Genomic DNA, 142,472 nt, shown 5'->3' on the forward strand with positions numbered 1-142,472 from the left:
TACTACTTTATACAAATGTTCATTGTCATATGTTAGAAAGATACGGAATGGGCTATTTGTCCTACTAATATTCTCATTTTTCATGAAAACATAGAACCCATTATGAATTTATGTCTTAGAAGCAGAATTTATGCAAACTAGCAAGTCAGACATTTTATTTGGTATTATATAATGATGAAACCCTGAAAAAACACAAAAACACAGGAAGTCCATTAAAAATAAACAAGGATTTAAGGCATATATGCAGTAGATGAAATTGCCAAAATAGTTATTTTAGCCTTTTAAAAATTCCATATCATTTTCAAACAAAATTGCTGGTCGTTTTTCTTTTTCACTTGTTTTAATATTTGTGTCTTGCTGCATCCTTTTTTTTAAAAAAAAATGAATAAAGTATTTTCAAAAAGCTGCATTTTAGTTTACATACAGTACAGCTAATGAACATGTAAATGTATCCACAAGGAGCAAACTTGAAACGTTTTCTACAGAAAATACCTTTAGAGAAACACAACTTCAAACTGCCATCAGCTAACTGTCATTTTAAATATCTTGTTTTTAGACAGCACAGGACATGTTCTTAATGTAGCAGTGATAAGAAATTCCTCAACCTCATTCTCTATGCAGCCCACTGCCCTGAGTAATTTGTCATTTTGAAATGAAGATTTTTTTAGTGGTAGAAACACAGAAAACCAGAGCAACAGTCAAAGATTGAACATAAAATCCACACAGTTGTACCAACACACTCAGTATGAACTGTGTACCATCAACGTCTTGTTTAAAAGACTCTGTTATTAGTAAGACTTTTGTATTAATATAGAAATATCATCCCACAGCTCTGAATACAGGACCTCTTGAAAAGCTTCTGCAAGTGATCTCATTCTGTGTATGCTTGCTAACCCAAACCCAAGCACTCAAAATGTGCTCTTTTATCATCAACAGAGGACACCCCACCCATGTTATTGACAGGGCCCTCTCCCAAGCCAGAAACAGCCCTCGGACCATCAACTCCATCAGGAACTCCCAGCCTAACAACCACATTTCATTGGTACTTCTCTACCACCCTAACACCCTTTCTATCCCCAGGACCATTAACAACAACTTTCCCATCCTACTGGATGATCCCTCCACTGGTACTCTTTTTTCTGACCACCCCATCATCGCATATCACCAGCCACCTAATCTGCATAACCTTGTTCACAGCTCCCTTGACCGCCCTCAGCAACCATCCACACCAGGCACTTTCCCCTGCAACACAACTCGCTGCATCACCTGCAAATATATATCTAATACCACGCTCATCAAGGCCCCTCTGGACAATTCCAGATCACTCAGTTGACATCTTGTACCTCCAGCAACCTTATTTACTGCATCTCTTGCATCCCAGCCATCTACACTGGGGGAACAGGAAGGATACTCAGAGACCGCTTCAGAGAACATGTTAGGGCTGTGAGGATCAAAGATCTCTCCAAGCCCATAGTTTTTCATTTCACATCTAACAGCCATGATTACACTGATCTCTCCATTTGCATTCTCAAAGAAGGATTTCTCAACTCCTATTGAAGAAAGACATGCAAAACCAAAAGTACCCTGACACTAGGATCACACCTTCCCCCTTCTCTCAAAGACAGCCTTGTTTTCTTCTGATCCTCTCTATTCATTTGTAGGTTTCAACTTCACACCTCTCCTCACCTCTCTCGACTTCGCATCATCTGAGTGGCCTCTCTGCCTCTCCCCTGCTCCCTCCTCCTCCACTCTCCCAGCTTTTGTTCTCCTACACTATATAATCTTTGCTGTCTGCCCTGTCTTTCTCACACTGAAGAAGGCTCCTCAGCCAAAACGTTGTGTCTCCTTTCTTCTCTTTTCAGCAGGAATAAAGCTTACTTTTCCTTTGCAGCCTACGCATGCTGACGCAGCTCCCCACCTGAACTACAATGACAATAGATGTGTCTTACTCAATAATAATAATAATAATTGCTTACACTTATATAGCGCTTTTTCTGGACACTCCACTCAAAGCGCTTTACAGGTAATGGGGACTCCCCTCCACCACCACCAATGTGCAGCATCCACCTGGATGATGCGACGGCAGCCATAGTGCGCCAGAACGCTCACCACACTCAAGAGACAATCATACAAACTAGTATGATTGAGGGGTCCAATTCTTTACACAAAGCAACTTACATAGGCCTTGCAGCAGCTTTTGTTAACATGCATCAGTGTTCTATAGATCCCATGACGATTAATTCAACCTACAGTAAAACGTTTACGATAAACATTTAGGAAACAATGTGACAGGCTTCATTAGAAGGACAGAGATAGCTATTAATGGGAGAAACCCTTACATTGACAAACCTCTGAAAAGAGTTTGATGTGCAGAGGGTCTGAGGTAATCTTACAGCGATCATATATATGTGGCATGCAGAGATCCCATTTTCAAATGTTTCTAACATTTCTAAGATGGAAAAGAAAAGTACACTATACTAAAGAAGAGCACAAGACTCAAAATGCCTTGTAAAACAATGGAAGCTTTTATCAAAAACCAACAAACAAAAAATAATGAAAATCATAATGCAAAACTGTTTCATCCTGTATCTAGTATAAGGATTGTAAAACAAAACATATTCTAATATACACCACTAAAGTAGTGTTTTATAACCATGTATTACTTTTTGGTTTGTAAATATGCCATATTGATGATTAGCACTTGCATTTCAGTGCCTTGTAATCAGTTCCAAGAGTATTCAAGGTTCAGTATAGTAAACTTTGTCACCGGATTAGCTTCTGTAAATATATTTGTATTAAAGCCTTATAAGATAACAACATAATGCTTTTTGAGAGATGAATATAGTATGTAATCTTCTTTATCTTACTAAGTCTTTATCAGTTCTCTGCTGGACAATTCTTCGGTTTCCTGCTTTCTAATATCCGAGCACAAATTGCCTCTGCAAATGTACTGATGTGATTGTGTCATCTTAGAGGAGGAAAGGAGGTCTTTCTCTTGGTTTGTATCAGACAGAGGTTTTTATCTGCCAGAATTATTCACCCCTTAGCCATTTCCTCTTTACAAAGCCCTTAAACTCCCTCGTTTTCGCTGCTCCTCCCCCCCATGCACACAAAAAATTCCAAGGCAGCAGATAAAGTAATCACACTTCCCAGGAAAAAGGCTTTTTATAATTTAGTCATTCGGCTTTTGCTTCCCATTAAATACCATTTACAAACCAAACAACAACCGAGGAGTGCTGTATAAGGAAAAGGAATAGGTCTCTTGTGGTCTGTCTTCTCATTATTTTTGTGTGTGTGGTGGGGGGACTGGGTGATTTTGTAATGGTTACTTGCCAATTAGGTCAATTAGTTCCTGAAATTTTACAAAGAAATGCTGTCCTGTTTCTAATTAAACATAAGGTATATAGTAGGTATGTATAGTAGGTATTAGATGTGTCTCTGATACAGAAAAATACGTTTTTTAATCACAGATGGTCAAGCTCAAAAACACAAGCCTGTTTCATTCTCACTGAAAAATGGTGACAGTTGCATTTAATAATAATTTGATTAAAACCTTTCCAATTAATAATAAGTCTGCCAAAACCATAGGAATGTACAGTCCCTCTAGACTAAGGAAATGTGAAAAGCGGGTGTCAGGTTTTGCATTAGTTTTGTGGAACCTCTGGAGGAAACTGTTATGCCAAGCCATGAAGCTGGGAGGAAGGCATCATAATAATACTGATACTGAACTACTCTAGGTTTCTGATGATTGACTGTTCTGTATTGATAAAGCCCCTGCCTGTCTGTTAGTCTGGTTTGCCCATCTCCCTTGTGTGGCTTTTATTATGTGGATAATGCAGAGTCAGATGATGGAGTGCATGGCACACATTTACATTTTAAAGATCTTTTTGAATAACACTTTTCCTGGTACAAAGAAAGTCAATGTGCTTTCTCTGTGATAATTACATTCGAACTGCAGTTTAATTAATGGGCATATTAAATGCTGTTTTTAAAATGTGATGTTATTGCACAGAATTTCGTAAGTTAAATCATTTAAAATTTGATTTCTAAAGGCCAGTAGGGAGACGACTACAGGGAAGATCATAAAATAATAAACTAACAAGATGAGAGTCTGAAAGCTCAGGCTCTGAAACCTGAATTTTGAATCCGCAGTGTTGTCGGTTTCTGATTATAACTCATCTCTCGTTTACTTAATGGGATCCTTACATGAAGCTTTTTAATTGGTTTCCGCTCCCTAAAAGGTGCAGATTTCAAGTTACCAGAAGCACTTTTCAGGAATCTTTCAAGTCAATGGTATATGAGCTAAAACCAATTTAAAATACCCAACTGAGCATATTGTTAGTTTAATTAAAAGTTAAATAAAACGAGATCTTATTTATTATGAAAGCCTCCGCAAACTGGTCCCAAAAAAAAAAGCCCCTCTACATTTCATGCAGAAGGCAGTTTCATAGTTTTGGCAATAGCTGTATTTCAGTAACATCATGCAAATCACATCACAAATCCCGTCTACCGGATGGGATTTCAGTCAAAAGACGTAGGTACTTGTGTTAGCAATAGTAATTGAGTGACATTAACACATTTTGCTGGCAGAAACATGATGTGGGGCCCAGCAGCTGAATATTGAAGCCTGTTGGTTAGTTAGCTATTTCCACATATGCTGTATTATCTACACCACTATGTCTCATGTTCACTGCATCACATCCCCTTTTGAACAGGGGTTGAGAGATATGTCTTTATCTCTGCAGGAGTTCTCCTAATGAGGCACCATAATTGGCATGTTTGTTAGAAATGGCCTTTTTTTAAACAAATGGGTGTTTGAAGAAGTTAGCTGAAATTAAGTTAGGCATGCTCACATATTTAGATAGATTACGTTAGTGTTTTAACCACATGATTACTGAAATTAACTTTTGGGGGTCTAACATTTGCCATATTCCTCTGTTTCTCAGGCACATATTGTGTTACATATAGGTGACACCTGAAGAAAACGTGTTTTCTTTCGTCTCTTTTCAGCATGGAATAAACCTAATACTTGTTCCTTTGTATCATAGATGTATATACATACACAGTATTGCCATCTTGGAGAACACCGGTGAACAATTTGTAGCCTAATGTTTGTAACAACTTATTGAGTCCTGAGGCATTCTGCCCATGTAAGACAGTCACTTATTTATTATACATACTGTATACTGTATATATTATTTCACTTATTTCTTGTACATCCATCCCCTTTCTAACCACTTTATCCAGTACAGGGTCACAGGTGACGTGACACACCCTGGACAGGACACCACCAACCCTGGACAGACACACACACATGCTCACACCAGGGACAGTTTCCCCAGCAGCCCATTAACCCATCAGTGTCTTTGGTCTGTGGGAGGAAACCCTCACAGACACACAGGGAGATATTGGCCCAGGAACTGAGCCCAGGGCCCCAGAAATGCTACCCATTGCAACACTGTGCCATTCATTTCTTGTAGATATTAATGGTAAAACAATTCAACCTACTGTTTTTCAAGAGGTGCACATATGTGCATATACATGTAACAACAATGCATTCTGTGATGTGTCTCTAATAGAGGTATATCTTTCTGATATCAGTCTGCTTATTGCACTGTGTAACATTTGCATGTGATAGTTCATTGTACAAAATGTGATTGTCTTACATAATGAATGAGATAGACACTCCTCCCCAAAGAAATTCAGGCTTGCAGGTTTCTTCCATGTTTTTTAAACTCCCTTTGAATGTTTAAGCCTCATATATTGTAATATATATGAAGGACTTAGTGAAGGACTAAGAGTTTAGTTCATTTACAATGTAGAGAAATTGCATTTTATGTTGCATTAATTATTTGTGACATAATCACCTCTATTCTCCAGAACTCGGCAACAGCCAAGAGTAATTAATTACCTTGGATATCTTAAGAATGCAGTAGTGAATACTATAACTAAATTAGTATTTATGTCTTTCTTGTAAAGTTCTGATGAAGACAGATGATGACATGATCATGGGTAAATGGTCCTGTCTCAAGTATTGAATCAGTGATGATAATAATACTGGTTTAGACTCTGGAATCTTCTGTAATAATCTACTGTATTGTATTGTTGTATTACTGAATGTCACTGAGGTGTTACAAAGCACAATTTTATAACACAATATGCTCTCTAAGGTTTGAATCTACATTAGTACATACGTTATTTGATGAGGTTCTTTATTTCCACAGTTGTAAACATAACATTACTATATGCAAATATTAGTACTTCAGAACTGAGTAGCCATCAGAGGTACAGCAGCCCACTGACACAAAGAAAAGCAACTTGTGAAAAGCTGTATAGAATCCTTTGGTGCATTTTAAGCAGTCTAATTAGTGATCAGCACTGCAGGCTGTTAGCCATAACGGCAGACAAAAATAAATGTAAATAAGTTTCTAATAAAGGAGTTTTAGAAATACTCATTTTGATCTCTGCAGAACATGAAAGGATGTCAAAGTTTCATAACACAGATTTCATTTCCAGTTGCATAAAACTTGGAAACTATACTGCTGCAAAATGAAATTAATATTCTTCACAGAATACTACAAGAGCTAAAACATTCACATTCACTCCATCATACTATAGTCTGATTTCATAAATTAATGTTTAAAAGATGTGTTTTCCAACAATCAACAGGGAAAACAATTTTAAAACTGAATGAATGGAGCCCTGAATTGCGAGGAGTCTTATCTCCCAGTTAACAGATGTTTAAAAGGGATGAGTTAGTGATCTCTTGCACAGGTGGCACAGAGCCGTAGTGGTTTGCATTGCTGCCTCACAGCGCGGGGTTCATTTCCGGACCTAAGGAGCTTTTTGTGTGAAGTGTTTGTTCTCCCTATGTTTGTGTGGGTTTCTTCCAGGTGCTTTGGTTTCCTCAACAGTCCAAAGACTATAACTTTATTGGCTTCTAGGGGAACTGGCCCTGGTGTGTGTGTGTCCTGTGACGGACTGGCGTCCTGTCCAGGGTGCGCATGCCCTGTGAAGGACTGGTGTCCTGTCCAGGGTGTGTATGTGCGTGCGTGCGTGCTTGCGTGTGTGTGTGTGTGCGCGCGCCCTGTGAAGGGCTGGCGTCCTGTCCAGGGTCTATCCTACCTTGCGCCCATTGATTGCCTGAATAGGCTCTGGCTCCGAGGCAACCCTGAATTGGATAAAGCAGTTAGAAAAGGAGTGGACGGATATCTTTCGGAGCAAATATTTCTTAAAAGGGAAAATGTCCATAAAGCAGCCTCACCCTCTCATCTTGAGCCACCACTGGAAGTCATACAATGCATTTTTGTTTGAAAATAAAGTAAGACGATCTGACATTCTCTCTATCTTCAGCGCGGAATTTACCTTAACCCTTATCCTGCCTAGATGGCAGTTAGTTTTCTTCCCGTTTATAAATTACGTGTCTTTATGTAGCTTCCCATGCTTTGTCTTAATCTTGTACAAGCTATTGAGAACTCATTGCGTTCTCCTACAAAACAAGTATTTTCACATCATACATTTCTGTGTTCAACATTCAGTTTTTTATTTCAGTTATATTAATTTTGGTTACATAAACATCTAAACTGTCTAAAAATATTTTAAAATTAACCCCATCATGTTGTTCTTCTCCTCCTAACAGAATTTTGCGACTCTTGTGTTTTGCCTCTGTATAATTTGCTCCAATGACACCATCTGTTCAGCAGAGGAAAATTCTTTAAAAAAAAACATATTGTACTTCACCTGGAGGAACGGATGTGACTACAAGTTCATAAATGTTGTTGTTACTCTCCTTAACTCATTCTGTTTCTTAAACAGGGGATTGAATCACCTAATTTAAATATCATTTTACAGTATTTGTAAAATGGTATTCATCACAGGGTGATGAAAGAAGGAGCAGGGCCTTGACTTGGAGGCTGTGTTTACCTGGGTTTTTTGCATATAATGACCAATGCTTTTGTCAGATATAGTATGTATTTTTTTTTCTCTCTTGTATCTGATTCTCTCTCCCCTTAAGGGATGCCAGCCCTGTAGTGCATACAGTACCGCAGGCAGCAATCATCCCAGACTGGCCTGGACACCCATCATGTGCCACACAGTCAGAGGAGACACACTAGACGGTGTGGGGGTGCTGAGCAGGATGAGACTGGACCTGGAACAGAGGGACAGAGGAGAGAGACAAAGGAGGGAGGGACCAGTGCACCGTGACACCTCGTCATCTTCATGCCAGCGGTACCTCAAGCAGAGCCCACTGGTTTCCGTCTGCCTGTGCCCCATGACCGCCACTGGACATCCTTGGCCAGGATGCAGGATGCAGGTGTAAAATACACAAGCCTTGGCCAGTGGAGGTCAGTGAAGGACAGTGGAGGACAGTGGAGGTAGGTGGAGGTCAGTGGACATCAGTGGAGGCCAGTATAGGTCAGTGGAAGACAGTGGACATCAGTGGAGGCCATTGGAGGACAGTGGAGGTCATTGGAGGTCAGTAGACATCAGTAGAGGACAGTGGATATCAATGGAGGACAGTGGAGGGCAGTGGAGGTGAGTGGAGGCAAGTGGAGGTCAGGGGCCAGGCTAAGAGACGCCCAGTGGAACATATTTCTCTGGTGCTCTCACCACAAAGGAAGAAGCTAGCGAGATAGCCAGAGGATTACAAGGAGTTTTCTTCCTATTTTTTGAGCGTGCCAGGATGATGTTTTATTTTTATTGGAGCATGCTGGAGAGATTCAGGGCTCTCCCCTCCTCAGGGAATGCTCTACAAAACTTTATTTTGGCTCTGTCTAAAGCCGGTTGTCAAATTGCTTTTTTTTCTTACGTCGTGTGTGTACCGTGATGCCTCAGGGTTGTTACAAGAAGCACGTTAGAATAATACAGTTACTGTGGTATCTACCTGCCTTGAGCAGGTCTGTGGGTGCGCGGGTGGCTCTGAGGGATCCATCCATCTGTGGAGGAGAAGGATCCTGGTGCCTGTGAAATCACAGTACCTGCAGGAGGTCGGCATGGTGGCGACACACATACTGCACCGCACCTCGCACTGCTCGGCCAACCTCTTCATTCACACCACAGCTGCAGGCTGACACTGCAGCTTCTCGCAGACACCAGTGGTTTGCAGACTGTCACTCTACATTGAGTGCCCTCTTTCTGCAGCTCCTGGGGCCTGGTTGTCATGGACACAAGGCACCTGTATCTTCCCCTCCATTGTTTGAGAGCATGTTGAGCTCTATCAGATTTGACTGCCTGTTTTTTTTTTCACAAAAAGTGAAATCTGCCATCTGTCTCTTTGGTAATGTACCTTCTTGAAGCCTGAATTATGCTTCCTGTTTTTTTGAGGTGCTAGCAATCCTTCGAGACTGTCAGAATTTACACTCTACCCAAGTCTGATATTGCTTTCAGAGATGCGCTGTCTGGCAGTACTTTCCTGTCCTCTGAAACCATGGGATATTCCACGTGCTGGGTTACTGCTATGTCATTTCACCTTCTCTAATACAGTAAGATTTACGGTGCACTTTTGGTTCCAAAGACGACCCATTGTGAAGTTAAAATACAGGCACGGTATTTCTAAATTGTCAGTGATCTGTTACTCGCACTGTCTAATAGCAGACAATTATTTTACACATTTAAAAGGCATAACTGAGTTTGCAACACGTCTAGCATTACTAATGGCTGGAAACCCTCAGACATACAGTATACCATAGTACAGCCAGCTACCTCGGCGGCCACGTGTCTTCGACGGAGGGAGTTATTTTTACTCCAGTTTAAGTGGTACTTTAAAAACCGGGACAACATAGGAGAGCAATAAAGAATTGAGAAAATTAAAATAAATTATCCAGATATCAAATGGTTATCAATACAACAGATAACGGATGTCACCACTACGAAGAGATAGAAGTTCATACTTAAATAAAAAGTAATGTTGCTTTTTCCAAAAAAAAGTTCGTTTTAAACGGTTCCTTTGTGAAGTATGATATATACATATCGTGTATAATACATGCTGATCGCAGGCCGGTAATTGGAGAGAGTGGTTTGGCTCCGGATTGTAACTGGGATCATCAATTGATTTGCAGTGCTAGAAATATACGAACGGTTCTGCGTTTGGTCGTGTCATTGTGTTATCATATCCTCCCATTAAACCTCGCCAAATGTCGATGATCGGCAGATTCAGCTACACCTGAGAAAATGCAGCTAACACGTCGGCAGACATTTTAGACAGGCTGCAACAGACTACACTGTTCGGAAGCAGGGGAGAAACAATTGAAAACAGACATTCGTGTCTTACGACTTTTATAAAGTATAAGAAACGTATCGTTTAAAAACTGTAACTGCGTGACTTCCCTTTTATCCTTACTGCAACACTGTTCTAATTTGTTTTTTTTTTCTTTTCTATGAGTTGAAACGCAAAAAAAAAGCAATCAATTCAAACCAGGAGAGACTTGGTCCGGAGCTGTAATTTAAAAAGGAGACCTGCCTCCCGTCCAATTGGGGAGGAATTGAAGTAAACTCCGCCTCCGTGTCGGCACCAGCCCCCGCCGGCTCCGGGAGGTGGGTCTTCGGGAGGAAGAAAGGAAGAGGACTTTTCGAAATGGGAATGAATGCAGATCTCGCAAACACGGGGGAAACAAAGAGCGTCGCAGGAGGAGGAAGGCTTGACTCGCTTCCCGGCGGAGCACCTTGAACAAAGCCAGGCGCACACATGCGCTCTCAGTGCCCGCACAGGTACCGCTGCTGTACTGGCCGGGGGGGTAGAGGAAGGCAAGAGGCTGCCCTGTTACTCCAGTGACCTTACCAGCAGATGTGGGAAAGAGAAAGTGAGGCGAAGTGAAGTGCAAAAGGAGGAAAGGAGCTGGGACCTGCAAGGCGCTAATCCGGGGGATGTTGCGCTCTTCTTGCTGACGCCGGAACCTCCGAGGGGGTAGTGGACTCGGACCAGTGGAAACGAAACCCGGAAAGGACGCGACCAGGGGATATCTCCGTGGGGGGTTCACTGTGTGGACGCAGTATCAAACGTGTCAAAGTCCTGTCAGGGAAAGCGCTCGCCACCTGACGTGCCCCTGTCCGTGGGATTTATTCCAGCGCACTTCCTTCAAAGACTGGAAAGGAAGCTCCTCGGGAAAATCTGAGTTTTGTTTTAAACGGACAGTTGTTTGTTTGTTTTTTAAACTAACCGTTTAGAAATCGCTACCAGTCTTTTTGTTGTGAGGAGCATGTAGAGTTCCCCCCCATTTCAACAACAGATGCGTCTCGGCGAATTTACAGCCCGATTCCCTAGGGCAGTGACAGAAGTTTACTTCGCCCCGATTTTGTCCTTTCATATCCTCGTTCCGCGCACCCCGTCCGGAGAGAGGTACTTGAAATAGCCGGGGACGAGATCGTTTTGAGCAGGACTGCCTGCCCACGACTATTCTTTGTGGTTAACGCGTTTCGCTTGTGACAAGAGCTCTTTCAGCTGCGAAGTGTCATTACAACGACGCATCGTCACTAACCATTCTCCGCTGTTCTGCCCACGGGGTTGAGAGCTCCGAAGTTATCTCGGGAAACATCTCCCTTTGTACCATATTAAGCAAAGCTCCTTCTTAAATAAAAGGATTACGAGCCGAGGCACCGATGAGCACCTCCAGCCGCTGCCTGAAGTCAGTGGTGTGAGGCGCTGCCCTGTGCTGATCTGTTTTCCACAGCTCTCTCACCTTACTCATCCCAGCAGACGCGCACACACCCCACACGGCGTTCCGGAGTCAGCCGGACACTTCACAGCGGGGTCCGTGGACGGCGGACGGGACAGACACGTTTTGGAGGCACCATCACAAATTCAATCTCGATGTTGTGGAAACTGACAACTGGCGTGCAATTGTGATTTATTCCGGCGTTGTGAAGCTTCGGAAAGCGCTCTCTTGAAGCCACCGATACATTGCAATTCACTGATCTCTTGATTTGGAGATTGGGGTTTCCCCCCGTTGCCCGTAATACATGTCCGTGATAGATGTAAAGTTATTAAATTAGACCAGGGGCTGTGGTCTAAACAGACTCATTCCTGGGCAATCTTTTTATACTGGAAATCAGTTTTTTTTAAAAAAAAGGAAGTTAACTGAACAGTATATTTGACCCTGATACACTGTCGAGAAGGATTAATTGCGGCGTCCGCGGACTCAATGGCAGCGATCAAGAGTGTGGGTTTAATTGCCGCTGTCATCGCATGTATTTTACTTGGTAAGTATATTTTCCATGTTTGGAGTATTGTCTATTTCATGTTACAAGCATGCAGCCCCCGTAATCTTATGTCTGTTTGACTTTAAGGGGTCATGGTCGATATTTTCGTATGTTGCCCCTATACTTCCAGGATTGAGCTTTCAGGATTTTCTTTTGGGGGGGTGTGTTGAGCAAATGTTGCCCGAGGTGGCGGGGACCTGCGGTATCTTGACGTTTGAAGAGTTGCGATGCTCACCGGTGTTTGGCCAAGAAAACCAGGCGTTAGAGAGAGACGCTCGCTGCCTGGGGTTATTCGCCCCTGGAGAGGGATAGGTCGCCACTCCTCCCGTGCCGTGGGCACTCCCCGAGACCAAGCGTGGGAGAAGCCTTGTCTTGATCACTGAGTCACCCCGTCATGTAGGACTGCAACTCGGAGCCATGGAGAGGGGGGAAATACATTTTAGCGATACACTCTAATCCTCATTTTAACGCTAGTCGTATATCATTTTGAATAGGTAGATGCATCCATTGTGATTTTCTATTGTTGTTACTGCCGGAGTAAGGTTATTTTAAGAATGTGAAAGTTGCATTTTAGATATTATATTATGCGCCAGTTAAAAAGCTGTACTGATCGACAGTTCTGCGATTTGCGACAAAGGGGCGCACTGATAAACGGAATTGTTACAGTCTGTGTCAATTGAGATCGGCTCACTCCTGATTAAATACACATTTATTTTTGGCTTTCGCCGTGTGAAAAGACGCACGAGCGGTGCCCTACTTTCTCAATACTGGGCACACCTGTCTGTTCACTACTTGCAGTTGTGCAACACGGAATTTGTATTTTATTGGAAATGCGCTTTTATAACCATTCTCTGTAACGTTTTAGTGTCTTATCGGGACAAATTCGCAAAAGAAAGAAAAGTGGATTGGTTATGTCGCTTAGTTGAAAAGCTGAAGGTAAAAACTGAAAAAATTAGAATATGGATGTTGTAACTCCTTAATTTATTTTAGTTTATATAATACTGTTTGGGGGGAAAAGAAGGCAGAGAAAATCAGCTTTCTTTTAATCTGACACAATAAAGTGAAAAATATTTAATAGGATTGGATTTGACCAAGGAGTGGACGAGTCTCTTATTTAGAAGAGGGTTAAGAGCAATATAGATTTTTCCTTTCCAAAACGTGACTCTTACTAATAATAGTATTACTGTAATGTAAAAAAGCATTGATGGATATACTGTACACCACTCATTAGTAATCCTATCTTGTTAGCAGTTACTATTTTCTTTACACTTTGCTCATATATTAATCACAGTCCTCACGCTGGGAACCAAGAGGTTTGTTAAAAAATAAACGTTTGCAGGGCACCTGTGCAATAAATTTTTAAAGATTGCTTGGAAACGTTCTTTATGCTGACACCATTGAAGTTCTGTGACAAAGCAAGTCATGGGCCTGTATGATTAACCATTATCACTTATGAGTATCCGTGTAGCAAATTTAAAATCTTTTTTCTGTAGATGTCACTGTTGAGATCCAAACAGTTCAATTACCCTTTCTCCCATAACCCAGCAAATATACATAAGGGGTTTTACAGCATTTTAGAGCAAACTCCTTTGGAATCTCCATACCTGGCACACTCACATTTAATACTATTTCTTTTATCCTGGCGTGTCTCAGACATACTTAGAAAGGAATTACTGCCTTTCAATCACTTTTAAGGCATTGCTCTTCCTATCCCGAGAAATAGAATTGATTTTGTCACAAGTGGTTCAACATTTGTATCGGATGAGAGTCTTGGTTGGCAGGCTTTGGCAATGTTCCCATCTTAACCCCCTGTGGATTTTTCCAGCAGATGGAAATTTAACTCCGTTTGGCGCCATTGTTTGCAAACTCAGGAGCTGGGCAGCAGTGGAAATAGTAGCCAGATTTGTGTTTCAATAGGTGTTGCATAATTACAGCAGGAGGATACGGGTGAGGGAGAAGATTCTTTGTTTCTAGGACAGTATCCCAGCTGTAGGAGCCAATGATTTCTGAAGGCTTTTTTCTCAGGGAAATACTAATGCTGAATTTCTGATCATAAAAATTGCACACGGTCTTTAAGCGCATCACACAAGGTTTCAGTGGCAGTACTGTGCAGCAGCAGACGTTGGGACTGTCTTGTCCATTTCATCTTATCATTCTTCTCCTTGTAATGCCTTTTCATTTTTAAAAATCATGACATTTTAATTATCTGTTTGTTGGTGTCTTAGTGCTTCAGCACTGTACAGTGTATGCAATCCTTTAAACAGTGGAATATATTTTTGGTTTAAATTCCTGATTTGAGTAGAATTAACTTCTTTATTCAGAACAACAAAGATGCTTTGCTATATTTGTAAAAAAGGTGCATCTGCATATATTGATTCACTTTATCTGAACGTTAACATTTCATTTTCAAATATTTTGAATTTGTTTTATCTCTGCAGGAAAATTGGGTGATAGTCTATTATTAAGAAAACTCAGGAAAATGACTGGTATATTTTGGAAACATTTGTTAGGCCTCCTATTGTTGTGCAACTTTCTCTGTAGCATTTAAACACCACAATAAAGCCCACCAGTCTGTAATGACTGCGCAGTATACCGCTGATGACCAAGGCTTGATTCCCATTTCTGGAGACACTACTACATTACCAGACATCTCCTCTTCTCACCATTGTGACATAGTGAAGTTTGGAATGCCAGCTGGCTTAGGAAGTATTTTTAGCGCCACGTTCCTTAAAAAAATATTTCTTCCATGCATGGAAGACTGTATGCCTAGGTTACTGCTTGTTGACCCCTTTTGCCTTGGTTGCAGGGATGTACATTGGGCAGCTGGTAAATTCTGTTTATCGGGTCCTGTGCTCTGTGCAGTGAAGACAGTGTGCGGATCTCAGGAGTTCTCTTGGGGAAACTTTCCACTGTACTTTATATCTTGACATTGTGCAGACTTAAAGCAGGATTTTGGCAGGGCAATACTTGTGCATGTTCTGGATGCACTGGTACTTTCATTCACCTAATAAACATTCTGTCAATTGAATCATTTTTCCCATGACTGTTCAAGGTTTGACAAGTGCATTACATTTTGGTAAACTGCCCAAAGGTGTTCTCGCTAAAGATTTTAGAAACCCAGGCAGGTCAGAGTAAACCCACCAGAATTTTTTCAGGATCCCACGGGGAAAATGCTGAGGGAGCTAAGATTATTGCATTACCTTCACGTTGTTCTTCTGTGTTTTCCAAATACAGAGCGAATTTATTTTCAGTGTTCATCATTTGATTCTACTGGCATTGCCTCAGTGGTCTCTTCTTCAGAATCCCTTGGCTCACAAAGCAACTAATGAAAATCAATGAGACAAGAAACACTCCTTGTCTTGGATACTTTCGTTAGTACAGTACATTTTGAATTGCAATTAATTCCTAAGAAACAGAGTGTAAGCAATGCTTATACCTTAGGGGAGACTCTTATCATCTGCAGTTGCTAGTTGAGCATGGAAAATCACAACCAGCTATTTAAACTAAAGATTTTCCAGTCTGCTGCTTTACTAGCTGTATAGGTTGAGTATTGTCTTCTTTTACTTTGTTTTACCATATGTTTTTTTATGATTGGGGGTGGACACGTCTTAAAGGCAGTTGTACATTGGGGTATAGGAACTTGTTTTTAATGTAGGAATATCATTGTTTTTTAGCCATATTTAAGTCAGCCACTCCCTATCACTGCTTTGAAATGTTTTGAATTTTAATAATTCAATATTTACTTAAAATTGGGTGTGTTGTTTGTTCAAAACGATCAAGTTCTCTGAGCTGAAATGTTCTTCTGTAAAGCAGGTCTGGGAACAACAGATCAGATTACAATTTGTTTCCCAAATTTTCAAATAAAATTCCAATCACTTAAAATTTTAGGTGCAGTTGATATATCTGATTTCTCTGTGTGTTCTGTTCCTTATTGCAGTTTTCATTTAATATGGAGCCATTTTTTTTAGATTTTATAGGGAAATAACAAATAGTATTTTTTGTTTATAGTATTTGTTGTTTACAAACTATTGTGTGGTTATATTGGATGATAATATTTCTCCCTATAACTTTGTTTCTCTCCTAATGGCATAACTATGATGTTCTCATTTAAAGTAGAGACATGCTCAGAAATCACTGATGTGATAACAGCTTTTCGTTTTCACAGTGTGCAGTCATACACTTAATTCCCATTTACTTTAAAAAAAACATAGACATGTGACGTTTGAAGCAACTGTAAACCAGACCATCAGGAGTCTGTAAATTAAAATATTTGTGTAGCACACATTGCTCTAGATAACAGTCCAGCCTATAGTATTTGGTGAATACAGTTGCTGCTTTTTACATGAACATTTAAAATAAATATTTAAAGATTCATAGTAACAACATCCTTGAACTTTAACATATTAACTCCTTGATTATCCAGTTGTACTTTATTTTACATTTACAATATGCTTACGAAGAATGCTACAGCCAGTGTTGGTAAGAAGATTAAATGTCAGTAAATTTGAGTATTTTTCTGTTACTCACTCGGGGATGAACAGTAATTGATCTGAGTTGTATTTTTATTCTTCGGATGCTCAGTTTCTTTGTCCCATTGCCGAAATTTAATTTAACGTGAGTTCAAACTCATTCCAGAGGCAGTGTTAACCGCATGAGGCGTTAGCAATTTTAGAGTTGGGGACTAGAAAGGTTTTGATTTTCCGTTAATCTTTTCAAGATTTTTTTTCCCCCTCTTTCCATCAATCAGCCTAAGAAGTGGCACCTCTGTTAGCTGTTCCTGAGACAGAGAGTCAGTTATTTATTTCATGTGAGGAACTTGATCTATTACTTTGTCCTCATTAAATAGACAGGTGAATGCTTGAATAACAAGACTGTAGCTTGGATCCCTGGGAATTAAGTATGTACTCTGTTTTAATATAGCTGGAGGTGCTAGTATCATTGAACAAAACCTGGATTGTTTGTGCAAGCTCCCTCTCATTTAATTTCTTTATTGCAGTTCAGCAAAGCAGTATTGTTTATTTCTTCCTTCTGTTAAAAAAACAACCGTGTTTAGTCTGTGCTGCCATTGCGTTCTTTCCTTCTTTTGGTAGGTTACAGTAGAACACACTGTAACCTATATTTTGGAAGTAAATTAGTGTCTAATAAAGTTTGAGATTGTTGAGTTTTGCTGGTACTTTTATGATGGGGAAGGAGAAGAGGGGGTAATGTTTGATGTGCGTCTGAGCTGGACTCATTGAGAAAGGTGACTTTGTTCTTATTTCCATACTGTTGATTGGTCCATGGTGAATCACAGCTCCCAGTATGTACAGCCCGTCGATTCAGCATTACAGAATGCTTTACAGTACTGTACAAAATAACACAGTTGCAATCTTGCTGAGCAGGATTTAATCAAATTCCTCAGATACGCAATTCTGAAAAAGGGGAAACCTATAGAGTTATTACAAGTGTGATTTCTTTCTAAATAAAATACATTTTTAATTTGGTGCCACATATTAACATAATTTGAAAAGCCCTGCCGCAGTATTTGTTATAATCCCCTTGGTCGGGTATGACGAGCGGAGAGAGACACGCAAGTCAGGTGCTTCCATGCGGGGAGATCCTAAGATCTAAGTTTTGTGCACCCCACTGGGAAAGCCCGTTATCCAGACCGGATAATGATGCCACAAGGACGTGTATCCTTCAGGCCAGAGCCTAGACCTGCCACTTTGTGTGCTGCTGCCTGCTGGGAGGGGAGGGGGGGGTCACACGTCTCCGCTGGCGTCTCCATCCCACGCTGGAGCGCGTGAAGGACATGGATGGACAAAGTGAGTGAAATTGGTTCTAGAGCTGAATTTTTAAACGCCTGTCTGTTAATAATGGAAAATGAAGATTCTGGAAAGCCTGTGAATAATTCACGAGTCCGCGCAATGAGTCGGAGGATGCTGACCTAATGCATGCGCAAGGTAGCGAGGCAAATCGGAAGGCAGACAGCCAGCCCTGGGCTCGTCTGCCACGTCGGAACAGCGAGCAGTGAAATTCAGCCTCTCTCCCACAGGCCCCGTTTGGCATGTAAACCACCAACTCTAGTTCACACAGAAAGTTTCACAACAGAGGCATAAAATCACAGATGGTTAATTTAACCTCAGGCAGATGTGCGCTGACGGTGTTATGAGGAAGGAGTTTAATCATTTAAATGACAAAAACAAAGCACAGCAGACTGAGGTGATGGTGTTGCCCTCGAAGTGTTCAGTAATGTTCATCATTTGCTCTGGAGGCACAAAGGTGTCATATTAATCCATGCACAAACTTTCAGCTTTCATCTACGTAGAAGGATGGCATTTTGAATCTAGGATAAGATCACTTTATTGGCTATATACAATTTCTTGTATTAGGAATGTATATTTTCACACACCCCAACTTGCTCTCCTTGAGACACACAGACAGGGAGAGAAGCTTGGGGTCAGAGCGCAGGGTCAGCCATTGATACAGCACCCCTGGAGCAGCTGGGGTTAAGGGCCTTGCTCAGGGGGCCAACGGAGTAGGATTCCTCTGCCGGCCACGGGATACGAACCGGCAGCCTTCCAGCCACAGGCGCAGATCCACCCCACTGCTACTGAACTTCCCTGAAAATTAGTGCGCTGCAATATCTTGTTTTAGCTAAACTAGTCTGATTTCTACACTTTCACCATTTATATTTAGATGAAGATGAGCCAACGTTAACTTTTTTTTAAGAAGAACATTAATGTGGGTTTGGGTTGCAACCTTTGATACATTAGTTCTTAAAATGCTTTTCAAACTCGGTTTCACAGTTAAAATATGCTGGGCTTTGATGACAACAGTCATAGGTCCATGCCATACGCTCTTGTTAAAAATTGATAAAATGGAAAGCTATAGGCAGTGGAAAAAAAGGCAAATAATAGAGTACATATCTGAAATTCTATCGAGTCAGGAGGGTAAAATTATTTAATAACCTTGAGTAAAATGCATAACATGTTTGGGACACACTGTACCAGTGAAATTATTTTAATTTTTAAAAGCATGGCTTAAAGGAGAAGGAAATTACCATTTCTTAAAAAAAACACTCAAATATAATTTTAAAATACATTTAGCCTGACATTTTTAGGTAATGTGCTCTGTGTGGAAGAATGAGAATTTTACAGTTCTTTTTGAGGAAAATGCCATCCACATTCTAAAATGGAAATACATTGTACACTAGATATAATAGCCTCTTGATTGCCCTTTTGTAAGCAATGCATTTAGACATGTAATGAATATACTCATTAGTGTACAGCAAGCAGAAGTGTATACACATGGTTCCAGTCAAATATGAAGCATGTTCTGTAGCTGAAAGAGGATGTGCTGAGTGCTTGTGTTACACATTCCTGCTGTATTGCAAACATAATGAAATACTGTAAGTAGGATGTGCTGGACAAAACTAGTTTTTCATTCTCTTTTATGGCTTCTTTACAAAATACAGCTTGTTCTCAAATGATTCCAACTTTGGAAACACAGGATGAGTTCTGTAGTGCAGACATCACCGTCTTGAATCCGGGCAAAGACAATAGCTAATAGCCTCTGGGTTTCTGCATTTGTGTGACATGTTGTGTGGCCTTGTGTCTGCAGGTTATTGTTATTCCATTTAACGAGTGACCCCTGTGTATTGTGATGCACCAGTAACCTTGCAGTGCTACCAATGAGAATCTTATCTTCTTATGTGATCTCTGGCTGTCTTGGCAATGTGGGTCAGCTATAATAATAAGAAGCAGATGGCCTAACAGGAGTATGTTGCTGGCAGCATGTGTGTCAATGTTCACTTCATCTCTCCTGTGCAAGTACGCTTGCTGTCGTAAACATTACAAATTGGCAGTTCCGACTGGGAACAGTTAATTGTTAATTAAAAGAAGTGTGTGTTTGTTTTTTTACAGAATATTAAATAAAACATTATGTTGACTTGGCGTGCAAACTATTGGTGATTATGACCATTTATTTTTGGAGTTATTTTAAGCTGTATGCTTTATCTGAAGCAATATCTCTTCTCTTTGTGATTATTATAATTGGTGGTTGTTAAAGAGCATGAAAATGGAGAAACTATTGTCCTCACGCTTTGTTGTGTACTGTTTTCAGATGAATGATTATGTACCTAATTCCTTGTGAGTTTGGTTGCAACCCTTAATTTGCTTTTCATACTTAAGCCTGTACCACTAGACCACTGCTGTATCCTCGCCCATGCTCTATAAAAACAAGTTTTAAAATCAGCCCAGCCCTCCATTGGAATATAAATATCATAAACGTCCACCCACTCAAAGACCCAAATTCTCTGTTTCATCTTACAGAAGCAGCTTGTTCATCTATTCCAGAAAATGTGGTGATGTTAAACACGATGGTTTCTAGAAAACCTCGTCCCTAGCTGTAAGATTTCTTCTGCCGTAGCCTGAGCAGATACTTGATGACCTAGTGACCTGTCTACTCTCTGTACTCAGCACAGAGGCCCGGGGAAAATTGCCCATTTGCGAAACTGAGTGGAAATGAATTTGTGGACAGTGATAAGTGTGAAGAGTATGATACTAAGTCTAGTTGTAGCAGCTGAGTCAGTGAAGTTCCAATCAAGATGGAAGCCTGGGACTCTTTGACTTCATATTCACATTTACAAAAATCAAGAATATAACCGGTGGTGGTTCTGTAATAAGGCTTGTCAGGGGTTTAAGCTTCCTTAGTTAAAGAAGAAAAACTCCACACTTTAGGAAAACCCTGCATGTATCCAGAATGCAGCTCATTGTGTAAACCTTGCTCCTCACTACCCATGCAAAACTAATACTCAATATAGTTACTAATAGCTAAAACATGTTACTATAGTGTCTCTAATGACATAAAGTTAAGGCTACACGAATGAAAGCCATTTGTATCAATTTCAAAGTAATGTGAAATGAGTTTAGCAAAACACTACTGACTAGGTTTTATTAATAATGTGTATGTTTTTAGATAATCTGTAATTGCTTGAGGTAAAAAACGTTAATAGCTTAAAATGATGTGATCTTGGCTGAGCAATCCAAATTCATAATGTTTTCCTGAAGCCTTTACCAATTTTCCCAAATAAAAACAAGTTTGTTAAACAAGTATTGGATTTGGGTCCCAAAAATGCAACAAATTTTCATCTACAGTTTTAAGTTAACTAGGCGAATTGGGACATTTTAGTTTGTTGAGAAGTGCTCGCACATAGAATTGCATTGACGTTTTACAAGTTTTTTCATCGTTCTTGCTCCTAGAATTAATTGACGTGGTTAATCTTGTTTATCGTACGTGGACAGTGTTGGCTGTTTCCTTACCACCTGAAATTCCAAACGTAGGGTCTGATTCATACTGTGAACATTCACTTTGGATATAAAACAGGCATCAAGAAGCTGTATGTTTTTATGTTTTACGCCTTTTCAAACCCTTTGACATTAGATTTTGAAGCCACCTCCACCTCCACAGGTGCAGTAAAAGTAGCTTTTGAGATTATGCCAGAGGACTATGGTAATCGATTCAGGTGTTAATGAATTCGTGGCAGTGTTTGCTTTAGATAAGATGTGTTCTGCACCTGATTGGATTAGCTCTTTTTCACTGAATAATCCTCTTTAGGACTTCCAGACAGCTGGAGTTAACTTTTTTTTGGTCAAGTGTGTAAACATGCCGGTTGATTCTGTAATCTGATAGATTAAAGCAACGGTTTCTTTGGTGACGCGAGACACCAGTGCATCTATATACCCGTGACCGCCGAGCTGTGCCGACCTTTAGAGTAGTTTGTAAATGTTGTTTCTGCTGTGGGATACAGGTGATAAAATTGAAGCAGTACAGGTTATCCGCAGTTGTATACAGTGTACACTAGAATCCACACCGGATTACTGTTTCATTGTGATACATTTCAAGATCATCTGCCAGCCAGCAGCCACGATGGTACATAATCGCAGACATCTCAAGATTTGCGCTTTCCGAGGGAATCTCGCGGTCTCATGCCTTGGTCTGAAAATCTCATGTATTTGCATCAAGTCTAGTTGAGTTTAAAAAAAAATGAAGCGAAGCAACGTAAATTCTTGGAACTTAAGATTCCATTAATTAACCAGATTTCCGTACATGAATATAAGAAACCATGAATATTTGCAACAGATAGTATGCAATCGCACTTTTTCGAAGGAAAATTTCTCGCACTAGGGTTTTGGACCGTCGAGTGTTACGGTAGTAAAATGTAGAAGAAAAAAGAGAAAAGGGCCCAAGATCCTTTTTCGCTTTGTTTCATAATGCATTACAGTTCACAGTCAAAATTTTTTTTTGTATAAGACCTTAAAATTGATATTAATGCAAAATCAAAGGGCTGGCCTAAAACATTAATCAACAGTTGAAATGAATTAACCTTTATGGCCCCTAAGAGAATTTGTCTCAAAACCTAACATATATGATAAATGTAATAAAATACCACAACAGTACAATACCATAATACAAAACAATGTTTAACAACATTGCTTAGTCAACAATGTGTGGTACTGCTTTGAAATTGGTTAGCAATGTGGGATCAAGTAGCTTTGTTTGTAAATCTGCAGAGGTAGTCATTAATCATGTATAATAGTGCAGCCACGGCCTTTCATATTGCACATACCGTATTCAAAACAGGCCACTCACCTTGAATGGATTCTGTAATATCAGCTGTGGACATAGAAACTCAGGGAATAATGTAACATTTCTTCCAGGTTTTTTTAAGCTTCTTTTTCGGGAGAATCTTTGGTTGGAACTGGGGGAAATGTAGGGACTAGTATCATCGGTATGAGTACTCACTTGAATATACGTACAATACAGGCAGAAGAATACTCTTATTAGACGTTTTAGACTCGGATCATCTGATTGCAGTGGTCATTGATGGAATTAGTTCTTTATTATGGGCCGATAGTGCATAAGGCAGGCAGAATGAGTAGCAGTGCGACAGCACAGGCAGAGGATTCTAATTTCACTGACAGGCTTTACAGCCGCTCAGGATGTTCGCTCCTTTGAAGTCTTTCCAGACTGTAAATCCTCACTGAAAAGGTTTAGATCTCTGCAAATGAAAGCCGACGTGTGCATGAATTCTTTCATATTCAGCGTGAACAATGGGGGCAGAGAGACGTGTAAGCCTTTGACAGAAGTTCAGTTTTAAAGCATGTGAGAAATGGCACAGTTTACCCTTCTGGAGGAGGGAAGTATACCCAGCGTTAATGCCATGCTTGAGAGCACCCAGCAGTAGCTAGAGATAATTAATGAATAGGCTGTGGTGAGGTTTGTGCTGCCTGGGTGTCCAGAAGAAATGTTTGTCACATTAAAAGGGCATGCATGGGCCAAATGGCCTGCTTTCGTTTTGTAATCTTTCCTTCATTTATTTTCATGAGGGTTAATTCCTTCTGTTTTCAGCTGCCTCGCTGCTAGAGCCTGATCCACTTGTAATTGCGCTGCTCTGACTCTCCCAAGTAAATTCAGCTGTTTGTGCAAGTGCCCTCTCCTGTAGCATGAAGGAGAGGTATTGCTTATAAATACATGAACACTGCCAGGTGAGCTTTTCAGTGACGCATTCTTTAATGTGTAGCAAAATGAAGAGGCAATTATAAATTACACTAGAATGTTGTTGGACCATCAATAATAATACTTAAGAATTTTAAATTTAAATTTATATTGTATATAATATCACTGATTTACAGCATTTAAATTTACAGCAAAGAGTCTGTTTGCTATGATTTCTAATTAATATCTGAGGTCCAGTGTGCTAATTAATTTTTAATTAATCTTTTTAAGAGTGGAGTTTTCAGAATTTTATTACCTGATTTGACATCAAATAACATTCGAAATGGGATAGTGTATCAGGAAGCACACTCTGAACAAACTGTAGTGCTATATTACTGTCCTGCCCTGGAAAGTGCTGTGCTTTAGGTGAAAAGCTATTGAAAAGCAGTTCCCATTTATTTTTGTAAGTACCTGTTGGTGTTTGAAGAGTGCAGCACTCCTGTACACAGCCAGAACAGCTTGTGCTACACCTGCCTTTTCACCAAGAAAGAAGTCTGGTTCCTGGAAAGGAAGGAGCCACCTCTTTTCTGTCGGAGGACACATCTCTGGTATGATCTCCACATTTCTGGAGACCGGGTCTCCTGAAACGGTCCGTCACATCTTTCCCTGTGGAACCTTGCAGACCTGTCAGAGGTCAGGGATGGCCAGTGTCACTTCACACAGATGTGTATCAGGAGGCTGTGCTGGGGAAAAGGCGTTCCCCTCAGCTTTTGTTTTTTCTCCAAGTAGTTCTGCTCCCTCCCTTTGTCTTTCTATTTATTAGAAATGGCTGTTCCAGCCTCTTAGAAGGACAGGTAATTGGCTGTTGAATATGGTACTTTGTGTGTAACTCTGAGAAGAGAAAGATATGCAGTTATTTACCTCTGTTTTCAAAGAGCTAAGCCATTCTTCTAGCTGTTGCATTCTCACTAAACACACACCCTCTCTCCGGGTTATGGAAAGGTTCTGTTCCACAAGTCTTTACGCAACCCTGGCTTTTACTGAAGTCAGAAGCTACCCTTTCTTAGCCACTGGGTGAACATAACTGTATGCCTTATAGAGAATTACTGCTCTTTGTATTTATAAAAACACTTCATGGAAAAATGATTTAAAGCTTTAGATTTATAATAATGAAGTACCTAATCTAGTATGAACTTAAAAATATATAGTAAAGTAAGGTGTTTGTATTCTCATTAAACGTTTAAGTTGAACACATAGGTTTGTTTAAAATGTTGTACTCCTGTGTGGCTGCTGTCTAAACAGGTCTGTAACGTGTTTCTACCAGAAACATGTCTTCTGGTAGTGGGAACTAGCAGTGGGTTACCTTCAGTTTCCTTACCAGACTTCTCTCCAGCTGAGTCACCACGCTATCATGAACTAGTGATTCATAATTGCTTCTGGTTGGCATTAGCGCTAGTGGGTTCTCCTCTTATGAACTGTTCAGAGCCTTATCTGTTTCCTGTTTTACTGGAGTGCTGTCTTGCTTTGATTATCTTTCAGCTCAGTTTGTCAGCAGAGGTATTAGATGCAAATACTTAAATGTTACATCTGTGGATTTCCCCAGTAATAAAGTTGGTAAAATGTAATAATTGTGGCCCACATTACTTCTCCCTGTTTCTCTCTCACAGAGAAACACAGCTTAACATTTTTAAAATGTGGGGAATTTAACATTGATCAGCATTCTGTAACATCACAGCACCATGGCATTTTATAGTCGGCAAAACTCCTTGAAATTGTGGTTTAAAAAGGGTTTCATTTTAAACCTTCAGAGTATACTGGAATATGTTTTTATTAGTGACTAAAAGCCATCCTTGTTCTCCAGTTTTTAGAGTTGTAATTACCGGAATCGCCCAGAAACAAAGCCGGACAAAAAGCAAATATTTCCTCGATGGCAAAGTACAATTAAACGCGCTTACCTTTGCACTAAGACCCTCAGCCCCACCTTTCCAATGTACTTGCATAAAAATCACAGAGCAAACAGTAGCCAGATGGGTTAGAGCAATTCATCCACAGCCAGTGACGGCAGCGGATTGCCCACAGTCCTTAAAAAAAACGCTTGTGTCTGCACAGGGCACATGAGCTTTGATCAGTCTGGTGCTTCAACCAGTCAGGAATTATCCTGACAGCTATATCTGCATGGCGGGGTATAGGGATTTACATCTGGAGTCTCTAGTAGGTAAATCCCCTGCTCGGGTGGTCAACACGATCCCGTACCCCTAAGTGTTGAGAAAGTGATGATTTGCAGGTACAAAGCCTTTAAACCCGCTGGGCTTTGTCACTTTTCCACAGTGCTGATTAAAGGTCAAGGGGAGTGCTCATCTAGTGTTTTTTTAATTTACAGAACAGAATGCAGTTCTCAGGGAAAACAAGGAACTTTTTTATTCCAGAAGATGAAGGTTAGCATTTAATATATATATAAAAAAAGAATCTGCAAGGAACAAAAGGACAAGATGTCACTGAAAAATGCAATCTCATGAACAAGTATGAGAGTCTGTTAGGAGCCAACAGACACACAAGTGGGCCTGTCCTTCGTGGCTGTTGTGTAATTTTAAATAAAGCCAACAGCTCCTTTTCAGAGCTTCAACATGCAAGAAAGTGTTTGTGAAGATTGTCTCCAAATTGTTTAAGGGACTGGGTTCCCGGTAAAGCCTTAAATTTCTACAACGTCTGGTGTTATAATCCAGCCATACATCCCTAACACCTAAGAAGTGTCTGTCTGGTGAAAGGACAGTGTTTCTGTCACAACTGCATCTCGGCGACGCCTGGTCAGATGTTTCTTCTTTTGGCCAGTTCTCGTAGTTCTAATAACATTCCGGACCGCAGGTACAAGGCAGGTGTCACTCGTCCACACTCGGCAGAGGAGAGACGGGGAATTCGTGGTACTGCATGTCCAGTGCGATAGATGTATCTCTAGATTTGAAAAAGAAGTGTAGGAAATTGATTTGGTTATTTTTTAAATTGTGGTAAATTATTTTAATAAAATATTTTAAAGCAGTATTAAATCAGAAAAAAACAAATTGATTGTTGTGACTGGCTAAAAGCAGTAATATAATTCCTGTCAGTATTCGTAGTTGTGTATTAGTAGACCTTGGAAGGTAAGAATGTAGAGCTATGATGTTGCACGTTTAGTCTCTCCTACAGTCCTTGAAGGTTTTTTTGGTAGTATTAGAATTTTGTGTAACCTGTATAATTGGTTTTATATTGTATTTAACATTTCAGTTATTGAAATGTGAGTTATTGAAGTTATTGTATTGAATTATTTAAGTCATTAAAATGTCAGTTGTTGAAGAGTGAAGCTATGAACATTTTAATGAAACGCCTAGATATGATGAGCTAGAAGCTAGAAGCTAGAAGGGTTTATTTCAAACAAAGTGTAAGGTTGGCACAGCAGTTGTAGAATAAGTACTTTTTACATTGCTCACACCTGAAGAAGGCTCCGCGGACGACACCTTGTGTTTTCTTTCTTCTCTTTTCAGCGTGGAATTAACCTATTACTGGTTCCTTTTTACATTGTATTAAAACTTAATTTAATAATTATGGAAACCAAAAACGGTCAATGCAACAATGCAACAGCTTTGTAAAATACATTGGATAGACCAGGTTTTATTAACATGGTTCCAAGATTTCCTGCTGACGCATACTAAGTGTCTCCCATTTTCCTGGCCATATTGCTGAGCACAGCATCTTTGATTCACCCTAGCACTATGCCCACTGTTGAGCTCTAATGGCTAATGGATGCTTTGGTTTGACTTCACATTAGGCCACAGCTATCGTTATGTCCCTGGTGCAACATAGAGTCTCATAGCATTCCTCGGCTTGTTTCCAGTTGTTTAGCTGATGCACAGGAGGGGTGAAGTCCTGCGTCACACGTGCATTGGTGTTCGGAACAAAGAAATAGGCTTTGAGACCTTAGGAAAGCAGTATTAGATACTCTACGCTTCATATACTGTTGTGCGATCCCTGCAATATTATTTAATGAAAAAATATGCTCTAATATGCAGTAGTTATCACAGAGTGTTTATTTAAAAATGAAGAAGCTACTTTTCGTGATGGCACACTTTCCAGTTTTAAAATGTTTCTAAGTAATGGAAATAGGTATGTCTTTGTTTTTGTGCCTGATGTATACAGTGTATGGACCTTTTTTGCACCCATGACACAAAAATGGTTCTCATGTTGTGTAGTGGAAAAACTAAACTTGAGTAATTGAGGACTATAGAACCATTGCCTTGCCCTAAAATGTTATTTTCCCCCTCCTGATAAGTCTGGCAGAGATGCAAATACAATAGATACTCCTATCTGTGAATATGCAACTCTGATGTCAGGTTTTTTATAGCTGGAGTATCTGTATCTCTAATACAGATACTGTATGTGACTGACTGTATTATGGCTGCTTCTGTCAAAAGGATGTTTTTGGGTCTTTGGATGGTATGGATTTTCATGTGCTGTGCCCTAGATATTGTGTAAATATTTCCATCCAAATAAATAAATTGGATTTTGTCTGTCAGGATACAGAGCAGATTACAGAGACAACCTGACATCTGTTTTGAGCTGATTTTCAGACAGATGGAAAGACGTAACCGAACAGAGTCAAGAGAAGGATGATGCACTCTAGGGATTTCGGACATAGAAAAAAAAGTTATTACCCCCGAAAGAGAATATTAGAAGAAGCTGCCTTTTCTGGAATCATGTCAGGTGTCTGCTGCTTTACATAGCATTTCATCTCGTATTGAACAGAAACTCACGTTCAATTGAAATTCTTATCTAAATGCACTAGCAGAGGACTAATTGTACAAGACAGAAATTGCTGCTTCGAGGGGCAATTCATTTCGGTATTTTGGTAACTTTGACAGTCGCCAGATGAGACAGCTAAATTGCTCAGGAAATTACATTCAATATCCTGCCATGTCTGTTACTGTTTTAGCATCCAACAAGGAACCCCTGACCAGATGAACAGCTGATACCACACACTTGCTTTTAAAGACGCAACAATGTCTTTTTTAATAATCATTAGGATTTCTTTTGAAAGTTTGGGAATTGACGTCACATGGTGCTTTTGAGCCCTAAAAAGGGATCAGCACCTTAACAGTTCTGTGTTCTCATTGTAGTTAAACTGGTATTTCGGTTTCTGAACAGTGCCTTTTGCCCACAAACTGTTTGTCTGCATTCAGGCGGCCTTTTCCAGCTCTGTTTTCTTGCCGTCTGTGCAAGCTGCTGAAATACACACTCATGAGGAAGGTGTAGTTTGACTGTGGGTGAGTAAATTGCCCCTTTCTTCCCTCCCCGCAGGTGCGAGCTCAGCGAGGCGGGTGGTGTCTGTGCAGAGCGGGCCCCTGTACCGCACGGAGGGCTCCCACATCACCATCTGGTGCAATGTCACGGGCTACACGGAGGGCGTGGAGCAGCACTTCGAGTGGTCCATGTATCGGCACTCGGCCCCCCTGCAGGAGATCAAGATCGTCAGCACCAACGAGGAGAAATACGCGTACGCGGTCTACGCCCAGCGGGTACAGAACAAGGAGATCTACATCGAGAGGCTGAGTGGCGACTCCGTGCTGCTTCACATCGCCAAGCTGGAGCTGAAGGACGAGGGCGTGTTCGAGTGCTACACCCCCAACACCGACGCAGAGTACCTCGGCATATACAGCGCTCAGACCAACGTCACTGGTAAGAGACGCTCTAAAGGTTTTCGGAGACTCTCTCGCCCAGTTTGCAGTCCCCACTGCTGCAAACCTTTTTACTTTTGTTTCACTTTTACTCCAGAACTTTTTTCAGTTTTAAACCTGAATCCCCGTTGTTGAAAACCTGTTGTTCTAAGAGTTACCCAGAATGTTTTTCAATTGGTTGCTTAGCTAAAATAGTTAGAATTGTAGATCTAGCCAAAATATTTTGTTTCGCAAGGTCAGGTTTAAGAAATTCATGTAGAACACAGCACATCCTTCCTCCATGAGGCTCCTTTGGCATCCTCAGAATTGCACAGATGTAAATGGAACAGAATACGTCAGCTTAGCTTGACATATTAGATATGTGGTTGCCTCCGGGTGCCTGGTTTTGAACAGAAGCTTCCTGTCTATTTAGAGATCAGCAGAGTGTATTTACTGAGCATTTAAACAAAACTCCAGGCTGAACTATGAAGAGAGGGGTTGATTGTACCCCCGTTTTTTTACGCAGTTGACCGCTTTAAGCTACAGATTTGGATTATTGTATTGTAAGGTTGCAAACCTTTACCAGTTTGGTTCATTTCCAACTCAAATTTGGAGAGATGGGAACTGCTGGATAGGTTTACAGTTCCTGGTTCGATGTGATGTTGAGAGATCAGGACAGTAAGAATGGGGTGTGGAGGCCTTTGCTGTGATTCTGAAGTATTGAGTGGGAGAGAGAAGTGTTGATGTGAACAGATGAGGAAGAGCATACAGTGACCTGCTGTGTTTCCAACCTCTTGACCTAATTTTCTTATCACTTGTATCGCATTACTGGACAAGTCCTCCCTCACAGCAGCTGCACACATCTTGCAGACAATGCGCTTGCGTGGTTTGAAACAGGAAAGAAATGTTAAGCATATGGTGAACATACTGTACCACATTACACCACTTCCCTAAACTTTTGAGACGCATGTAATATATTTACTCATTGCAAAATTTTAATAATGCTTGAAAAATGCTTTCCTCACTTCATGACTAACACCTGTGTAGTGTCGAATGTACTGAGAGAAACGGGAATCATGTAATCATGTGTTTACAGGTTATATGTGTGAATACAGGTTATTTTGCACACTGTTTGGATTTTGAAAGTTTATTATAATGGTGATAAGGCTCTTTGACGTTTGATCCCATTTGAAGTGGCATTTGGTGTTTTTCCAAATTGACCTTTAACAGCGCTTGTGACCGTGGATGTAATTGCCACCTTGAAGATGCTCTTCAGTTCCCGTCTCCTATCGCCTCAGGCTCTTCTGGGAGATTAACTTGCTTTTCCGCTTGAAGCTGGTAGCACTTTGACCCCTCTGCCATTCTCATTCATGGACGTGCTTCTGACTGTGTGCCCAGTTTGGTTTTAGTCTTGGTTTTGGACTTCAGCAGCCCAAGAATTATGTAAAATATTATCCCCTGCATTATCTTATGGGGTATTAACATAGTTTTTCTGCTGTTGTGTAGCTAATGAGGACTGTCACTTAGTATGCTGTTTTCATCGTTTGTTCTCCGCAGATAAAATGATTCATTCGTTTTAGGGATGTAGTTTAGAATTCAAACATGCGCTGTCTAAATCCAGACTTAAATTGATTTAGAAATCCGTTCATTTTATTCTCTGTTTTCATGGCCGAGCACTGTGTCAATGTCTTTCATACAGGCATGTCCTGAAAATGTGGTTTAAGAGGTATAAAATCAATTTAGTCGAAGAACCTAAAATCGGAGCAGAGAATTTCTACAAAGTACTCAGATATGACTGTTTACTCCTGGGTGGGGGTGTTTAATATTTTAAAAATATTAATAATAAATTGTTTTTATATGTTATTTTTTAAATAATTTTGTCACATCACATCTACATAGATGTTTAGTTTTTGTGATGAGACGTTTGTTTAAAGAGGGCCATAGCGTGGTGCACACTGAAGGCCATTTTTCAATATGAGTAACATTTTCCTTTTGGCTGTGAGGTGGAGATATTAACGGGATGTCACTCTCCAGCCTTCATCCAGCATGTTGCCAAATGCTTGATTACAAAATAATCTGACTTTTTCACCCAATTGTATAATCCATACATATTGGTTTTCATCGTATAATTATTTTGTATTCATTCAGAATCCTCTTTTCACTTCATTATAAATGGCTGAAGCAATGTCTAAAGCATTTTTCTTTCTAGATAACATTTTCATTTTCAGTTTATTAAAGTGAAAATCCGCAAAACGTCTTAAAATCTGCACCTCTGAGACCCGTTATTTAGCAAAAGGTCCCAGTATTGATACTAAAAATATGAGACAATGGTAATGAAACTGAATTTGCTTTCCTCTGGTTTAGCATTAAAGAGAGAGGTACTGAAGGGAAATATTGCTCTCTACAGCGTAAGCCTGTTCTGGTGTTTCATTTTGCTGTAACAATATCTGAGTTTCCTATTGTTTCCATGTTTACCTGCTTTAGACATACAAGAAAATGTTGTGTTTCATATACTTTGCTTCTGAAATTACAGCTGCCGTTTCACAGCCATTTTGATCAACTGATTTGAGTTCTCGGATACTCCTGCTACAGTTCCTCCCTTTTTCGTATGTCTGCAAAAACTGCAGAGGCACGTCTAGATAGACCTTTAGTTTCTGTGCCTGGAAATAAATTGCAAGGAACTGGTAAGAACAAGTAGAATGCTGTCTGCTCAAGGTTCCAAGATTTTCAGAAAGATAAACAAGGAGTGATGAAGTATATACTCTATACTCTGTAGTTTGTAATTCTACAGAAGCACTGCTGTACTGGCTTGCTCTGGCTTCATGGGCGTGCACTTGCTTCAGCTTTAATGTGGCTTGAAGATTTCTTTTGCAGGTGCAGACTTCCTAAATACATTTTTCTTTTCTCTGTTTCTCGGGACAAAAAGACAGCCCTAAAAAGTGTCCATTTGGAAAACCTGTGTATGCCTTTTAAGTTTATAGTATATAGATTACCAACAGGCTGAAAACACCTGTGCAATGTGAAATGTGCACCAGCAAAACAGTGTTTTCTTTTTGTTTTGTCATATGGAACATGAATGGAAACCTGCCTGGGTGAGTCCTGTTGCCAGATTTCAACCAAGGTTTTGAATCTTGGTCTTGCACTGTAAAAAAAGTGAACTTGTTTTATTATAAGATGACTTATTGGCCATATACTTCCAGCAGAGCAATGCATCCTAGTTGCAAAATAGCACATAGCTTTGGTCCAGCTTGATATTCAGAAATCAAGGGAGATTTCTGTGCTGAAGGCTTTTCCATAAGCAAAGCTTTAAAAACAAACCATGATGTTCTCGCATCACAACAAATTTGCAACCTAATAATATTTGAATGTAGTTCAGAGGTAAATGTGCAATTTAGAACATATTTTTTATTATTATGGTAATTAAACACTACCCACAAGACAGGAGACTGTAAAGGATTGTTCCCCTACATATATTTTTCAAGTTCCTGATTGAATCTGTAGTAAATAGTAATTCATTTGCTGTGCTCCAACTGATAAAGTATACAATAAGAAAGGTGAAACAATTTTACCATTTGTAAAATACAAATCATACTTTCAGAACCAATTTGGAATCTGTAATGGTTTTCTGCTCTATAGCAGTGAAAAGATAAACCATATTAAAGAGATTACTGTTGCATATATTATTGAAATTGCTAATGGGTTTAGATATTTTCAAATCATTGCATAAACAGGCTGAATAAGAAATTAATTTATTGTGAATCCTTTGCTAATACAGCAGAAACTGAAAATGACAAGGTATAAATACACAAGAAAAACATATTTTAAGTGGGTTAGCAAATTAGCTATTGCAGTGCAATTAATATTTTTTTCCCATTGTTGAAAATAGTCTGTATAATTTATTCCCTGCTTCAGCCTTCCATTAAACATCAGTTTGTATATAGTATGTTGTAAATATATTTTTATGTTAATATGGTGTAAGTTTAGCTATTACCAAGTTGAAAAACCTGTCTTTTTCCTCCCTTAATATAACACAACACTTGTTTTTTATTGTTTTGCAATGGGTGATGTCAGGCTGTTTGTTTCCTTTGGCGGTCATACCTTATATTTCAGCTTTTTAGCCATTTCCAAAGAGGACTGACATGATCAGCACAATTTTACCATATTAGTTGTTGCATTATCTACGGCATGGAATTCAGTTTTCCTGGCACGACTCCTACTTACTGTGTGAAGTGGTATTGTGTCTTCTTTCCCTCTTGGGCTGTTATGATTTGCTTTCCATTTGTTACAGACAAGAATTAAAGTTGTCAGCCATTTTCTCCTGTTTGGCAGCTCTCCAACTGATCTGTACGGCAGTAACAAAAAACCAGATCTTAATCACTCCTTGGCTGTTGGAATGTCTCGAAAAGCCTTGCAACATTAAAGAATGCTTCAGTTCAAATCATATAATGTGAGGTTTGAATTCTTAACCTTTCATTCCAGGGGCTTATGCAAAATATTCTAACAATTTGCAATTTTAATGAAATTAATGACAAACCATGTGTTCATCTATTGCACTACTTATGAAGTAGCATGTAAAGGCACATGGTTCATTGTTAGGCATTGAATGGTAGATGTAAGCTGCACTTGTAAACTCTTTCTCGATTAGTTGTACTTGACATTTGATACTTTATGAAATGGAGGTCACTGAGTGTAATCTCTTTGGATACATTTGATGAGACAAGCTTGAGTTTGATGCACAACGTTTATCTAAATGTCCATTATTATTTTTTGTTCCCTTCAGTATCTAAGTAAGCATTTTATAGATCTGGCCAAAAAAATCCCCATATGGTTTGTGATGAAAAAATATGGAGATCTCTCGTTGTCACTGGATAAAAGTTTTAAAGTGTGGAAGCAGTCTGCCTTCTCTTTTTCAGTGTTCTGCTTTGCTTCAGTTAAGTTGCTTTGGCATGTCACTGATTTTACAAACCATATCTAAGACTACAGCTCGGCTAGCAGGATTATGTGTAATAAAATGCTTAAAGTGAGGGCTATGCCTTTATTTATCGTTATAAAAATGTTATGTATTTGATGAGATATGTTGCTGCTCCTAACAGAGAGTTAAACTTGATGCACATTCTTCTTTTTCTGAACCCCATCCAAATTATTTTAATTAACACCCCTATCTTTGCTGTTTTTTCCCCTCACTTGTGTGGCATGCTGATATCTGTGCCATGGGCACCAGGAGCTGGGAAAACTGAGAGATTCCACTGAGTCTTTTTTGATGTGGTACAGCCGTGTGTTAACCGTCAGCACATGTCAGCTTTTGCCTTCATTTAGTTGGATAAAATAAATCTCCTATTTTTCTTTTGGATTCTTTCTCATCTTCAGAACACAAATTAACACAGACAGAGTCCAGGTGAACTATCTGTGCTAACTGGTGAAGGGGACATTAATTTATTTTCAAAGAATGTGTTTATCAAGTAGAAACATTTATTAAGTAAATTAACAGTTTCTTTTGTACGGAGTTAGAAACTGAACATTGTGCTGTACTTTTAATTTCTGCTATATAGTTTAATTTGCTTAATTCTGCATTCCATTAAATGTTCATTCAAATTTCATTTTAAGTTTTCTCTAAACTTAAATAATTTACAAGTTTTATATCCAGTGTGTCTCTCTCCTGCTGCTTTTTGTGTCTTCATGTATAGATCAAGATTTTATTTTTGTTTTGAGTGACTTTTTTTCAGCAAGGCTCTTTTGTACAAAAATACCACAGTGCTCCTTAATTTTAGATTACTGTGAATATGTGGTTCTTTAAGAAACAATCAAGGAAACCATCAATTGTATCCAAAATAAATAAATAAAGCATACCTTACTGAAACTCCAAATTAAAAAAAGTACTGCAGATAAATGATAGATTGTAAATACAAAAAGCTAAAACTATACAGCTTTCATTAGTGATTTACCAGGGATAGTGGGTTAAAGGTCTTAATTGACCAACAACTGCATTTAAGAATTATACAGTATAAGATCATCTTTGGATATTTGTTTTCAGTTAAGAAAACAGGTCTGCCTCGCAGATGGTATGTGTCTCCAGATGACAGTCGGTGTTCGTAATGCACTGTCCTAAACATCCCAGATGGCCTCTGGCTGTTTTAAGCTGCCAGAACGTGTGAGTGCTCAAGAGGAGAATGGGCAGTTTCCCTGCTGTTGGACCTTGGCCATACCCTATGGGCAACACTGAATCTGTGCCTTGCTTAAAAACGGCAGCATAGGTTGCCAATGGTAAATATCCTTGAGCAGCAGATCTATTAGCATGTGAAATGCACAGTTGGTCGGGGTGGGGTGGGGATGGCTGAACAGATGTGACTTGTTCGGATCCCCCTGTTAATCTGAGCAGGCCCAGGGCCTGTTGACATCTCGGAATGTCTTGTGTGTCGGAGACGGCTCTCTAAATCAGACAAGCTGTGTAATAACTCCGGCTGCCTTCCCACTGAAAGATGGATGATCGGCCAAGCAAGTGGTCCCTGCCGGTCCCTGCCGGTCTGAATGATGTATTTCCGCCGAGGGTGCAGAAACACTTGTCCAGGGAGATGGCAGGTGCCTTGAGCAGCTGGCTGGAGGAGTGGAGGAGTGAACAAGAGGGGGCGTGGCCGTCCCACTCACTGCCTCGCACGGCTTAAGAGAAAACCGGATTATTAGGCACAGGTGGTAACATATGACACATATCAGTTTCCTGAAGCAAAAGACACTGTAAAACTGAGGGAACCCCTGAGGGAATCGGTCAAATGTCACTGACGGGAGAAAGATTTGTGAAGAATAAACAAAAATACTAGTTGCAAAGATTTTAGTCGGGATATAATTGAGTTAGCACAAGTTAATATTTTAACATTTTCTGCATACTCAGCTACAGCAGTTTACAGTTGTCGTTTTTTTTTAGAAGAACTGAGGTTAATTACACACTCTTTTTATGTTCCTTAAGGGGAGAAAAGCAAAATGATGATGTTCAGATGTGTTTCAGTAACATAAGGAGTACGAAGTCGGTTATTTGAGTTGGTTAAGGTGATTCAGTGGAACAGTGCGCGGCACTGCTCACAAATCTGAAGCCGAAAGTCTTGGGTGACGCTTGCTGTGTGGGGGCAAGCAGTGTCACGTTGAGGGATTAAGAGATAATGCTGCTGAAACAGCGGGTGGAGCTCAGGTTTCACATGTGTTTCACAACCTTGTAAGAATAGTGTCTTCTGGTGAGCTTGCAGGTAACGATGACAGCCTAGCTACAGCCCCGCATAGCATGATGTTGCCACCATTGCAACAATACCACTCCCTCTCACACACCACTTGGAAAACCTTTCAGGGTTTCGTTTATACACATGGGGCTTGATCAGAGTGCACTCACTGTTGCCAGTGTCCAGGGGCGTCTTCATTCGGGCATGTGGCAGCCGTGCAGCCCAGTGCTGTTGTGCTGCGAGTGATCACCTGAGACATCTGAGGACTGTAGCCCCGGCGGCGGGCCGTGCGCGGTGCCCCGCTTTGTTGGCGGTCTGGTCATCCTCTTGGGATCAATATGCACTGTTGACCATTTCAGGGAGGATCACATGTACATTTATTGGAGCCTAGGCCTCTGAATTCTCTTGCAACTTCTCCTTTCGATATCCCTACAGGAACGTTCCTCGCGCATGTCCTGTCTCTGGTTCATCAAGCCCCGGCGCGGCGGCAGTGTGACTTGAATCCGGTCGCACAGGGAGGCTGTGTGCTCCCGTTGTAGGCACTTTGTATTCATGAGCCGCCCTCTCTTGCCACGCGTGTAAGAAGTGTCATTTCATACCCCGGTGGGGACAAGAAACGAATGTGACAGAGGGATGGGAGCCCCACGAATTTCTGCAGACATGTTGCCTTGTAACATGCTGAACCAGGTGAATAGATTAACATTGGGCTGAAAGATGTTACAGTTCTGCCGTGTTTTAGTGCACGCTTATATACCGGCTGAAACACTTCAGAGTTGTATTTTTGCCACTAGTTTGTATTCTGTAGATCGTCCGGTACAACCACGTCCCTCATGAGTATCTCTTGGTTTCTCTAGGCAGTAATTTCTCTAAGGAAATGATTTGTGCTTTTCCAGTCGAAGTGCCAGATTGAGAACATTGGTATCTCTCCCTTTCAAATCTTTTCGAAGCACTATCACTATCTGCTTGGATATTTTTCACAAGGTAGATTTTTTTTCCTTCTATGCAATCCCGTTTTGAATTTGTCTTGACAGTTCCCCAATTAATGAATAAGAGGATTTATTTCCATCTTTGGTGAGGTATTGATATTAATAACTTGAGGTATGCTTGAAGTTTCCTGAAGGGAGGCTTAATTTGTCACAGTGATATTCAGCTGGGGTGAGAGATCATTTTGAAGAAATGAGTGGAAACTGTGCATAAGCTGCAGAGCTGTCAGACGCCAGATGGAGACAGGCTGGAAACTGGCAAAAGGTGTCCAAACGCCCAGCGGTGCACAGTCAAGGATTTAGCACGGATGCCAATATTTACAAGGAAACTTTTATATTATTTCCCTTTTCATTTGTTTCAAAATAGCTCTGCTGAATGCACTCCTGTAGCTGGCGTTCATTCTGAAATTCGGTACCATCTGAATCTTGTGGGATAGGTAATGTAGTTATTTAACCTTCTGCTGAACAAGTTTCTTGTGTCACTCTGCCCCAAGATACCAAAGACCAAAATAATTTACGTGTATCCTTGCTTTAATACGGTTGTTGGTGTCATCCTGGTATGATAACGTGCTTGCTGATAAACACATAATATAGCGGCACTAACATAACAAGCACTTTAATAATAATAATAATAATAATAATAATAATAATAATAATAATAGTTAGCTCTTCTAGACCTGTATATAGTTCAGCTACCATATCGAAAGAAGTTTTCTAAAGGTTTTGAATGTACTAATTTTATCATGGATATGGAAGTGGGAATCAAAAGGACGGCATTTTGATGTATTTCTGGCCCCCAACAGTAAGCCCACTAAACGCGCTGTCTGAAGTAGCCCAAGGCAAAGACGGCTTTGACAGTCTGTTTGCACTCGGGTTAGTATAGTGGTTGGAGCGCTTCTAAGACCTCATTAGCTAAAAAAAAACAGCCGGCAAACAAGCTGCTCGGTCGTTAGCCATCCAGGATGGAGAATATCAGATTTTTGAATGTGGAAATTCGCCACCTGGAACCCTGCGAGACACTCTGTTCCCCTGTTGCTTTCACAACACCAGAGTTGTCTGTTTCCCCACTTACAGTACAGTGTGCCCGCCCACGCTGCCCTGGGCACGCGTCTCAACCTGTCGATACAAGCGCCACTCCTCGTGGACACCTGGGCGAGACTGGCGATGAGGCATTCTAGAGGTGTTTGGGGACATATTATCTGTGTGTGCCCCGTGAAGGACTGGCGTCCCGTCCGGGGTGCAACCTGCCTTGCTCTGGCTCCCCGGCGGCCCTAAATTGGAAGAAGCAGCTGGAAAACGGATGGATGCTTATAGTTTTGCTGGCAGCAATGATTTCTCCTTGTCTCTGTGTTTTGCTGAGGGCTGCAATATGATGACAGGCACCGCAAATTGCACACCAGCCCAAAAGGTCCATCCTTCAGCAAAGCTTAATATTTGTTTGCTAAGCGAATGCAGCACAGAGTCACCAGGGTGTGGTCTACAGTGTCAATTAAAGCTCTGCTTTGTTCCCAGGAGAAAACTTAGTTCTGTGGTCAACTTTGCAGGAATCTGTGGCTTTGTCGCGGCATAATTTGTCTGGGTGCTGCCGCCCCTTCAGGAATGGCACTCTATTTACACGCAAGCTAAACCCCCCATGAGCTCAGAAAACAGCCAGCCATCAAGACCAGACACACACTGGTCTGCCTCACAGAGGAGCAGGGCTTTCAAAGAGGCAGCTACACCGGCATGTTGACCTGTTCCTCCAAGCAGAGTTCAGCCGAGATCATCATTACTGTTGCTGACCACCGGAGTTAAAGATCTGGTTTGGTGAGAGGTACAACATAAAGTTTAATGTCATCTTCGATTATGATGTCAAATCAGACTTCCTTTTAAAAAATAAACGGCAAATGCTCTTCTGCTGTTTCGAACAACCTTTGCTGAACGAAGACCTGTAGCCTATTGGCACTTTAGAAGTAATAGTTTTGATGCTGTTTTTTTATAAAAGTACATTTTGTTACTAGATGGTCTTCAAGATGCTGGGGTATGTAAAAATGGAACATATTAAATTTTCATGGTGAAAAGCCAGCTTTTGGTCAGTTATGTTTGTGCTTATTACTAATACAATAACTTTGTATTCTGTCATCATACTAAACTAGTATCTCTTCCAATATTTCTTGACAAACTCTTTCATAAACCAACTGCTCTCTATAAATACACATCTCCTACTGCATCTGTCCATGTTTGCCTTATATTAATTCGCACTCATTTTTTATTCATTGCCTTTTTTTGCGATCACTGGGCCTTAACTTTTCCTGTGTCAGCAAATCCTTAACGTGCAAATTCTCCAACTGTTGTAAAAAATGCAAAGTCATCATATTATAATAACGTGTTGTTACAGTTTATATCCAGCATTTCTTCAACAAGCCAATTTTGAAACACCAGCTTGTCCAGATGACAAAAACTATTTTCCCGTTAACCGGTATTCTTTGCAACACTGCACTTTCATGTAGATCCTGAGTTGTTCTTCATTAATTTTTGTTCACTAACAGGCTGAAAACAGGTCTACCTGGGGCACTGTTAATCTTATTTGACATCAGATTACTTTTTCCAATCTCCTTGACGAAGAATAAGACATTCGTAACTGCTGTCTTTTGTTAGCTTTCCGGCACAGGACACGCTGAGCCATTATGCGCCTTTATAACGCTTCCTGCAGTCCAAATTCAATTCTCCTGTCACTCTGGTAGTCTGGACAGCATCCATTTGGGGTTGCTGGGCTGGTGCAGGAGGTGGGGCTGGGGGTTTGTGTTGTGTTGGTGCAGACAATGAAATTGTGTGCCTCTCGCTCTGTGTTAGTGCTGTCTCTGACATGATGCGCAGCCAAAGGCTTGTCTGGAGCAGAGTCTCAGGGGAGAGGCACTGAAAAGGAAGTCTGCGTTTCTGACATACCCCCAAAGTGGGCAGCTAAACCAACCACTAATGCATTTAAGTGCACCCACAGATACAGCTCAGGAAAGCAATTTAAACCACTGGAAGCCTCTTGGTGCATTATCACCATGTGTACGCGCTCCACAGAGAAAACAGAGGGACATCTGACCTTTAAAGGAGCAGTGTGTCTCTGTAATGAATTTGTCTGGCATGTGGCATTTTGTGTGAGAAGGTTTTAAATATTGACACATACTCAAGATAACTGTGGATCCAAACTTTAACCCCAGTGAAGGCTGTAAGGCTGAAGCACGATTGTGACCTTTTCCAATGTACGGGAAAAAAATAAAATATATAAATAAAAATAATAAATAAATTTAAAAATCAACTTTAAAGAAGAATCCTCAGCGCCTGAATGAGGTGTTTTGTCATTCGTTCCATAAAATGTCCGGTTTCAGTGTTGAACGGTGTTGCATTCTAGTCATGGGAAGGTATGATAGATTTATATAATTATTAATAATTATTATTATTATATTATGTTGGATCTCGTGAAGAATTCTGTGTGCAATTTAGTTCACTAGGTTATGAAACACTTCATGAGTGTGTGTGAATGAAGTATGCTTGTGAAAACTACAGCTGAACTTTATGAAAGAATATGAATATTAAAAGAATTGTGTATTGTTTTATAATATATCTGCACTGCAAAAAAGTATTAATAGCATGCAAACTGGTATATTTTGAAGATGCATGATGGGATTTTTGTAGCAGAATATATGGGGGAATAAATCTTTTTATTCCCTTGATAAATCTACAGCCTGACTTTCGTCCCCCCTTCAGTCATCTGTGTTTATGAAAACAGCACTACCTTCTTGTATTGTACCTATTGTACTGTATGTAAGTGAGTTTCCAGTGTCTGTTTCTATATTCACTGAGCCTCCCATCCTGTAGATGACAGTGATGATGTTTCTATTGCATATTGTCCATAAAGGTTTTAAATCAAATTAATTAAATCAACTCATCAAGAGTTATTTACACATTAAAAAGATATATGAATTAAAGAATACATGTATTTTTGCCTACATGTTTTACTTGCAGTTTCAATTAATGACTTAAAGAAGCGGCATTGAGGAGGTGTTCTAATTAAATGGTATAAAAATAACAAACATCCATGCAGGGCTGTTACTACAAAAATAGCTTAAATGCAAGAACCTAGTGATTCAACACTCACATGGACAGTATAAATAAATCTATGATATATTTATATAAGCTGTTTAACTTGTCATTTTCAAAGGATTAAATAAATGTTTATTAAGTTTAATAGAAAAGAAGCTGGTGATATTGGAAATGAACATTATCTGGTAAATTACTATTGCGCTTCTCTGTGCGCTTCAGTGTTTCAGATCTGAAGAATAACCTGTTAGAAAATTAATAATTAGAAGCATGTTAGTAAAAAAAATAAGAGAAAACTAAGTTTTCCCTTTAATTCTAATTTGTGCGTGACAGTATCCCTCTTTTTTTCCCTGGCTATTAAACTCCTAGTTGGTAAGCTCTGCTTCAGAGAAGGCATTAAGAGAGTGTTATTGCCAAATGGGAATGGGAATTCTGGGTGCCTAGGTTTGGATAACACCAGTGTTTTGAAGTTTTTGTAGTCTTTACTCGGCTTTACGTCTGCGGCAAAAGATAAGAATGTATTAACCTTCAAACCTCTGCACTCATGGATTTTTAGAGTTTAGAAACCTTGAGTTAAAGTAGTGAACTAGCAAATAATGAAGATAAAACAAAGTGTATTTTAAAATAATTCAAGTCGTAGATTCCCAGGGACCAGGGATCTAGCTGTTCACCTGGTTTGTGTCGAGCTCTGCGGTGTTTATTGTCTTTATGTTGTTTCTTCACCAAGGAAGCAGAGGATATAGAAGGATGATTTTCCGTTCTTCTGTACTTTTCTCCTTGTATTTCTCGGGATCTCGATGGGAGATTCTGTTGTGGGCAATAGAAGGAACTCTGTCATTGAAGTTGGTGGGACAGCTGCTGCTTCGCTTGAAGACATATCAGAAGGGGCAGCTCTGGGCGGCAAGTACTTGCAATTCACAGCCCCGTCATTTTTCTCCAGACAAGTAACATAAAATCTGTTCAGGTGGGGAGCTGCGTCAGCACGCGTAGGCTGCAAAGGAACAAGTAACAGGTTTATTCCATGCTGAAAAGGGAAGAGAGAAAACGCAACGTTTCGGCCGTGAAGCCTTCTTCAGCATGGAATAAACATAAAAGCTGTATACCTCTTTCAAAATAATAAGAAAATAAGCTTGTACTTGATTTATTATGGGAGCTTTTATCTGGAAATCAAAGGGTGAAGCAACATAACAGATACAGAAAAAACCCATTGCAAGATTTCCACAGAGACCATAGTAAGACCGTGTGCTGGCAGATTCAGTGGTGTCATAGAGATGTTTTGACTGTCTCATAAACTTATCGTCTTAATTCTCAGAGAATTAGAGTTTCTTGAAGTATTCATTTTTTGTTTTTTCTTCATTAAAGCAACACCTCCCCTGGAGCTCTGCTCTGTTGAGCTTCAATTATTAAATTGTTGTTCATAAACTATGCAGCGTCTAGGAAGTAACCAACAGCTGAGCTCAGATTGTTTTGTTTTTTGGGGGGTGGTTTGCTTTAGTTAAAAAGCAAACATGGTAGCTGTTGCTTGAGTTGACATTAAAAGGTTTGCATCAGTTTTTTTGTCTCATGTTAATGTCCAGCTGGGAAATTGAACGGGATGCAAGGCAATCAAAAGATAATGATTTATACTCGGGGTTAAAATTCATGACATGAAGGAAGAGAGAAGTGTTATATACTGTCTGTCAGAATCATGTGGATTGTGTGGAAAATAGCTGTTTTTTCATCTAATTGTACATGTGCGGAAACACGATAAATAGTACAATACCTTCTTATGTCCTGACAGCTGTTGAGCAGGACCTTCAGCGGTAAGGTGTTCCCACAGAGCCCTGAGCTCCGGTCTGGCAGCTTTCACAGTGTTCATGGAGAAGCTCTCGATCTGCTCCTCGGCTGGGTGGCTGGATTTTAAACATCCGTCGGGCTTGTGCGAGAGGTGGAGGGTTTTTAAAATAGTTAAAAACATTAGCAACGAGAAACGGAGGAGATTCACAAATCTGAACTTAAGCAGCGAGGAGTTTATACAGTAGCTAGCACTTCTTGGATCTGTGGGGGAAATAAATGAAGTCTGTCAAAAGAAAACCATTAAATCTTCCTCGCCAGCCTTTAGTGTCACAGCTGAAACATTATCGATAATCTCAGTGCTGTTGGTAATGGGGATACTATTATTCCCGTTGAGCATCGCCGGGATCATTGAACTTTTAATCAAGTGAAACTGTGGTGCCAATACCAAGCTTCAAAGGGCTACTTTATGCCAGGAAAACGAATTAGAAATAAAGGTTTCATGTTTCCAATAAGGCAACAAAGACGGTTTTGTCATTTCTCAAGATCTGGATTGTAGATAATCAGCCCGTCTAACGCATTCAGAAGCATCTCGTTTTACAAGCTTTAGGTATAGTAGTGTGGTGCCACAGGGGTCAGTTTTAGGAGCAATAAATTGGGGAGCAGAGAGGCAGCTACCACAAGCTAATGCATGTGGAGGAATGCAGCGTGCGTACATGCAGGTAGTAAGAACCCGTACTTTCTAGAGCCGGTGGGTGAATGGCAGCTTGAGGGAGAGGAACAGGAAGAGAAAGTGAAAGTTCAAGTCCTCCTCTTGACAGCGTAGAGAAGGAAAAGGCCCACAGAAGGGTTAGTGAAATCCTGGAAAGAGCTGCATTCAGGTACCTGTACAGCTAAAAAAAGACACTGCTGCTAAATATTTTTTTCAGCTGATTTATTTATTTATTTAAATAGAGAGTGTTTTGTGGGCTTATGTCTTTTTTGCCTTTAGAAGACTATAGAAAACTTCAGAATGGCATGAAACCTTAGGCTAATCGGTATCAGCAGACTTTAATAACGCACCCTCAAAATAATATTATACAAGGGAATCTGATTTAATATTAGTAATAGTAATAGTAAACTTGTTATTATTTTGTTGAGGAAGACAATTGTTCATCACTTCTGACACACGTAATGTTGATTTTAAGAAACAAATGTGCTTAAGTCAAATACAAATTCTGTTTTTGGAGTCTAATAGTCTTTAAAGAAACATTTTTAATTTAAAAAATAGAATAGTATGGGTACAATGAATAAACTGCAAAGTTGTGTAACACATTCATGTTTAAAAGATTTCTGATATGCCGTTAGCCAGTTGCAGAAAAACATGATCCCCAGACTATAATGATATGAACGATACATATTTTAACATTGTTCTTTTTAGCACTTTTAAACACCTTATATCTTTCATAAGAAAACAACGGCACAGTGGTGTTCAGTGCTGAGCAGGCAGCTGTCCAGAGGCCCCTGACCGTACTGTTGTACAGTTGGGAAGGTGGCAGAGCTGCCTTCTGGTTTCTTTTCTCTACTGAAGATCAGAGACATTATCTTCCTGCTGCCACTTTCTTTTTCTCAACATTTTCGCCCGAGCTGTGAAGTGCCGTTCATGTAATACAAGGTATTCGGGACACCTTTGACAGCACCAAACAATGGAACAATTGTCGCCCAGCAAAAGACAAATTCCTTTTGTTCTTTCTCCTCCGGCTGCTTCTGCTGTTGGCAACCGTGTGCATTTTTAAGTGCAGCATTAATATTAGCAGGACTGGGAAATCGCTTCTGGATTCACATAATCGCACTCCCCCGCAGGTGACTAGGTGCCCTGCCTCAAGCTGCTCTTGAAAATCCCCTGTTGAGTTCTTCTCTGTGAAGACAAAACAGCAGCTTCACAAACTCTTCTTGGGTATTGCTTGTCCTTTCTGTTTTATTAGCCGCAAGAACAAGACTTTTTATATCCTGAGTAAAAGAAGAACAAGAGCTTTTTATATCCTGAGTAAAAGAAATGTATTACCCATGACTGACAGAAGGGACTGTTCTGTTGCAAATGCAGATATAACGTTTTCAGCTGTTGACTAGATCATCTTGGTAGCAGTGCTGTGGGCTAAGGTGACTTTGATTACTGCTGCTGGATGCTTACCCAATGGAACTGACGTCTCCTGAGGGCGAGACATTTAATTTGTAGGCTTCGTTTTTTAACAGCATGATGTATGCGGCATACTCTTTACACTCATTTAACTACGGCACTGAAGCAATTAAGATTTTGCAAGGTCATCTTAACCAGCAGAAAAGTGTTATGTTATTACTGGGGCTTGCTTCCTCAGAATACCTGCCTTGACCTGCACTCTGCTAAACCCATCTGAGCTTGAATGGCCATATACCCTAGGTGTGTGCTGGCATTTCACATCTTGATTGTAATATTGTAGTTTGTATTACATGGCTTTCATTATTCTGACCAAACCAAGCGGAGGTACTCTGTGGGTAAACTGTATAAATAATTAATAGAATTTTAAAATAAAATTAGCCATTACTCTTTTACTACAGGGGTCTGAGATATCTGTATAGGTAAACAAGGGAATTTTAATATTTCTTTCTGGGAAGGGGCACAGAACCCTTCTCATTCCCCTTCAAGCAACTCCAAACCAGTTTAATCCTAGCTGGGCCCACTCAGTACTGCGTAATCTTGTCATCTGAACTTTTTTATTATCATTGTCACTCCTTTCAACAGGCAATATTGGTAAGTGGAAGTACACTATCTAATGGAACTACTGTTTTAAAGGTATGTTCAGCAGAACACATCCTTAAAATAATCCCAGGTGTTAGTAGTAGTCAGTGATAGCTGGTAAGTAACCAGAATTGCAGAAAACCAAGAAAATGTATTACAATAATGAAAGATATGTACAAACATATGTCAGATGTATAATCTACATTACCACTGTTAGTACTACTACTAATGAAACTACCACATGTCTAGAAATCAATTTAACTATAACATTAAAATTAAAAAGCAGAAACAAGCTGGGGTCTCTAGGTACAAATCAATGAAGTGTGAGCAGAGATGAGTTGGGTTAAGAGTTCTGATCATCAGGTTCCCCCTGTGCTAAGTGGAAGGGCATTTCTGCTTCATTCACAGACATTAGGAGCCATGCTGTGAAGATTACAGCAGGTTGGACACAGTATAATCTAAGATGACAGAAATGGCTGTTCAGGGGAGTGTTTTAGAACAATATTCTGCCATCCATAATTTCAGGCTTTCAATTATAGACTAAATCTTTGTAGCCCCTTAAGAAACTGCTTTTGCTCAGAAATGGTCAAGTTATTTAATTTTCTCCATGAAGGCCGTTCTCTTCTTTTGAGGAGCACAGTGGTTTGTGTTCTTTCATCTGCGAGTGTTATCTGTTCTCGGTGGAGAGGTTTCGCGTGAAACTGGCAGGATATGTTTTTGAATGCACTGTCCCATACAACTTAAATTAAAATGTTCTCTAGACTACTTTCTTCTGTGCGTGTACAAGTTGGTCTGTGACTTTGGAACAGGTCTGTTTTGGTTTTTCACCTCATAATTACAGATCCTGTAAAATTGCATATTGAACACTGTAAACCCATCAGATCCCTCAGAAACAAACTTTTTTTTACTGCTGATGGTTCATTATTAGAATCTAGGATGCACATTTTACAGTGCTGCAGTATCAACTCTAACCGAGCAAGTATTTGGCACTTTTTTTTTAGCATTTTAAAGTTTTGATTAAAACAGTTGATTTGAAGCTTTGTAGCTTTTGTTTCAGAATAATACAAGTGATTTATTTCCCCACAGACTACTTTTTACTTGTAGTCCAAAGGAATATTACATGGTGGGAAGAACATTATTCCGGCACTTTCATAAAAAGTTCCCTTAAGTATTTTCCCCTCCACCAGATGTATTGGAAATGTCATTCAATTGCTCATGACTTGAGACAAAAGCAGTCTATTGACTGACTCGGCTGCACCGTCCTCAGGTGGTTTGTAAGGCTTTTCCAGAAACTCGCAGACACCACCTGCTCTCTGTGACCGAATTAAAGACATTAGCCATGTGGGTACCTACCTGACAGATCTGGTTTGGGTTTCAACTGGACGTTAAAAGGTTCAAAATAACCGAAGAGCTTTGAGTACATGTAGTGATGTTGAACGTGATATGTTTAAATTTACTTTAGTGACCATATAGGTAAAATGTTTTGCAGAACAAAGTACAGCAACTTTTCCTTCTACAAAAAGGATTCATTCATTCATTGAAAGGGATCGTAAAATCATTGATCAAAAATTTCCCATTTGTCTTAGGAAATAATTTGAGATATGAGACCTAAGACATAGTGTATATTAATCATAGCGAAAGAAGGTAATTGTAGAGAATCCATTTATTTCTTTAAACAGTACTAATTAAAACAAATTGAGTTGTAATGTTTAACAAAAAAGTAGCAGGGGCCCAGGATGGGATAAAAAGAATGAAGTGATGCTGTTCGACATCAATATCTGACGACTCACTCGCTGTCTGTCCGTCTGATTTAAGTGACGCATCGACACGCAACTGAAAAGGTTTGAATGGTAACGCCTCTCGGTTCAAATAGCAGAATAATTGCATGTCTAGATTTGTAAAGTAGTGGAGGTGTATGGAAGCTGGCAGTAGCTGGGCATTAGATCTATAATCAAATAGTCAAGAGTGCTGGGGGAGGGCACCTGTATTTCTCGCGATTTTCCCAGAACCTGGAGGTATAGTAGCTCAAGATGGTGTCCCCGTTTCTGTCATGCAAAATCTCCTCCCTGATCGGCAGCCCCAGAGACTGAGCCGGTCTGTACGATAGAGCATGTCTAGCATGCACCTGGGGTAGACCTCTACCAGCTTGAGTACCAGCTGCCAAGGTTGAATTAATGCTGAATCTCCCTGGGAGGCAGCATAGGTAAATAATACAGAGGACATTTCAGTTTAACTACTGATGTTGTTCTGGTTCTTAATATTTGCAATTGGATGATTGATGAATATTTGAAAAACAGCAGAGGAGGTTTTCCATATGGATTCACCTAGTTATTGAGTAGCGCCTCAACAGTGAGAACAGAATCTGTGCTATTGATGCACCTTTTTGTCAATGTTCAGAATATTTGCTCCAGATATAGATACTGTCATATTTTAGTTTAACACAGGCCATGAAGCATTAGTGTTGGGTAACTGGGCATTTTTCCTGTCCACCACGCAACAAGTCCTTGGAGGTTTTGACAAGGCTCTGGTATTCACACCCACTCATTTTTGCACTTGTCCCCCGCCTTGATAGGTTTTAATTTTTTAACAACTTTAAACAAGTTCAGTTCTTGAGTCTTTTCTCCAGTGTCCCTGTGCTTCAGAGCAACGTGTCATAAAAAATTAATTATTGTGACGCATTGCTAATTACAATTAGTCTTCAGTTAATCATAATCATGATTTATGTTTGTATAGAGGAGGCCTTTTAAGTACGCACGCAGTTTACTTTTTGGTCGTGGATATTAGGGCTGTTGAGAAGGGAATCGCTCATGTAGAGCATAGTGCTCATTTTTTGGATAATGAGGGCCACTCCTAACGTCACACCTTCGTGTATGTAACACTAGAGGGGCTTCTGGCCTGAAAGTGGGAGCGCCAGTGGAAGAGGTTGAAGACACGTACGCAGGCTTTCATGTGATGTGGGACTGTCTGACGGTTTGCCTGCCAAGCAGTGACATTGTGGGATGACACTATAATTGATGCGCTGTTAGGTAACATTTCACTGTTGCACTGAAGTAACAAGTTCCTACAAGTACTTAGGGGTACACCTGGATGATAAGCTGGAGTGGTCTGGTAACACTGATGCCCTGTACAAGAAAGGTCAGAGCCAACTCTATTTTCTTAGGAGACTCAGGTCCTTTGGTGTGTGTGGAACACTGCTACACATTTTTTATGAATCAGTGGTGGCGACGGCCATCTTCTATGCTGTGGCGTGCTGGGGCAGCAGCATCATGACAAAAGATGCAGATAGGCTCAATAAACTCATCAAGAAGGCTGGCACTGTGCTGGGGATGAGCCTTGACCCCCTGGAGGTGGTGGCTGAGAGGAGAATGCTGACCAAGCTCACAGCCATCATGAACAACACCTCTCATCCGCTTCATGGGACTGTTACTGGGCAGCGGAGCACATTTAGTAACAGACTGCTCCAGCTACGGTGTTCAAGGGAACGTTTCCGCAGGTCTTTCCTCCCGGCGGCTGTCAGGGTGTATAACGCTGACCTAGGCTAGGACTGTCAGCCCTTCATTTGCTCCTCTATGGACAGCATGTTTACTCCATTGTACTTTTTGGACAATCAGTCTGTATAAACCTATGCACATTTTGCACATATTTTATTGTTTTTACAGTGACTATGATCAGCACATTTTGCACATACCTATGTATCTATTTATTTTTATTTATCTTGTTTGTCTTTTGTTTTATAACTATTCTGATGTCTGTTTTGCTTGTCTTGGGCTGGACTGCTGTAACACATCATTTTCCCTACGGGATTAATAAAGTATTATCTATCTATCTAAGTAATTAATTTATAATGTAGTATTCACATTATAGATCTGTAGTACTTTTCCTTTATTCATCCATCCATTTTCCAGCTGCTTTATCCAGCACAGGTTGTTGGGCACCAAAGCTAATTCAGGCAGGAAGGATACACCCTGGACAGGACGGCAGTCCATCACAGGACACACAACACACCCTGGACAGGACGGCAGTCCATCACAGGACACACAACACACCCTGGACAGGACGCCAGTCCATCACAGGACACACACACACACCCTGGACAGGATGGCAGTCCATCACAGGACACACAACACACCCTGGACAGGACGCCAGTCCATCACAGGGCACACACACCCCCCCTGGACAGGACGCCAGTCCGTCACAGGACACCAAGCCTGGAACTGAACCCGAGGCCCCGGCACTGCTGGCTTACCACTGATTCCTTTGATTGTGTGATAATTTTCAAACTTTTCCTTCAATTTAGACTTTACTTTCCCTTTAATTGCCTTGCCTGGATTTTGCAATAGTAGTAGTAATCAGAACTAATGGAGAATAGGATAGTCTTTAGCTCAGGTGAGTTTAAATGCATTTCATTTTTTCACTGTGAAAGAGGTCTAGAGCACATCAGCCTGCTGTGTTGATGGGATACGTTAATAATGGCTATAAACAGATGGGGTAAGATAATTTAAGATTGCAACGAATATCACAAGTTAATAAAAAAACTGATTCGATTCTTAAACTGTGCCCTACTTTCTTAGAGAAAGCAATGACATAATTGTTCCTTAAGTCTTGTCACTATTTTACTGCTATTTTATTCTGTTCTGTTCTGTTTTACTGTGTTCTTCAATTTATAGAAGATATTTTTCTCTTGTCAGATACTGTTTCTTGGGCAAGTTGAATACCGATGCTTTATGCAGCAAACAGAAAGTAGCTTTTTAGAAGAATCCCATGCCATTTAGATTTCACTTCACAAGTATTTGCTTTTATATCATCAAAAGGGATCAATTTTATAGGTTTTTCCATATCATGTTTAATGATTAGCTTGAGGCTTTTACATACAGAAACAGTCTATGACAAATTACCTGATAATATTCAAGAATCTGTGATTTACTCCAGTCTTTGTTTTTGAATTGTTTCAGGCAAACAATAAACCAGTTAAACTCCACCTAATGTCTAGGGGTCTGAATTGTGGGAAGGTGAGTGTGTGGTTGATGGATTATGGGAGGACTATGGATCACCCAATCTAGATGTAAATACCCTCGAATTAAAGCTGACATTCTGCACTTTAACTTCATAGTCAGTGTTTCATTTCAAATCCAATGTACTGGAGTACAGAGTCCAAACAACCAAAAATGCGTCACTTTCCAAATACTTACGGACGGCAATGTACCAAACAGAATCTTGGAAGCTGCATAACGAGATCTATAAACCCATGTAGGTATGTGGTCCTTTCATACTGAATATGGTGGAGTGCAGAGCCCTTGCTATAGACTAATATAAATTAGTGAATACACTATAGTACATTATAGTCCAATCCTGCACTGCATCGACAATACTATTGCAGAACATGAATGTAGAATACATCCTCATAGATTCAGACTTATTTTTAATACACAAATGCAGAATCGGTCAAATAGCTAGGGATTCATCACCTTGAGATATTAATAAAATATAGTCTGGATCACCATGGAAATGTAATTAATGGAAATGTTGATGAGTGTTTCCAGTAAGAATCATTACAAAGGACTGTTACAGAGGATGGTATTCGGCCAGTTAGCTTCATTGTCTGCAATTGAGAAGTGATTTAAAGCAGACACGTGTTACTCGATCATTCCCATTCTCTTAATTATTTAATGGAACCTTGTGGCAGGTCCGGCTGCTGCTTTGCCCAAATCAGGAAAAATGTCTTGGTCGCTGACTCCTTAAACTGTCTGGCTGACTGACCAGCATATGAATGCAGGCTTTCGCTTAACGTGCCCAGATTGACATGGTTTTGCAGTTTTACTTGAGAAACATGGTTTTGTGCTTACTTTCACAGAGACATTTGATCCTGTACATTTAGGCCATCATCTGTTTTGTATATCAGACCACTTTGCTTAATTGTAACTTCATATGGCTCACATTCATTAGTCAAGTTACTAAAACATTGAAAGCACTGTGGTCATTATTTGTAACTAGAAGTTAACTGAAGAGCAAAGCAATTTAGGGGAAAGCTGTAATGCTTAAAAGCTGCAAAAGATGCAATTTGCTTTTAAGTTTTTTTTCTTTTGACTCCGTTTGTAGAGACAGATGATATGTTTTCTTCTCCTTCATCAAAATATCTGTGGAAAAAATTTCAGTAAACAAGAAAATATAGTTGAAGTTGGAGATTAGTCTCGGAAATCATATCGGTGAATGCGTTTTGCATTGGGTCAATGACCAATTGAAGGAAGACAACTGGTCAGATGATTTTTCAAAAGGAGGAATCGGAGGCTTCCAGTAGCTGTCACTCTGTGATCTATGGAGAGAGAGCTCCCGATACGGGCTGCACCAGAGGGGAGGAGCGAGAGAGAGAGAGCTCCTGATATGGGCTGCACCAGAGAGGGAGAGAGGGAGAGAGAGAGATTTTGTTAGGAGGTTTGTAAGTTTTGTTGGTAGAGAGTGTTTGGGTTTTTAAAAGTTTTCTGGAGAAATTTAAAAAGAGGATGTTTGAGGAAAAGTATAGCTAGAGCCCACATAGGCACATAGGTTTAAAGTTCCTCACACTATATAAATAAACATATTTATTTGCCTTTCAGCTGCGTACATGTATCTGTTTGCCAAGACCCACCTACAGACAGATCACTGCTATGGCCTCCAGCACAGGGATGCAGCTCCCCAAATTCGCTGAGCACAGAAGGAAGCAGTTCTCTTTTCTCTGTTGTGTAGACATACAGTGCCTTGTTTTTTTTCAGCCACCATTTCTTATAGGCAACCTTAATGTTGCAGGTTTAATCCCCAGTTAATGTAGAAGCACTATTGTTATAAAATAATGATGACTCATAAACATATGTTTGTTTTATATGTGTTGCAAATGACTTATATACAGGTATACTTTCTGTAAAATGCTTGCTTTAATTTTCTTATTACATTCACCTTTATACAGATCCTATAGAAGGTCTACACACCCTTGCAAAGTAACACATTTTATAGCCTAACATCCTGAAATCGACATGTTTAATCTGAGTTTATTTTACCTTTATGTACACACTGAAAATACATATTTTTGTTTGTGATTACGTTTTAGACTGTCTTACCATTTGTTTTGCACTGGGAAGTTGTGAGTAACAGTGTGTAAATAAAGTGCAGCAGGGAGGAGATGTGGTGTTGAAGGGCTTGTGGATGCTATCGGTTTTGTAGGAGGAAATGGATTTCAGGGTCATCAGGTGAGTTAGAAGGAAGGTTGAAAATGAAGGAGAAGGCAGAGTTTAGGAAAATTGTAAGAAGGATGATAGGATGCTGTGGAGCGTGTGGCAGTGGTGTAAAGGTGGAGTAGGAACATCTGAAATCATCAGTCTTGTTTGACAGAAAGTAACAGGTGAAGGTTTATTTGATGCTGAAAAGAGAAGAAAAGAAACGCAACATTTCGGCTATGGAGCCTTCTTTGGATGGTTGACAGAAATGGCTTTCTATGTGTCCAAGCAAAGATAACTGGTAACTAGTTTCTTCTTGTGTATCTGCTCCATATTCCCGATAGTTAATAAGGCTTATCTCCTGCATTTGAAGGGCTATTGCATCACAGCTAGGCTCAACAGATCGAATGAAGCCTCATACATCAGCCAAGGCAGAATAAGTCCAGGTCTGATGTCTTGCACAAGAATTATCCAAACACATTTACAGGTGGATGCCCATGGTCAGGTTTTGAGTGTAGAAGTTTAAATGTTATTGATGATACTTTGTAAGTTGTCACAGCTGTATAATGGGTGTGAGGCACGATTCCACTACTAGTTGTGTTGTGGTAGAATTAGGCATGTCTTTGCCCTTTTTGAAGTACAGCATGGGCCATGAGGTCACCTGTCTCATTAGTAGGCACTTGATATATCATGTATTCAAGGACGTTCACCGCCTTTTTAATACACTGAGACTCATACTTTAATGATGGCGGCTCCAATTATTGTCTACCTACCCAACAGATACTCTGCCTCTGCCAGAGCCAAGTGGAAGAGAAACTGTGCCGTGTTCCCGATAATGTTGTACAGAAGAGTTATGTGTGGCTGCTTTAGAGAAAATGCTTGCCAGCTCCAAAGCACTAAAGCATTCCCAGAAGGCATGAAAGCCCTGAGATTAAGATGAAGGAGTTCTCGTGGGAAGTGAGCTCCTCTGTTGATAAGCAAAGCTCACAAAAGGCTCCTTCTGTCAGCCTCTTCCCTTACAGAATGCAACATAAACTGGAATCCACCAGAAAGTGCAACAACATGAATAAAAAACACTTTGAGTTGTTGATTTTGAGAGGTGGAATTTTGGTGAATTTTGCATTTATACTCATTCATAGTTGATTTCCAATTAATTTTAACATGTTTCCATAGTTTGAAAATTCACACTAAAGATGTGTTATGCATCTTGATAAGCTGTGGAACAGTACATCAATAATAGGAAAAAAAACATGCTGAACAAATTTTATTTTAAAGCAAATTTAGTTTAATTGACAACAAACACTTCCACAACTCATCCATGTGTTGGTCTGATCCCTATATCATTTTGTTTTCCTCCCATTGACCCGGATGGTTCATAGTGGTTTTTCCATCAAAAATGGGAATTTTGTTTGATAATGAAATAACGGTTTCATTGTTGGATATAGTCAAGAATGCTTCAACATTTTTGTACCCAGATTTAAATCCCTTTGATCACGTCGATTAATTTATGAAAAATCTTTTTAAGAGTCATATAATGTTTCCTATGAAAAGATCTAGAAGAAAGAAAGAAATTCTAATTTTTTATCATGTTGTCTGTGGAAAATACATAGTCGGTTAGTGTTTCATATTGACTAGCATTCAAAAACGGTGTTTTATTCGCTCCTTCATAATCAATATTGATAGAGCTTAGACTACAACCGGTGCCCTGTATTTTTTCTTTTCAATGAAATAGTCTGTAGATCTAGGGAGGATAAATGATGGCCTTTATTAAAAAATATCAGATCATACTGTATATATACTGTTAGAGGTTATCCCATTACCCATAAATAGCCCTGCATTTTGTTTTAATCCCTCAGCTGAGAGAATTTTGACAGAAGCACCAACGCAATGAAATTGAGCTGTTGATGTCGCAAAATTCGATGCTTCAGTTATTACAGAATCTTTTTGCTCAGAGTCCCCTGAGAAGGTCCCTAAATTCACATGCAGGACCAGGAGTCCTAAGAAGAAGCATTATTAACAGATCTGCTGTTGGACATGATCAGCCATGAAAATCTCAGAGTGGCTGGTTGAGACTGCTTTCTGACTGCCCAGTCTTTTTTACTCCATGGTAAAATGCGTATTTGAAGAGGCATACCTGTACAGTTAGATGAATGTAGTCATCTTTTCACAGCTGATTAGCTGCAGAAATTTCTTCTGCAAAACATTATAACTATATTACATTATACAATTTACAGATGTAGAGCCCTGTTAATTTTGTGGCTCTTATTAATATTTTATGGGTAGATTAATGTGGAAGTAGAAGGGCCAAAAGATGATTAAGGATCAGGATTTTTCCATTAAAAGATGTTGATGTTAATGTCACACTCTTTATTTTGAGATCAAAGTTAACGGTATCTTGACTTTCCAAACTGGAGTAAAACATTGTCTTATCTTAACTCACCCTCCCGTAACTCATTTGACTTCACAAGAGAGACCAGTTATAATGAACGGACGTTTGGTTATTTATAGTTGGCGAGACTCCATTACACTATCTTTTATACCAGTCTGTCCCCAAGACCCTTTGTCTAAAAATGAAACTGATGAGAAAAATTAAAGTGCAACTGACGTTCCACAGTAAAGCAAGTATGTGCAGTTCTCAGAGGACTGATCACTGTGATTATACCAGGATTTCACCATTTTCAAATATGGTAAGTGCAACTAATTAAGCCTTTGTCTTAATGCAGTAATTACTTTATATCTTCTGTGGGAAGTCTCTGGAAATTTGATATGAAAAAGAAATTAAGCTTTTTTAAATGTTTTTATAGCAAACAATTTTTACTTTTTTTGTAAAACCTTGGCATAACCGATGTGCCAAAAGAAATATATATATATATTCGCAAATCAGGAACTATTCTGTAACAGTGTTGGGAGAAATGGGTTTCATTTAGCAGATTTAACGTTATATAAAAATCATTACATTTATAAAATATAAGAATCATATACATCTGTGTGATGAAGGGTGTAAAATAAATCTTAATTTTATTAATTTTCTTAATTTTCTAAACCCCTTTGGTTCACAGTTTGGATATACAGTATGAGCAGTGAAATATAACAACAGATAAAAGTAACCAATACCAATCTGAAGAGGGACTCATTCAAAAACATCCTTGGAACCAGTACAGTCAGTCTACTGCAAAATATGCAGGCTAGGTTTTACAAACCAAGTGTACCACTTTTATTAACAACCTGACCTGTATTACTTCTAGAAAAATGCAACTAACTGATATAAATATTTAAGTATTGTCACCCTCTGCCTGATTTCTGTTAATTCACCCGAAATCTTTAGTACAACATGGGCAAAACATGTTGTCCCAAAAACTTCCAAAGGATATTTTTGATACATTTGTATTTCTCAGTAAATCGTATTAATTAAACTAAGCATTTCATAAAATTAATTCAAGTGAAGTGTGGCCAGTTCTGATTGCATGTAGTTTTTCGACGCACAGTCACCATCCCCCTGCACCAGGGACTCTGTTTGCTCAAAGTGACCATCAGTTGTCTCCAGTTCATGGTCTCATGTCCTTGTCTTGCCCTTGAGAATGTTTCCCAAGTGGAATAGTCTGCTATCTCAATAAGCACCATTATATACAGTGCCTTGCGAAAGTATTCGGCCCCCTTGAACTTTTCAACCTTTTGCCACATTTCAGGCTTCAAACATAAAGATATAAATTTTTTATTTTATGTGAAGAATCACCAACAAGTGGGACACAATTGTGAAGTGGAACGAAATCTATTGGATTTTTGAAACTTTTTTAACTAATAAAAAAAATGAAAAGTGGGGCGTGCAAAATTATTCGGCCCCCTTGCGTTAATACTTTGTAGAGCCACCTTTTGCTGCGATTACAGCTGCAAGTCGCTTGGGGTATGTCTCTATCAATTTTGCACATTGAGAGACTGAAATTCTTGCCCATTCTTCCTTGCAAAACAGCTCGAGCTCAGTGAGGTTGGATGGAGAGCGTTTGTGAACAGCAGTTTTCAGCTCTTTCCACAGATTCTCGATTGGATTCAGGTCTGGACTTTGACTTGGCCATTCAAACACCTGGATACGTTTATTTGTGAACCATTCCTTTGTAGATTTTGCTGTATGTTTGGGATCATTGTCTTGTTGGAAGATAAATCTCCGTCCCAGTTTCAGGTCTTTTGCAGACTCCAACAGGTTTTCATCCAGAATGGTCCTGTATTTGGCTGCATCCATCTTCCCCTCAATTTTAACCATCTTCCCTGTCCCTGCTGAAGAAAAGCAGGCCCAAACCATGATGCTGCCACCACCATGTTTGACAGTGGGGATGGTGTGTTGAGGGTGATGAGCTGTGTTGCTTTTACGCCAAACATATCGTTTTGCATTGTGGCCAAAAAGTTCGATTTTGGTTTCATCTGACCAGAGCACCTTCTTCCACATGTTTGGGGTGTCTCCCAGGTGGCTTGTGGCAAACTTTAGACGAGACTTTTTATGGATATCTTTGAGAAATGGCTTTCTTCTTGCCACTCTTCCATAAAGGCCAGATTTGTGCAGTGTAAGACTGATTGTTGTCCTATGGACAGACTCTCCCACCTCAGCTGTAGTTCTCTGCAGTTCATCCAGAGTGATCATGGGCCTCTTGGCTGCATCTCTGATCAGTCTTCTCCTTGTCTGAGCTGAAAGTTTAGAGGGACGGCCAGGTCTTGGTAGATTTGCAGTGGTCTGATACTCCTTCCATTTCAAGATGATCGCTTGCACAGTGCTCCTTGGGATGTTTGAAGCTTGGGAAATCTTTTTGTATCCAAATCCGGCTTTAAACTTCTCCACAACAGTATTACGGACCTGCCTGGTGTGTTCCTTGGTCTTCATGATGCTCTCTGCGCTTTCAACAGAACCTTGAGACTATCACAGAGCAGGTGCATTTATACAGAGACTTGATTACACACAGGTGGATTCTATTTATCACCATCAGTCATTTAGGACAACATTGGATCATTCAGAGATCCTCGCTGAACTTCTGGAGTGAGTTTGCTGCACTGAAAGTAAAGGGGCCGAATAATTTTGCACGCCCCACTTTTTATTTTTTTATTAGTTAAAAAAGTTTCAAAAATCCAATAGATTTCGTTCCACTTCACAATTGTGTCCCACTTGTTGGTGATTCTTCACATAAAATAAAAAATTTATATCTTTATGTTTGAAGCCTGAAATGTGGCAAAAGGTTGAAAAGTTCAAGGGGGCCGAATACTTTCGCAAGGCACTGTATGAGCATATCAAATCGTATTCTAGAGCAGAACACTTGGCAGACATAATTTATATATTTTATAACTCCAGCGCCCCCAGACAATATCACAACTGGAGTTCATTGTTTAGTAGGAATTCATTTTCAACTGCTTTGTTTATTTTTTATATCTGATTTAAGGCTTGTATTTCCTGCTACCATTACACCTGCATGAGGAGTTAAAAGATTACTTAGTCCTAAAGGAAAAGTAAATAAAAGGAAATGTAGTACTTGTATTCCATAGTCTACATGTAGTCCGATGTGGTAAGGAGTAATTAAAAGTTTTAATGTTTTTTTCAAAAATGCAGTAAAGATCAATTTTAAAAATGAAGTTGTTTTGGCGATCACACTATATTTTCCTTAGATTTTCTTAAACCTATTTTGTGTCTGTTTCAGTTCAGACCTAAATACTGTATGTAAAATGCATGTGGAGTTAAATAACATGGCTTTTGTGTCTCCACAAATATGCATGAAATTGAAAACTTTTTTTTTGAAAACTGGCATGACTGAATTCATGCCAGTCTGAATGACAGTTCACCTCTGATTTCTCTTTGACGTTTTTAAAAGGGAAGTTAACCATTATCTGATTTAAAGCAAAATTATAGTCACAGTCAGGGTCTCAGGCAGAAGCTGAATTTATGGTGTTTAGATTAACACAGATGAAGTGAGATACTGCAGTTACAATAAAGCAAATAAGCAAAGGTGTTCTAAACATGAAAGATAAGTTTGTCAATTTTGTATGTGGAATAACTGAATTAGAATTAGATGAATGAAAACATATTTTTACTGTGTTAAAGTTGTCATTTATTTCAGTCCTTAGCTTTAAATAACTGGTAAATGTGTATTCCCTGCTGAAAGGAAAAGAAAAGAGACACCACTTAGGCTGTGGAGCTTCTTCAGGTGTGATCACAGCTTTGTTTACTGTCCCCTATGTGCAGTCTTTTAGTTTGACATCTAAAAGGTGTTTTCTTTTATTTTGTATCAAATAATAATAATAATAATAATAATAATAATAATAATATGGAATCTTAAAATAGTCTAAAACTATGCACTTTCTGCATAACTTGTGGTCAATATAATATTTTGCTTAATATTTTTGGAATTTAATATTTGAATGTTCCATGTAGAACCTGTTTTTGCTCAACATTTCTTGTCTTTTGTATATTTTTTAATAATGCATATTTGGCTGAAAATGGAAAAAAATGTGACTTTTAAAGAGCAGGGAAAAAATGATTAATCTTCAAAAGTTTTGTTTGCAGAGTAATTTTTGTGGTACAGCTACAATTTTATAAAAAGGTTTACAGCTTATTTCTTAAGGCAAGAACACATGCTGCTCCAAAGAATTTAAATCTGAATTTGGAAGCAGTTCTTCTAAAAATGAGTTTCATTAGATATTCCACAGAACGCATGATTGAGTGATAGAAGCTTTGTGTGTGCTTCTGCAAAAGACCCATTTCTTCGTTGTGGGGGAAAAAAGTGTGCCGGAGGCAAATAAGATTTTACTGGAGACTGACTGCAATGCGTGAAGTAAGTAAATGGTATACAGAAGTTTTGAACGATGTGTTTAAAAGGGGATTATAATGGTTGTCTTCAGGGATTGTGGAACATTTTGCTCAGACCCCAAAAAACTCTTTTGCAATTTGCCTCATACATCAAAATAAGAGAAGTGTGGAGCTGGGTCTTTTCCAGTACTTGACTTCTTTGAGGCTCATTTTAAACAATAAGCATGACATGTTCCAGCTAAACTGCACTTTGATAATACTGTGATGTATAGTTAATCCAAGATTCACATCGCTTGGAAATCATATTCACCTGAAAGAAACCTACAAAATCAGTGAATATTTCTCCCACTGTAGGGGTCGTCATGAAGTGTATAATACATGTTTCCGTACAAGAGAGTCCAGTATAAATGGAGCTGGCAGTGGATGCTTCTGTAATAAAACCACTGTGCCGACAGATTTGCCATGCCTTTGGGACCATTACCTCTTCTTTGTCACTGTTACAAATGCTCCAAATAAATTTCACACGGTATAGCTTCTTGTTCTACCAAAAACTCATTAAGAGTACCTGATTCTTTCAAACATAATGGCGCTGACTCCGTGCTGAGACCAACGCTTCAGGATAGCTTAAATGGAACGAGGGAATTGATTAGCCACTTGCTGAACATTGAGATGCTCTCCTTTTATCTTCATCTCGGCTCAAGAGGAGGTATTGATGTTTAAAAAGGACAGATGAGCTTTGAAAACCAAAAGTTTTTTTTTCATTAAGCTTCTTGGGGGGAAAAGTGTGTAATATTAAGTGTACTATGGTGTCTTTGGGAGCATGTGAGAACTGTTCCCTGTCAGTTTAGCTGGATCATACTTATAGATTTGTTTTAATCTGAAGGGTTCTTCTTGCTTTGTGAATGACAGTGATGGAGGTTCTTGCATGTCCCATGAGTGTCTCACTATATACCACCCTGGTACGTCAGTGAAATGTACAGTACAGTAGGTCACCACTGAACTCCTGCTGTTGTGTTCTTGCTATTGTGCTGTCACCATTTTCTTCATGTGACATGTCGATATTCTAGGCGTCTATGCTTTCTGCTGTTGAGTTTATTGCAGAGTATAACCCATCAATCTTTACTTCAGATTATTTGCTCGAAAAGAACAAAATGTACTTTTGTTTCAATGCTTTATAAGTGTTGTCCCCCACCTTTTTCAAACTTTCTTTGAAGTCATTATGGATATTTTGTCTCTTGGGATACAGTGAAGACTGAACTAATATTTTTTTAGTTTTCACTTTTCTGCCTGTATCAGTTTGTGATTGTTGACCACCTCACAAAGTTTTTTGGATATAGAAAATGTCCAATCTGAAGTTACTCTGGGATCTCTCATATTTATTTTTTCATTTAACATTAAATGTTTACAATTTATAAACATTTTCATTCCTTATAATAATTATGTAGCACCTTTAAAGGTGGCATCTTTTTGTGTGCTTGTAGTATTTTTCATATTTCTATTAGCATGTGATGATATTAGTCAGAAATTAAACTACAGCATGTTCTAACTCTATTCACAGTACTATTTTACACAAATGCCAGAATAACAATGACTTTAATTGTAACTTAAGAGACTAAAGTTTACGACATAAGAGTGATAAAAAGGTAGCATTCTGTCCTAATATATTTTTCTTTTCAGTAATATCCTGAAGTATCCTGAGTTCATCAATGCCTCTAATAAGCTAAATTAGTAATTTTTTGTAATTGAATCGTAATTTATCGCCATAGTTGTTTGTTGAAAGTAGAATAAGGGTTCACGTGTGTAGCAGTGGTCATTGATTTTTAAAAATATTCCTTTGAGAATTAACTCTGCAAAAATCAATTGAGAGTCTTTGTATCTCTCAATAAAGTACCTTTTGTGTAATTTCATTGGCACTCACTGAAATATTAAGTTTAACAATAGGGCAATGAGACTACTGCATGCTACTGGGGAACAAGACTGACTGAATACCATTGTGCTTGGTATTTTGTCAAAGCAGAAGAGCTTTTGTGTTACTGTTCATTTTATGAGAGATTATATTGTCCAAATGTATGAAAATCCACTTCTAGGCCTTTAATTACTGCCATGGTCCTTGTTAATAATTAATAAGAATTGCTTACATTTATATAGCACTTTTCTGGACACCCCACTCAAAGTGCTTTACAGGTAATGGGGACTCCCCTCCACCACCGCCAGTGTGCAGCCCCACCTGGATGATGTGACGGCAGCCATAGTGCGCCAGAACGCTCCCCACACACCAGCTCTCAGTGGGGAGGAGAACAGAGTAATGAAACCAATTCAGAGATGGGGATTATTAGGAGGCCATGATTGGTAAGGGCCAATGGGAAATTTGGCCAGGACGCCGGGGTTACAACCCTACTCTTTACGAGAAACACTCTGGGATTTTTAATGATCACAGAGAGTCAGGACCTCGGTTTTACGTCTCATCCGAGGGACGGCGCCTGTTTACAGTATAGTGTCCCCGTCACTGTACTGGGGCATTAGGACCCACCAGACCGCAGGGTGAGCGCCCCCTGCTGGCCTCACTGACACGTTGCGATGAAAATAAAGTTATGTATAACATAGTTATATTGAATCCATGCAGTTGTTGGGAACTCTTAGACTGTTTATATGCTTTATGTATTGAAACCTTTCATTTTAAAGCCAGAGATTAAGTGATGAGTAAATGTGCAAGAAGGTAAAAATAACCCTATCTGTAGATGGTTCTGTACTCAAGCTTCAATCAAAATTGAAAAACCTTGGGGTTATATTCGATTCTGGCTTAACATTTGACCCACATGTGCAGCATACTGTCAAAACATCTTTTTTTTAACCTCAGAAATATCGCTAGACTACGCCCTATGCTATCACTAACTGTGGCTGAAAAGCTGATCAACACATTTGTGTTCTCTTTAATTGACTACTGAAATGCTCTACTCGCTGGGGTATCTAAATCTACTCTTAACAAACTGACCAGATCTAGTGCAAGTGTTTACATTACTCCTATCCTGGAGTCCTTGTACTGGCTTCCGGTCAAATTCTGTGTAGACTTTAAAATCCTCATGTTCACCTATAAGGCTCTGCATGGCTTGGCACCTCAGTACCTGTCTGAATTTTATCGCCCTACTCCCCATCTTGCAACCTTCGCTCTTCTAATTCTGCTCTCCTTACTGCCCCCCAAGCCCATCTACATTGTATGGGTGACAGGGCCTTCTCCTGTTATGCCCCCAAGCTCTGGAACTCTCTCCCCAAGGATATCAGAGAGTCAACTTCTCTAAACTCCTTCAAATCCAGACTCAAAGTCCTCTTCTTCAGAAAAGACTTTACTGAACTGGTTCTGTTCTTTACCCGTCTGCTTTTCTCAGTACCACCATCCATTGTTGTTGTCATCCTGTAAAGCGCTTTGAGAAGCCAACTTTAAAGGTGCTATATAAAATAATTTTTGATTTTTTTTTATTATTATTGAAAGTAGCAGGGAGAACATCTGAAATTGTATCTGATAGGGCTGCACAATATAATGTATTCAGCTTTGTTGTAGCTAAACATAAACAAACAGTGAGAATTCAAGATGTATCATGGGATGTTGTTTTCAATTCAGGCTTATAGAAATTAATATTTCCTTAGTGTAGTGTTTTGGGTGGGTGGTAGATTTTAAGGAAAGCTAACAATTTTGTAGCTGGACTTTCAGTGCAAATGACTTTCAAGAGATGCTCGGAAAGTTTTCTAATTTTAAGAAGCTACCTAAAAGCAAATGTCCAAAAGCCATTCAACTGATAGTTTCTTATTTCTGACTCGTCATTCAAGATAGAAAAAAGAATATCACCACTGCATTTATTATAAAAATAGTATGACCTAATAGTCACAATTTTTATTTTATTGTGAACAGCTACTTCAGCAGCCCAACAGCACAAGCTTCCACAGAGTAACTATGAATGCCAATCTAGTGCGAACTCTACACAGAACAAAACAATTTCCAGCCATCTGTCTCCCTCTCCATCTCTGCAGTATGTTCAAGCAGTAAAAATATCTTTGAGGCTGATAATTCAGCACTCCCTTTCATGTAATGGAATGATTCTCACTCAATTAGATAACGAGAAACTGTCGTCTCTGTCAAGAGACATCTCATTTCCATCAATTAGGTTGGGGTATGTCTAGAAACATCACAAAGGACCCTTCTGAATTCACTGCCAGTATGTTCGCTGGCAAAATTCCACCAGTTCATGTTCTGTCATAAGTGTTTTTATTTTCGAATATTAATAAAACCGCAGTATTTGCCTTTTGAAATTTTAAGCACTATAAGCTATTTTTGCTGTTGTCCGCATCTATTGAGAATCTGCAGCTTGCTTCAAATGAGGCTTTAGTTCCAGCAAGAGCCTTTGCAATTGGATTAGTCCTGTGTGAGGAGATGTGTGCGTGCAGTTTTGGCTGAGATGTGGCAGCTTCCGAGCCGCAGAGGGAACGTTGGTGTTGCACTTGGAGCTGCTGTCTCCAGGGAGGGCTCTTCTACCTTCAGGGAACCTCTCCCACTGGAAATATTGACTAACGACTATGGAAAGACTTGACCAGCATATGCTTGCTTTTTATAACCAGTAAAAACTATCATGTTATTTTCATTTTACCCCCCTGCGTTTAAAATGTTCATGTTTTAGAATTCAAAAGAACAATACCTAAATTTAATTTTCATGCCTTGTGTGTCTTATTTTATGAGTTGCAATTCCAGATGCATTGTACATTGTTTAAGATGGAGCAATGTGTTGATTTTAGATTGATTTGAAAACTCCGTGCAGACGCTCACGGCACCCTTGGGTAGTTCTCGTGCCACGCCAGTTGAAAAAGCCTGGTCTACAGACTTTGTTTTGTGGCCTCCCTGGTCTCGGAATATATTCTAGAACTGGCACTCACTTGTGTATGGCATAGAGTATGGAGTATGGCAATGAAACACACTCCAGTCTCTGGGAAGACTGGGCGATGAAGGATCTGGTATCCTCCCTCTGGGAGGGCTGCTGTCGTATGCAGAAAGCTCTCTGGAAGGAATTGGGAAGGGACTTCAAACCTGTTGTGAGCCATATGCCTGCGAGATGTTTCTGTGGCACAGGCGGCGCTCTAGCAGTGGCCCAGCTGTCCCGGCCTCGTGCCTGACCAGTGGTGTGGACATGCAGCGGGAAGAACAATGCTTTTTTCGGGCTGTATCTGCCACTGACCTCCCGTGGCTCTTTCTGGCACTTGAGTAAGACCAGCAGACCGCAAGCGTTGAGACAAATGCTGTGGTTCCTGAGAAAGCCGAGTGTGACTGCATCTATTTAAAGCTTGATGGGGGACATTCCATCTGTATTTCAACAATATCCTGCTCATGTTTCTGTAAATCTGAAATTCTAATCAGATGCTATTCAGGTTCTTACTCTTGATTTTAAGATTTTTGATCTTAAGGACTTTAGTATGTTCGCCTCCCCTAACAGGAGATTAATTTTAACTGTATTTAGCTCTAATGCATCCGAGTGTTTTCCACAGCACAGACACATGAAAACACAGGTTTTTCCAGTCCTGTGCACAGAGAAGCTGAAACCCCCAGGTCTGGCAGGATCGCCGTGTTCCCCTGAAGTCGAAAGTGTAGGTGTGATATTTCACTTCCTGCCAGTGACAAAGACTAGGGTTTCATGGGCGCTTTGTGAAGATCTAAGGGAAAAAAAAAGGTCTCTCCCTTCCTGTACATTTGGTTAATGCTTATTCTCCTCTAACACAGGCCCTGCCACTTTCTATTCTTGTCCCTTCTCTAATGTAGTGGCTCTTTACAGATGAGCCTGAGTTCGAAATGTTTTAGTCAATAACAGTTTGTTGGAAGGGTGGACTGGGGAGCGTTTTCATGGTGAATGTGCACTAGCTACAATGAAGACGAGAAATGTCTGCGGTCCTGTAGACTGGCGGATTCAGGCAGATTCTCTTCCATCACACTGTTCCATAAAAGACCCCAGTGGAACGTTTCACACAGACAGCTCCTCCTGCATTAAAGGTGTTAGTATTAACATCACTGAGAGTACATGAAGATACAAGTATAAAGACAAACAGCAAGTAAAAACTGTGTGAATTTCTAGAAAATACTACCGGATACCTTGAACAGCATTCCACAGTCATAAACAGATAAACTGAATAGGAACATGAACACAACTCTTGTGTTCTGTACAAAGCACAGGGCTCACATATAAAATACTAATGCCTTAAACAACATATTGTTTTTATTTTTTGTATGGTTTGTGATATTGGATTATGTATATTAAACAAATGGGTTTAAGGATTATTTGTAAATTCTGTATAGATAGCATATTTGTTTCCATAATTTCTTTCAGCACAGCAATTACAGAAAAGGGAGTGTGGTATTAATGTGCAGTTTATTCTACATACTAGTGTAACATTATCAATTTCCCAGGGGTAGGGTGTCATGAGCTTGTTGTGAAAAGGGAAGCTGTTCAGATCTCTGCAGTTCCTCCTGTGGGAAGACTGGCAGGTGTTATCAGCAGTACAGTCACTGGTTTTGACCATTGAACCCCCTTCCTGTACGCACCACACCGCAGTCTGCTGTTGAGCAGCTGCTCTGATCTTGTTTTACCAAGTGGTATGGAAATCTGAAGATCTGCACAGAGAGCTGCTGAGTAGCTGTTAGGATGTCAGTACATCCCACTGACACAAGTGTGGGTGTAGTCCAGTGTAAGGCACGCAGTTAATCTCTTGACTGAAGCTTTGGTAAATAATAAAAGGGCTAAGGTCTGCTTTTGTCAGCAGAACTTTATCAATGGCAAAAAAGTGATAATGAGCTCAATGGAGAAGTCTGTTTCACGTAAATACCCCACTGCATTTCTAAACCATGGTTATTCTCTCTAAAGATAAAGCTCATCTAGATGAGTATTTTTGCTTCTCATCTGTATTTGTTTAAAACTCTAATGACGTTTTCTCTTTGATGTCTCAACACTGTTAAGAAAGGTTTCCCATTCCTGTGTCCTGTGAGCTGCAGGAGAGCTTGATTGACTGGGGTTGTTAACCTTTAAAATTACTTTAAAACGAACAGCTTCTCCCATGGTGAGCACCCTGCTTTATAATACTGGGTTGGTGAGGAGAAGCTGGGGAGTCGTTTTTAGTTTCCTTTTAAATGAATGAAAGGACAGAGCTTGCATGTGACCATGGATGAGTCTTAGAAGATTGTTGAAAACTGTCCATAACTGACAACTGGAAATGCTGTGGTCATGATGGATGTAAAGTCAAATTATTGCCTGTGGCATCACCCTGATTTTGTCATCTTCTACAAAAAAGTAGTCAGACTGTCATGAGACATGACAGTCATTTATAGTCATTCCCTTCAGACAGTCTGGAGTGAGTAATGTGTGATATATTGCCAAAAATTATTTTGGTGTGAAAGTTAACTTTATTTCCTTAATGCCCAACTGGATCTTCTTAATTCTTTTGGTTTTTGAATCTCTGTTTTTTTTCATGGTAGCCGTCTGGCTTTAGATAATATTGTACATTTACAGGTATTTCTTTGCTATAAAAACACAGTCAGTTTGCTTTATTTTATTCGTCATTGGCCACTGCTGTTCATTCTGCCTTTGTTAGTGTGGAGTGTATTCAAATATTTGGATTTGGAAGAATATACATTGTGTTTCCTCTTACCATCCCTTGCGGTCTCTTGCATAGATGATTGTTTAAGGTTTCAAACCACAGTTAGTCCCTTATAAACAGTGGTTCCAAAGGATTAAAATCCAGTATATAATCTGTATTTTTTTGCTTTGTTTTTTTTTTCTAGACTTTCTTAAATGTCGAGGCAGAATTATTCAAACCTGCAGGTTTGTACCTTTTAAAGGTAAAGTCCAGTTGGAAAAATCGTTAAGTTAGGAAATTTGAGCTCCACTGTAATTTTTTTTATTTTGCTCTCACACACCTGCAACTGCATTTGTATAGATGGTTGGCATGAAGCCAAAGCCCAGTGATAAGCCTGACATCACAGGCTGCTTCTCAGCGATTATGCAATGTCTGAATTTTCTTCCACAATGCTTGTCATTGAGTCGGGCATGAGTCAGACCAGACTGTTTTTCACAAGATTATACAATCAGGGATCTGAGTCAAAGATGAGGGTTTCAGAGCAAAGATCTTCAGCGTCTTTGAAAATCCTTCATGTTTTGCATTCATTAAATGTTTTAAACAAAAGTTTTGGAGGAAGAACAGCAACCAAGTTCCTCTTCACGACTGGTGCTTGTAATCCTCCTTGACATCACTTCCTAAAATGGTGAAGCCCGTCTTTCTGCATCCCTGTTGCAACCCAACTCTTCGGGCCAAAGCTAACAATTGTGATCTGTTTACTGTTGTCTGGAATAGCTAATAAAAAGGGGAAAAAAAGATGAGAAAAAGTGTCTACGTTCTGAGCTGTTTTCTCTGCGTGTTAAGAGAGGTGACTAATGTAAACATGAGCCAGAGCATCTGGATTGAAGTTGTGTTGTCAAGCAAATTTCAAGGTCTTGTCTTACATCATTTTCAAAGGACAGTTCTACTCAGACGAAATTAGCTGTTGTGTGTTATAATACTTGTTTAACATACTGCGGTAGCATCAATACCATTTTTATGTAACGCTGCCGTGTGTATTGTCAGTTTGATGTGGCTTGAGATCAGCTGGTGGTATTCCAACATGATGTGAGCACTGGAGAGGGTGTTTTCAGCATCTTAAGTGCAGATCTTTGACTTTTGTCTTGCAGTCATTCCAGACACCCTGAGTGTCGTGTCTGCGGCCCAGACTGTTAACAAAGTGGAGGGGGACTCCCTGCAGCTGACCTGCGAGGTGTCCAAGCAGACCTCTCAGCACAGCCATGTCTCCGTGGCCTGGTTCCTGCTCGCCTCCGAGCAGAGCGCCCCCCAGGACGTCGTCAACCTGTCCAAGGACTTCGTGCTGCGCTCTGGGAGCCCCTACAAGCAGCGGTTCTCTTCCGGAGACGTGAGGCTGGACAAGACCAGCAGCACAGCCTACAGACTGAGCATCTACAAGCTGCAGCCCTCAGACCAGGGGGAGATCTACTGTGAGGCAGCTGAGTGGATCCAGGATCCCGACAGATCCTGGTTCGCCATGACTAGAAAGAAGTCGGAGAAAACAATCGTCAACGTGCAGCCTACAGGTGTGTATGAGCCTTATCTCTGAAAGGGCGGCCGGAATGAGGTAACTGGTAGGGATAGGTATTGCGTGACAGAAGATGTAAATGGTTTAGCTTGAGTTTAAAATGTTCCAGATGTATTCTACATTTCTAAGACATCTCTCCTCTTAATTATCTTTGCTGCCACGGAGTAATACAGATCCTGCTGGTGTTTTCTGAAGTTGTGAGGATCCCTGTCCATGTATGGAGATCTGGTTAATGGAGATTTACAATAAGAGGAGAGAAATGGGGCTCTTTATTGACCGGAGGTAATTAGGGGATACCATGACTGTTTTGCTCAGGTTTGTTTAAGGCCAATGGTTCTTTCTTATTTGCCTAAAAGGTGTAGATCGGTAAATGCTCTAAAAGCAGAATAGGCATTACAAAATGATTTGGGATCAGCTGGGACTTCGATGGCTGCTCCAAGTGAAAATCCGTGTAAACAAGTACTGAATATCAGTATAAATACAAAATTATTCATCTTCGTGCAAGATGGATTTCGAAACCTGTTTTGACCAATTTACATTTATTTACAGCAAAAGGTTTCACAGTAGGAGATCAAACAGATTCTGGTTCCAGTGTTGCATTAGTGTTACTTTTTGCTTAAAAGAGCTCTTGATCAACATGTCTAAACAAGACCAGTCTTAAGATTTTCTCACGGCTAAAATACAGCTTTGCGAATCTCTTGCTATGACAGCAGTGTAATTACTTTGCAGAATTTAACTGTGCTACTCATCCACATTTGATGAGAATTTGCTGTGACATTTCTGATCAAATATTCTTGAGAATCTCAAGTTGGAGGTCTGTATTAATTCTGGGCTTTATTAGACATTACTCTCTTGAGAACAGTTTGAGTCTTTGGAAACTTTCAAGGACATTTGCTTCACATCTGATTTCGAGTTACACAGAATGCAGATTATGGTGATTTACTTTAAACTATTCTCAGGACTTATATCAATATATCAAATCCTTGTTATATTAAGAAAAAAAACACTACTATTTGGTAAAAGCTGGTTCTTTGAATAAAGGTAAGGTATTAGAAAAATGTCAAATTTTGAATAAGAAAGCATTGCTATTTTGCAGTGTTACATAAATTAAAATTCATAAGGTATTCAGAATACTTCCAGTAAAAAAATATTTGCATTGCTTTCAAATACCCAGACAAAATCCAAACTGAATATGTGAGTGGTTAGTCTCCATTCACTCTGAAAAATGTATTTTTGTTTAAAGTGTGACATTTGTACCATGCTAAAAATGTAGTTTGTGGTTACAAGTCTTTCTCTCTTTTCCATTTAACTTTCGATCTCTTCTACAGTATGAGTTTGAGAGATTTTGAATTAGATTTCTTTCATAGATGTTTTTGTCCAAACAATTGAAATGTCACATTTCTCAAGAATTAAAGATCAAAAGGAACTGACAGTGAAGGAGCAATTCTCATATCACAGCAAGATGGGTCATAGTGAAAAATTGAAGTTAAATTGTTCAGAACATTTGCCTTTTTAAGTTTTAGTACATATGCGCACATTTCACAGAGATGTCTGTGCTCTCTATTGTCCTCTTTAATGTTACTTTTAAAACAGACCGGTGAAGTTTTTTTCAAAGATAAAATTATCCGTCTGATCATGCTTTGGTGATAATTTATCCTGTTGAGAAAAGACCTGATAGATCAGATTTTAAATATTAATCAGAGACATCTTTAATGACTCAGTTATGGTAGTATCATAAAAATGATACTTATTAAATGTAAATATAGGCTAATCTCATACAGATTAGTATGAGATAAATGGAATGTAGTTTTATTTTATTTTTAGAAGTTTATGAACGCTTGATGTTTGAATGCAGACATAGCCGTGGTTACTCTGAATCTCTAAAGTCTGCAAAATGATCCAGAGCTGGAAAGCTCTCACTGGCCAAAGCCTAATATTTTTATTTAATCTTATTTCATCTCGATCCTCATTAGATTTAGTTTTTCTCTAATATTACCGATTTGACAAAAATTGGAAAATGAATTTAAAACATGTTTTTCCAAATAATGGGTTGCCATACAGGTAAACAACATTCAGTTCGGTCTTCTTATGTCTATTTATATATTTATACATGCATACACTGTAGATATATATCCAGACAGATGTCTTCAGACACACAAGACTTTTTGAAAGTTTTCATCACAGATATACAGAAGAAACATAACGAACTCTCTGCTTCTTTCTCAGCATTCTCTGCTCTTCAACATGCTAAGTGATTTTGCCCTTCAAGCTAGCAATTCCCTGGTAAAATGACTTTTCTGTCTGTGCACTTAACCGTTCATCCCTGGCGGCTGGATTTGATGAAAGCGTGTATCGCGCCGCGCGGATCCAAGGTGTCGAAACGGACCTGACCTTGTAAACGGGCGGATTGCTGTGCAGCCGCGGAGCGCCCCGAGTCAATCGTTTGTCGCAGATTGCTCTGCGGAGCCGGGCCAGGAAATAAGCACAGTATTAAGCAGTGATGTTTGTGTGGGATGCCGGTGATTGGCAGCACCCTGTGTGATGCCCTGAATATGCTGGACACAGTCTTTCCAGAGAGAACTATATTGCTGAACTTCTTTTGGGTACCAATGTCGGTTTCTTCTTCAGCATTGATTTAACTCTGATTCTTGAATCTTTTGCTGAGCCCCTGCCTTATTGGCAGTAACCAGGCGAGAGACCAGCTGACGTTGAAGCTCTGCCCTGTGTAGTTGATCTTGAAACCTGATGTTTCCATGAACCTGTGATAATGCCACAATATTTGCAACAGAAACTCTTTTGCGAGCCCCCCAGCCGTGTTTCAGTGATCCTTCATTGTCATACTTTCCATAAGAGATAATGGGTCTGGACTGGCTATGTCTGAGTCTGAATGACTTCACCGATTGCTCTGCAATGGATGAATGAGTGGCAGCAATCACATGAGTAAAGGTCTGCTTTTTATTGCATCCTTCCCCGAACACAAATTTTAAAATCCCCAAACGTTTGGTATAAGTAGTCTTCAGGCTTAACTGATGCAATTTTCCAACACAAATGTTGATTTTATTAATGAGTAAGAGAACAGTTTTATCTCATGTCAGGATTAGCAGTCCATTCTAGGGCTTCCAGTGAGGCCATGTGCTTGACTGTGATTTCACCAGAACTGGGTCTCTGAGGGACGGGACTGTGTGGGGGCGATGGGCTGACCCGGTTGGCCACGGTCACACCCAATGATCGTCTTTAATTGCAGTACAAAAGTAAATGAGACCTTCCCCACAGAATCGGAAAAAAAACTCCTCTTCATCCTGCGGAGATTCCTGATGCAGTCTGTCTGTCTCCCTCCCCACAGACAAGGATTTCAGCATTCAGCTCAACACGGAGAGGCGCGCCTACACCGCGGGGGAACCCCTGGAGCTGCGGTGCAACATCGACGCGCAGGGCGTCCCCGACCGCTTCTTCTCCGTGTCGTGGGTGTTCAGCAGCTCTCCCGTGGCCCTCGTGGGGCCCAATGCTGTCCCCGTGCTCAGCGGGGACTACGTCCAGCGCGAAGCGGCGGGCCAGTTGACCGTGCGGAAGGACAGCGACTCCGTCTACCTGCTGAAGATCCAGCGGCTGCAGCCGGAGGACAGCGGGAAGTACATCTGCCGGGTGACCGAGAGGGAGAAGACGGCCACCGGGGACTTCATCGACAAGAGCAAGCGGTCGAGGAACGTCCAGATCTCCGTCCAGCCGCTGAGTGAGTAACACTGCCGGAGACGGCTGACCCGGGGTCAGGGGCGCCGATTTCCACCTAGAGATAAGATCAGATCACTTTATTAGGAATTGTCTTTTCACAGACCCCAGCTTGCTCTCCATGAGGCACACAGACAGGGAGAGAAGCTGGGGGTCAGAGCGCAGGGTCAGACATTTATACGGCGCCCCTGGAGCAGTCGGGGTTAAGGGCCTTGCTCAGGGGCCCAACGGGGTAGGATTCCTCTGCCGGCCGCGGGGTTTGAACCAGGAACCTTCCAGCCACAGGCGCAGATCCTGAACCACAGAGCCACTGCTCCGCAATGCATCATTAACAATCATTAACCTGTTGTTCTTTTCACGTAGAGAGGTGCAGCTTTGATGTAGCTTGTGCATGTTGGCAGTGAGACGAATGTTGTTTCTTCAGCTGTTTTAATGCACTTGGCCTTAGGAAGCTATTTAGGATTGAAATATCTGATGATTTTTAAATGTTCCGTTTTCATTCATTTTTGTTTTATTAATGCAAAATGAATCATCATCAAAGTTGCATTATTGTTTTATTTCTGAGTCCTTTCTGAGGGACTAAAAGAGCAGTATAGTATCACTGGGCTTGGCTTGCACAGAACGATAAAGAAAGAGAAGAAAAAAAAAAGCACAGCAAATCTGGTCAAATTTCTTTGCGAATATATGTTATCAACATTGGTTACTCTACATTGTTAAATGCAATACTTTTTAATTGATGTGGCTATGGCTTTTTAAGTTATTCAAATCTCCAACTGGATCCAGGTCTAGATTAGAGATTGTTAGTTGACTTTGCTAATAGGTACATTTATACAGCAAAACATAGGTGTATGGGGAAATGATGAACAATTAATTAATACATTTGCATGAATACGAAAATGTGCTATATGTCTTTAATATGTTAATTCATATAGTTGTATGTATATAGTTTAGTCTCATAGCCAGTTTTATTTTTTACTAGTATCAGGTGTTTTTGTTGCAGGTGAATACAATTAATTTAAGTATGCATAAAAATGAATGCTATAATGCGGCCGTTCCTCTAGGCTGTCATTTGTACTTTGCAGCAAATCCCTGGACTGGATTAATGTATTCTGGTTCAGTGGGAAGTGAACGGTCAGGCTTGAAGGTTAAATTATAGGACCCGACCTGGGTTAAAGCATCTCGATGAGCATCAAATTAATGTCATCTCATCTGATATCCCACACTTATCCCGACACCGGCCGGGGGTCTGCGAACACATCGCACTGCAGGTAGAACACTTAAGATTTGATCAGTAGAAATTCCCTGTACGACATTTTCTCGTTTTTATAAACATTCTCTCATTGGGCAAAATATGATAATTACTAAGGCTCTCAAAAGGTCGTGTAGCTTCTGAGAATGTTTAAACAAAAGTGCTTTACAGAACATTAAGGTAAGCATGGAATCAGGGCTACTCATCTAGAATTTCATTGATGTTTCAAACTACCATTTTCATTGAAGCTAATATTCATGCTGTAACATTTCTGGCTGTGGCATTTTCCATTATTTTCCATAGTTTTTAGTCATGTTTTTTGCTGGTCTTTCATAACACTGTCTTGTGACAGAGTGATAAAGTCCCAATATTCCTTTCTTTGTGTGAAACTCTGGCCTTCTCTGCCTCTGTTTCTCACATTGATATAGGGAGGGAAGTGTTGGTTTTAAATCAGTTTTATCACATAAGTGTTATGAACATAGGCTACATGTTTTTGAAAGATAATTTGGTTCCAGACTCGGAAACTAATGTTAAAAAAGAAGGAAATTTTACAGTGGAAGCATGAAGGTTAGTGTATTCCCCAGCAGTTGTGACTTCTTTTCTTGTGCTAATTGTGACTTTTTTTATCAATCCATCTTACAGAATTGCTCAGATTCACCCATAATTATGTTTAAAAAACAAATCCTAAATGTGTATACATTTTGAAAGCAAGCTCTTTAAGACAATGTTTGACAACCTTTCATTTTTCATGACATTCAGGAAAGATGTACTGTACGTATTGAATTCTAACAATATTAATGATATATCTGGTGAAGCAATTAGAAAATAAATTATTGAGGTTATGTTTTTCAGTGATGAGCTTGTAACACACTTCCTCTAAAGCAGATAATTGGAGTTGGAAGTAATATTGAATGAATTGCACATAACAGAAATAACAATATGGTATAGTGGCTGCTGTTTACAAATCATGTAACATCTGTTTGTATCATTGACTACCTACTACCTTATGCTCTGCTTTAAGTAAGATGACACACAATTTGAAAATAAGTAGCTGTCACATCCAGTAAGATCAATGTCATTTTTTTGTCTTTAACTTGGCATTTGTCTAGAAAGTACAACCACTGCTTGAAATTATTTAAAATGCTGAGGGAGCCCAGATCATATTTTTTGGCCAAGAAAGTTTGAGTTAATGCTTCTAAATCTAAATTTCTGCTTTTAGTCAAAAGTTTATTACTGTTATTTGCTTTCAGGTCCATATTTCAAATTCTTGTCTCATTATTTGCCTGTTCCGCCTTAAACTGCTACAGCCGTTTGTAATCTGACAAATGAGCATTTCATCTTGGCTGTTTAACTTTTATTTTCTAATGTGATTTTATAGTAGAGCTTATAGTACTTCTAGCTAAGCTTAAAATCAATTAGATAAATGCCTTTTGTTTTTAACCTTAGGTTGGTACAAAAATGTTTATTCATCACAGTGCATAACCATTGATTTACTGACCAACTCCATGGAAATGCATGTTTTCTGTGTGGACATTAAAACACCTGAATGAATGATAACAAAAATTAGTGTTAAACACTTATCAGTTGCACACCAAAATGTCTAGAACTTAAGCCAACACACCACCTTATTGTGACCTTTTACAAGGACTTATCAGCGCACGTGTATCTGCGGTTTTTAAATGTAGTAAGGGTCCCCCTTTCGCTTTCATTGCCTTCTACAGGAAGTAACATCACTGTCTCCGTGTCCAGCAACTCCACCAATGTAATAGAAGGAGACGCCATTCACTTCACCTGCTCTGCGCGGTCCACCGTGGACAAGGAGGGGAGCCTGTCCTTCTCCTGGCAGCTGGTGGACAAGCAGGGCTCCACGCAGGACATCGCGGCCGTGGACCAGATCGGCACCGTTCGGCCGGGGCCGTCATACCGCGAGCGCAGCAGCTACGGCGAGATCCGGGTGGAGAGGGTGCGGTCAGACACCTTCACCCTCTCGGTGTACAACACCCTTCCCAAGGACGAGGGCCAGTACAAGTGCGGTGTGGTGGAGTGGGTTTCCAGACCCGACGGCTCCTGGGAAAAGATCGGAGAGAAGTCGGCCGGGAAGCTTGTAACCGTCACTGCGGTCGGTAAGTTCTCTTCCACATGTTTTGTTTTTCTCGTTCATTGCTAGCTCACATTTCACCCTTGCGAGAGCCGCTGCAGTAATCCCCTGCAGCTGTTTTAGAGTCCTTCCTTTGCCTCTCAGGATAGGCTTCAGCCACGGAAAGCAGCGCGGAGGGCAAGCGCTGCCTGCTGCCTCTGTGAGAGGGCACCTCCGTTCACACCCTGACACGCTCTCACTCTCAGCCCTCCTGAGCTGTTGTGGCAGCTCTGTGGACGGTGTCTACGTATATATTCAGATATCACCGTGAGATCAAAATTAAAACCAATATGTAGATGTGCACAGCAAGGGTCTGCAACGGTTGTGAAATGATTTCCTGTCTGTTCCTTAGCGCTTCCTTAAATTGTGGTCTCATGTGAATGCTCTGTGGCTCGTTCACACCCGGCACACTGGGATGCCTATTAATACCTCCTTCAGTGAGGAATGGGCACCCCAGTCTTCAAAAACGCACAGCAGCTCATTAACAACCCAAGTATGTTATGTACAGCAGTTTAGAAGCACTTCTCTTTCACTGCAGGTAATTTAAAATTCTTTATGCTGGTAAGTGCACTCATGTCCCTGGGGTCTTTTTTTCTCAATTGTATTCTAAGATTACAAATAAAAAAACAACAAAGATGGGTAAAGCTCCATCCTGTTATTTTTAGGATTGAGCCCATTTTTATTTTTGTCATGCCAAACATGATCTTTTTTATATTTACTACAGGCAAATGTCTCTAGAGGCTCAGCTTTACAAAATTCTGAGCTGCCGAGTATATTAGGGGTTCTTTTTTCATAAACTGCATAGCATTACAAGTGCCCTTTTAAATAAATTATCAGAAAAATAATAGCGTATATACAGCCTGCTCCAGCTGCATTCACTGCTTTCATTTTTTACATGGTGACAGACTTACAGCTGTATCTGCTGCAGTATTTTAACAGATTTGTGTTGTTCTAGCAGGTCTTATCAGTTGGAGAAAAGAGACTTGAACAGGTGTAATCACTTTATATCTGAAGCTTGCCGTTTAATATGTTTGTAATGAACATGTCTTCAGACAAGGCTAGATTTCTAATGAAGGGAAGTCTGGAAGAGGTCAGAAGACCAAACCTATTGGATACTGCAGGGGCACCATGGTTAGCATTGCTGCCTCGTAGCTCTGATGCCCAGGGTTCAATTCTGGACCTGGGGTGCTGTCTGTGTGGAGTTTGTATATTCTCCCCGTGTTTGCGTGGGTTTCCTCTGGGTGCTCTGGTTTCCGCCCACAGTCTAAAAGCATAATGTAGTCTTCCGGCGTCCCGTCCAGGATCTGTCTGCCCTTCCCCGTGCCTGTGACTTCCCGGGATAGGCCCCGGCTCCCCCATGACCCTGAACTGGAAGAACGGACGCATGGAATGAGCAGATGCAGTCCCAATCGCTTTGTTGACAAGCTCGTTTAGAAATAGCTCAGTGTGGGATTTTGTGGGTGTCAGAAGCCCCACGTGTTGGCGTTAACACGTTTTTTATTTTGAGGAGAACAGAACGTTCTGTGCAGATTCTCTCACAGGCTGGACTACAGAGCCTTTGAACAAAGTGTCACTTGATGAAAGTGTGCAATGGGCAGGAGTACTGCTGAGATCATTTATTTTGTCAGAAGGCAGTTCAAGAAAATCCTAAACCCTGTCAGGAACTTGGCTTGAATTATACACAGGAATCCTCTTTCTCTATCAGATCTGGGAACTTCAGCTGTTATTCCCCCCGGTGGAACCAGGGTTGCAGCAGCAAGCTAGCTGTTCTCTCATCATGTAGCAAGAAATCTGTGATTTCAGATCCATTCTGCCTGCTAATTGCTGTGTTCCTAACAGGCCTAAACACCTAAAGAACACATGGAAATAAGCACAAACCTAACTAAAATTATAGCCATGGCTGAATATTTGTTTGGGCCTAGATCTTGTGAAATTGTTTTCAAATTCAATCCCATTAAATAATTTGATTGTGCACCACATGTTCCCATCCCACCTTGCAGAAGTAGCTGTATTTCTTACCGTGCCTGTATAAAAGCAAAGAAAATGGTTTCGATGTCATGGAACGACAGAGTACTGTTTGAAATGTATAGAGAAGCAGCTTGCAAGCAGGAGCCGAAAAGTGAATGCCCCAAGCGTTTTGCAGAACAATATTTTGAGTTCACGTTGTTTTAATCAGAAATCCTGTCTCTGCACCTGGTTTACATCACAGACCTCAGATGGCTTCACAAAGAAGGCAGGATGAGGACAGGGAGGGGTGTGGAGCTCTGGCTGGTACATGATACATTTCTAGTCCAGCTTCATGAACTCCTGCAAGCCAGCTAGAGTACATACAGTACAGTTCACTGTCCTTAACTGGGTGTCAAAAGAAAATTCAATGCAGGAGCTATTGCAGCTCGTTCAGTTTAGGCTACAGGATGAGTGTCCAATTAAGGGAGAAACACACATGCCACTGTTTGTGGCAGCCTCTCTGGTGCTTGATTTGTGGATTATATTAAAGCACCAGGGGCCTCGCAGAAGTGGCACAGAGCTTTCAGTCCTCACCTTCTTTGTTGTTGTATAATAGCAGGACTTGAAGCCATTTGACAAAGCCAGCGGCTGAGTTGGGTGCATTAAGATACTTGCTCAGGTTCTCAGAAGGTGCTTTTCCAAGGGCCACTGGCAACAGAGGCTGCAGGCAAAATCTCCCTGTACTTCAGACTTCAATTTGAAAAACTATTGGGTTTATAAAAAAGTATTTTTAGGTCAGACATGAAAGTTTCTAGTTAATGGCTGTAGATAATCATAGTAATCATAATAATCATAATAAATGTGCTGAACATTTAATGGAGAATCATCTTTATAGAAAACAAAAATGTCACAAGACATCTGGCACAAGCATCACATTTACCAACAGGTTTTACTTAATCGCAGCTTTCTGTGCTTTCTGTTTCTTCTCCTGTTTCTTTTCTCTCTTTTCCTCTCTTCCTGTGCAATATAGTGTTTTTATTTTAGGCAGAATACGTTATCTGTATTCAAGACTGATAGCAATTAAAATAAAGACATCTACTGTCGGAAGAGATTAACAAATTGCAACTGGCTGCTAAACTAATGGTTCTCTTAATCTGCTTAGGTATTTTGCTGTGTGATGAATGAATTGGTTTGTGTGCTTTAGGTCACCTTGCCCCTGTTATTGCCCCTTTCTAAACTGAAAATGTAGCAAAGGATTTTCGTAGAGAAGATCGGTAACATCTTTACACCCTACAGCCTCAGCCTGGGATATTCTCATGAGGGAAAGTGAAGAGATTCGTGCTTGAATAGATCTGCGCTCCAAACAGAAGCTGCCAAAATCCGAGCGATCCCTATCTTCACACCAAGGCCTAGAATATGAAAGCCGGGTGTACCTATATTCCACAGCACATGCAGCAGCAAGACATCATAACCTGTATTTGTTTAAAATTTTTAATATACAAGTTTCTGTAATCTCATTAATTATTTTTCCAAATGTCTATGCACACAATGCAAAATATAGAAAAGCAAGATGCTTTTGTGTTAGTAGGCTACATAGCCTTAAGAGCCAAAATAAAACAGCCTTTTCCTACAGTGTACACTGCCAGCATACTCCCAAGAGAAAGCTTGTAGTAAGTCAGATTTTTCAGCATCATTAAGACAAATGAGTGAATATGGATGAACAGAAGAACTGCTGAAGTTCTAATGAATCCCTGACTTATCTCTTAGAGCATCTCAAGATGATGCTTCAGAGCCAGAAATCATTGGAGGGATAATCTGTCTTAATCACTTAATGACAAGTGGCTTCAAGGAATTAGTGTAAATTATTATTTTAAAATTTTAACTATATTTTAAATTCTCAGGGAATGTGCCGGAAGTATCTTTATAAAATCTGTTGTGTTTTTCACGGCAGCTTTTTAAGGAGACGACGGATGGTTTCAGTCTTCTTCGAAAGAAGTTTATAAAGTGGTTTATAAGCTTTTCCCAGACTTGAAAACATTTGTGAAACTTGAGGCTCCGGGCTTTTCCCGGCGGTCATGTCGAACGGGACGGAAGTGCGGTGACTACCGCATCGGAGTACTCACACTGCGATTTTGTTCTCTTAAACCCGCAGAATCCATGTTCTCCATCGTGGCCTCTTCTCGGACTCCAAGCGTGACCTACAACGATTCCTTTGACCTGCAGTGCATCGTCAAGCCCCGCTTCAACCGCCTGGTGCCCGTCTCCGTGACCTGGCGCTTCCAGCCCGCCAACGGCACCGAGTTCCGCGACCTGGTCACCTTCACCCGCGACGGCACCCTGCAGTGGGGGGGGCAGCTGTCCGGTTTCGGCACCAGGACCACCATCGACAAGTCGGCCTCCAGCAGCAACTTCCGCCTCGGCGTGAGCCGGGCCAGCAGGCGGGAGTCGGGCACGTACCAGTGCTCCGCCGAGCTGTGGAGGAAGAACTACGACGGCACCTGGGCCAGAGTGACCAACCGCACCTCCAACCCGCTGGGCATCACGGTGATGAAGCCTGGTAAGTTCAGGAATTACGCCTAGGATGCGTTTAAAGACATGAGGACTTGGAGTTGGCAGTGGATAAGGTCACAGTGGTGATTGCTTGATGCCCCAGGCAAGAGACCAGGGTGCCTCACGAAACATGTTATTCTGTAACAGCAGTTTGATTTGACGTAGGCTTTTGAAAAATGATGACACGATTCTTAACAGATCAGAAGATGAAAAAGAAAACAAAAGCCCAAATGCTGTGTATTCTTTGGTTATGACTTCCTGTTCTTTTTTATTTTGGGATTTTGATTATTCCTGTTGGGGCCCAAATCCGTCAGGGCCCTGTGCACATAATATCAGAATCTAATGAGATTGAGGCTGTTGACAGAAGGGTGTCAACAATGAAGCCACAAAATTGTTACTTAGCGTGTATTTAACTGAGAAATTCACATTGCGCATTCCTGTTTCTTTAAGTAATGGATGTGCACGCATGCATTTTCACAATCCCTTTATTGTACTTTTGTTCATTTTCTACTGTGGCTTACAGCTTGAAATACCTGTTCACAAGACGGCGTGTATGAAATGTGTGTTACTCTTTTAATTTAGAGTGAGTGTTCAAAGTTTTTTTTTAATAAAATTGAATGCCCGTGCCTTATTGTGTGCTATGCTTCAAAATGCTGTAATCATCTCTGAATTGGTCATGAAGAGGGGGAAAAATGAGGCAATGATCTGACTAAAATAGCTACTTCATCCCACTCAAGTTGTGAAGCACCTTTGTTGGCTGTGAGAAGTGATCTTTAACTGTTATCTCCAGGAAGATGGACATTAGCAACAGTGCACATATTTTGCAATCAAATGTAAGGGTCTCATATGAGAAATGGAAGTACACTAAAACATTTAATACAACAAATGATCATATTTTTTATTAAAAACCCACTATGGGAAAAAAATGCATCATTTTAAGCACTCCTGAGAAACGTGATTGGTAGTATTAACCTCTTGAAAAGCCCTGTCCCACTCATGAAGGAGGTATAGTTACTGTGATTAAATTAGGCCTAGATAACAACAAACACAGGCCCACTTGTCAATCACATTACAGACCCAGTGCTTAATGACTCCAGTAAATGAAGGGAAAATAAAAAGCTAAATAAGGAGAAACCTCAAGCAAACAATGGAAGAGCTTGATTTAAAGTTTGTGATTAGCAAATGGGTTGAAGTTTTGCTTTAATACAAGCCTACAGTAGGTCATGCCAATGGGAAAGAGCAGTCTGTTATAAAAAAAGAAAATTGTATTTTTTATGTTAATGTGAACCGTTAACTGAAAAAACAACTGAACTCACAAGGTGTGAATCTGGGCTGCTTCTTTGCCGTAATAAGGCTGAACGTGCCCCATCACGTCAGGCTTTACAGACCTGAAAGATGGTTATCCGGAAACGGTGCTTCATCTTAAGGGTCACAACCTCTACTTAGCACATGTAAGCAGTGATCTTCACCACACCCAGGGTCTGAGTCAGGCATGCTGCCCTTCCTGATCTGTATCGATGATTTTAAATTATGTCTAGAAAGCTGACTAGTTAAATCTGCAGATGATACAGAACTAGAGGGAGGGGCAGACAGAAATAATGACGAGGGAGTTACAAAATCACAGATTGGATAGACACATGACAAATATAATTATCACTTATCCGTCCACACAGATTGTAGGAACATGCAGTACTTTACATGTAAGGCATGAGTGATTCACAGCTGCATGCAAATACGACATGAAAGGGCTTTCCGTGTGTGCATAAAGATTCTGCTTTGTCCTTATCCCATCCAGTATTAAAGCAGATGGATCATTTCTGCTTTTAGCAAAAGTTGGAATTTAAATCTAGGGAAGTTATGCTCAAGCTTAACAATACACTAAGTAACACCTCAAAGGAGTATTGTGGTCCCTTTTGGCCGCCAGACTGCAAAAAGGATATACATTTTAGAAAGATATCAATAGTCTTTCCTGGTCTCAGGGAACTGTCATATGCAGCCCAGTTATGAACCATTTATCTATTCAGGCTACAATAAAGGAAATGTAGAGGTTTGATTCAAGTACACTAGAACATAAGAGTATTGATGGGCTCAGTGTGTTTTGCTCATAGCAGAGCTATAGAGGTCTGGAACTGGCTTCCCAGCAGAGTGGTTGGGGCCCGAACTCTGGGTCCCTCTGAGAAGCAGCGGGACACAATTTTAAATTCATTTACCTGCCGAACAACTCCAAACGCAGGAAGGGCCACATGACCACCCCTCGTCTTTCTTATTTTCCCAGCTACCGCGCCCTGTACGTGCTTTTGGTTTATGACTCGGTGTGCAGTTTAACTGCGTTTTTTGTGTTTCATATTCCCCCCAAGCCCTTCTCCTTCCTTATTCCTTATTCCTCATCTTGTGCTTCCGCCTGCTGCCCCCTCCTTTCTTGTTCATTAATTGCTGTCGAGCTGTCAAGAGCCACCGCGTAGGCCAGACCAGGGCTGCTGCGTCTGAGTTCATTTCCTCCTAATGGCATTGAGTGGAGACAATGAGCCGGTAATATATTCCCTCTGTACTGATACACTTCCCAACACGAGCGGAGTAATTAGGGGAGAGTGAGCGAGAGCTCATTTAATCCGGTCCCTCGGGACAGCCGGGAGAAGGCTCCGGGACAAGCTAACGCTGCCGACTCTGCGCAGTTCAGCAATAGAAGAGATCATCGGCGTTGACTCGTTTTGGCCTGTTGTATTGAGCTCTCCTGCAGATTCAATGCCTTAACGACCACGTTAATGTCTTGAAGTGATTTTCAGTGAACTCCAAGGTGTCATTTAAATGGAAAGTGTTACCTGGTATCAGTGCCCTTACAGTTTGCCAGAAAAGTGACCGTCTCTCTTTGACATTTCCAAGTGGTTGGAAAAAGGTTAATAGGTTGTATTTTGTCTGTAATCTCTCTGGAATAAATTTTTTCTTTTTTCTGTTACATTTAGTAGACCGTCAGACACAACTTAGAAAAGCTCAAAGCCAAGTATGAGGAGGTGTGATGGAGATGCTCTTGAGTACCCTGTAGGGGAAAGTGCTGCTGGAGGAGTAGAGCATGCTAAATACCACATGTCATGATAGGTTTTGAAAAGCGTTATTTAACGCTTGTTTTTCAGTGGATTTCTTACTCTAATAACTATGGAAAACAGTTAATGAAATTAGTAGAGAGAAATCCAGTACACTTGTGATGGAATTTTCAAAAGTTAAAAGGAGGTAAATGAGTTTTCTGAAATTTCTGTTATTCAAACTCGTATTGCATTGTCTTAATCAAGTCGGTAATCATTATCTTGTGTTTTGTGTTCTTGACGGCAAAATTAAAAACAAAATAATTTCTATGAGGTCTTTGCTCATACTAGAGACAGAACAGATAATTCAGATGTTGGTACAACACAAATGAGACTTCAGACTACCAGAATGCTGTATATCGGAAAAACAGTGAACTTATACTGTATGTGTTCTGCCTTTTAAAGACAAGGATGTGTTGTATTTCAGTTTTCTGCCCCAAACTGATTAAAATCAAGTAGTGCCAAATCTTTGAATTTGACTGAATACTCCTGAGCTGGCTTGCTGTACTGTCTGTCTTTGTAGAAAATTCATATGCTTACAGCAGGTGCTGGGAAGAAGTTAAGTCTAACTCTAGAATTGGCTGCAGCTTAGGACTGAGCTTCTGGGAGCTCAGTGCGTTAAAGATTCAGAAGGCTTTTATATGCCAATCCTGAATTGACTTCTACAGCTGCCATTACAATTGTCTTTTTCAAGTGGAGCTTTGAAACAGAGCTCCTGTCTCTGGCCATGACGATAAACAGCAAGCCTTGGACTTTGTGTGAGCTAGGCCGAAATATCAATCCCATGACCTCCCGTTCCAAAACAATTCCTTTTATCCAGTTTGAGATGTCATGCTAGCTGGGCGTATCCCGAAGAACAGATCAGGCCAGCCTTTTGCTCTAAATGAATCTTATTCACTGAAGAGTAAAAAAGTATCAATTGTAGAGGGAAGATTTGCAATACTTTTTTTAAAATAACCACTTTATGCAACCCGCCTGATGCAAGTTCACACTTCTAAGGTCTGTTTGAATGCGTACTCTGTATTACACTTCACCACACATACAAAACCACCTTTTGTTTCTTTTGTTCCTTTCATATAACAGTCAGTAAACTAAACAGAAGAGTCAGTTAATAATCTAATTGGAAATGGCACGAGCTGAATTGCATTGCGGCTTAAGCAGCTTTGTTCAGATGCACAGCTGTTAACTAATTCTGTTAAACTAATTTCAGAAGCCCCTCGTTAATTGCCTTTTGACCTGTGCTTTATTGCATCTCTGGAGTTTTAATGCAATATTAATGCAATAATCATGCAGGTGGAATAACTTCAGTTGCATTCATTTTTGTTCAGTTTTCTATGTAGTCTACAGAAATAAGACAGTCCCTTTGGAATGTTATTGGCCAGTGTAATCGTTCAAAGCTCACTAGTGAAAATGAACTGTATTCCTTATAACATTCAATGCTCCCTGGTTTTCCTGCAGACGGTGGTGGATCTTGTGCACAGTGCAGTGCAGTAAGTGTAAGTTCCTCACACATTGTCAATGGAGCAATTTACAACGTTTCTGCTGAGTTCTGTTCATCAGTGATCTATACAAGTTAGACAGAGAGAATCACGCAGCCTTTTCGTTTTCAGATTTTCTGGGCCATCCCTTCCTGTTACTGGGATACAGGCCACGCGGGAGAGCCTTGCACTCTGACAGCCTGAGAGCCTCCCCTAGTGTAGATATTTGTTGTCTCTTCATAAAGCGTGAAGCCTACACAGTGTGTTATGGCAGCAGTTTATCAGCGTCTTTATCAGCAACTACAGCGTCAGTAGACCTTGTTCGGTGTGTTTAGAAAACCTGACGGTCACTATTACAAACTAAAATAAAATCCAAAATGTTTTTTCTACAATAAATCAAAACTTAATTTATTCATCTAATTAGTGGCCATGGTTATGCAGTACTTTGCACGGTTCTTTACAATCGCTTATAATTCTTCATTTGTAATTCTCAATAAATTAGCCTTCCATGGAAATTATTTTAAAAACTTGATACCCACTGAACAAATCTGATGTGAAGCACATGACAGCATCCCATATACAAACCTTTTTTTAATTGAAAATGTGGTTTAAATATAATTGCTTTTTATACAGTGACAATAATGCATATACAGTTTTGCTTGCATAGTTCATATCCATACAAAGCAGCTACTGAGTTGCCTACAGAATCTTCTTAATGTCAAATTGTTTAATTAACTATTTATTTTCCTTAAACACAATGTAATAAATTCAGGTTAATTTTTAATCTACTCTACAATGTTGCAGATATTATCAGTGTCACTGAGAACTCTGTTTCAGCAGAAGATCTTTCATTTGTATGCTATGTATGCATAGTATTCAGTTTATATTCTGTATATGTGAACTGTGTTCTGTATAAGTGTTTTCTCACGAACACGGAACATGAACCGTATTTTTTAATGAATGGGGGTATCTGGCATTGTGGATAGCCCAGGTGCCATTGCTCCAAGTCAAGTATTTCATATTCTGAGGAGACAGGACCTTTCATGATAAAGTGCCTGCTGCAGCTGAAGTTCTGGACAGCTGCACACACTGGCTTGAGGTAGACAAGAGTTATATTTGTTACTTTTTGGAAGTACAAAATCTGCTCGCGCGTGAGAGATTTGTCTTTTTAATTGCCCAAACAAAGTGATTTGTTTGAAGAATTAAAACGATAAATCCCTCATGCTCTATCGAGTTTTGATAGATCAGCATTATATCTTCCTGCAGGTGCAGCACAGGCCTTTTTCCCCTATCGAGATCAGTCTGGGAATCGACTTCTCATTCTTCACAATCTGCTGGCCGCTGTAAACTTTCCTGATGTGCGGCTCACTTTCCCTGTCCCCGAGGCTGATGGCAAGAGAATTTGCCACACGCTTGCCACCTCTAATGACCCAGATACCGCCACCTTTTTCTTTCTGCTGCCTACCAAGTTAAACCTGACAAATAGCTCTGTCTGTCCCTTGGCCAGGGAACAATGAAGTGAGGGAAAAACCCTCAGCCCTTAATGTAAGGCAGTGGGTGTGCACTTTATATAATAGACTGTTCAAGAACCATAGGGTTTGTCATTATAATAGAGCAGTCTTGAATAAATATGTGGCACTGATCTTTTTAGAAGAACAGTAATTTCAGATATATTTCAACACGAGGTGCTTGTTTTCTGGAGTTAATAAACACTTAGGCTCCTCCTGAAAGAATCTCATCTCGTAGATGTGATAGATAATAACAAAGTTGTAAAATCTACTAGTTAATAATAATATAAACGTTCATTATAGATGTAATTTTTTTAAAAGAAGGAATTATGTTGAAGGCTTTTTTTAAGCAAAAAGGAACTGAAAGCACTATGGTACCTTTACAAAAGAACCATTCTGAAAAACACGAAAACAAAGAACAGAGAATTTATTTAGGAAATAATACTGGGTGCATAGTATTAGTAGCTTGATGGTTTATTCCAGACCTTCACTTCTGAGCTCCAAGCACTGTCACTTCTGTTTCTTAATTTTGTTCCCATTCTGTTCCCCTGACACATACTGTGCTGTATATACAGTTTAAACTGTAGGGCTGTTGATGCAATTGTAAAAAACTTGCCCATTAAATAAGTAATAGTAATTAAATATACTATGATAATTAGTACCAGGGTGGTAAAATGGGTACAGTGCCTTTCAAAAGTATGTAGATCCTTTCTATGGTGTCCCATTTTGTGACATTACGAAAAATCTACTGTATATGCATCATTTAAACTTAATATTTTAATCAAAACCTGAGGCCTGAAACTGAAGTCTTCTGAGGATAAGATACTTTGCAGTAAGTGACCCTTGAACTCAATATTTAGTTGAAGCACCTTTGACAGCAATTACAGCTACAAGTCTTATTGGGTAAGTCTCTGCTGACTTCGCACAATAAATCAGGACACATTTTGCTCCTTCTTCGTGGCAGATGTGTGCAAGCTCTCTCAACTTGCTTGGAGACTGCTTACAGACAGCAGTATTCTTTAGCCACTCAGTGTGACTTTCACCTTGTGCTTTGGGTCATTCTCCTGCTGAAAGGTGAGTTTTCATTCCTGTTTTAGATCTTTAAGAGACCAAAGCACGTTTTCCTTTAAGATCTGCCTGCACTTTGCTCCATCTGTGTTCCTGTCGGTTTTGGCAAATGTCTCGGCCCCTGTTGATGAGAGGCAACCCCATAGCCTAACGCTGCCAGCACCGTACACCATGCATGACGTTAGGAATGGTGTTGAGTGGTGTGCTGTCAGCTTTGGTTGTTTGAAGTTGATGTATCTTTTTGCACTTAGACCAGAATGTTCCAGTTCCATCTTATCTGGCACAGTTTTGAAAAAAACAGTTCTAAAACACAGTTTTGCCTCATGACTCTCATATCACTCATATACTTTGTTGTAAGCGCTGTGCAGAGTTGGAGTTTTTTTTTCAGTAATGGTTTCTTCCCTGCCACTCCACCATACAGACCAGCTTTGACTCATGGACATTTCCTCCCATCTCAGCCACTGAACTCTGACTTTTTCAAAGTCAGTGTTGGCCTCACAGTACCCTCCCAGTGTCTGGGCAGCACAATAAACCTTAGTAAGCGTTGATGCCTTTCACCAGCTTTTTCCCTGAGTTGTTTTGAAAGCTCCTTAGTCTAAAAGGTTGAATCTTTGCTTGAAATTCACTGCCCGACTTACAGAGACAGTTGTATTTCACATACAGTAGATGTGTGGAATAATGTGAACCACTATTATGGTAGGCAAAAACAGGTCACTCACTAATTGTGTAGCTAATTAAGGTTAATTAAGGTTGTACTTAAATTAATTAAGCACTGCCACAAGCAGTGGGTTTGAACACTTATGCAACCATGTCTTTTTCATTTTTTATTTAATGTTAATTATTTACATTTTGTTTTTGAATTTGTAAAGTTGTTTGTATATATAACAGATATCAATTGTTACTTCACAGTAGACTGCAGTAATTAAAGCAACAAAATGTGAAAATTGTGCTAGTGTCTGAATACTTTCGTAAGGCAATGTATATAGATAAATTGGTAAATAGGTAATAGGTAAACACATTTTTATAGATAAATAAGTGTTTGCTCAAGGAATACGGAAGGAAGGGAAATATTTATGTTAGACTGTTGTCTGTTTTACAATTGATGCTGTAAGAGATTACTGATCTGAGACCAAGAATGTCTTGTTCTTATGCTACTGCAAATTAAAGTAATTGATGCAGAATAAGTCAGTAGATTTTAAAGAAATCTGTTTTGCCCTTCTCTAGTTTTCGCTAATTAACAGCTGCAAGGACAACAGAAAAAAGAGTAGAAACCTTTCAGTACAGTTCAACAAAGAGGATGTCAGAAGAGGCAGCAACAAATAAATGGGGCTGCTTTTGCGTTCAAAGGCAGCCTAGCACAGAATAGTGTAGCCTGTTGCTTTATACATCCACCATCTTCTATTGCATTTGCTGCTCCTGGGAGAAATCCTCTTCCTGCAGTTTTCCCAAGCCCCTGTGACTCTCGCGCTGCACAAGTTCACAAGGACTGCGTCAGCTCGCGTCTAGTCATCTTCCTTTTCATCTCGTCAGATGATTTGCCTGGAGCTTCCTTGTGTTTTACTGGAGTGATTTTTTTAGCAAGAGCCTGTCACGCACACAGATTCGTCTGCAGCAAAGCGGGAGCCAAATTCATTGAACTCAATTAAGGTCTCCTCAAGATCTCTGTGACACCCTTCTTTAATCTTCAACTGAAGTTTGTTTTTTCTGCGCACGGCCTGCGTCAGTTGGAACAGTACCCCCACTAAAGCGCCTTGTTCTACTCTTCTGCAGATCTGAATGTAACACCTGGCTTTATGTCTTAGCAGTAAGTTTTAAATTTAAAAGTTTTCACTCTTATTTGCTCAACATTCACCCTTATCCTGGGTGTATGACCTGACTTACTGTATGAACTGCTAAATTACAAGATGTAGTTCAAAATTAAATACTATGTATGCAAAGAGTATTCTTTTCCCTCTTCAATCATATTTTCACTCTGGAGTCTTATGTATTGATTACATCTATGTTTACTCCGATGTCCACCCCATACACAAAAGTAGACAGCTTCCAAGACAACTGTTTTAAATTATTTCATTTTAGTATTCATTTTAGTATCTAATACTTGAGAAAAGACATATTCCTGACTTTTAACAATACAATTGGTACATAGTACATATATCACTAAATTAGTATTTCCAGCTGGGTCAATTGCAGAAATACTCTAAACACATTTTAGAGGTGGTAACAAGGGCAGACTTAACAACATGCTGATCAGTGTATTCCTTTAAAGCCTCTTATGGCTTACTCACTTTTCGCAAATGGGTAAAATTAAGAATATAAAGGCTAATTTCCAGCATGCCTGTTATATCATTGAAATACATTAAATAATGATACCAGAGATAGCTGCTCAATATTTATGAAGTGATTTCCCAAATTAACTCTGTGGCTGAGATTTAGAAGAAAAGGCCTAATCTCCGTGGTAACAGTAATGAGGGCCTGAGAAGCACATCTGAGCCCACAGACCAAGATATTTATCATGTTCTGTCACAGTGGATGAAGGGGAATTCAGGAGAGGAAAATGTGTGTACTCATTAGATTGGTCCAAGGTGTACATTAACATAAAAAAGGTTTTCTTTCTCTGTACAGTGTATCATTTGTTGAAATATGAAAAGGAGTGAAGAATTTAACACTGCTTGCAAAATTTATGAACACACCTATTAGAAGCTAGTGATCTTTTTGTCTTCTTCTAATGTACTCAGTGTGTTTTTCTGATGTTTACAAGCATGGAAAAGGAATTTGTGTCACACTATTGGTGTTTAGATTATCTGGCTAGCAGTGTATCGTAGTGTCTCTAGTTATGATAAATTGTATCTAGTGTATGGCCTTCAGTGTTAGAATGGAGATGGACCTTTCAAATTTCCTTGCTGCCAGGACGTAACCTTTTTATCTTTCAACTGAAGAGGGATGCTGTTGGCTTCACTTCATAAGACTTAATCTGTACATCTTATTTTTTATTTTGGATACTTGATTTTGTAAATAATCTAAAAACGACAGTATAAACTGGGGGGCATTTAACACATCATGTCAAATTTGCCAAATTAGAATAAAATACATGTTGATTTAAGTTTTAATAAGCAGCATAGATTTTAAATAACCCTGCTGCACATACTATATGACACATTAATGTTCAAACTGCTATCAAATCAGAGGGGATTATTACCAAAGGAGCACATTTTTATTCCATGAACACCTCCATCTCCAATATCCTCAATGTGCTTCTACTAATATGAACACCTGACGTAGCACTGTCATTATTTCTCATTGATTCCCTCTGTCTTTCTCTGGGTAATCATGTTTTCTCGCCAAGAAGAGTTCAGCAAGTGTACAGACTATGCGCACGATTTCTCTCAGAAGAGCTCTGTTGGGTTCCTGCGCAACAGCCCGTTCCAGAAGTGATATCACCCCGCCTGAAACTTAGGAAGTACAGAGATTTGGGTAATGGACCTGGCATTTTGGTGCAGCGTAGTTCCCCTTTATCCAGGGAGTGGCACTGTGTCAAGACTCTGACCAGCCCTCTGATCAAATGCTGGCAAAGGCAGAGCAGGGAAACACAGAGCAACAGTCTACGTGCCAGGTCAACAGTTGTGCAATGCCAAAAAAGTCAGACACATGTTTGCAGCACCTTCAGGTAAAACATACGTCTCTCAAACGGTGTCTTATAGAGGAACTGCAGTCCCAGTTTCTCAAACTGGCTATTACATTTTGTTAACAATCTAAATTCATTGAGGTTATAGAAAAAAAATTACAAATTTTGAATTAAGCACAAAATCGTGAACTTCTAATATATTATATATAAGGACTATGTCACCATGCTGTCGCAAACTCGCATTTGAGTTCCCACGAATTGCGACATGATTCGGCCCTTCCTGCTCACTAGTTTCCGTAATGATTAATGTAATGTGATGCACAAGCAAACAAGTACAGGTTATGCAGCACACATTTCACTACAGACATGTTCCAACGTGATCTGCATGCAGAGTTAACAAGTAAGTAATATGTTGCTGCAAAACCATCTAAAAATCAAGAGCAATATTTCTCTTAGATTAAAAGAGCTGTATTCAAAAACCTGCTTGTTTACAGTGTCATAGGGCCACAGTAGTCACCAGAAGTCTTGGTGTTGCCTCGTTCTGAATCGCAGAACATGGCGCTGCACATCCCTAGAAATTTCATCTATTTTGTGGTGTAAATTGGAGGTTTTACATTTTACTGTGATTGCAGTTTGAAGTGCGCTCATCAAGGCCGATTCTTTCTAACCCTGAAATATGAAAAAAGCGCTGCAGTTCCCCTTTAACTGAGTCGCGTGGTCAAGGAGCCATCGATAAACACCCTGATTTCCACCCAAACTGTACTGCAGCCCACACCATCTCACTTCCACCTCCGAGCCACCTGTGTGACACGGTATGGAAGGTATCTCTCCCCGTATCTTGCGGTACCTCTCTGCCTGCCCCCTGGGGCTTGAACGTAAGGACTCATCTGTGATGCCTTTGTGCCCGGCCATGACAGGAGGCTCTTCCAGTCTTTCTGCCCTCGCCGGTCGGTGAAGCCCCTGCCCCTCAGCCGCCTGTCTTGCTGAATGGGAGCTCACCGGGAGCGATTGCATGTACCGAGCCAGCGTAGGGGTGGTGACCCCAGGCTGTCCCGGCCCCTGAAGGTCAGGAGGGAACCCCACTGAATGCAATTAGTTTGCACCTAGACGTCCGGAGAACGTGGACGTGGACAATCTTGCCCTTCTACCTTGCAGTATTTTGATTCGGCTGTGACTGGCAAAACGCGTCACAGTTCACTTCGCTTTTCGTATCTTCGGTCGCGGGCGGAGTAAGACGTGACGTCAAATCCTCCACATTCGCAGGGAAACAGAACATTCTGTCATTGCAGTGTGCGACAATTGTTTTCCTGTTTATTTAATGGCTTGTTTGGAAATTAAGCGAACAAGATGGTTTTTACGGATACGCTGTGGAAAATGTACTTCTGGGGAAAACAGAACTGGCCTCAGTATTATTTGTTGTATTTATCTCTCATCAGACTAAGTACTGTAATATGGGAGAGCTTTCTTGAAGCAGGGAGCTGCGTCAGCGTGCGTAGGCTGCAAAGGAACACGTAAAGGTTTATTCCTGCTGAAAAGAGAAAAAAGGCAACACAACGTTTCGGCTGTGGAGCCTTCATCAGGCGTGAGAAGCTTTCTTGAAGTTACATTTACTTCAGTTACCAGTCACTGCCTGTTCCTGCACTTCGTTTACCCTGTTTTAGAACTATGATACTAGATGTTTAAAAAGTAAATATGTAATATGCATGTATAGTCAAAAAAGTCTTTAAAAAATTAATATTGTGAAGCAGGGAGAGGGAAAGAAAAGGGAGAAAAAGAAAGCAAGAGACGTCTTTGAGGTTACAGCTGTTGGGAAAACTCCTCTTATTCTCTCTGTCCTGGAGGGAAAAGGCCTCCTTGAACATCACTCACCCATCCTGTAGTCTAAGGCTTGCTATGTGTTTCACAGCCCCTGATGGGGGATTATGAGACACTATAAAGAATTAACTTCACTGTTGTCTAATCCAGAGGACAGATAATTATCTTTATTTTAGACATGAACTGGTCCCTGGGAGCGAATATGAAGTAATTAAAAGAAAAGTAAAGTTTCTCTGTAGATAAAAAAAATAGATAAAACTTTAATGACATGAGACTAGAAGTACTAGACTTGTCCACCTGAAATGTTTCAGCTTATATTGTACAGTAGTTAATAAAAAATGAAGTATACTCTTTTTTCTAGCCTCCTGGTATATTAAGTTCTCACTTTTAACAGAATGATAATTCTAGAGTGAGGTGTCAATGTGCTAAAAAGCTATTTTTGCATCAGTCAGCTTTGACAGAATAAGATGGAATGGGCTGTCAGGACCGTGTTTATTGTAATCAGCTCAGCAAGACAGACATGTAGGGCTGTTCATCCTGTCGATTAACCATCTAGTGAAGACAACTGAATCTTGACTTTTACACTATTTTACACTATTAATAGTATTTTACACTATTACACTAATCATGTAAACATGCATAATTTTTAGTATTATATGTAAAAAATCTGAAGCAAACTTAATGAATGTCTACACCTACTGATGTTTAAACACCTACGTGGATTTCACTGAATAAATGTTTCCTCATATTCCTCCAGCTTCAAATCAGTATTAGGAAATGAAATGAAAATGAATGTGAAAGCACTGTCTAGTGTAAACTCTTTACTACAGAAACATTGCAATTTTATGGTCAGCTCAAAATACTTGTCGATCGTTTTATTGTTTTGCCGTATTCAATTAGCCATTCCTTTGTTGAGTATTATTGTTATTTTGTTTCTGTAAGGTCTTCTTCCATTGTGTCTGGTAGAGCTATTAGAGTCCCCCCCAGATGAGTAATCACTTCAGGAGTGACAGCATCGCTACTGCCGTGCTGCGAGGCTTTCTGTGTCACGTCCGCTTTGTGGGCGGTTCCTGCTACAGTAAGTTCACTCAAGCCCTGCCACTTCTGGACGTGGAGCGTACCCCAGAGGTACCCAGCTGTGCCAGTGGTTGTCCTGCAATAGGTTGCTGTTCAGATAGGCTGGCATGGTGGCACCGTGGTCAGTATTGCTGGAGCCCTGAGTGCCCTGGGTTCGATTCCCGGAGTGCTGAAGGGAGTATTTCTGTTCTTCCCATGTTCAAGTGCGTTTCTTCCAGTTTTCTCCCAGGGTCAAAAGCCATGTTAGTAGGTTAATTGGTTTGTGGTGTGACTGTGCGTGTCTTTGTGCCCTGCGATGGACTGGTTGAACTGGTTACGAAATGGATGGATAGATGCTGTTGAAATAGTTTTGAAATAGTGTTGCTCAGTCTCCTCTTCTAAACCATCTTCCCGTTATCAAGCACAGAGCTTGCTGCCGAGTCTGCAAGCTTGTGAATTGCCCATCCATTAGCTGTTATTGGATTCTTTGCTTCTTGGCTGTTCAGAGGTTGTTTGTGATATTACATTTTCACCTGGTTACTCGATCATCATTTGCATTAATTTCAGAAAAATCCTTGAGCTAAAGTTAGCAGCAGAATTTTCCAGGCAAGTCTGACTGTGTGTTAGTTATTAGTTTGTTCATAAGCAATTTGATAAGTTTCTGTTCAAAACCAAGTGTAGAGAAAACAATCACAGAATGAGGTGGGCTTAACTCAATAGCCTGAACAGCTGACCAGTGTCATTCCCGATGGTACATAGCCATGACACTGATTCAAGTTTGTTGTTCATTTAGAGATGGTGATACAGAGCAGGTGGCAAGTGGCGTTAATCGATTCAGTCTCTCTTGAAGATCTGGTATCCTCCTGCTGTAATCCACTTAAACTGAGTGGTTTAACTGAGTGGTGCGTGTGCTGATCAACTGTGCATTGCATGAACTATTTCAACTCACGATTGCAGCTTGCTTGGACCCCTACGCCTGGTAGTATGTGTCAGCAATTGATCTGAAGAGCACAGCTCTATATTAATATAGGCATGAAGATTTTCTTTGTTTAATTCATTATTTCAGGATTTGCCAATATCTATTGCACCAACCCTATAGCCTCAAGAGAGCTCTCAGCAGCCAAACAAAGATGGGCCTGGTCATAGTAACAAGATATATGATATGCAGCCATATCACTCTGCAACTTACAACTGGCAACCCACTGAAGGTCAGCAGATGTGAGCCTGGTCAGTACCTGGATGGGAGACCTCCTGGGAAAATCTAAGGTTGCTGCTGGAAGAGGTGTTAGTGGGGCCAGCAGGGGGTGCTCACCCTACGGACCATGTGGGTCCTAATACCCCAGTATAGTGACGGGGACACTATACTGTAAACAGGCACCGTCCTTCAGATGAGACATAAAACTGAGGTCCTGACCCTCTGTGGTCATTAGAAATCCAAAAGCGTTTCTCAAAGAGAGTAGGGGTGTTACCCCGGTGTCCTGGACAAATTTCCCATTGACCCTTACCAATCATGGCCTCCTAATAATCCCCTATGAATTGGCTTCATTACTCTGCTCTCCTCCCCACTGATAGCTGATGTGTGGTCAGTGTACTGGTACACTATGGCTGCTGTCACATCATCCAGGTGGGGCTGCACAATGGTGGTGGTGGAGGGGAGTCCCCAGAAAAACACTATAGTTTAAGTGAGACATTAAACTGCATACAATACTTGTACAGTTTAATTAAAGACTCTCTGGTGGAACCCCAGGGTCCAAACTGAACTACACTCTGGGCTCAGATGCTCTGACCCACCTAATGTCCCTCCTTGATTCAGCTGGTGAAGCAGGTACTGCTTCTGTTCAGTAGGGCTGTTGACGCACAATAGCTGTCGCCTGTCCCTGTGATTGTTCCTGTAGTGGGTCCTTCCCTTTTGTAAAGCACTTTGATTACTAGAGAAATACAAGGAATTTGAAAATTTACATTTTCTTTCTTTTTCTCACATAGAAATATCTTTAAAATGACCAAGTTGCTCATTTTACATGCACATCTACTGTGTTATAGCATGCTAAAACAAAACTTTTTATCACAGCACACAGATGGTTGACCCCATTTTCACAACACAGTTGAAATCCTTTTAAACTGTGGACTAGAGACTTCAGACTTGAAACTCATTTATTTTAACGAGCCTCGCCTCTCTTGCTAGTTTTCTCATTTTGCTGTTGCTTTATTCCTCATGAAACATGATGAACCATGTAAGTACTTTGCCCTTGTCGCTAATTACAGCTCTGAGTTTCTCCAACATTTTTCTCTACATCCTGATCATTTTCTTTAATCCCAGAGATGCCTGCCACTTCCTCTGGGGTGATTGATCGTTTTTATCAATATTCTCTTCCGTAGCACAGTTAAACCATTGATATTCTCCCAGCAACAAGCCTGTTTCACAATGGGGAATTTGTGCTTATCACTGAGAAAGGGCTCTTTGTCAAAGCTGTAATTTTTAGACAGGGGAAAACTATTTTCTGAAAGCAATTAATATCCCTACATTGGAGTGGCAGCCGGCGACACAGTGACACATTGCTGCCTCACAGCACCGGGGCCCTGGTTTCAGGTCCTGGGGCGTTCTCTGCGTGGGCTGGAGTTTGTATGTTTCCTCCAGGTGCTCCAGTTTCATCCCACAGTCCAAAGACATGCTGCTGGATTAATTGGCGTCTGGGAAAATGGCCCCTGGTGTGCGTGTCCCCGTGCATGCATGCATGTGTGTGTTGTGCTCTGTTCTGGACTGGCGTCCCGTCCCATCCAGAGAGTATGCAGTCCCGTGCGTGCTGTGAGGCTCTGGCTCCCTGTGACCCTGTTCTGGATAAACTTTTTGAGAGTGGATGGATAGGCATGGAGTGTGTGCATCTTGAATGAGAGGTAGCATTAAAAAAAAAACTTTGCCGAAATTGCTTTGTATGAACTGACTGGAGAACCTACAGTATAGAGTGGGCTGATGGCAAATTAAAAGCAGAGGTGGACATTTTGAATCAAGTTAAAAAGATCGGCCTTCACACGTCATAGGCCCACATGACACAGCTGGCACACACTCCACAGCACCTGGTGTTCGTGTCCGCGCTGCCAGCTTGCCCCTGCCCCAGTCTCTCATGTTACATGGTCTGTCCTGTTCTTCCGGATCCCCTCTGGAATTCTGGTTCTTCTCCATGGTTTCCCTCTCAGGGAAGACTGCACAGTCCTCCTGCTTCCAGGCTGCTCTGCTCACACACCCATTAATCACCTGGCACTGGGGAGCCCAGTTCACCCTTCCTCCATTCCACTAGTTCTGCTCACTCACAAACTCAGCTCTTGCTTTCTCTCAACGCCACCTCCCGCTACCTCACAGCCTAAAACAAGCAAAATGAGAACATTTTGTAAAACTCTGGTTCCCCATACATTGCAGCGGGGCGCATTCCCTTTCTTGAAAATCCTTGAAGCGATCCGAGATTAGCTCCCATAGTGTTAGTTCCTGCCCTACGAGCTTAACACTTTCAGAAGGAATTCCATCACCTCCTGTGGGATTGTGCCTCTTTATCCGTTGGATGGCTTTCGTCAGCCTCTTAAGCGTTGGCAGAGTTCAAGGCTCGTGTCTAATTGGGTGTTGTGGGATGGAACTAAAAAAAAGCATTACTGATGATGGGTTTTTGACTGGGATTGGAGAATTTAAGTACTTTTGTTGAGAAGTGTCTGACATCATTTAGTGAGTTTGACCCACCTAACTTGTTTGGTAGTTAGTAGCTGCTGTATTTGATCCAGATCTGTCACTCATTCCTCCCTCTCACACACGCACGCCCACGCACACACACCCCCTCCCAATATTATTGTCCCAACCGTTTAGAACTTTCAGGAAGGATATGAGGAAAGGAATTTAAACACAAGGTTGTGACATTACTGCTAGTAGCTAAAAATCTTTAGTTTATGATGTTTTAGTTTTTAAGCACAACGACTGCGAGGAAATTGTGCGGCTGCTTGTTTGGGTAGAACAACAGTCCCAGTGGCTTTTTAGGCACAGAGCCAAAAGCTGAATCCAAGTAGAATCCACCCACTGGTGCTGTACTTCTATCAGGGCGAAAAGACCTCAGAGACGTATACAGTATATGTAAGCTTACACTTAAAAATTACAGAAATTAAAAAATTGATGAAAACTTGTTTATAAAAGGTTGTACATTTTTTGGATTATCAGAAATGTCTAAGAAATTATTGGTTTTGATTTCTTCCCATGTGAGAAGACAAGGATTCTTTTGTAAACCTTTTTAGTTGGGGTGTTATGCTTTGTAAAATTTTTAAATATCTGTTCTGGCCAAGTAATTGTAAATATATATTTTTTAAATCTTGAATTGTTTCTATGGGATGGGGTAGTCAACATGACTGAGAGTTTGAAAAGGAGCAAAAAAGTAAAGCTCCGAAAATTTAGATTTCCAGAGGTTTCTAGGTTGCCAGATTTTTTTTTAATTTTGAAAAGTTTCTTGAATCCACAAATTTCATCAGGTAGGCTTTGACAGAGTTTACACACCACTTAGAAACCAGCTTCTTTCACGATTGTCAAGAGAAAGCAACACAGCATCTCAAATCCCACACATTCTTCCTGGTTCAGAGATGGGAGGCGTAGTGTACTGCATCTATAAAGTGGGCTTAAATCCTTCTCATGCCAGAAAGCTATGGGTTTTAAGCTTTCAAACAACTGTGCGTACTGTAGATCTGTTCCTTCAGCAGTAATGACATGATATGGAGGATATAATGATATAAATAGATATAATTATATAATAACTATGTAAGCTTGCCATCTCAACGGTGAGAAAGAACAGTTCTTGTATTTTTCTGATTTGAAGCAATTCCATATTTCCCCTTCCACTTAATATTAATAACTGTCATTTTGATTTTGTGGGAGTATTTCTTCATGTGCAAAAAAATGTAATCTAACTGTTTGCACCTGTAATAAGTATAGTATTGCCCCATTCTGAAACTTTTCATTTTTGCGTGTTTCAAAAACACTAAAATAGTGTTTAACAAGAGGCCTGAATCGGTTGGGTTAGTTTTTCTGATTGGTAATGCTAAAATAGCTTGAAAAGTACTCTCAATGGAAAGGGTTAACATTATTAAACACAGTTCTGTCATGTAGCTTATTTGTAATTGATGTTTATGACAAGGCAGACAGTATTTTGTCTAGCAGCGGCTGCTACCTCATGTCTTTATTTTCCTATGCGCTTGTTTTTGATTTTTTCTGGCGTTTTTTTACAAATGTAATAACTACAAACACGGTACAATTCCCTAGACCTCACTGGGAGATTTTGCCATCCTATCTCCTGGAGACAATTTAATATCTGCAGTAATAAGCACTAGATTGGTGCGTAGTTTAATGGCTCTGCCACCTCTGAGATTAATGAAAGTTTGGAAATGCAATATGTTCAAGTGAGAGCTGCATATTCCTTTATTGGTTTCTCTGCTTTGAAACCCGAGAAGCTGTTTCCTGCTGCAAATCACCATGACCAGCTGCTAGATCTGTGTCCCCCTGTCGTTGTCATGTCTTCATGTGTACCGTTGTTGAGCTCAGGGAAGAAAATGTGTTTAGACACGCCGGCTACGATCTGTATCCAACAGACAGACAATGAAAGGAGTCAGATCAGGGATGACACAACCTTCTTAAGGTGTGCTCCTACAGCCTAACAACCTAAGTGTTGTGCCTTTTCTTCTTTCTTCCTGCTTTTCAGCCCGTCTGCTCGCTTGAACCTGTTCAGACTATAATATTTCTGTTATCTTTACCCATTGTCATACGTGGGGAGACTTCAGTGTGGCAGGCAGGATTCCTGACGGCGCTGTATGATATTAAGCTGTCTTCTCAGACCCTTTCTTTATTGAGCTGGGCAAGTGCGTAATGAAATTGAACACTAACTCCTTCCCCGGCTGACAAATGAGTAATTTAAGGCGAGTGGAAAGGCAGTAATTACCCCTGTAAGTCAAACAACAGAAATGCTGTGTGAAGTCAAAGGCACACAAGAAGAAAGTCTGTATATAAGGCAAAGGAAAGTTTTAATGGAATCTGATAAACTACAAATAATTTGTATATTATGTTTTAATTAGTTTAACTTTCCATTACCAAGTGAGTGCTTTATTTATTTTAATGTCAGTGCAGATGTCCTTTTGAACAATCGACTGGATTGTAACAGCACTTACAGCACTTGGAGCTTCAGACCTTGCAACGCTAGCAAGCCTGGGTAGCGAAGAAGGGCAGTGTGTTTAATGACATTGCGATTACTTTAATTCCTTATCATAATTGATAGCTTGGGCTTCTAGCTTGTCCATAGCTGATGCACAGACCTTTTCTCAGGAAGCCTATCTCCAGGAAGAGTGGAATTAATCATTGATCCCCTCTCATCAGAGCCCCCTCCCCATCGAAATGTGAGAGATGTTTTCTAGGAAAAGTAATGCAGCAGTTGTTGAACTCTGAGCAAAGAGATTCACTATTGCAGAGATGAGAAGAATTTTAAATATTGTATTTACCAATGCTGTTTCAAGCTGTTCAGAATTTATCTGTATTACGTAGCTGTAGTTTGTCTCTCTATAAGATAAGATAGACGAGCTTGGACTATAAAAAACAAGCGTATTGCCTTACTTCATCTCTCCTTGCAGCATTACCTATAACAGAAATAGCTTTATAGCTAAAGGATTGGATTTATTTGCAGATAAATTAATAAAAACAACATAAATCAACAAAACAGCATTGAAATACTACCATTTTTCAATGCGATTCTCATAAACTACACCATAATGCAATTTGTAAAAATGTTTTTTTTTTAATCTTGTAGTTCTTATAGGTTAAGAGGTTGATTCACTACCTTTGCCTTAATATAACTGCAACAACTAAAGTAAATAAATATAACTTGTCATGATTCTTTGGCTTCCATATGTGTATACGCATGTGTTACTGCAAGATAATTTCTACAAATATAAACTAAAATGAATATAAACATTTTGAAAAGTACAATTTAATAACTGAGAGTTAAGTTTTCTTTTTTGTTTCATTTAAATACTGACCAATATTTCATGACCCTAACTTTTCTTTTAATTATCATTAAAGAAGTTGTTAAATAATACGCATTGGACAGTGTCTGGGTTACAATGCTTTTTGTGTTCTTGTGCCAAGTACCCTTTGAAGAATGATTTGCAAGCTTTTACAAAGTGACAAAGTCTCAATTTTAGGCTCTGCAGATAGATCGTAAATATATTCAAAACCCCCAAAGCTAATGCAGATTTTGGAGTTTAATCCCATTAGCTAAAATACTCCAACTTTCACAAAATAAATTAACACAAATAATGAACCATGAGTCAATTTGCCATGGAAGACTAATAAAGAGATATTATCCCTGTTCAGAGCATCTGCGACTCAGATACTCCTTCATACACAGCGTGCTACTGTTACTGAAGTATTGCTGTCAGCACTTTCATTCTGTCTCTTAGATCAATCAGAGCCTGTGTTGTCCATTCAGATGTCCCATCTTAATTTAGTAAGTCTGCGATGGATTCCAGGCAAGCATGCAATAGTTACTTCACATACTGTAATTCACTCATCTGTACACAGTCTCAGGGGAACTGTGCTGTTAGAAACCTTGATTTTATAATGCAGGTTTGTTTTAAGCATCTTCATGAATGTGAAAGAGGATGGAGATACCAAGTGGTTTGGCACTCATGTCCATACAGGTGCTTTAGCATTTAGCCTCTAAGCACTGGTGTCGTTCTAAGTGCTTGGAAGGAAATAATCCTAATTGGTTGCTGTCAGGGGCGGCACAGTGGGTGGTGGTCAGCATTGCTGATTCGCGGTGTTGGGGCCCTGGGGTCAGTTCCTGGGGTGCTGTCTGCGTGGAGTTTGCATGTTCTCCCCATGTTCGCGTGGGTTTCCTTCCACAGTCCAAAGACGTACTTCTGGTAAAACTGGGCCCTGACATGAGAGTGCACACGTGTGTTTGCGTGTCCTCGTGGCCGCCCTGCAATGAACTGGTGTCCCGTCCAGGGAGTGTCCTGCCTTGTGCCAGTTGCTTGCCAGGGTAGAGACCACTTCCCTTCATGACCCTGAATTGGATGAAGCAGCTAGAAACCGAATGGATGGTTGCTGTTAGAACAAGTGAATTGCATTAACAAATTATGTTTTAAAAAGTCATGCAACAATTTGTGCATTGATGCAATGGTTCACAAAAACTATTGAATGCAATGGAAACAGGAAGTGTACAAGGTGTGATTTGGGTATACGCTCACTATGTGAAACCTGATTGCAGTTTGAGGCTCAGAAAGGGAGGATTTCAAGATCAGACATCACACAGCGAAGAAAAAGAGATCCTGATACACAGGTGTTTACACAGTAAAGTAGTCCAAACGGACACTTGCACATCCCTGCAGTGGCCCAGCACTGGCAAAAAGAACTGGATTTATCCTAAATTAGGCAGCACGCCCGGTTCAACTCTAAAAACCTTGCACTCATGATAAATCGTATAAAAAAAGTATGCAATATGCGATCAAAGTCAAGACGGTGCTGAACAGCTGTGAGTTGGTTTTCTGTGGGGTCTGATTATTTAACAATTGTGTGGTTAATCACCATTGATGATGGAGCCCAGGTCAGCTCTGCAGAGTGCCACCCACCAGTGCTCAGTCCTCCACACACTTGCCAGCTCTTTAGCATATTTTATCATGTATGTGTAACTCAGTGTCTCAGCTTTGAAAACTATTATTTCTGTTCCCATTTTCTGTCCTCTCTTCAGCTGATCTGCTAAAGTGTCCCTTACAGAAGAGTTCGCTTTCACAGTTTTAAGGCAGGCAGAAAGTTGTCTGTCCGTTTAGTCTCCCTGCAGCTGGAGGACTAATTAGGCCCTGGCAGTGCCTGCTCTGTGAACAGATAGAGGTAATTACCAGACTTAATTATATTATTGAACTAAGATGTGATTCTTCCACTGACACAAATGAATCAAAGATGAATTCAGTTCATTAGCATAGATATTATATTCTGAAAGCCCCTAGAATGGCTATAAGGGTTACATTTTCTAAAAGCTACATCTTCTCACAAAGACTTCTCTAGCCAGCCCGGGTTTGTTCTTCTGGCTGTGGATCATTATTTACCCCACAAATCTAGAACAGAATACAAATTTAGAGCACCTTGTCATGTGTGTTTTTTATCCGATTGTAGCCATAGTTTGACAGAGAGACTATATTTAAAGAGGAATGACATTTATACTCTTAATAATTATTAATAATTAAAATAATTATTGTATTATCCTAAGCACAATAAAGCTGACACTGCCATGTTTAGCTCTGCATTTGATTCATTGTGAAGGTCAGCATATTAATACTGTGGCATACACATAGCACAGAGCAGAAAAGGAGTTATATACTCTTAAATACTTGTTAGAGTGTAATTGTTTTTTTTTTAAGTCTGTGTTATGTCAGGTAAAGTATCTTTCAAGGATTATAAATATTACAGCCTTGGCAGCACTTTATTTTAGATTGGTTTTTCCATGTTTTACATCGTGTTTGTAGTAAGCACACAGCCGATGAGTTTGGTATTTTACGAGTGTAGTGGTCAGACTCATTAGAGAAGCTGTTTCATTCAGACATTCTCTTGTAGATAGCTGGCTCTCATCTTCTGTCTTCACTTTCTTTGTGAGGACCAAAGACTGCCTTTGAGTTACTGCTTTTGATTCATTGAACTGACTCACCTGAATAGGCTTGTAAAAAGAAATTATCACTTGGCAAATTCCGATTATCATAAAATAAAGAGCTGTGTGTGGGCACTTCGCCCTCTGAGCATGGAGAGTCATCTCACTTGTGTATGATTCATTGGAGTCCAGTGCCTGTGTAGAGCTCTGTCTCTTTTCTAAGGAGAAAGAGGACTTGTTTATACACTGTACTATAGCTAATAGGATTACTAATCTCTATCAAAATTTTAGGTTTATCCTTTAAAGGTTTGGAAAAAAAGTAAACTCTGCGTATTAGCTACTAAAGTTAATATAGAAACAAGAAAGAGCCACGGGCATTTTTGTTTGTATTTCCATCTTCTAGATACTGCAAGGACAGAACTTCTACTCGTGAATAAAAGGTTGTGAGAGGAGCAACTATTTAGGTGAATCACATTGAAAACACTATTAGATTTGTGAAATTGTCAGTATCAAGCAATTTAGAAAAAAGAAAGATGTATTGGCCAGTCAAAAGTTTGAAAGAGGTGCTGAGGTACTGTGTGCAGTGGGCAAGTTACTGTGAGATGAATGTTGCATGTTTCATGTTGGTCCCTTTAACCTGCATGGTAATAAAAATGCTTGACATACTGTATGCTAATATCTTCCTCTATTATGTTTATATGTGTCACTTGCTTCTTCATGTTCTGTTGACTGACAGCTCTCCAAAGGCTGCACTATTTTATTACCAACAGCTTTAATATTTTATGGTATAAATAATATTGCATTTTTTTCTTTAGTAACAAGCACATTTATACCTATAGCTTATAAATGATTTTCTTAATGGAGGCTTGCTGTTCTGCACAGCCTGTTCACAGGAGTGATTTCCAGCCTCCTGACACTGCAGAAATCCATATATCTCTGCACTTGTCTTCCTCAGCCTTTCAGAATTCTTTTTCAGGGCTGCGTTTTTAGCATTTCTAAGCACACCTGTAAACAAAAACATTTTGCAGAGATTAATGCAATGTGTATTATGCAATGCATACCTTGAGTCTTCATTGTGCCACTATGATCTTAATTCATTCTTTTAATGAATTGTTTTCAGGAGTTTTACAAATTGGATAACGAGAGGTCTAATTAAGAACACACAAATTGAGAACTCTGTTCATAAACAAAATGATTATCTTCTAAAGAATAGTTTAATTTCTTTCACAGCCATTGGCACTGTGTCTTTCTGGAAGCTAATTTGTAAATTGAGTTTTTTTTACTGAGCAGGATTGATCTCCTGTGACTATGGAGAACATGTCTTAAATGTACAGCAATTCCTGAACATCTTGCTTAAAATAAAATTTTCTCAGATTATAAATTGCTCCTTTAGCACAAGTCTGGTCTTCATGATTCACAGACAAGACATCTGGCATCTGCTCTCCCAGGAGCATAGACAGGAAAACCTGTTGAGCTTCTCTTCACAGCCACACCAGCCTGCAGCTCCCAGCTGGCAGCCCACTGGAGCCCAGCAGGCGTGAGCCTGGCCAGTACCTGGGTGGGAGACTCCTATGAAAAACTAAGGTTGCTGCTGGAAGAGGTGTTAGTGGGGCCAGCAGGGGGTGCTCACCCTGCGGCTTGTGTGGGTCCTAATGCCCCAGTAAAGCTTATCTTATCTTACCTTATCTTATCTTAGAGACAGGGACACTGTACTGTAAAAAGACGCCGTCTCTCGAATGAGACGTAAAACCGAGGTCCTGACTCTCTGTAGTCATTAAAAATCCCAGGGCTTTTCTCGAAAAGAGTAGGGGTGTAACCCCGGTGTCCTGTCCAGATTTCCCAATGGCCCTAACCAGTCCTGGCCTCCTAATAACCCCCCTCTCTGAACTGGCTTCATCACTCTGCTCTCCTCCCCACTGATAGCTGATATCTGGTGAGCGTTCTGGCGCACTATGGCTGCCGTCGCATCATCCAGGTGGGGGTACACACTGGTGGTTGTGGAGGGGATCCCCATTACCTGTAAATCACTTTCAGTGGAGTGTCAGAAAAGTGCTGTATAAGTGTAAAGAATTAATATTATAATTTGTGTTATATTAATCACCTGAAAGTTATACCAGTTGACCTGGACCCAGTGCTGGGTGGATTAGGCTCAGTCCTCCCAGGCTGCATCAGCTTCCCAGGTGCGCAGGTTCTCTGTGGATCAGGAAACAGGGGGCTGAGCCTGCTCGTGAGTTATAGTGGTGATTTATAGCAGGCGTTTGTTGATCCAAGCAGGGGGTGGGAAAGGCAAAGAATAAAGTAATTTTTACCAAATAGAAACTCATCGGTTTGTCATTTTGTGGTTAGCATTGGTCTGTAGTAACACAGTGAAGTGGGTGGAACACATTTACCAGTCAGTTCAAAGGAATTCAGTTCATTGTAATCTTTTAACAACCTGTTAGAGAAGATAATTGAAAAAATATAGGAATTAGCCATGCTATAGCATTATTTCTTCAAACCAGACACAAATTGGTGTTTTGTCTGTCATGCTGTCAAATTTAGGACTTATTAGAAAGAACAATCTAATCTGAAAATTATGTTTTGTTTTCAAAGGCCAAGACAGCACTTTTGAGCTTGATTTTTAATGATACACATAGATAATCAATAACATTTCCTTGGCTTAGACCCACAAATCACAAAACTGGTATCTGAGTGCATATTAATGTATCTGAATGTACAGTATATGCATACTTGCACAAATCTATAAAAATAATAGAGCAAAGCTTTATCTCAATAGTACAGATTACACAGCAATTAACTGCTCTGTGCAAAAATAAATGAGCTGTATTTCATAAAGAGAGATTGTACTTTAACCAAACTACTTATTAATTAGAAATGTCTTGTTTAGTATTAAAACACCCATTCGTTTGTATTAAAAAATGATCCATTTTCAAATCCACTTAACTGGAGAACATGTGATTGCAGCTTTTGCTCTGGAAAGTGTAGCTTAATTTGTTTCTTTTTTTAGCAGCAAGCACTCAGAGGTTTGGAAATCTGCATGGCAGTTTAATTGGTCTTATTTCATTGCTTCTCTTCTTACCATGGAGGAATCTCCTGTATTTGTCATTTGGTCTTTTTACAGACTTGCAGGCATGCAGAGCCAAATACGCAGGTGCAAATATCGCTGTTAGCTGAGAAAATTGAGTAACCTTGGAAACCTCACCGACATGAAAAATGCCAGAATCTTCAAGGTTAATTTTTATCTGTGTGTTCTTCTTTTTAATCCTTCAACCCTGGAGGCCAATTTTCTGACAGGATCCAGAACATTTTTTTTTTTTGTGACGGTTTGAAAAGCCTTTTCACCCCTGTTGATTCGAAAGGTCACCCAGGAAAAGAATGCGCTTCACTCACAATAGGTGTACGTGCAAACCAGTTTCTCTCTAGAGACGTCCCCACTTAGGTCAATAGTTATGATCAAATGTAATTAGTGCCCAACAAAAGCAGCTCCTAAATCTCTTTGTGCAGCTTTGTTGTGTGTGTTTGTATTCTTTGCACAGAGACATTAATGGGATTATGTAGAAAAGAGTTGTGTCTCCCTGATTATTTTTATCTCAGACGTACTGTATATAATTGCTGTTGTATCCAAGGTGACAGAGCATTTTGCTGTTCCTATGGGAATAGGGTGCTAATGAAAATGAACAAGCAATTTCTAACCAGAAGCTTTTGACTTCAGGCATCACCAGGGAGCGTGTCACTCCGTGGCAAAAAACTGCTTAATTCGGAGTTTGGCAGACAAGATTTCCATTCCTCAGTTCTCTGTTATTTCATGTCTTTCCCTTGCGATGACAGAATGGCATCCAGTTTGAAATGCATAGGCTTAAGGAGACAGAAGAAAACTGAACATGTGAATAAATGCGTCAGTGAACATTATGATGATCACTGGCATGATGCAGGGCCCACTCATTGACCTCAGCACAGTGTTTCTGGACAGGCCTCCTTATAAATACTGCTGTAGCACTGGGGCCTTTTCCTCTGCAAAGAGATTGAATGTTTTTGGCGGTTATCCTTGTTTTTCACACAGTAGTTATTTATTGTAGTGTCAAACGGGTATCCCTGTGGGGTAAATAATTTTGTAACATTAGAAATATGGGAGATTACCCCCCCCCCCCCCCCAGGAGGACTGCAATGTCAACAGGGCGACCACAAGAGGGCGCCAAAGCGAGACTGTTTATCAGCTCACCCTCGCCTTCAGGTAAACGTTCCCTCCTGTCGAGTAATGGGTTAGTGAAATAGAGTGTGTCTGTTCTCACATTGGTCTAGTGAATTCATTGTATGAAAGGGTTTGGATTGGTTGCTCCTGGCAAGTAAGGGCTGTATGTTGACTGGAACAGAAACTGCTGTGAAAGAACACCAGCTTGGTTATTGTTTTACTACATTTTACTACTCTGAGTTTGCGGTTTCATGCTGAGGAAACAAATCAGGACTCCTCCTGGCTGTGAGAGAATGGACTCTTGAAATTAGCTAAAGCTCAGTAGAGTCAACATTTTCTTTTCTGTGTATCGATGTTGCACATAGAGTTCCATCAGTGAAGGCGAGAAGCAAGCTGGGCCTTTGATTAGCACTGGTGAGTGTTCAGGTGTGAATGTTCCCCGAGCCTCGCCTGCCACTCTTACAGTCTTCCACACACGGTACCACTCCTTCCTCTCATTTGTGTCACGAGACTTGTGTGTTAGTCTGATCGTGTCAATCATTTAGAAATTCTTTGCTTCTTTTTTAGTCTTTGTTACCAGTTTATGGTAACATAGCACAAGCATGGTGCTTTATAAAACTGCACCTTTTAACCATCCTGCATACCTATTGTTTTTTCTGTGCAGTTTTTCATTTTTTTTTACTTTCGCAGTATTTACAGAGTGGTGGAGTTGTGATCGATTATTTTGACCTTTGAAGATTGTACAGAGATTTGTTAAATGGAAGACAGATCCTGTCTTTTGGGATTTTTCCACAGAATAACACTATCACCCATAGGAAATAAAGTAGGTTTGTGAGGCCACGTTTTTGTTTTCTGATGGGAAAACATTGAACCAGTATGTAAAATACCTCTGTAGTGCTGTGTTTTTTAAGACAAATTATTTAAGAGATATTAGTTGAATGGAACTGGGTGTAATTCTGATGCTCTGTCTCAGGGACCAGAATAACTATCTCTGACCCAAAAGAAACGATGAAGAACTAGAAAGTTGAAACTTAAAATAATTATCCTTGAAGAAGAGTAGAGAAGATACACAGGGCCTTTTCACAAACTTGCGTCTGGGCTCAGCTCCTGTCACTCTCTGCAGCAGACAGATATCTAAAGATGTGTTGTACTGGTTACTGTTCCAAGGCAGAGCAACCAAGCCTTTCCATTTCAAAATTGCTGAAGCTTCGAAATACGTTTCTGAAGGACATACAGGCTGAGAGGGTTGCTATGCACATTATAACCTGTTTTGTTTGGATTTTTGAAATGAAGTCTTCTATGCGGTTTATTTTACCATTGTTTCTTTCTATTTTCATTTCGATTGATTCAGTGTCACAGTGTGCTGTCAGCTTCAGTCACTCTGCACTGCCTCTTTCACAAAGAAAGTTATCCTGGAGTGTGATGATGCACGTGCCTGCCTGAGGGTTCTTTTTTAAAATAAGCTTCCTCCCTCAGCCCCACGGTGTGAAAACGCAGCTCTGTCGCGCTCCTGTCTGCGGGCTGTGCTGTGGTCGAGCGTGAGCCATCAGTGGAACCAGAGCCGCCGTCCCGCTGGGATTAGTGCAGCCAGTGTCAGAGCAGCTGGAAAATTGGATTTTTTTGCATCCGGAAAATATAATAACTTATTTTCATGAGATTTGATTTTTTTTTCCAGTCTGAAAAGTAGACCAGACAGGTTGCTGGTTGCAGGTTTCAATTTACTGTCCTGCTCACTGGGTACCGTGATCCCACAGACTCGTAAACGGACAGGCAGGGTCGGTCCTTCCTTGTATTTTAATGTGTGTGGAGTGCCCTGCCCTCAGAGGTCCTGGGCCAGCCAGCCAGGTGTCTTTTCAGACTATGCTGAGCTGATCGATGTGTCCGTGTCTTTTGTTCGGCAGTGAGCAAACTGCGCGTCAGCAAGCTGGACCAGAACCTGGAGCTCCTGGAGGACAGCCGCGTCCGCCTGAACTGCTCCATCACCGCGCGGACGAGCCCCGAGTCTCAGTACACCGTGCTGTGGTACGCCAGGAAGGCGGGCGAGCCGGACGCCGAGCTCCTGCTCAAGATCAACCACAACTCGGCGTTCGAGTACGGCACGTACGCGGAGGAGGAGCGGCTGAAGAGCCGCGTGCAGTCGGAGCGCCTCTCGCCCCAGCTCTACAGCCTCACGCTGCACCAGGCCGAGCTGAGCGACAGCGGCACCTACTACTGCCGCGTGCACGAGTGGCAGCTGGACCCCAACAACGTCTGGTACCAGCTCGCCGAGGAGACGTCGGGGTTCACTGAGGTGCTGGTGAAGCAGCCAGGTAGGAGTCTGCAGGTTCAGGCGAGGCAGAGAACCACGCGGCCTTGGTTTAATAAAAGAGCCGGAGAAGCTCCTGGAGAACTGAATTAGTATCTCGGGGCACAAATCGATTCTGCAGACCTCTGAGACCGTGACGTGAGTTTTGTTATTGAGAAAAGGGTCAAGATGAAATGGAATTGGTTTCTGCACCAGTAACAACTACAATTCACAACATCTACAGGCCTAAAACACTGTTTGCGGGCAGGGTTTAGAAGTGCATGATCACGCATATAAAGTTGGCCTCAGAGTGGAGTCATGATTACAGCCCTGGATCCAGAACTGGAACGAGCTGTGTTCAGAGGGAGCAGTGTCTGCCAAAATAATAAAAAGAAATTTAAAAGTAATTCCCACTTCCATAGCTCTAAAAAAACAGTATTTCTCTAAACCATTTTGGAGAGTATTTTGGCTGCTCTAACTAGTACTGCTTTAACCTTTAACTGTTAGTGAAAGATACATGGACTCTGTGACAACAAAATGTTGTAATACTGTATAGCTTCCAAAATGTTGCCTTTATGTTGCTGGTCTTTTACAGCATTTAATTTGTGTCTGAATCTGCGCTGCCTGTCTCTGCACCAGCCTGTTGGGAATACAGGTTCCTCTGTGCAGTACCGTTCATAGAATTATCTCATTCCTGCTACATGGGCAAAACAGGGAATCACATGAATAACAGAACAGGACCTGACCTGTTGTCCTTATCATGTTTCTAACACATCTCTCCTCTGGGCTGAGAACTGGTGCTGTATGTTGTGTTTGGGCTTCTCCAGTTCACAGATTCAGAGGTTCGTTAATTTTTTTTGCAGATGTAGAAATTGATCTTTTCGTTTTTGGAAAATCTGAAATGGCCTTTGTAGCAGTCTGTTATGCAATTATGTTACATGTTCTAATTCAGTTTAATTAACATGCAGTGAGGAGATTTGCTAAAACATTGCGAGATAACAGACACAGTACCATAGATGTGAAGCGAGGAATTATATTTCTTTTGCTCTGAGTTATGTGGAAGAAATTATTTGGTTTTAATAAGTACTGTAGTTGACAACCGGCTGCTTCTGAAGCCTCATTTAATTCAAGAAAGCTAATTATATCAAGAAGCTTAACACAAAATATCTCATTCTATATATGCATATTTATCAGTTTCCCCTACTTCATTTATTGCTCATGAGTGTAAAAAATAAAAAGGGCCATATTTGTCTTTGAAAAAAAAGGGGTATATTAAGTTTTAGAGACACAAATGTATTTTAAATACTTTTTCAGACCCTTCATAATCCATTTTTGTATATTTCAGTAGGATTTTTAACTCCCATGAGCAAATGCGGAGGTGCAAAGGTACAGTGTGTTCAAGATTGGCAATCTGTGTACAAAGGAAGTGAAATTGCACATTGGTTAGAAATAGATATTAAGGTGGAAAGCAATCTCCAGATCCTATTTTCCAATAGTTCCCATTATAATGATTGTAAAGATGTGCTTTCTTCACGTTTTCATTTATTCAAAGCCATTCAGGTGGGTAAAAACAGGCGCCATGTTGTGTGGGAATTTGGCTGCCGAAACTCGGTTCAGGCTGGTGTTTCCACTTTCTCCTCTGTGCCCCCAGACATCCGGCTGCAGGTGGAGGAGTCCGAGTCCAACCTGACCGTGGTGGAGACGGAGGCCTTCCGCCTGGGCTGCAGCATCCCCTCCCAGTCCAGCAAGGACTCCCGCTTCTCCGTCTCCTGGTACGTCCTCCGGGCGAAGGCCGGCGCCGGCGAGGGGCCCGAGTGCATCTTCTCCATCGGCCACGACGCCGTCTTCGGCAACGGCAACTGCAGCCCCTCCGAGGGCTCCGGGCCCGGCTCCCGGCTGCAGTTCGAGCGGCCCTCCGCGGAGCTGTACAGCCTGACGGTGCAGCGCGCCGGCCTGGCCGACTCGGGCAGCTACTACTGCCACGTGGAGGAGTGGCTGCTCAACCCCAGGAACGCCTGGTACCGCCTGGCCACCAACAACTCCGGCGCGACCCTGGTCGACGTGCTTGAGCGAGGTGAGCTGGTCGCTGCCCAGCAAGCCGGACCCCGCGGCTGTGAGACGGGGTCTGCAGGGAGCGGCCCTGCCGCGTTTCTGTCTCTCAGAACAAAATGCGAGGAAGAATGAGCCCCTGAGGGCTTCCGATTCAAGAACTCTAGTATAAATCATGTTGAAGTAGAAGAGCCATGTTTTAGTCTTTCACTGAGTGCGTTGTTTAAATCCGGACAGTGGTTGCATAGCCAGGAGTGCTCAAGAAATACTTTGTTGTCTTCTGTGCTGTCCTTAAGGGTTTGCCTTATTGTCCTGTTTGTCATTCTCATTATAAAACCTTGTTGAAAATAGCTGAAAATAGGCTGGTCTCTGTGATTACTGGAATACTGATGTGGCCAGAGATTTCTATGATGGCATTTGGTTTACTGAAAACTTGTGAGGACAATGACAGTTATCTGCTTATTCAAGCTCCCACCAGCCTGAACTTTTAAATGACTAATATTATCACAACAATAATTATTTTTTAGGTTTGTAAAAATATATATCAACAAACTGAACAGCGCTTACTCCAGCAAGACCTTTACATTCTTATCTTTATTATATAAACTCTAAACCCGGTCCTTAAATGCTCTTCCCCTGTCTGATTGTGTTTTATTCTTTGCTCTGCAGTTGTGTACCTTGTCTAACGTTTCTGTTCTTCAATACTTCGCAGGTACGTCTCTGCAGTCGGTCATCTGTTCCAATGATTCTCTCTTCTACTTCGTCTTCTTTTACCCGTTTCCCATTTTCGGGATCCTCCTCATCACCATTCTCCTGGTGCGCTACAAGGCCCGCAACTCCAGCAAGAACTCGGAGGGCAAAAACGGCGCTCCGCTGCTCTGGATCAAAGAGCCGCACATCAATTACTCCCCGACCTGCCTGGATCCTCCCACACTCAGCCTCCACCCGGGCTCTGTGGAGTAAGACAGTGGGGGACCCCTGGAAGACGCGTTCGTTCGTGGACCATGAGAATAACCGTGGGCTGCAGTCACTGGCTGCAACTGCTCTCCAGTGTCTCAACGCTCAACGTCTCCTGTCCATTCCTGTGACCTGTCAGTGAGGCTGCGCTGGTTAGAAATTAGAAGCATTGTCATGCCAAACAAGCCAAACACCAACTTCCCCACAATTCCCACAGCGTTATTGCACCCTGAGAGGTTTTGCATCCCCATTGCTTTCAAATCAGGCACCTTTCATTAACACAACGAGAAAATACTGGGGACAGGTGACACTTGCCAAATCATCGTCTTTGCATTCTTTTCATTGCTGTTAAGTGTCAGTGAGGTTTTATGTCTGGTTTCTTTTTGATTGCTTGTCATTGTTTCGGTGATTGTTTTGTGCATTGTACATATCATTGATTATTTAATTTGTTCTCCACTAACGACCACTAGAATGTGCCACTGTAAATCATCATCTGGACACAGACACGAGTGGAAAAGCGATCTGTCAGTGGGAAAACAGTGGTCTTCCACTGCACGCCTGTTAGCAGGAAAGAAACGGCACTGAAATAGAGTGGTGGTGGCCTCCACACCAACTTGGACTGGCACTGAAGTGATGTTAAAACAGTTTAGAGGGACTTGGCGGCTAATATTGAAAAAAAGAACTTCAGCAAAAACATGGCCTGTTTCCAGTGCCAAAGAAACCATGCTTCCTTTGAACATGTGAAACTGTTCTGACTCCAAGTATAATCTGAGGTCTGCACTGGCTTAATGTTATGGGTCTACAGATGAGCAAAAACATCTTTCTTAAGCTAGAGCTTCTAAAAGCAAAAGGAGCTGAGGGTGTCGAAATATCGTCCTTTTTGTGCCAGACTGAACATTTTCACTGAACATGGGCGTGACATGAACCTCCTGAGCTGAGAGTGGGATTTGAAAAAGCAGAGACTTTTCTGAATTAAAAAATCTTTGAAATCCCTCGTGTGCTTCCTCAGAAATTTGCAGGAAGTTCAGAAGAGAAAAGGGGCTCAGACAGACTTTTTATCGGGTTTCCTGGCAATTTTATCGACCGCTGACCCTGTATATTTCTGAAACATTATGGGTATCGGTGAACGTAAAGCGGATCTTTTTTGTGAACCTGTTGTTGTATTAATCTGTGCAGCTTGAAGAGAACAAATGTTTCAGCTCATGGCAATCAACGCAGTGTGATCGCAGTGCTGATTCACCTGACAGTGTAATTGAATTTAAATTGTGAATTAAATCAAGCGAGATTCAGTGATCATTTTTTCTGAACATACGCAGAAACTAAAAATGAAATGTTGCCCATTTGGGACATTTTAGTGCCAAAAACTGGCGTACCTGTCCTAGTTGTAGACTTGCCTAATTCACTCTAGATAGACATTAGAACAGGTCAAAATTCTCTCTATGTGCTTATATGATACTGAGGAGGAAAAGAGAAAAGTTTCTAGTACACTGGGGATTTGGGGTTTCATATCAACATCACAAGCCCTGAAAAAAACAAAATGGTAAGTAAGTATTAATAATCCAACCTTTTTTAAAGGGTGTGGCATCTGTTATTTCCTTTTCTTTGGTTTGATTAGGTGTAAGAATGACTTCATGCAGTATGCCTTAAATGATACATACAGGAACAACTGTATAACTAAAAACTTCAAGCTGCGCAACAGGGCGGAACTTCTAAATTGATGGCCATTTGAAATCAGCATACAGCAAGTTAAAGTTCCGATTCAGACAACTGAAATGTTATCACCTGCATGAAAAGGTTTGTGTACTGGCATGCATAAAGAGGTTTTTGTTAATCCACCTACTCATCTACAGGGATATGTGCTCTTCAGAGGAATAGAGCTGCATTTTCAGAGCGATGTGTAATGCAAAGACATTCTAGTGACAGACATCAAAAACCTGGAATTTAGGTTTGAAACAAGCACAAGGTCAGATATATTGAATGGTTTTTTTTGCTAGAAGCTAAGGAGATTGTTTTATCAAAACTTCAAGTTAACCGTTTCATCTGTAGTTGAGCAAGATATTTCGCAATATTTCTGCTAGGTTTTGTGAGAAAGCACAGTCATTAGCTGAGCACCAGTTGGCACACGTTGTCTGGCAACGCTGGAGTTTGTCATCATCCGGTCCTCCTCTCAGTTTAGCGTCACGAGGTCAGAACCGGCCTCTGTGCATCCTGGTGAGGGCCGGGTAAACGAATGTTCTGCATTGTGTTGGAAACCATGCCAATAAGTTTGCTCTTTAGACAGTGTGGTAATGTACATTTGCTCAGAATTTTTATTTTTTATTGTATTTATTAAGTGTGATACCTAGTTAAATGTGTGGAAGCTTTATATATTACAGCTACAAAGAAGTGGATTCCGCTGCAGGATCTTACAGTTGATGTTATCTTCTTTTTCACAAAGTGAAGCAGACTAATTGTGCCATCAACACCAAATGTACCCAGTGGATTTGTCATCTAGACTCACACAGTTTGTATGGAATTCAGTGACGTAAATGGTTGGGTCATTCATGCGACACATGACCCTATGGATGTAGGTTCCTTAGAAGAACAGAATAAGATAGATGTCAAAATAGGACAAGTCAAACTTTGAACCCTTTGTGTGAGGGGTTTATTTTTTAGGCGATTCCGGTCAGCTTTATTTTTCTTTCTTTCTAACTTGTTTCAAAATGTATATGCATGATAGCAGGAACATTTTGGATGTTTCGTGATTTTTACATTCTACTTAAAATATTGCTCTGGATTGTGTTTTCTGTAGTAGGTACTGGCTTGAAAGTGGCTGTAGAAACAGTAGTGGTGTGCATTCGGTGAAGCCAGTGCTGCTTATTTACATGTTGTATTTTTATTTTTTTAAACATGATTTATTCAAACATAGTGCACTGAACTAAAAGAAAAGTACGTCTGAATATTTTGTATTTTGCTTTATTTTTATTTTCGTTGTAGCAAGTGCTTTCACAGGCAGATTGGGGGTGGGGCAATCTGAGATCTTTTCATCACTTACTGTACAAACATACAAACATTTTTAATATGCTGTGTTTCGTTTCGCTCACCGATCTAGCTGCAACTCCATGGTGAGGCTGCAAGTAATTCAGCCAGCAGTTCCTCTCATCCAAAATTTGTACAAGAAAGGTTTTGACTTTTTGAATGTGTTTTTATTTCCATAACCCTAATATTATCTTTTTTTAAATGCCTGCATCAAATAAGATGATTGTACTGTACTGTATGGCCAGGTCCTGGAAGTCACTGCCTCCTTTCTATACAGTATACAGTGCACATCCATATGCATTCCTTATTTAATTTTTAATGATTTTAACTTGATATTTCAGGTATTTTGGGCACTCATTGTGTTTCAAGTTTAAGTCTTTACTTCTGCTATTGTACTATTGGACCATGTTGGAAATAACAGCGATTGTGATGTGGCCTCCACACGCCCTGGGCGGTGCATTTCTCTGCTGTGTGAGAGCAGTGTCTTTCCTTCTCACAGCTGTAGTTTGAATTCTGCTGTTTAGCATGTACCTTGCACTGGTTCATGGTTTTATTCTGTCCACCTCTTGCAGTTGACAGCTTGAATAAATGTTCATTGTTTATTAAAGATTTGTCTTCTTTTCCCATTTGTTTTTTAATTCAGAGGATTTTTTTTTAATCTATTCCCTCTGCATGCTGGATCTACATGTCTGGTAATCCTGCTTAGTCAATAACTAACAATTCCTTGCAATTCTAAAGCACTTTTCTTGCCAAAGGATCCCGAAACACTTTATGAACTGAAGGGACACATTTCATCCACCGCCATGCCATGAGAAAATACTTCACCTATTGAATTCACAGAGAAATGTTGGAGGGGCAGGTTGTGAAAATCTTAGGCAGAATTTAGGCACCATACCAGGTCAACAGTCCTGCTCTTACCAAGTAGTCAGGATCCCCGTTTAACATCTCATCTGAAGGAGAACAACATGGGACTGAGACATCTCTGCTATTTTAGATATCTTAGATATCTTTTCTATATTTTTTCCCTAATAAAGAAAATGAGGTATGGGAAGTATTTAGTATATTAGAATCTCTTAGCTTCTTAACCGTGTAGGTCATTTGAATTTCATTTAAATACGGTGACGTGCAAAAGTTGGGGCATCTCCTCTACTCCTCACACAACAGTGGGTAAATCTAACCTCATGTGGCAGGTGACACACAACACATTTTAGTTTGTCATTATTTACTGAACAAAGTTCAGCCAACGAACATTAGCCTTGAGTGAAAAAGTAAGAGCACCACACAGTCCAGTAACGGGCGGATCCCCCTTAAGCAGCAATAACGTGAAGCAAACGCTTCCTGTAAGAGTTCGTCAGTCTCGCGCTCGCCTGGGAGGAGTTCTAGGCACCTCCTCCTGCCCAACTGCTCCAGCTCGGTGATGTTTGAGGGCATTCGTTTACGCACAGCTCTCTTTCGGTTGCGCTACAGAATCTCGATGGGTCTGAGGTCTACTCTGACACAGCAGTTCTTTTTAAGCCACTCGGTTGTAGATTTGCTGCCATGTCCTGTTGCATGATCCACTTTCAGCTAAGCTTTAGCTGTCGGATAGGTGGTCTCACATTTTCTTGGATGCGCTGGTATAGAGAGGGATTCATGGTGGACTCGGTGCAGGCCCACATCACCACCCCTCCACCACCCTGCGTGATGGAGGGCATGAGGCTCTTGTGCTGACACGTGTCATGTTGTATTATGGCCCAGCAACCCCACGTTGGCCTCATCAGTCCAGAGGTCATCGTTCCAGTAGTCATGCGGTTCATTCAATTGCTGTTCTCCAAACCTAAGCCGTGTAGTAATGTTCCTTTTGGAGAGGGGGGGTTCTCCTGGCTACCCTTCCATGACAGCCGCTCTGGTTCAGTCTTTTCCTCATGGGAGAGCCATGAGCTCCGATGTTTACCATACTGACAGAGGCCTGTGGATCCCTGGGTGTAGCTTTGGGGTTCTTAGCGATCTCGAGGTCGAATTTGCTGGGGCGCCCACTCCTTGGTAGATCCTGGGCAAACATCTTGAAAATTTGTAAATTATCTTTCTCTTCTTCTTCTTCTTCTTCTTCTTCTTCTTTTTCACAGCCTTAGTCCCAGACTGTCCTGGGGTCAGCTGCTTTGGTTGCTCTTCTCCATTTGTCTCTGTCGAGCACATCTTCCTCACTCACTTCACATACCTCCATATCTTTTCTCACACAATCTATCCATCTCTTTCTAGGCCTGCCTCTTCCTCTGTTACCTTCCACCTCAAATTCCATTACCCTCTTTGTTACTTCCTCAACGTCCCTCCTCATGATATGTCCATACCACCGTAACCTCGCTTCTCGCATCTTCTCAACCACATCCACCACCCTACATCGTCTACGGATTTCTTCATTTCTGATCTTATCCTTCATTGAAATCTGCAGAATCCATCTCAACATCCTCATTTCAGTTCTTCTCATCAAGTTCTCTTCCCTCTTTCCAACTGCCAAGCATTCAGCTCCATATAGTAATACAGGTCTAATCACAGTCTTGTACATTTTGCACTTTAACTTTCTGGGAATTTTCCTGTCACAGATTATTCCAGTTATTTCTCTCCACTTGTTCCATCCAGCTTTCACTCTTTGTTTTACTGCCTCCAGTGTTTCTCCTCCCTTTACCAGTTTTGATCCAAGGTATTTAAAGTCATCAACTTGTTTCAGTTTTCCTCCATTTGTCTCCTCAACATTGGTCATAGTATCTCCTCTTCTCTCCATTACCATTATTTCAGATTTTTCTGCATTCATTTTCAGTCCACCCTTTTCCAGACTCCTCTGCCATTTGAACACTTTCTCCTGTAGTTCTACTTCTGAGTCTGCCATCAGTGCCACATCATCAGCAAAGATGAGTTCCCAAGGCACTTCTGTTCTTACCTCCTCTGTCAGTGTGTCAATAATGTTTATGAAAAGGAAAGGACTTAGTGCTGATCCTTGGTGTACTCCAACTGTGATTTCAAACTCTTTTGTCTCTCCCTGTTGTGTTATCATCTTTGTAGTTGTATCTCTATAGGTTGCTTGAACTAACTTCACCATGCTTTCTGGTACTCCTTTCTTCCTCAAGCACCAATACACCACCTCTCTGGGCACACGGTCATATGCCTTCTCCAAGTCCAGAAAGGCCACATACAGCTTTTTCCCTTTCTCTAGTGTCTTCTCCTGTAACTGTCTCATCACAAAAATGGCATCTGTTGTGCTTTTCCCCGCTGAGAATCCAAATTGTGAGTTGTGGATCCTGATTATCTTCCTGAGTCTCTTGTCCAGAATTTTTTCCAGGATTTTCAATCCATGTTCCAGAAGTTTTATTCCTCTATAGTTTTTACACTCCATTGGGTCTCCTTTCTCCTTGTAGATGGTAACCATACTGCTTTTTGTCCATTCTTCTGGAATTCTCTCTTCCTTTGCAATATTGTTTAGCAATCTCGTCAGCCACTGAATCCCCTCTTCATCGAGGTTCTTAAAGTGTTCTGCTGCTATTCCTGATGGTCCAGTTGCTTTGCCCACTTTCATCTCTTTGATAGCTTCTGTCACTTCCTTTACTGAAATTTCTTGGATTGGTCCACACACTACGTCTGCCTCCACTAGGTTCTCCCTCTCATTTTCTACATTTAACAGATTTTTGAAGTACTCCAGCCATCTTTGCTTGATCTGTTCTTGTTTAATCAAGACTCTGCCTTCTCCATCCTTGAGTACCGCCACCCGGATAATATCTTTTTTCTGTCTCGCTCTATGTTTAGCAATCTTGTAGATTTGGTCCTCTCCTTCCTTTGTTTCAAGTTTCTCATACCATTCTTTCCAGGCTCTTTCCTTTGCTCTTGCTACACTTCTTTTTGCTACCTTCTTTAGTCTCTTATATTCTTGTAATTCTCCAGTGCCATCTTTCAGTGCCTTGTATGCTTTTTTCTTTTCCTTCAGTGTTTCCTGAACTTCCATATCCCACCACCACTCTTCATTTTCCCTCGGTCTGCCTCCTCTTGTCTTTCCACAAACCCTGGTAGCAGCCTCTTCTAGGATGTGGCTCATCTCAGTCCACTCTTCTTCAACTGAAGGCTCCTCTGTTTCCTCTGTGTTGTTTTTCATTTCTTTTACCAGCCTGTTGAAATCTACTTTGTTTTCTCTCAGTTTCCACACTTTTGTTCGTGCTGGGTGTTTCCTCTGCCTTATTCTTCGCTCCTTCAATATTGTGATGTCCATCACCAGTAGCCTGTGTTGTCTGGTAACAGCCTCATAGGGCAGGACTTTAGCATCTTGGACTTTTGCTCTATCAATTCTTCTCACTAATATGTAATCTATTTGGGTATCATGGCCTCCACTCCTGTATGTCACCTTTTGCTCATAATTCTTCGTGAACCCTGTGTTCACTGCAAACAATTCAAGAGCTTGGAGTGTTTCTAGTAGCCTTCCTCCTTCTTCATTTCTCTCTCCTAGCCCTCTCTGACCATGTTCATCTGGATAATCTGGGCATTTCTCTCCTAAATGTGCATTGAAGTCTCCTCCAATTACCACCATTTCATTTCCTGGGATTCTGCTAACCACTTCTTCGAGATCTTCCAAAAAGCTATCCTTTTCCTCCTGTGGTCTTCCTACCTGTGGTGCATATACAGAGATGATATTCCATAACCCACTCTCAAAAGCCACCTGTACATTGATAATCCTGTCTGAGTGTCTAACCACCCTCACTATCTTGTCTGCTAGGTCTTTGCACACTATCACACCCACTCCATTCATTTTGGTACTCTTTCCAGCATATAGAATCTTGTATCCCTCTCCTAGGTGTCTTGAGCTGTTTCCTTTCCACTTGGTTTCTTGCACACACAAGATCTCCACTTTTCTCCTTGCCATAGTTTCAACCAATTCTCTCCCTCTCCCTGTCATGGTGCCAACATTCCAACTCCCCACTCTCATTGACTTAACATTCCTTCCAGGCCCCTTCACCTTGTTTCTTTTCTGTAGCCCCCACTCTACAGTTTTCCCCACAGTAGCATAATTTCCATTAGTACCCTGTTGGGACACAGCACTAATGGCGGACGTTGTTAACCCGGGCCCCGGCCGATCCGGTATGTGCTTTGTGTTCTTTGCAACCATGGTTTTGGCAAGATGGTTTTACGTCGGATGCCCTTCCTGACACAACCCTTTTAGTCGCCTCTTACGACAGGCAGGGATACCCAGGAGGTATTCTGATCCCCCTCCCGAGGGATGAGTAAATTATCTTTCTCACTGTGGAATAATGGACTTCATATTGTTTGGAAATGGCTGTATAAGACTTCCCAGACTGATGAGCAGACATGATTCTTTCTCTGAGACTGTCGCAGATATCGTTTGACCTAGGCATGATATGTTACCACACTCTTGAATTCTGCAGACCAAGCTGACAACGTTTCTGGTTTTATATACAGTACAGATGGAAGCAATTCCTGATGATCACTTGTTTAGTAGCACCTGATTCTAATTGTCCCCTTAACTGATATGGGAGCAGTAAGGCTTCAGAATGCTGGCTGGTTTTGTTTTTGTTTAATTAATAATGGCAAAGTAAAATTTGTGTGTGTTGTCACGTGAGGTTACTTGTACTTTTAGGACTTGGTGAGGATTAGGAGAAGGTCAGATATGTCTTAATATGTATAGTAAAACCATAGAATCATAAGAGGGTGTATTTTCATTTTCACATCACTGTACAGCATATGCTAAATAAGACCTCTAATTGTTTAATAATGTTACGTCTAAAAGTTGTGCTTCGTTGTGGGTTGCTGCAAAATGACTCTCAATTGATTTTGTCTCCGTGACTGAATATATGATTCACCTGTAGGTGTCACCCTTCACCCTGAACCCTTGTTTGGAGGCTACAGTAATGCACTAATAAGGTTACGCTGTGCTGTGGGAGGTTCCCTCCTACGTAATCGTTAAAAATCCCATGGTGCTTTTGAAAGAGTAGGGGTGTTAATCCCAGTATCCTTGCTAAACTGTGTTTTTCACCCAGAAGCATCCTGTACTTCAGTTGTAGGTGAACTAGGGCATATCTTCTGTGCTTTGTTCTTTTATCATGGGGGATAAAATGTGCTTTACAATTTCAATTAATTATTATCAACAGGAGTAGTAAATCCATTAGGTCTATGCATTTCAATCATTTTAATTTTTGTGTACACCACGTAATATTTGTGGTGAAGGTTTTGTTCCTAAAGTGAAAATGTTGCAGAATAAAATTATTCTTCCTGTAAAGGTGAGATCAACAAAGTCTGACTGGTTCCAATTTACAAAAAGTAGACAAGGTTTATGTCATTCTCTTGTCTCAAGTATTTTGGGTTCAGATTGAGATATTAATGCACTTTACATGTTCTCTGGCATACTGCACTTAAAATATTAGTCAGTTTGGTTTTCCTTTAAAATAGTAAGTATATGCACAATGAATTGGTTTAAGAGTTAGCAGAAAATGTGTTTTGTAAGATGGCAAAAATAAATACTGTATTAATCTTCTATTTGACAGTTACACGTATTGTGTATTGTGATCTCAGACCTCCCAGAAAGCAAAATTGGTTGGTTGGTTCTTTCTAATATTAAAGAATATTTGGTGAATAGAAAGATGATTAGCTATTTTACATGTTTTCATCAGGATGGATTTTTTTCCTTTCGATTTGATGTCTGTGCAGTCTGTGCAGAATGAAAACCAGTCATTCAGCCGAACTCTAATTAATAGACTTCACTCGCCTGGCTCAGGTCAGCCTAACTGTAAGGACCTGGCTGTTCGGACTCCCCCACCACCCTTGTTTTGCAAGGAATGAGCCATGGAGCTGCTGCAGGAGTGGTTGGACCCTCTGGAGGTGAGAGATTTATATGCAGTGAGATTACGGTTTCACCTAAATAACAGTTCATTCGCAGGGATCAGTGAATTCAATTAAATGAAACCAGAGATTTTTAGATTTGGTGGGTCTTTATAGTTGGTGGTTTGACTATTTCGATACAATTATAGAGAAAATGTGGCAGTAAGGTGGTACAGTGGTTAACATTGGTCCCTCGCAGCACTAGAGCCCTGTGTTCTGTCCTCCCACAGTGCAAAGACATACTGGAGGTTAATTGGCTTCTGGCAAAAATGGCCCTGGTGTCTCTGTCCCATGAGTGTGTGTGTGCCCTGCGATGGGCTGGCTTTCTGTCAAGGGTGTAACCCGCCTTGCAAACCATCGCTCGTCAGGATAGTCTCCAGTACCAGTGCATCTCTGAATTGGATGAAGAGGTTAGAAAATGGATGAAGAAAAATGAATTCAACTCCTACTTTAATTATAGTATGATCCCACACTACTGAGTGTGTCAGGCATCTGAATCAGCATGAAGGTCTGTCATAAGCCAGCTGAACAGTCGGCATGGAATACTGTTTGCTATAAATCATGATGAATACTAACATCATACAGTTCAGTCGGTATTGGAAACTTTTTTTCCATGCAAAGCGGAATGAATCACAAATTGTATAGGTGTTGTTTTTGCTTGTTCAAAAGGTTGGTCATGGGAGCACAAAGGCCTGACTTTCCTAGTTATTTTGAGTTCCAACCCTTTACATGAAAGTCTGAATTTTTTAATCTAGCTTTTCAAATGGGTGAATGAAAACTAGATGCATTGACCTTCCACTTGCTCAGCTCAGTTTACACACGACTTCAGCCATCTTCATGATGATGATGAGATCTGACACCTTTGACAGGTAAGGAAGCAATGAGTGGGACTCATTTTCGACAGACATGCCTGTTGGGCGACGTGTATAGATGTCTTAATAATGCCCGTTTATTGGAAGAGTGAGTGAGCTTGGAAAACAAAATTAAACACCAGGAACAATCTAGTGATGCTGAAAAACTACACTGAAAAACATTTCTAGAAGGATAGATTCTAACAATGGTCTCATCTGTAGGCAAGGTCGTGCTTTGTCCTGTAATGACGTATGGATCAACACAAGAACGGACTTTTTCTAAACCTCTTTCAGTGCTGCTTACAAGTGCAGTTTATTTCTCCATTCTGCAGGATTAGCTGTTATGAGCTCAAAATCTCAGACCTAATCAAAATCTTCCTAGAAGCTCCAAGTAGGTCATAATAAGAAAAATCCATTATTGCTAATTTTAAAGCCAAATACAATTTATTCTGACAATTTGTACTGTGGCTTTGATCACTTACAGAGTGACTCGGATGTGGTGTGCTTGGAGTTCATTTATCTTATGGTAGCAAGCATGTGAGCTATGGAGCTGGTAAAGCTCTTAGCTGTAAGGGTGTTTCAGTTCAAGTTACATCATCACATTATTTTTATTCACTGTGCCGGTGTTTCCTTTAAATTAATACCTGATTCTCTGGATTTAAAATATCACAGTCTCAAAATCAGTGACACAGTAGGTCAACTGGACAGTAAAAGAGTTGAGTCTGACTTCCCATACATGATCTTTAATGACTTGTGTTCTTATCCAATATAGGAGTCTTCTTGTAGTGATATAAGCCTTTGGAGGTTTAAAGGTGTTTCAAATCTCCTGAGTCACCTGGTTGATCTTGGCTCATCAGAGTCACATCGTACAGTCTCCTTCGGTGGCTGACCTACTGTATGTGTTTAAACAACCACTTTAGGGTGTCTTGTCTGGCTTCCTCCTCTCATGTGAAATCAGCTCCCCTCCAGAGAACGAGACCAGCTGGAAGTTAAATCTACAGTAGCTGCCGTTTCACCCTGCAGCTCACAGCTGGCGTGAGCCTGGTCAGTACCTGGATGGGAGACCTCCTGGGAAAAACTGGTCGAGTTCTTGAAAAAAAAGGTTGCTTCTGCAAGACGTGTCAGTGAGGCCAGCAGGGGGCGCTCACCCTGCAGTGTGTGTGGGTCCTAATGCCCCAGTATAGTGACGGGGACACTATACTGTAAAAGGGCACCGTCCTTCGGGTGAGATGTAAAACTGAGGTCTGACTCTCTGTGGTCATTAAAAATCCATGATGTTGGAGTGTTACCCTGGTGTCCTGGTCAAATTTCCCCCTGGCCTTTACCAGTCATGGCCTCCTAATAATCCCCATCTCTGAACTGGCTTCATCACTCTGTGGTCAGTGTACTGGCGCATCATCCAGGTGGGGCTGCACACTGGTGGTGGTGGACCGGAGTCCCCATTACCTGTAAATCACTATATAAGTTAAGGAATTAGTATTATTATTAACATATAATTAAGCAATGAGACTTCCAAAATAAAGAGGCTTGATAAATTGTAATATGTTAGCAAAATACTGAGCATATTAATCTTGAGTTTAGTTGTTCTGCAACAGTGGGAAATATTTTAAAATCATCTGCCCTTTTTAAAGTATAAACGTGTTACATTATTAAAAAAAACATAGTTACAATGATTTTTCAGAACAGATAGATCATAATGAACATATCTTTCAAGTGGTATAGAAGCTATTGCACCCTACAGATCTAGTTGATCATCTCTAAACTACGCAGGTGAAATGCAGAAAAATGTCTTGCTAGGTAATTAAAGAAATCCCACAGCTTACTGGCGTATTGAAGTCACGAGAAACAGATGGGAGTCTGAGATCAGACAAGCTTCCTTCTCTGATCGCATCTAACATTAATTCAAATACTTCGCCATAACCTTCCCCTTCACTCTGTTTTTGGAGACTGACCAATAATTACCCCCTAAAAGACTCTATTAGTGACCATTAAGTATTCAGTTTTCTTTACATTTAAGGAGTTTCTGGAAATTTTATTTTGTGCTCATATTCTAACACCATCTCTAAGTGAACTGATGCTATCTCCACAGATGTCATTGAAACACGAGACAGATCTCCTGGGATTCCTATCTAAAAAAGTTCACTAAAATGCAGCTACTTGGTAGAAAAACATTGCTATTTAAAGGCAGACTTAGCATTGAATGTGTCAAGAAATCTGCCATATCTTCACACCTGAAATTGCAAACAATATGACAATTATTGTCATATTTTAACATTAAAAGAAAAATAGAGCACAAAGTAAAAGTGAATTAGGACAGAAAATGATATAAAAAATACTATTAGTAGACATGGCAGTAGTAGTAACAATAGGATTTTGATCATAATAAAGTACAGTAATTTAAAAGGTGAACCATGTGTTTGGTCATTTTAGAAAAGGTCACCAGAACCTGGAAAAAAAGGCATTTGCTATATTGAAACAAAATCAGAGATGACACATTTTACGCAGAAAGCACCCAAAATAGATGACTAATTTTTCATATTAAACTCAAAGTAAAAAACTTTAGACAAACTTTTTTTTATTTCCACCGATTAACAATAGAGTAGACAAACAGTAGATGGCGGTGTAAAAACAGAAACATTATTTATATAATGAAGCGAAGGTTCCAGGGGACCCAATTCTGTTTAGTAAAACTAAAATGATGTAGCTGTTTGAATGCTGAGTCTTCTCTCGGGGCCCCGGTTGTACTAGTATCAAAACTGATGACGAAAGCCTGGCGATTCCATCACTGAGGTCTCCACGCTGCCCAAGAACGGCATGCTTAGCCTTGTTTGCACAAACAGTGTATTATACTGATAGCTAGAGCTTTTTCATTGTAGTAAGTGAAGTATAAAATAACCCCACATAGAGAGTGCAAAATTACATCTAGCAAATGCACATTAGATCAAGAAAAGTAGTGTCAATATAAATATAAGATTCAGCCCTAAATATAAGCACTGATTGGATGTAACAAATTAAGCTTGAAACAAAAGTGGAAGGGGCTTTGATTTCTCATTACCATTCCCATTACTGCTAACATATTGAATTGCCTGCGTTTTAACCGGTCTCTGGGCTGTTAATTAACACTGACTTTATATAGTCCCTGCAAAAAAACACCCGTGATAGAAGGAAAGGTCTTCAATAAAAATGCTTATTGTCCTCATGCTTTTGCAACGAGTGACATCTGCTGTTAATTAAATATCACTGCGTCATTCTACCACAATACAAGCTCGAGGTCTGCTTGATCAGCAAAATCACCTTCCCTTACGACCAGCCCAGGCCTCCTGGTTGACTTTGTTCCATGACAAGGTCTGGTTCCAGCAGCTCAGGAAAGCCGATTTTGCAACTCACTGGGTTTGGTGAAATCTTGGTGCTATAACCCTCCTATCCACTGTGTTTCTACAGTCACTAAACAGATTCCAGAGCTCTGGGACACCGAGATGGAAACTGCCCAGGAGGGCAAGACGAGTGCCGTTAATTCCAGGCTCTGGATCAAAAATGAACCATTTGAGGAACACTGGGATAATGTCATTTTAGATCATCCGAAAATTTTCAAGTCTCTGCTGGACTTCTTTGTGAAGGTGGCCTACATTAAACAACTTCCGTTTCTCTTGGTTACAGATGCACGACTACGGATCCAAAGCTAGGTGTTTATTGATGATGATGATGATTACTACTAGTTTTGTATGGTGCTACAGTATATGAAAGTTGGCTGCAATGTGTTGCCTCAACATGCAAAGGTAATGATCACTGTAATCTGTGAACGTTTGCATTGAAAGCTTTACTATACAATTGGCAGTAGTAAATGACTTCACATTATCTTTTTCAGACTGAGTTCTAGTTCAAATCTATCATTTAAAATAGATGGGCTTTATAAACAGATCCTGTTCACATGTAAAAATCTGGTCTTGCAAAATGTTGTAGATTTGATACTTCAATGCTTTTATCTTTTATGCTTTCACTAAACTTTTCCTTTACGATATATATCACTTTCCTTTGATGTTAAATTCATAGTCAAGCACACCAGCACTCTGAATCTTTTGTATAATACAGTATATGAGCTCTAGTAAACAGGTAAACACAGTTTTTGTATTCCTACTACCTAAAAGGCATGAAAACTACTCACAGTAACTCATAAACATTTGTATATTGTGCAGTTTTCACCCAAAGGCAACCAAAAGTGAATCAGACTACCTCACAACTCACAACTAGTTTGGGTTACAAGTATCATCTCAAGTGTGTAATATTGGCCTGCTCAAAATAACTGTAAGATTTTTGTAGCAAATATGTATATTTATTGAATGAAGATTTAAGCACCAGAATATTTTAATAGATTCTTACTGCTTTCCAGAAGTTGTTTTTATATGGAAATATCTTTTCATCTCTCTTTAATGTTTTATGAACTAAAAGCAGTGGAACTTTATAAAAGCGAAGTAAAAAACTGTCAGCAGTGGTAGACTGGGAATTCGAAAACTGTTTTTGTTGTAACCAGTAATCCATCAGGCAAGTTTGAGCAAGTACATCTGAGAAGTGGGTTTCCTTTGCTTCCTCTTCAAACCTGCATCAAAACACCTCTTTCATTTTGTTCTTTCATAAATAATAAATACCTGTGATGGCTGGTGCTCTGAAAGTTCTTTTCAATTCAACAATTTCTTAAAACTCTTTTTTTTCTCAGCCAGACATAAAGAAATCAAGGTTATAAGTAAGTACTGTATAAGTAATTTTACATGGAGCCAAGGTACCATTAGGCCACATTGACATGACACCTACAGTATATTATACTGTATATACAGTAAATATATATTTATATGTATTTCTATATTAATTTCTGTATAAATATATTTATTTAGCTGACATTTTTACCCTCTTATAGCTGCGTCCTTTTACACAGCTGGGTATTTTACTGGTAAAAGTTAAGTACCCTGGTCAAGCGTACTACAGCAGCATCTCGCCTGGGATTTGAACCCGCAAGTCCAGGACCCTGCCCGCTGCTCCATATCGCCCCCTACGCTAGCAGGACAGGATGCAGGTTTTTGGGGAACAGTGGGAGATTTCCGTGGTTTCAGACATGGGTTGTTACTGTACTGCAGTGCCCTGCAACCCTGGAGGTGGTCTGTGTCCTGACCTCTGCCCCTCCTCCCTAACACCTCTTCCCTCTTCCTCTCCTATTCAACGCTGGGGAGGTCTCTATTCTAGCTTTTTTGCTCTCTCTCTGTCTCTCTTCTGCCCATCTTCCTGCAGTGGCTGGTAGACCGCTCTGTAAGCAATCCGGCAAGAAACCTGACAGAGCCCCTCCTTCTCCAGGCTGTCTTTCCACAGTGCTGTCACCTAGGGAAGAACAGAGACTACTGGACATAGACAGTCCACAGTCCTGCAATCGATACTCATTCACTGCTTATTGTCTTCCTATCATTCGCTAACAGGGCTTCGTACGCGAGGAAGCACTTGTTAAGTCATAGCTGGAAATGAAAGTCAGTGAGTTCTTGGGAACAGTTTTGCAAATAAGGCAGAAGTGTCCTCAGGGTAAAATCTGCATTTGCATAATGTAGAGCTGGAAGTCTTCAGTGTTTGATTTTGATTACGTGATACCCTTGTTAACGTGCTGTGAGACAAATTAGCTTGATAATTAGAAACACTAAAAGTTGATAATTATGAAGCTGGGAGCTCTTAGGTTCATGTCTGGATTGAAGTGCTGGTTTCGTCTGTTTGTAATTGGAATGTGACCGGCCGGTGACTGATCATTTGTTCCTAAAACAAGCAGTGTTGCATCTTTTTTCTTTAATTAGGACAGAGAGATCTGCAAAGCTGTAAATATGGCTAAAAATGGAGGAGGTTACCTGGAAATGAAACCAAACCTGACAAGTCCTATTTATACTGTATGCCATTCATGACAGAGATGAATGATGTGATATTAAGACACAATACACTAGTGTGTCTGACATTTGGAAAGCAACTTGAGCAAAGTATTTGATCAAAGCACAGTGTTGTATTAATGAAATCAATTAAAACCAGGAAAGAACCACTAACAAAAGTTTTCAGTGCATTAATTCCCTCCATTCTTTTCAGGATAAATAGAAAGCAGTGTGAAGAGGGGTGAGTGTTCGAGTTTGGGTGATGTTCTGTAATTAGTGGAGAACCTCAAGGATCTCCACTAAGTGTTACGAATGCTGTGTCCACGGGGGACAGGAAGGGCCCTGTGCACTATTCTGAGAGACCTGGAGGGTCAGAGAAAAGGGTGAAAGGGAGAAGAGTTCGATGGCTTCTTTTCCGAGACGCTGGGCTGAAGTCGAGGTCGAGGGACCAAGGTCGAGTATCGAAGGCCAGAGGTTCAGTCAGGAAGAGAATTTCTCAGCAAAGAACAGGGAGGTAGGAGCTCTTAAAAAGAGGCTAGTACCGAGTGCAGACCTGAGGGTAGTGAGGGTTTAAATATCCTGGGAGGCGGAGGTGCGGCCGTTAGTGTGGTGTCGTGGTTGGAGAATCGATCAGCGCGCTGGCGCTTGCTGGGATTACCCTAAGATGGAGCCTGATTAGCAAAGGGCCGCTTGCAGGATAGAATATGGTTGTTGGCGGACGTGACACTAAGAAAACTGTTCTTCTTCATTTGTGTCAGTGATCTGGAAACGAGTCAAGAGTTTCCATCATTCAAAAGGGTAGATGATGAACTTGAAGGGGCTACTTCTGAAAAAGACATACAGTAGGACTTTACGTTGATACATCATTCACATCTTCTCTAGGCAGTGTGGGAAAGCAATGCAGCAAATAAAATGTTAGGAAACTCCTCTACTAATCTTAAACTTTTGATGATTTAAAGAGACCCCAGATCCCTGCTGGATTGCAGAAATTCTAAACCTATTTAGCTTTCACAGGTCTTAGTTAAAAGCACAGAAATTAAATTAAGGGAAGTGGTTTTTAAAATTGTACAATGTGCTACTAAGACATATAGAGTACAGTGCACAGTTTGGTCACCATGTGAAAAAAAGATATTATTGCTCAGCAATCAGCCCAGAGAACAGTGACCAGATACTGTACGTTCTCAGGCCTAATGGAATGTTCTACACTGTCCTACATTGTCCTAGACTGCCCTGCACTGTCCTGTACCGTCTTGCACTGTCCTGCACTGTCCTGCACTGTCTTGGACTGACAGCCTGGAAGGACTGATTGTTTTATGTCTTGAACTGGGAAAATTATGAGGAGACCTGATGCAAGTGTAATTTAGTTTTGAAAACAGAATGAAAACAATTTTCTAGTCAATCAAAAGTATGCATTAGCACAGTCAATTGATTGGATTTAAATCAATTTGAAAAACAAATGTTTTTATGTATAACATTTCCATTACTGTGGTTAGTGCATATTAGAACATAGTGCATAATCCCCAAGAGTTTATTTGCTTTTAAAATACTGACAGTTGCTTGTGGTTTTTCAGGTGTGTTTTGAAAATATACAGTTTAGTGATGAATAAATGGAAAATTGAAGTGATTAAAAGCTACTGAAAAGTCAGTACCAAACCATGCTCATACCAGGATAGAATATTCTCCTGCCTTAAAAGTGCAGTACAACATCAAACAAAAATATAAATGTAGGAAAAATGTCTCGGGGATTCAGTTCAAAAACCTTCAACCTTGTTTTTACCACCCCCCCTGTCTGTGAGAAAACCCACATTTACTGGGGGTAATTACACGATGGAAATTGTTTTCCTTAATTGAAGAGAACATCGGAACGCTCAGTGAAACCATCAATTTAGCTAGCGGCTCCGATGTTAAAATTGTTACATTTATTCTTGTAATGAGTTACACAACAGGTAAAAAACATCAAAGCTCCTAAACATTTTAATTGTCTCCAAGAGGCATGTATCTGTTATGTTTTACTTTATGATTCTTTCAGAAAGATTATAATTAAGAGCTGGACTAATTGAATTATCCACGTAATTTAGTAGGTTATATTCTCAGTTCTACTGAGTTCTACTGCACTAGCCAATCAGGCATATCTGAGTTAGACCTACAGGCAGGTGTTCATCTCTGCACTTCACTCAAATTGCACTGATGTGTTTTTCACTTCCTGCAATACAGATATTACACATCCATCCATTTTCTAACCCCTTCAATCACCACAGGGTTATGGGGAGCCAGAGCTCTCCTGGCAAGTCAAAGGCTAAAGGCAGGGTTCAAGCTGGCTGGGACTCGTCCGTCACAGGGTACTCACACACAGTTTACAGACACAAACACACACACACTCACGGGGCTGATCTTCCCAGAGTGCCAGTTAGCCCACTGGTGTGTCTGTGGACTCTGGGAGACATGTGGAGCACCCAGACAAACTTGGGGAGAACATGCGAACTTCCCACAGACAACACTCCAGGAACTGGGGGTCCAGGACACCAGCGCTGTGAGGCAGCAGGGCTGGCCACTGTGCCAACAGGATGTTAAGCATTTCGTGAAAATGTCTCTTCTATTAATTCTCACACCAGAGATCAATTAATTGAAAGATATTATTTAATTCTTCATATTTTTAACTCAATGGCTGAGAGATGAGGTGTATTTTGGGTTTATTTTATTGTACGCAGGCCTGGGAAAATAGGCTGCACACCCAATAAAATGTTTCAAAGGATTCCCTAGTATGATTGATTCAAACATCTGCTGTAAATCGTATGTCCATACTTTATGCAACCTCTTTAAAAGCATTGAGGTTTTTCCAAATGCATGATTAATTTAATTTAATGTCCGCTAATCCTGGAACATAGTCTGTTACTGTATCTGGAACTGGGAGAGAACTATTATGAGCCACTCATGCCAGCCTTAATCCAGGAGCATAATGAGCCTTTTATCTGCCTACAGAGGGCTTCTGGGTACACACCTTTTGTTAATTCCAAGCTCCCTTTACATCTCGGCTACACTGATCCTCACATTTCAGTCCAATTACCCAGTTCAAGTAATGAACACTTATTACACTTGCTCAGACAAAAATCTCATAAAGGCATGCGAGCTTAATTTGCCCTAAGAAACACTTAAAAGGGTAGACAGCATGGTGAAAAAATCAAACAGAGCTGCTAAAAATGTACCATGAGAACAATTACCATTCAGAGTTTGTTATATCTTTTTCCATATGGATTTTACATTTTCAGTTTAGCAAATTTCAAGGTTTTAGCCAAGGGACAAATAGAAATATAATGTGTCACATTATTAAAATGTTCTTTTTTTCCCCATGCTTACATAATTAAAATAATGATGGCATGAACCAGGACAACTGAACTTACTGAATCCTTTCCCACCAAAATGCCTGTTGTGATGCTTAACATGAATTCCAAAATGTTCTTTTGAAGTGCCTGATGTGTTGTATGCTTCTCACTGGGGGCTTAATGTGAGTTGGATAATGAAAACCTGATTTAATTAACATGCCAATTAGGAGAACAAGAGGTCAGCTTCTGTGACTATTTTATATGTCTGTGTTTGTATTATATGTACAGTATGTATTATACTGGATTACTGAGATTTGATTTGATATACTGTATATATTTAAATATTGGCATGGGGTCATGGCATTAAGGCCCACAGCTCTTGGGTCGTGGGTGTGGCACCTGACAGGAGAACCTTCCGTGTGGAGTTTGCATGTTCTTCTCGTGTCTGAGCGCTCCGCATCTTGTGTTTCAGGAATGGGCTCCAGGGTGCCACCACCCTCACCAGGAATCAGTGGCTTTCTGATAACGCTCTGAAATTTAAAATGGCACTTTCTTCACTCATTGCTATTCTGAATTCTGTGGCAGCCTCAGCTGTTATTGCCTGTAGTATTGATTCATTCAAACATCTTATCAGTGTTCATTAACTTGTAGATGCTCTGTGAATTAGAAAGTAAGAGCACAATGAACTGGCGCAGCCATGATCAATTTCCGTAATTGAAAACTGTGATTGGGGGTGGAGAAGTTAGCGAAATTAATGAAGCAAAACATTCAATCTGTTCAGCGAAGCACATCTACTGTACCCTGCATCTCCATTTCCTTATTAATTCCATATAAACGAATTTGTGTCTTAAATTAAATTTTAACTCTCAGTGTTGTCACAGTCCAGACATCAAAGGATGTGACTTGCACAGCTTTACTTGACAAAGGTTGGGGTTTATTATATAAAGCACTTAGATTCATAAACATAAAAAGAAATACTGGATACTCTACCTCTGTTCATAGGACTCTTCAGGTACATGGGGCTATTTTGTTTCTTCACTGTTGACTTAGCTAGTCTAAAGCCTGTTAGGAGACAGTCTACATCAGCTTTGTTTCTTGATAAGATACAGAACTGCTGCCTAAACCACATTCCGTGTAGAAGCTCAAATAGCAAAATGTCCTGCTCATTAGTTTACATAGTATTGCATTTCTTTCCAGCTGGAGCTTTGAGTGTCATTGATCTCAGTTCTGCCCTTCTTAGTGGTTGCAGATCACCTCTAATGTCAACAACAGGCTCAGCAAAACCAGACAGTAAAAAGATACCATGCTCCTGCATCCTCACTCTACCCAACAAACTCATTATGTCAAAGGAGTGTGACCCAGGGAATGAAAATAAGTAACAGTGTCAGTCTTGGCAGTTCATTTCATATACTGTACAATATCCCATTTATTACAGTATTTCAATCTTCCCATCACACAAACCTAACCTCACAGTACAGACGTTCTAGGGCCTGGACCTGGAGATTTGATTAGGGCAATGGCAGCCGTAAGGTTTAATTCATATGCAGAAATCTTCAGAAACAATACTTGAGTATAAAACTTCATATACTGTATAATTCTGACTATAATTCTGTTTTTAAAGGTACAGCACTATACTTAGGTTCCAACCTTGTTTATTCAGGAGATTATCTTTAAAAAACACCAGTTTCAGAGGTTTTGATATTTTACACATATTTGTGTGTGATTCATGCATTACCACTTTCAAAGATGAGATCAAAGTGTGTTTGTTTATTGCCTGCAAACTTCTTCCATGTGTGTAAGTTTCTCCTAGTTATATTTATCTCTGCAGTGCTTTGGGATTTTAAATAAACGCTTTGCAAACAGACTTGGTACAGTATCTCTACAGAAGACATTCACACGTGTCACAGTCTGTAGAAAAAAAGCCTTGGGCACAGAGGTCACTGTTAAATTAATTTTATGCCTGCAGGCAACAACTGTTGATATTAAATACAACTCTTGATAATAAATGACTGGGTAACGACTTAAAGATACTCTTATCCATTTAACCTACAGTAGCTAATTAAATTAGATTTTTAAATGCTTTCTAAGTTAAGCATCATATCTTATGTTTTTATAAAATAATTACTAAACAAAACAGCATTCTCAGCCATTACCCTGCTCATTTACATAACAGTGAAATGTATTGTTGTGTTGTTGTTGGTTTTAGAAACACAAAATATGTCATTTGCAGTAATAAAGGCACAGGTATACACACTCACACTCACACCAGGGCCAGTGTTGCTGGGGTAGAGGGGGGAGGAAGTATGTCTTGGGATTGTGGGAGGAACAGAGCACCTGGCAAAAACCAACATACTGTACCTGTAAACACAGGGTGAACATGGGCGGAGCGGTGGCTCTGTGGCTCAGGATCTGCGCCTGTGACCAGAAGGTTGCCGGTTCAAATCCCGTGGCCGGCAGAGGAATCCTACTCCGTTGGGCCCCTGGGCAAGGCCCTTAACCCCAACTGCTCCAGGGGTGCTGTACAATGGCTGACCCTGCGCTCTGACCCCAAGCTTCTCTCCCTGTCTCTGTGTCTGTGTCTCCCTGGAGAAAAGCTGGGGTATGCGAAAAGACGAATTCCTAATGCAAGAAATTGTATAGGGCTAATAAAGAAACATTATTACATTATTCTTATTAACATACTACTCAGGCCAGGCCAGGTCCAGAACTGGACACAGAGCCTGAGCGCCGTGAGGTGCACTCTTACCACGGCACCACTGTGCTGCCCATTATACTAATTTATCATCTACAACTACAGGAGGATGTACAGTAGTATTATCTACCTACTCTACACCAGTCACTGCTAGTGTGGAAAACCTTACAAATTGTTTTCATTTCTCTAAGTAAACTCATGAGTCATTAAAGAATTCCTTTCCGAGAACAGGATCACAAAACCCAGGTTTGCACATTCAGGGAGAATAATTCAAGGGCAGAACAGTTTCTATGACCCTTTTCTTATAAGAATGGATGGACTTGGTTCCTTCCTTCTCTTCACTGTTTATATAGCTACAATAAGGCTGGTAATAAGGTGGCATAGGTGAGAACTGTTAGAGGTATATAGTTAATAAAAAAGAAACATATTTCAGGACATTGCTTGGGGCTATATTCCAAAAAATTGGCTCATTTTTATCTCATGTTAATTCTGGCAACATGTAGTTTGTCCAGAGCAAAATAAGTAACTGTCTATCCTCCTGATGAAGCTGCCAGGCTCTGTATATTGCAATTATCTGTTGCAATCTAGCAGTCAGAAGAGGCAAATGCATCTCTCACTGGCTTTAATTGGGGATCCTGCCCACTGCTTTGTTAATCAGCTTGGAGCTGAAATTGCACAGAGATCCCATTAGTTCCTCACTCTTTTTATTACATTTTCTATTCATACACAAAATAGGCAGCTTGAAAACATGCAATTCTAACATGATATAGAAAACATAACATTAAAGGAAAAGGAAGTCCCAAAGAGACACAAGAGAAACAATGAGTTTGAGAGAGTCATATCAAAATGGATGCGGATCTATATGTTCTGGCTGCTCTGATTATACTAAGGAAACAGTCGTTATTGATGTAATGGGGGCTTGAGACAGTCGATATACTGCAGCTTAAAAAGGGTTTTCCTGCAAAATATATCAGGAATATACATTTATTTTTTTCCAGTTTATATTGAACTACTGTAGATCTCTGAGACAGTGGAAAAGGGAAGGTAGGTGAGGCATATTGCCTCCAATTAGATGAATTAGTCATCTGGCTAATCGTGTGGCAACAGCTGCAGAGCAGGTAAAATAACGAGACTCAGTGGGACTCGCTATTTCACTGGGAATCAAACCAAGCGAAGAAGTGAGTAGACCTGTATACTCTCATATTTAAGATAGAAACATAAAGATAGTTATGAAGTACAGGGTCAGCAAAGGATAGGCCCAAAACTTATAAATAAGATACATCCAACTGGAGCTAAGTACAGTATGTGAACCTTGCTAAAGAGAGCTTGCCTTTTGTGCCATGTTTTTAGGGAACTTTGGTTTCCTGCTTGGTGGGTGCATTTTTAAGACGGGGAAATAGGCTCCCATTTATTTTGTGGCATCCGGGTTTGCAGAGAGAGAGAGGTTTAACAGAAGACTGTATCTTTTTTTGGCTTCTGTTAGCGTTGTTTAAGAGTCGAACACTTGGTGGCAGTCTGGGATGGTTTTCTGGGTGGTCTAGACTTGGGTTTCTGAAACACCCTGTCTGTACATACTGTAAACACAGAGCAACTGTTGGGCTGTATGTTTATGTTGCCTGTAGTGCTTGTATTGTCATTGATAATGAATATTTGTTTAACCAAGTGTGCCTGAATTATTACTCTTTTCTTGAAAGCTGTGCCAGAGAACAAAGAACGTGTGTGCCTGTATTTATACCAACCTCTAGGGTATATTCCTGGAGTTACGATTATTTTAGTTACTAACTAAGCCGCTCTGTCAGTTCCTGATTTTCACCATTGTTGTAACCCCCATTTGTCACAATATTACCATCCATCTATTTACAAGAACTGCCTTATCCTTGGAGGGTCCCTGTGACCCAGAACCTGACCCATTGCTAAACCCTCGGAACTTACCGGTTCATCTCGGGGTGCACATGAACTCACAGGAACGGCCGTTTAGAGGCGCTAACCTGGACAGCGTGACTTTTGACCTTGGGAGAAGGCTGACGCCGACACGGGGAGAGCATGCAATGTCCACACAGAGCACACCCCAGTCTGGAGTTCAATCCGGGACCAGGGAGCAGGAGGGCGGTGGCACCACTGTGTCACCAATTTTACATTGTGAAATTAGGGTGGTGGGTGCTTACCCCTTGCTTATTTTCTTGTCTTAAAATGTTGTGCATACCAGTTTAATTCTGTAATCCATTCACTTTTGCATTCTTGCTGAAGCTATGCTTGTGTTACAAGGTCTTACAGAATATGGAACAAATAGCACGTACTGAAGCAAAATGGGATATACAATATTTGATACATACTATATCCATACAGTTTGTAGGCTGTCACAGCTACTGAGTAGGTTTCAGCCTTTCATATTCATATAATGATTTATTGAAGAATAAATAAATAAAAAGGCCCAATTTTAGTAGTTTCAGATCCATGAACTACTGTTTGGCAATCGGCCACTGTTCAGTCCCCAGTGTACTGAGCTGTTGTTCTCCCAATACACCAGACATCTCATCTCATTTCTGTGCTCTTCTTCCTTGACCTCCGCCTAGTATCGTGTCAACTGCTTCATTAGCTTTCCCAAACACCTTTCTCACTAATGAGGTGATTTAGTATTCTTGCAACAGGAAAAGTCACTTGATTATGCACATTAAGGTCAGTCTGGAATTATACACTTTATTTTATTTTTTTACGCGTGTATCAACAGTGATAAGGTTATTTTGATGCTCGGTATAGCTTACAATTTAATTTTGGATTTATTACCACTTGATTTTAAATTACGGATAAAAAGAAATTAATCACATAATGTTTACAGTCATGGACAGATTCACATGTATCAGCTTCACTCACTGCATGTGCATTATAAATTAGATCACAATCGTACTCATCAGGTAGAAAACGTTTAAAGATACTACAGAAAACATTGCATTTGCAGTCATTTTTGTATTTCTCAATGTTCAAAGCATTAAGCAATATTATGAGTTCAAACCATTATTATTAAGATAAAAATGTAAAGGTAAAGTTATGGTATAATATCGTACAGCTGTTAATTTAGAAAAAGACCACCTAGAGCTGTTAATTTAGAAAAGAACACTGATCTTCTGTAAATTAAAATACTGTATCTTCTTTTATCCTCATTAAGAATACAAGCTCATTATGCCAATAGCTATGTGTGAAGACTAGTTGGTAATGCTCAGGTCAATTATCACATAATTGGTTTACAGTCTACAGAATTATCTGCACCATCAGCACAATGACTTCTAAGCTTAATTCTTAGTTTTACGTAAAAATTAAAAACCTATATCTGCAGTGCTTGTATAACAGGGGCATATATTGGAAAAGGAATTTAATATACAGTATATGCATATCTTATTATATGTATGTTTAACTTCTAGCTTTAAACAACTGACATAATCCAGTCTTTTAAAGTTACATTACATAATTGTTAATTTTAGTGCTCCCGATGTTTTTAAAATATATAATTTCTTTACAGATGCAGTGATACGTTATTAAACAGAAATGCAACAGGTAAATTCATTCATTTGGTTTATCTCATTCTCAATAATGCTTGAAACATTTTTCCTTCAATTTAGTTCAATGTCAAGCCTTTCAAGTAAAGGCAATTTCTATCGGGATAACATCCACTTTAGTTAACATATTAACATAGCCTTTCAGAGATCTTGAGAAAGTTAAGTAATGTAAGTGAAGTGAGCACAGTAAAGAGAGATTCAGGAAACACTTGATGTTAATTCTTTATATTTGCACCGAAATATTCATCTAGAAAGTCCCTCCTACTGTTAAATGGTAAGGCTGTAGTACTGTATGCAGTAATGCATTTCTGTATCTTACATGTACAGTATATCATGTTTGATGTATTACATGCATGTACATGTAAAATAACACATGTACTGTATATGTAGCATGATGTAATATAATCAAGGAGTAACTTCCTTTATTATTATTATTATTTTGTATTATTATTGTTGTTATTATTATAATGTCTTCTTCCTATCACCGGATATTTTTTGGCAGTATCTTGTAAATCCAGATTTCAACAAGAGATCAAAGTGATTCACTCCAGCACCCCACAAAGCATGTGTGCAGTGCCCATTAGTGCGATCTTCTGCACTTAGCCTGCTGATGGAGGGCCTGGGAGCAACAAAAGGTTATGATCAAATCCCTTTTCGAGTGTGCCTAGTGCTCCAACTATGAGTGGCACAGCTCTCGGCTTCACATTCCACATCCTGCTGATCTCAATTTCCAAGTCCTTGTATTTACTCAGCTTCTCAATCTCTTTCATCTTGATGTTCGAGTCGTCTGGAATGGCGATATCGATCAGCAGGCCTGTTTTCGCTTTCTTGTCATGCAGGGCGGTTCACTGGTATTTTCCGGTCTGTGACTATAGGCACGTCCCACATGATGGTGATATCGGTGGTGTTGACAACCTTTTCGGGTACGTGCTCGTAGAACACTGTGAGGCACAGGTACCCCCAGATGCTTGCACAGTGTCCTGTGAATATAGCTGGCTACCTTGTTTGCCTGTTAGTATTATTATAGAACACCACATAGTGAGAGACTGTGAATAAGCAAATAGCTTTTGTTGGGTTTTGAGGATGTCTTATTCAATAAAAAGCTAACCATGCTTCCTGGGCTATGTGCACTGGGATGAGAAGAAAGAAGCTGAATGGCACAAACAGCACTTGGGCAGAGGTGTGTAGTTCTGAAGGTCACTCCTACAAGACCTCTGCTCCTGTCAAGAACCGGCACTGTGGATTCCCCTTTTACAGACCACCTTAGTAGCAGGAAAAAATTACGTCAATTATGTGAGTTAAAACTTAAAAAGAAGACCCCTCTCCCGAGGCTTGACGCTCTCAATGCCAGCAGATGTAGAGAAGGCGCCCCTCTGGTCCTCCCCAGAGCAGATCGCCGCTGCTCCTGTGTACTCAGGAAACCTTCAGTCCAACTCTGGGATTTCACTCGAGACGAGGGACCAGGTGGGGGGTCTGTGTAATAAACGTTCGACTGTACCCACAACCTCTCCCTTTCCCGCTGTTTCCCTCTGTAATACGATCCTCACTCTCTTTCCTCTCCTCCGAGTCCAGAGGATGTCTGCTCTCTCTCTCTGCCTCCCTAGCTTTCCCTGCTCTGTGACAGCACCCCCTGCTGGAATGAAAAGGGCAGTTAAACTGTCAGGGAGCCTGTGAGCCGTCTCTAGCCTGTTGTTCCCAATGCTGCCACAGCCAAAACCAGACTGTTCGTTCTGCTTGCTTATTACGTGCTGTGAGTGACGAGTCTCCCTCACCCCCTAAATCCTTTTTCCCCACTGTGTGCTTTCTAATTCTGCATCTCCCACGGTGTAATAATCCTATATTTATCTTACATAAATGCAAAATTTAATATTGACTAACATGGAATGTATTGTGCCATTTACCTGGCTGCTTCTGAATGCTATTTAAATCCTCCAGTCAAAATGTCAACTGAAATGTCAGTCACTGAATATTCATTTCATGATTTATACTGAAAGTGGATTTCTTAAACCATAGAGTTAGTGGGTAAGATCACTTTAGTAGCCATATACAATTTCTTGCACTAGGAATTTGTATTTTCACAGACCCCAGCTTGCTCTCCATGAGACACACAGACAGGGAGAGAGATGCTTGGGGTCAGAGCGCAGGGTCAGCCATTGTACAGCGCCCCTGGAGCAGCTGGGGTTAAGGGCCTTGCTCAGGGGCCCAACGGAGTAGGATTCCTCTGCCAGCTGCAGGATTTGAACCAGCAATCTTCCAGCCACAGGGGCAGATCCTGAGCCACAGAGCCACTGTGGGTTATGGTTACTTAGTTTTTAGCTCTGCACCCTCACAGCTCCTGGTAGTTTGAATGTTCTTCTGGTGCGTGTGTGGGTTTGTAAAAGACATGATGGTTAAACTTGATTTTTAATTGTAAACATTCCCGTTCAACAAGGCTCTGAGACGAAGAGGCGGCCAACTCAGGAGCAAAAAGCACCAGATTTCTGGACAGCTGTGTGGAGACCCGCTTCCTGCGTCCATCTCCAGAATAACGTTACTGTTAATGAATGGGTGAATAATTGGTTCATTGACAATTTTGAACATCTAAATGTGATGATGTGTGCATAATCAAGCAGTCACAAATACATACTGTTTGAGTATATGCTTGTTGTTTCGTAGTTAGGACACTTAGCAAATGCTGT

General features: G+C 40.5%; 1 protein-coding gene across 1 annotated transcript; it reads left to right on the forward strand.

The window, feature by feature from the left end:
• The first annotated feature begins 10,486 nt into the window (after positions 1–10,486).
• On the forward strand, positions 10,487–117,250 carry igsf3 (immunoglobulin superfamily, member 3). The gene is made up of 9 exons (XM_088644671.1): positions 10,487–12,195; positions 28,999–29,376; positions 68,851–69,264; positions 72,610–72,996; positions 75,963–76,364; positions 80,478–80,882; positions 110,237–110,644; positions 112,271–112,693; positions 113,381–117,250. The coding sequence occupies exons 1-9, from the start codon at positions 12,138–12,140 to the stop codon at positions 113,629–113,631; spliced, it is 3,126 nt and encodes a 1,041-aa protein (XP_088500797.1). The 5' UTR covers positions 10,487–12,137; the 3' UTR covers positions 113,632–117,250.
• The last annotated feature ends 25,222 nt before the right edge of the window (positions 117,251–142,472 follow it).

Source organism: Lepisosteus platostomus, chromosome 2, assembly GCF_059453375.1.
Source record: "Lepisosteus platostomus isolate fLepPlt1 chromosome 2, fLepPlt1.hap1, whole genome shotgun sequence".
NCBI lineage: Eukaryota > Metazoa > Chordata > Actinopteri > Semionotiformes > Lepisosteidae > Lepisosteus > Lepisosteus platostomus.

Bases quoted from the DNA above. Each gene is read 5' to 3' on its own strand.
- igsf3 (XM_088644671.1), top strand. From the start codon at position 12,138: ATGGCAGCGATCAAGAGTGTGGGTTTAATTGCCGCTGTCATCGCATGT. The intron at 80,883-110,236 runs GTAAGTTCAGGA...TTTGTTCGGCAG, and splicing joins CATCACGGTGATGAAGCCTG to TGAGCAAACTGCGCGTCAGC. The intron at 110,645-112,270 runs GTAGGAGTCTGC...CTGTGCCCCCAG, and splicing joins GGTGCTGGTGAAGCAGCCAG to ACATCCGGCTGCAGGTGGAG.